At 37.8% G+C, this 130,411-nt stretch overlaps 2 protein-coding genes and 1 long non-coding RNA gene across 5 annotated transcripts; all 3 read right to left on the reverse strand.

Annotated features, from left to right (window-relative positions):
• Nucleotides 1-12,942: 12,942 nt before the first annotated feature.
• ALDH8A1 (aldehyde dehydrogenase 8 family member A1) lies at nt 12,943-23,957 on the reverse strand. Of its 2 annotated transcripts, XM_035538997.2 has the most exons (7): nt 23,767-23,957; nt 19,256-19,403; nt 18,707-18,862; nt 17,397-17,546; nt 16,524-16,780; nt 15,571-15,732; nt 12,943-14,233 (listed from the first exon to the last, which is right to left on the reverse strand). In XM_035538997.2, exons 1-7 carry the CDS (start codon nt 23,902-23,904, stop codon nt 13,781-13,783), a joined length of 1,464 nt encoding a protein of 487 aa, XP_035394890.1. In that variant the 5' UTR covers nt 23,905-23,957; the 3' UTR covers nt 12,943-13,780. The 2 variants fall into 2 exon arrangements, with proteins under 2 accessions (XP_035394890.1, XP_035394892.1); XM_035538999.2 differs by lacking the exon at nt 15,571-15,732 and having other exon boundaries at nt 13,509-14,233.
• Nucleotides 23,958-26,690: 2,733 nt separating this feature from the next.
• Nucleotides 26,691-87,635, reverse strand: HBS1L (HBS1 like translational GTPase). 2 transcript variants are annotated; one of them, XM_035539000.2, is made up of 19 exons: nt 86,337-87,635; nt 84,413-84,478; nt 82,561-82,698; nt 79,216-79,410; nt 78,064-78,570; nt 51,721-51,829; nt 43,473-43,729; nt 42,861-43,026; nt 41,801-41,918; nt 38,895-39,041; nt 38,125-38,199; nt 37,228-37,345; nt 36,977-37,045; nt 33,785-33,889; nt 31,668-31,758; nt 30,034-30,142; nt 29,310-29,410; nt 28,313-28,457; nt 26,691-27,352 (listed from the first exon to the last, which is right to left on the reverse strand). In XM_035539000.2, exons 1-19 carry the CDS (start codon nt 86,377-86,379, stop codon nt 27,341-27,343), a joined length of 2,571 nt encoding a protein of 856 aa, XP_035394893.1. In that variant the 5' UTR covers nt 86,380-87,635; the 3' UTR covers nt 26,691-27,340. The 2 variants fall into 2 exon arrangements, with proteins under 2 accessions (XP_035394893.1, XP_035394894.1); XM_035539001.2 differs by lacking the exon at nt 78,064-78,570 and having other exon boundaries at nt 86,337-86,512.
• Nucleotides 69,039-78,057, reverse strand: LOC126913223 (uncharacterized). The gene is made up of 2 exons (XR_007707947.1): nt 73,702-78,057; nt 69,039-70,330 (listed from the first exon to the last, which is right to left on the reverse strand). It is a non-coding gene; the product is annotated as an uncharacterized LOC126913223 (long non-coding RNA).
• Nucleotides 87,636-130,411: the final 42,776 nt, after the last annotated feature.

The following is a 130,411-nucleotide window of genomic DNA, read 5'->3' on the forward strand; positions in this document are numbered from 1 at the left end:
TACAACAAAAAAACACAGTAGGTACTTTCCACAGTATATTTCAAAATGAATCAGTATTTATTTGGGCAATTTTCATGTAAAAGAAAAGTAACTTGCTAATGAAAGAAAGTAATTAAGTAAAAAGACTGAACCATGTTAGGAAGTGTTACTTTGCAGTGAAATGGGAACACATAAGGTGGAAAATTCTTTTGGTTCTGCTACCCATTTTTGGTCTTGTCAGGAACATCTCATTAAATCAGTTGTATACCCTAGTCTTTCCCTGTTTTCAGCAGATAAAATGTTTACTAATTTTCTCCACATACTTCTTTAATACTGCTGTGTTTCTTCATTCACTTTAACTGAGCTTGGCTTACTCCAGCCAACATGTAAGCCTGATGGCCATAGTCTAATTTGCAATATTAGTCAGGTCTTATATAACTCTGAATATCAGATACCCTTCCACTTAAAAGACACTAGCTTAAGTCTCATCCTAGCCAGGGGAGGTTGAAAAAAAAAAAAAAAAAACAGCCCATAATAAAATTATAATTTGTCACTAGAGGTGAAATTTAGACTAGAGGAACATATCTGAAACAAAATCTGTTTCAACAAATCGGTAAGCTTCAGGCAGCTACTTATTCTAAATTCTTATTTATGAATTTAAAACATTGTATTTCACTGTCTTTAACAATGGACACGTTATCAGTGGTCTGATAAAGATCAATGGGCTATGAGATGAAAACCAGTATCTCTTCCTTGTCCAGAGGTAAGCTAAAGAATTCCCTGGTGGGAAAACATCTTTGATAGTGGCACAGGAAAGCCTCAGGAAATCATTCTTCGCAGACACTAGATCTCCTGCTCAAAATTAATGGGGCCCTCCAGCCACACACTTTGCATGCTATACATGGGTATATGTTACCACTATGAGAACTTAATATTCCCTTTTGTTTTGACATTATTCAAAATGTTTTGCAGAAGTAGCAGAACTGCTCCATCCATTCTCTTTATATACATATATAAACATTATATATATGTCTATATATATAAGCATTACATTTATCAACAACTTTTGTTCAAGAAGGTTTCACTTTGCAGTTCAACACTACTAAAATACCCCATAATCTTAGCTTTCCCAGCCACTTACTAACAAAGAGGCTTATAAATATCAGAACGTATGCTTGCACAAGCAAAAATCAGGAACACATGCAACACTGCAAATGATTTTATGGGTAAAATTCTCTGTGGCATTTGAGAGAAGAGAAATCAAATGGTCTTAATTCTGCAGACTAAGGGAAACTGATCCTCGAATAAACAGCAGCTAGGCAGAAAGGAAAACTCATGGCTAGGCTCAGAATTCTGTGAAAGCTGGGATGGAGAGGAGACCTCTGTGGGCTGGGGGTGTTCCCCAGCCTCCTCCCATCCCATAGAAATCAGTCAGCTCTGCATGCCCTTCAGGGTTGATTTATATTTAGAACTTAATAAAGAATAAAAAATAGCAAATCATACACCCACTCTGCTTTAGGGAAGCGAATGTGCTAGTCAACGGAAGATATAAACAATCACACAGTGACACAATGAAACGCCTAATCCGGTGGCTGCAGTGCAAACTGCTGTCCACTGGCCAGCAGAGCGGCTGAATGTCCTTCATTAATCTCTTTTCCAAAGCGGTGGATTCTTTTTCTGGGAGCTAGCTCAGTTCACCGAGGAGTCATTTTTTCCCCCATCAGCTGAGATCAGTCACCAGTAAGATGTCGCTTTCAATCTGGCCTGTGTTCCTCAGTTGTGGCTGAGGCTTTCCAGCAGCGATGCTGCAGCTGGCCTGCAGGAAAACACCTCCGAACTCCCTATTCATAGCCTGGGCTGGGCAGAGGAAGGAGAGAGCAGGCAATCAGATACACAGTGATAGGAAAAGTGTGATCTTCCTTTCCCTCGATAATGACACCATTTTCTCCTTTCATCTTTAACCTTTCAAAAACATTCAAGAAGTCACGCAAAGACCAACAGCCCTGTGCAATTTAGACATAGTAACACCAAACTTTTAGGTGCCTGTTCCCTAAGTAAAATCTGTAGTCCTGGGCATGCATAAATAGCCTAGAGAAAGAGAACACAAGCACTCAGCACAGGGGAAAAGCTAGTCTGTGTTCCCACTCTGACAACCACAGACATTTCTATTAAAAACTGCATTTAAGTTTCATTAGATAAATTGGACAGGAGACAAGAAAATGAAAGTTTTGTGTACTCAGCTCTCCTGCTCTGTTGCAAGTTACCTCTAAGGAAGGTTTGTAAATTAAATTTTGATGTTAAATGCAGAGAGGACAACAGACCGTTGGAGACTGCAGTTTTACATGGTCTCTAAGCAGGGGCTCGAGAAATGGTGACATGAAAAGTCACTGTCTAAATAGCACTGAGGTCTTGCCTTGTCCACCTAAAACCTTTGGTGAATCTGGCCCTGTAAGCCCATGCAGCTTCACGAGTTCTTGCAGGCACAAAAGACTAAGGACTCTTTTTAAAAGACACTCCAGAGTATTTGTGTCCTTTTAGTGCCCCTTCTGAGCTACCCCAAGGAACAAGGACAAAATACCAACCAGTATAAACCAAGGAAACTCTGCCAAAAGATCCTGCATGGATACCAGCTATGGATCAAACTCAACCACCCCAAACATGACTGGAGGTAGACAGGGACAGAATAAGGGAAAATATGATGGGTTAATAGCAACGCAACCATATTTGCTGTTTTCAAGATTGATTACAGGAAAAATATGCTTGCATGGCAGTTTTGTGCTCCCAGGGAGCTCCTCAGTAGGGTAGAAAAAAATCAGGGATTTTATTTCATGCTCAGCTGCTCTCTCTGAACTCCGATAGGAGCTAAAGCAGCATGAAACAAGGTCTAGGCTACTATGGAAAATTGTAAGATAATGGGATTTGAGGAAGAGTACATGTGTTTACATACACACCTCAGTGCCTAACCACTGTATCAGGCCCTGGCAAAAGATATGCTGCCACTTCAGGTGCTAAACCAGATTCCTTGTCAGAAGGGAGACTACAAAGATCCTGGTGCAATTTCGCTGTATAGAACAATTGTTTCTATGTGTACATGTGTGTGCACATCTTCCTGTCACAGTGACAAAAACAAGTTTGCTGCCTCTTCCCAGATACCTCGGAGCCAGCCACAGGCTGCAGGGCCTTCTGTAGGCCAGGCTCGTGGTTCAGCCATAGATCACAGCAGGGTCATAGCCCAAAAGCTGGTGCTGCCTGATGCCTTTTAGCCGAGCAGCACAAAGTGGATGAGTTAGATATGATTCTTGGCAACAAGATCGACTGCTGGCACTTTTCCTGGCAGTTTCTGTCCATGCTGAGAATGAGTTTTTCTCTTAAGCCATAGTAGGGCAGAGAGGAGGCCCTACTGCTGAAGTTGTTGCCTGATCTTCCTCAATTTGCAGAGGAGCACATTTAGGTCTCCTGGGATGTTAAATCTGCTTGCTTTTATTCATAACTTCACCATATTTTTCTCAGAATTATGGGTGGAGGAAGCAAGCCTGCACGCAAACATTTTACAGTAGAAAAAAGTACCACCCTAAAAAGAGCGTGGAGCCATAATTTTTAAATTACACAGAGCAAGAGTAGTGCCCCTTTGGAAATTGTAATTTCAAGGTAATAAGGGTGTTGTTGAGGAAGGAGTGTATGACCCTGCCTGTATTTCTTCTCGAGAACAGATGGGAATGTATCACGAATAGGTTGCTACCAAGCAGAGCCACTCCTCATTCCCGGACTGCAAGCTCTGCATTACAACAATAGGACAAAGTGCAGCCTTGGCCACAACCACCCAGCCTAAGGACCTGACAGCCCTTTTATCACTGCAAACCTGTGGCAGGGGGACAGCAGTGCCAAGAGGCAGAAATATCCTTTTATCATACGAGGCGGAGCGGACTTCACGCTGCACAATGTGGTGCCAAAAGGTCTGTGGATGGGGTGGGGAGATTCCCCTCACCTCTCACAGAGCTCATCACTTAGTTTTGACGTTTGCAAGAAGTGCAGGGAAAAATTTCTCATTTCCATGTGTGGCAACGTGACCCTCACCTCCCAGTTCAGGACACAGTCTTTATAAAGATTACCCTGCACTGGATACATCCTGAGGAAAGGGTGCAGTGCCGCGCTTTCTGGATGCTGTCTGAAAACATGAACTGTATTAACCTTCTGGGGGATTGTGGAGGCAAAGGGGGAAAATGAGACAGATGCTGATCCAGGATATACAGTCACCTTTAAACGATACTTTGGGCACACCATCTCATGGCTGTCTCCTGTGGAGAATTGTGCCTCTGAGTGGAAAGCTAAGAGACAGGCCTGCAGATTTAACTAATGCTCAGCCAAATCCCTATTGTGATGAGCCAAGGCTAAGTAATGGGGATGGGCTGAGCATCCCCAGCTCTGCGGGGCTCCAGAACTGTGGTCCCCCAAGCAGAGCAGAGCTGCCCTTGGCGGTAGAGATACATCCATTTATGTTGGAAGAAGAAAACATTGCATTCAAAGTCCCCTCTAGGACTGGAGAGCATTTTCCTCATTCACACTTTGCCATTAACAACACGTAGACATGGACCAGTCTCCCCTACAGAGAAATAAGAGTTACTCCCATTCCTGATGTTTCAGACAGAGGCCTGCAGGCTCAGAAATGAGGCCTGTAGATGTTCAAAGCACAGCAAACTGTTCAGGGCCACATATAAAAAGATTTTAGACAAGGTTTGTGAAAACCTGAACAACTTCCAGGTTAGATAAGACAGCACAACTCTGATTTGGCCTGCCTAATGCTCCTGCTGCTCTGGCCAGGCAAGGCTTAGTCTATGCACAGTCACTGCTTTGAAGACAATCTCATTTCTTAAATTTAGCCAGGAGAATAGCTAAGTAGCATAATGCTGTGAATTAATCTCCAAAATGATCTGATTTAGCTTCAGGGAACAGAGCTTTTTCAAAAGCTGTCAAAATCTGACAGTTCCAATGACACCTACAAAGTACAAGTCCAGCCCTTAGTGGCTGCTTGCTTAATCTGAAATAAGCTGAGCTCTTACACAACTAATGGTAGTGAAATCCAAGTGAAAATTCAATACAGCTCAGAATATTGCTGTAGAATTTGAGAGATTTTCCTGTCTTGTGCATGCCTGTGAGCCAGCTGTCACTTTTTGTCTGTGTTAGGTAATACTGTATTGCATGATTTGAGTACTTTCAAAGGCAAGAATTACCAACACCTGTAAAACTTTTTTTTTTTTTTCTCCTGACCTTCACTGGAGTCTCTCTCACTTAAATTCTGGCATCTTTTCATCTATGAACTCTCTTGTGGTATAAATACCATCTACTAGTACTTTATGGTTTCTTTATGGTTTAGAGGTATATAAATGGATCTACAAGAGCCACCCACAGTGAAATAAATACTACCCAGACATAGCCTGAATTAAAGCAGTTGGTCCTCTGAGTAATATATACTGAATGCTTTCCCTCTTTTCCCATCTCATCTACGCTCCAGCTCATCCCCACCAGATGCACAGCAGCCAGGATACACAACAGACAATGTCTTTTTCCCTACGTTTCAGCAGTGAGCATTTTCCAGGGTGCTTGGAGAACTCGTAAACCACATTATAACCAAAGGAAGGAATAAACAAGACAATTCCAGCCAGGAACATTCTGCCTCCCCTTTCCAAAGAGACTTTCTTCTTTGCAGGTCATGACTACAAAAAATTAAAAAAAAAAAACGAAACAAAAAAAAAACCACCCTTGACAGCCTTTGAAGAAGATATCTTGCAGGTATTAGATTATATTCTGCACACAAATTGCCTCAGCAGCAAAGTGAACTATGTTTCACACTTCTAGATGTAAGATCTGCAAGGAGGCTTAATTAGCTAAATTTGATATAGTGCTTTGAAGTTGAGAAGACCTCCGAATGAAGTTCTAAAAACGGATAACCATATCCATCTTTTCTGGTACAAAAATATAAAAAGCAGATAGATGTTTCAGAGAAAATATATGCCAGAAAAAATGTCCAGTCATAGGATTATTCATCAAAGTTTTGCTTGAAGCCTCAGGGATTCTTTAGAAACTCGTATTTCCAAGCTGTATCTCAGTTGGAAATGTGAGTTCACTACATATCTTTGACAGGCAATTCAAATGGGACATTAGAGTAAATATTGCTAGAACACTGTGACATTTTCTTCAACATTCAGAGCTTACAGTTTTGATGTTTAAATACAGGATATTTTAGACAGCTTCTCCCAAAAGTAATCTTTTTTGTGCCTGTCCAAGTACACAGCAGCCCAGCTAAAAAGCTCTTTCTGAAGCACAGTGTGCCCATTAAATAATTTATATCACTGACTAACACTAGTGAGAAATGGTATCTAGGAGCAAAACAAGTGAATCTGAGTGCATGAAAGTTCATTTCCAAATATTAAGTAAGAGGGAAAGAATGATTAAGCATAGGTAAAAATCAGAGATACAACCTCTTGTTGAATTTTTTTCTTGGACAGAACATTGTCACCTTCCTGTCCAAAATGCTGCAGTAACCTAGCCAAACCTCAGAAAGAGTGATTGGAGATGTACTTTTCTGCCTAGACGTGAAAAGCCACGTCTCTCAGGCAAAGTGCAGGGCACACTGGTTAGCAAAGCCTGTGCCTACCTTCACTACTTCACATTCCTACTGACTTGGTTCTAATCTCACAAGGGATGGTGATATTGATTAGACCTTGGGAGGAAAAGAAAAGGGAGTCTTAGGCAAGAAGACAGCAAAAAGAGGACCATCAGCTGATCAGAAGCAGACATCAGTGTATCTCAGCTGAGAGGAATGTGACCTCCTCTGAACCCTTGTTCTTAAAATAAAGGAATTTTATTATTTAGATGAATCTACAGGACTAAGCATTACAAATAAACATCAGGTTGTACTCTAAAGAGCTCAGGAATCAAAACTATTTTTCTTTTGGGCTGTTCATGGAAAGAAACTGAACAGGAAGACAAGGTCTCAGACCAGAGACACATTCTTTTTGGTAACACGTGGCTCAGTACCTCTGCTTACCCTCCTTGCCGGAGCACCACTCTATGAACAGTACATACTTGAATGCTTATGCACATACATGTATTTATTGTTTAAAAGCAAAGCATAGGTTTCAAGATATTACACCAAGAAAAGAAGCAGCCTGAAGCTTCTCACAGGAGTCTATTGATTTAGAAGAATCTCAGAGTACTCTAAGGGCAAATTCCTATTTGAACAGTTGACAGACTTTTGTGCACATGGCTGTTGCAGAATATTGTTTTTTCACCTGTGCCATATGATTCAAAGCCACAAAAAGAAGTCCAAAGATGTACCTGATGCACAAAGAAATCCACAGTCTGCATTTGAAGAGCCAGAGCTGACAGCTCTGAAAAAAATGATTAATGACAGAAATGTAATTATGAGCTCCAAAACTATTCTTTCCATTCTTAGACAGTTTATTGCAGTTCTGGGAGCAAAACAGCACAGGAAGGAGATAAATTCCTAATCAAATTTCCATGACTATCTTATCATAGCTACTCAATGTCCTCTACATAGCAAACTGGCCCCGGTACCTCCTTGGGAAGGGTGACTGAAATACAACCATTAAGCAGGACTGAAATTGTCTATTGGCACGTAACAAGTACTCATGTGAACACATGGATATTTTAGCACAAGAATCCCAAACAGAATATCAGGTTTACATCCAACATTTCCACCAACAAATATTTTGGCATTCCTCCTGAAGACAAAAGCTTGAGTTTTCAGCAGGTAAACACAGTAATTCACTCAAGTCAAGCCAGCGTAAACAAGGCCATTTTAAAAATTGAAGACAAGATTAGGAAATGTTTCTTTTATTTCCTTTTTTTTTTTTAAAATAAACCCTTGAAATGCTAAATTGCAGCTGCAGAAAATGCGACTTTTGCCTGACTTTTGTGTTGAGGGAGCCAAAATTTAAGAAAAACAAGAAATCTCTCTGTAACAGAGAGTAAACTGTCACTTTAATATGTACTGTTCCCAAAGGAGGAGAAAATTCAATTGCTAAAATGGCAGCATAATTTTTATGTTATTATTTCAGGAACCCAGAGTTAATTGGACAAGTTTAGCACTCCATGAATGAATGTGTCCTTACTTCTCCATAATAAATGGTCTATAATTACTTTCATTTTTCTGAAACTAGGAGATAGTTCTTATTAGCCTTATCCTGAAAGAAGCCTTTTGCTCTTGTGGGGACTTATATATGCCCCACCATTATAGTAAATGAGCACTTCACAACACCTCTCATACACAGGCAAACGTTCTTATTTCATCTTACACCTAACTGTGCAGAGCTCCACATGCCTACACATCTGTGGTGAAGTTGCACAAATACTTGTGTGTCAGTCTCGACTGCAGTTTAGCATCTGTCCCACACCTACCCACATCCCAGCAGGCTCCTCAGACCAGGCAACCCTGCCCTCACCTGAGTGGGGCTGCAAATTCCATCACATCTTCCCAAGGTCCAACACATCTTCCCAAGGCCAGCACAGAGTGGCTGTAGCCAGGTGAGAAACCTTGGCCAGACCTACCTGATAGGTCGCAGCTCCACATCTCTCGCTTTCCCTAAGCAGCACACTTTTAACAACAGGCCATAGAGTATTTGAAGCTGAGACACCTTCATGCTCCTTTCCATGGGAGCATTATGTTTTCTAGGAGACGATTAAGGACACCTTGTGCCAGAGAGAGGCACCATTAGGCCAGGATATGCTCTGGTTAACTCACTTGCTCAAGAGAGAGGAAGTCTGCCAGATATGCTCCACCACCTCCCCTGTTCTAGAAGACAAAATTTGCTCTTCCAAGTACAAGTCCAGCAGTGTGCATCCTCCCCTCTGGACTCATCACTGACCCGTGTAATTGCTTCCCTTCATCTGACCCCCCCAGACTTAGTAAAGCAGATGCTTTTAAAGCCAAAGGATGTCACAACACGTGGACCAAGCTCTAAATCCCACAGCAGAAGGATTTTTTTTCAAAACTGGAAATCATTAGCCTTCCTCCCCATGCTTTAAAAGATATCAGAAATAGATGTATGACGTGACGGTAATACTACATGCAAAAGTGAAGATTATTTGCTGTTTCAGCACACTCTGTTTATCTTCTCCAGGACCATGCTGTCTCCCCCATTAGCTGCACTGCTGTAGCAGAGCTCACGTTAGGTTCTCCTTTTTTGATTCGCCTGGGCTGGTGTTTTCATACTGATTGTGCTTTCCCTCGTGACCTCCAAACCCTTTTTAACTGCTCCTTTTCAGGAGGCAGTGTTGTACACACAGTTTCTGGATGCATAAGTTCAAATTAAGCTGCAATAAAATACACCCTGTTTAACCAGTTATCCATCAGGACTTCCGTCTTTTCTCATTATTCAACACTCTCCACTTAGTCTACAGGTGTCACCAGTGGGGATTTTATATATTCTAGATCAACAAAGCTAGTGCATCAAGGCCTCTAAGCACAAGCTGCACCCTCCGGTTGCAAAAGCAAATGCTTGAAAAGAAGGGAAAAATAATTCAACCAAGAAAATCCCCTGGCCACCTTTCCTGGGACTGTTCTGAGCCTCCCTTGGTCATCACATTCAGCTTTTTATAGCATACTTAACTACTAACTGAGGTGGAAAGTGGGACCCAGGTCTTCCCCCAGCCCAGGAAAATCGCATTCAATTTTGATTTTTCACTCTCTCACCACACAGAAAGTCCACAGGCTTAATGATAAACTTGAAATCAAGTACTCAGACACTTCAGATTACATCCCTCTATAGCTGAGGCAGGTGTTGAGCAAGCATCCTGTCAGTCTGGGCAAAAAATTATACCTCAGCTAAGAGGATAGCCTGACAGAAAGGTCTTCATAGCTCCCTCAGGATCACACCATCCCTTTCTTTTTTCTTTTTTTTTCTTTTCTTTTTTTTTTCTTCTTCTAGTTGGAAGAGATAAGAGATCTGTCTCTACCCATGAATCTGAATCTTAAGATATCATTTTTTAAAGCATTGAAATTCAAAGCTAAATTTTTAAAACTAGTCTAGCTTATATTTGAGTTCTGTATGTTTGAGTTAAGTTAGGCGTGCAACTGTGTTTGACCCAATAAGGCAAGAGTCTGAATTCCATTTTCATCACTAGGAGTTAGGCAAAACAAGAAGTATTTGTAAAAGTCACAAACACTGTGGGAACAGGGACATAATCTGATTTGAATATAAACATTAGAACTGATCTGTCTCCTCTCCAGAGCACGCCAATAGTCTCCCTAAGCAAAGCTGTTTTCAAGCATTATACAATAGCTGGATACAGATATAAACATGCTAAGAAAAAGACAGCAACAACAACGGCAAAAATCACTATGCTAATTGAGAGATGTACATTTCAGGAAATATATTACTAGCTACCCATGTAAAGCAATCATCTCACACCAATGAGATAATGTTCTGGTGCTAAAAAGAACCGTACTCTCTCGGTCTGTAACAATTAACAGATGGAGCAACTCTTCAGGCTTTACATAACAGTAATTAAACAAATCCTCACAACAGCCACATGATTTCACACACAAGCCAGGGCAGTCTACAAAAAAAAAATAAAAAAATCTTTGCTGCTGGGTTGGAAAATTCCAGGTTGTGCAGCCCAGACAGCTCCACGAGCCTTGGATCAGCCTGCCTTGTCCTTCAGGATATCCTCCTCACTGCACACTGGGACTGAGGGCAGACAACCCAGAAGCACAACAGCTGCAGTAGTTGCCTTAATCGGGAAAAAGTTATTTGACTACTTCATCTGTAGGATGTAAAAGAGTTATCCACACACCTTCACACCTTGCTATGCTAGAAGTCTGTCTGAATAAAGAAAATATGGGAAAGTTCATAAAATTTCATATGTAGGGAGAAATCAGCATCCCCACAGAGAGCTGCCTGGTACAAGCAAGTAACATTTCTGGTGTCACTCATGTTCCCAGCCACAAGCACCAGCAGCGTTCTTGTGGGCAAGGGCCCTGAAGCTGGAGGTGGCTATTTGAAATGCAAGAATCACCCATTACTACAAGCAGGAAAAGAAATCTCCCCACCAGGTAATACATGTGTGTATATACCTGTGTGAACCTACTCTCCTAAAGAGGCAAGTAGGAGAATTAGCAAAGCACTTAAACTGCACCTTAACTGGAGGAGGAAGGAGTCCATTGCAGGCGGAAAATATATATATAGAGAGAGAGAACCTTACATCCTCACACGGGTTCACCTCGGGGAAACTCGCAGAGACATGCTGGACACGGAGCCACCACCTCCATACCCCTCACTCGGAGGTCCTGTAGAGCTCTGTTGCCTCCCCACCTACTGCTCCACCTCACTGTAAAATACCTCAAGTCATCTTGGGCCAGAAACACACACATGATACACAGGCCTTTGTCTCCTATAGACAAAAAATATGTATGGATAGCTCCTATTTCATCTAACACTAAGCCAAAATTATCACCTGAAAGAAAAGTCAGCTCATTAAAAGTGAACCCAGACCAGACCCAGGTGGGTGAAGGAATTCATTTAATTCTACATATTGTGTAATATCGTTTTGCTCTTGCTGAAAACTCCTGTCTCCCCAAACTAATGAAGTGCTTCACAGTTTCTTTTGTTCTTTCAAACAGAATTTGTAAATAGAGCTAAAAATTTTAAAAATAAATAAATCAGAGTGAAACATGCGCTTATATAGTTGTTCATTCACCTCCTAGCAATATGAGTGACTGAGGGACTAAAACAATAAAGCAGGGGTTTTGCTGCCACCGTATGGTCATGGATACATGTAGACAGAGTTTTAAAATAGAAATGTTTATGCTTCTTCAGAATACATTGATTCATTAAGCTTATCATTTTTATGTGCTTCCTCCAGTTGAGGGTACTTGTACGAAGCCCATGATATGATTAAGTTCCCAGCCTGCCTGGTAGGTCTGCACTGGAGCTGAGCTGAATCCAGAGATTTCATGATTCATCAAGCACATGGGTGTCAGCACTAAGGTACACACTATTTTCAAAAACCCTCTTGAAATCTAAAACTAGCTTTTCAGCCATCTCAGGGCCCACATATCCAGTGAGTGACTCACTCTGGAGTGAAACCTGAAAGAGGAGGCGAGACCCACTGCCACACTAAGACCTTCAGAACAGTCCCTGGCATGGCTTGCACAAAGACAGGGCAATGGCATGGCTGTTATGCCAGTGACTCTTCTCACCATCAGGCACTTACAGAAAGCAAGAAGTAAGCACATATCACAGAGGTAATTTAAAACACCTTATTGGCATTTTGGCTGTTACTAAGAAAAGTGCAAATCTTTGCTTTAGCTTGGCCAAACTCTTGGAAAGAAAAAATACATCCTCTCTGGAAAACATGCTTTTGAAAGGTACACTATAAAGAAAAAGTTCTATGAAGAAACATCAAAATAAAGGAATGGATTAGCATCAAAGGTCTAGATCATATCTAGACTGACCAAAACCACCTTTACAAGCCATTACTGCCCTGCATATCATAACTCCATAACTCTAAAAATATTATAGACAGTATAACAAAATTGCATGTCCTATGAACCCCAAATGTCTTCCTGTATTTTCTCTTTGAGGTGTAGATGAACAGCAGAGTAATTTGCTACTCCATTCTCCCATGTCTCATTAGCAGTAATTTTCATCATTTCTTTTGTATTTTAGAGGAGCATTTCTTTCCCAACAGCTCTGGAAAAATATTGCAATGCATAGTTATCTCTTCTCAGAATACAGGAGTTTATGAAACCCCATGCAGTATTGTGTGCTGTAAAACTCAGCTCAAAACTTGGAAAACAAATCACAAAAGGCTGCTGTAGAAAATTCAATAGCAACACAGTCATCTCAGCAGGGAAAAACATACATCGTAATTTATTCTTTTTTTATGGAATGTGAACAAGTTTATGAGATACTTAATTTTAAAAAGCTCTGTAAATGAATGGGGAAATTTTCCAGTGGTTTTATGTATTTGTGACAAATATTTCCAACAGCTGGTTCACAGAAGTCACTTCCAGCCTCTACTAATGAAGAATTACGCTGTCCGTTCTAGACGAATCAGTGTTCAGGGATGTGAAAAACATCACCACTGAGACCGAGAACTGACAAAAAGCTGTAATTTCAGAACAGTTAGAGAACAAGTATTATGATGCTTCAACAATGTAATGTAAAACAGGTTATAATTAAAAAGTTTATTGCCTCTGTATATCATGAGAATATCATGACCCCATGATTTCATACCACTTAATAGATTAAAGGTACTGCCTCAGGCATTCAGTGTGCTATAGCATTAATCCTTGTCTGACATCAGTGAAGTGTAAAATGGATTGGTACGTGGAATGTACTATTTATAGTGGAAATGGGCTCATTCTCATTACAATAGCAACCTCACAATGTACTTGTCTCTTTGTCCCTCAATGTAATTCACCAGACACAGGTACAGTTACAGATCATTTTTCTTCAGTCTGCCTTAGAGGGAAAGATTTCTGAGACATGGTTACTCTAAAAAAAAAAAAAAATCTTACTTTAAGTTCAGTAAGATAACCAAGCAATCTGTTTTAGGATGGGTTGATTGTGGAGTCCACACCAATCATCTCACCTATCATGAAAGACCACGTTCAACATTACCATTTGGGGTGGTTATTTTCAGCTGTCATTGATGTTTCTTGAACAAATTTCAAGAAAAAGATGGCCACAACAGCAGTCTGTATTCCAGAAAACCATTTAAGGTAACACTAATTACTGTCATGTATTTTACCTTAAAATTCTTCCATTGACATACATCAGTGCTTTATTGTGATGGTTTTGACCTCAGTGAAGAATTCATAGGAATCTTTTGCTCCCTCCCTTCCTATACCTGAGGCTTTCATCCCACCAAACGGCAAGTTCAGGTCTCTAACAAGCCAGCAGTTGGTCCACACCAATCCGGACTGTAGCCTTCGTGCCACCCGATGAACACGTCCTACATTGCTGGACCACACAGTAGCTGCAAGGCCATATTTCACACCATTGGCTCTTTCAACCACTTCCTCTTCTGTATCAAATGCTACCACACATGTCACAGGACCAAAGATCTCTTCTTGCATGCAACAAGATTCATCCTTGACTTCTGTAATAATGGTGGGCAACATGAAATAGCCTTTCTGGTTGCCTGCTGGGAGATCCAAGGAATCCACTCCCTCTCCACAGAGGATTCTAGCCCCTTCGGCCTGAGCTTTCTTCACATAGCTCCTTACCTGAGGAAGCAGCAGGAAAACATCATTCCTAAAGAATACAACATTCTCAGAGTCCACCTCTCCAGTCTGGATGAATCAACAGGAGTCCAGGAATATATCCAATGGCATCACACTGCCATTACTTCCTTTCTAATGACAGAGGGTTATTCCCCAGTTTTTGTTGTTATGTTCCTATATAAACCTAGCAGGCATCACTGTCAGCCCTTCTCAGTAAGTATTCTCAAAAAGGTAGGACCCATGGTGAAAATACAAGTGGTCCCAGAACATCCCTTCCTTTTTCCAGGAGCTTGGGCAATTGTGCCGTGGTTCACTCATTTACTTTGAGTGATCTGTAATATTTTTCGACTTCACTGGCCAGCTTATTAAATGTTTACACGCCAATAGAATGGTGAAACCATGATGAAGTCAACAGAAAATCTCATCAATAAAGTTATTTCCATCACTGTTGTTATCATATGGTATACATTGGTCATGCTATTGATCATCTTCTGGTCCAAAATCATTTCCTCATTTATCTCCCTATAGAAAACCACAGAGATACCGCTGCACTTCTTTCTCTTTTTCTTCTCTTAAGCACCTTTGTAGGTTAGACTCGGAAGTCCTCTGTGGTACCACAGACAGAGGATCTCAAGCAGTGGGCGTTCCTACCACTCTACTTCACAATAGGCTGGTGAACGTGCCGAGGCCTCAGGAAGAGGTTTGGCTTTCTCTCTCAGTCTGCGGTTTTCTGGAAGCTTCTTGTTTATACTGATCGTGTCAGATAGTTTGGGGACATGAGCATCTGCTGTCCTGAACTCTGTCTGAGACCACAAAAAGTCATCTCATGTAAGCCACTGAAGCAGACAACATTTAACTGTGCACTCTCAGCTCTCTACACCCATGCAATTCCAAATTCCTGCTGGCATTCCTAGGCACCTGCGCTTGTAGCCGCCAGAATGTGCAGAGTGATATAAAAATAAGACTTTTACCTCAGTCATTAACTGATGAGGCAAATAAGTGATCTCAGCAAATGCACTATTAAAATACATGAAAATGTTGCTGAGCTGTAACATTGGTCAGTATAAATTCATGACTTAGACATACCCATTTTGACTTATTTCACATCAAATGGGAAAATTTCTTATTTTATTTTCCCCATGCAGTTGATTTTTCCAGAGTAATCACGTTATCCCAGGCCACAGGCAACAGAAACTTTACCAAACAAATACCTTATATTGGCTTTGAATCCTAATCCCTTTCGTCTAATCTTGGAGAGGACATGGCATACACCTCTAAAAGCACCTTCTGTAATCCACTAAAAAATGAAACAAGATCAGGTAAACTCCATGTAACATCACCTTTTCTAGATGCTCTTTACTTATTAGTGCTCCCATGTCGACTGTAGGATCTGAGGGGCTCCCAACCTTCCACTTCTTGGCCTCTGCTACAAACCTCTTCACAAACTCACTGTATATACCCCTCTGAACAAAGATCCTGGAGGTGCAGAGACAGATCTCACCCTATCAAAACAAGCAAACAAAATCAGTTCATATTACATTGTATAACTCACAGGTTTTAGAAGTTACTTCCCAGAATAAGACTTGGGTCCCTGCAGCCTCAGGAGTGCAAACTACAATCACCAACACTGCAAAGCAGGATTTTTCCCAGATCAAAAAGGAAGAGAAAAAAAAAAAAGACAGTACAGTAATAACAGGATTGTTTAGTCACTTACTAACCCAAGCAGATCTGATTTTTTCATTGATTACATGCCATCTTCCCCAACATTTTTCATAGAAAATGTTATTTCCGTTTCTGAATGATCTTTCTCTTCCTTCCCTGAAAATGCCTTCCTGATGCCAGGCTATTTTTTTCTGAATGCGAGCCCTGATGTGATTTCATGGCTTTGGTGATCTCTCCTGAGGCTGGTGAAGAAGAAACGGGAACACTGGTAGAATCTGAGGGGAGTCTCCTAATTAAATTCCAACAAAAGTTTTCCACTTAACTTGCAGGAAGGAATTTAAAGCAACTGCTTCCTGGGAGGATAAACAATATATCTATTTTGAGAGGGGTAAGGCCACTTTGTTACCTCTTATGGAGAGCCCTAGGAAGAGCACCTTTTATTTTGTTTCCCTGTTTCTGGAATAATGAAAATATTTTCATATTTTTCCACTTGGGGTTTGCTCATAACACAGAATCTGGAAAAAGCCCTTGACAAATTAGGATTTGGATTCAAAGGTATGGACATATGTGCACACTCTCAGACACATGTAAACCTCCTGCTGCAAATGCAGAGTACAGAGGTGAGAGGCACCTGGTTGGCGAAGCTGGACCGCAGGGTTGTGGGGATGCATTGGCTCAAGTCGGCATCATCAAAGACAATTGCAGGGTTTTTGCCTCCCAGCTCCAGAGAAAGCTTTTTGCAGTGTGGGGCGCTCTTCTCCGTGATCCGCTGGGCTGTGAGTGTGCTTCCCGTGAAGGAGATGAGGGGGATGTCGGGATGGCAGACGAGGGCTTCTCCCGCCTTGGCGCCCGTTCCAAACACCACGTTCACTACCCCGTGGGGCATCCCTCGTGAGAAGAGAGGCACAAAGTGATCACACCCTTTCCCTTGCTCTGTAGGTTTCTGTTGTCTATGTTTTGTCCTTGGAGTTCAAAAATTACTAAAGACAAAGAATTACCCTCAGCTTAGGCAGCAGCTGACATGCATGGTCATGGGTTAAACAATAAAAGCCATTCCACTCATCAGCTTGCCTGACATCCATCATCAGTGACCCAATTTTCAGTTATTCTGTAGTAGGGAAGAAGCAGTTTTCCTCCCAGTTTTTTTCTTAAAAGCACACCAAATGCAACCATGAGAATCACCAAGTGCTGATTCTCATCGTCTTCCGCTCTTGTGGTTCCTCTGCTGGCATCATGGACATAGGAAATTCTCAAGGGGAGAGCAGGAGTGGAGAGGGAGACATGGGAAGACTTCTTCATGAGAAGATAGTGGAAAAAAATAGGGAAATAGCTGGGGTGGAGAGATGGAGTAGTATGATCACAGGGAGAGCTTTTCACTCTCCAGTGCAATAATCAGTTGCAGTAAAACAGCTTTCCCAAATTTTGTAAGCACTCTGATTTCTGCAACAGAAATGGTGCAGCAGGTCCACACAATTCATCCAGCCTAACACATTAAGGGATTTACCTGCTTTCTCCAAGAGTTTGCACATCATCCAAGCTGTAACAGATGTCATCTCACTTGGTTTGGCAACTACAGTATTTCCACATGCAATGGCAGGAGCTATTTTCCAGGTCAACAAATACAGTGGCAAATTCCAAGGGCTGATTAAACCAGCTACAAGAAAAAAAAAAAAAAAAAAGAAAAAGCAGGAGTTCAGTCTAATGGGATACAAAACTTGATCCTGTAACCTCAAGCAGTTATAAACCAGTTCAGATTTATGAAGGGAATTTAGCTATGGCTTGCATTTCCAGACAATTGCACAATAAAGCCTCACAGGCAGATAATTTTAAAAGATCAGTGCAAATGATCCTAAAGGTGATCAACCAGACTCTGAGTTTTGCTGCTTATTTGGGACAGAATCATATTCACAACTGCTTTTCAGGGTTTTCTAGGAACATTAAGGCAAAGCCATAAAAACTATTTACGTCAACTGGTCCATAGTAACATTTTGTGTTAGCCTAGATCACTCTTGCTTTATGCTACTCTTTGGAGACTTTTTCTTTTTCTTTCTTTTTCTTTTCTTTCTTTTTTTTTTTTTTTAAACACAGCACATATTTTCCTGATAAATTTTGGCCTAGCTTATGAGTGCCAAAGTTTATCAATGTGCTAACTGCTGTTTCCACAAATTGCTGAATTATCAGATATTTTTTTCAGTAACTGCCTCTGGAAATACTTCTACTTTACATATTAATAGAAAATGGAAGGAAAAAAAAATCTGTAATTGTTAGGTGTGACTGCTCATAAAAGCCACAGGATTCCTCGCTGTTTGACTGAGTAGATGTAGGGTTTAAGAAGGAGTGAATTTTACGAGCAATTTCACCAGAAGTACTTTTGTTCTCCATTGCTCACGTAAACTTTATAAAGAGTCCCCCTAGCTTAGCCGCTTTTTTTTTTTTTTTTAAGCAATTTAAACGTGAATTTGGAACATTTATACCTATTTATATAAAATTAATAATGGAGTCCTCGCCACTCCATCGGTCGTAAAGTGGGCCCAGGCACTTTGTGAAGCAAGAGCATCATCTAGTGGCCCAGCAGAGCAGCTCCCCGGCTCGAAGCCCACCCGTGCCCCGACTGAGATGTGGCGTTGTGAGCTGCTGCTGCTTTATTTCAATGGCAAAGTATCATAACTGAATTTACATGGAGTGGCTCAGGATTTAGCAGCCTAGTCACGTTTAGCATGCAGCCAGGAAACAATAAATGCTATCTTTGGGAAAAAAGTCCCGGTTGTCTGAGGCAGGCACTGCCCAGTTTTGGGGGTTTCAGGAGCACCGCACCAACTCCCACTGGCTCCCGTGAGGTGTAATGCACGCAGCCCAGGCTTGCCATCTCGGTGCACTCTGTGGTGTGATGGAGGATAGATGAGGCAAAGAACCGGAGGTTGTACACGGCCCGGGGGATGTCCACCGTTCTAGCAAACATAATAGTTTTTCCTGAAACAAAACCAAGAACATTGCTGTGTTATCACGAGCAGAAAATAGCTACTCTAAACACCATTGAGCTTTAAACTGTGCTCTGAAAACAGTGGTTTGCATGTTCTGGGGGGAAATGCCTTTTGTCCTGCACCCGAGTAATCCCCGACACAGCATAATCATCATCAGTAAGAGCTCCCCTGTAATATGTAACAGCTCAAGTCAACGCTTTGCAAGTCAAAGAAGCAAACCTTCAAATGCCACAGGAACCCAAAATCAGGAACTTCTACAAAATTCATGCGCATCTACACCAGTTTGCACCAACAGCTCACATATACTAAAAATCTGGACCATGTCCTCTATTTCAGTACTCATCAAGACACTGTATTTGAGATCAACAGATCACATTTTTACCCTGGTCCTTTGACTCTGCTTGGGCAAATTCTTCCAGGTCATGTTCAATCAGGTCTGCCAATTTGTTCATGATCTGAGATCTTTCCAATGGACTTTTTGAGGACCAAACTGGGAAGGCATCTTTGGCAGCTCTGACAGCAGCTTCCACCTAAAAAAAGCAAAAGAGCAGTGGTGAATATTAATGAAAGGCCTTAGAGAGAATATCAGTCAATCAGACCTGCTCATATTTGAGAGGTTAATAATACAAATCACATTGCTGGGAACACTGCATCTCTTCAGAGTTGTGACAATTGATAGCTTCTCCACTTCCATTTTCTCAAGACATTATCCCATAACTCAAAAAATGCTATTGACAGTTTCTTTTCTTGATACAGCATTTCACTCTAACTCTGGCTTTTCTCTAAACTTGTGGGCAACCCTCCAGGACTGGAGGAAGTGTCAGGCCAGTCACCTGGCACCAGCAAGCGCCACTGGTCCAACGCATGCAGAATCTGGTTTCTCATGGAGGAAGGTACAGGAGTTTCCTGGAGCAAATGCAGCCTCAGTTTGAATATCCACAGTTTGGCCTTGCAACACAGGACATGAGCAATGAAAGTAAGGGGTTGTGGAAGGAAAAGACTGCATGCCCTGCTAACCTCTGATTTCCTCTCCCTTTTCCCCAGTTGGTTCAAGCAAGGACTGAGAACATGCCTATGGAAGAGCCACTCAGAGAAAAAACTTATTCTTACCTGATCACAGCTGGAAACTCAATAGTGTCCCCACATTAGAAAGGAGCATTTTTTATTATTATTTTTTTAAACACTTGTGTTTTAGTTATTTCTCTCATTAAATACCTAGTGAAGGCTACAGATATGGAAAAAAAAATATCATTATATGCATTTATATTGATGCTAGACATAAGCCAGCTAAGACTACCAAAAAGGACCAGTGACTTACTGTGTGAGGTCAAAACTGTGGTTTGCAGTACTGGAAATGTGAAATGTCTTCTTCCTTTCTCTCTTCCATTTACCTATTCTAAATTTGCTCCCCCAACTAGCTTAATACATTTATAACTGACATGTATTTCTGTCTGCTGATCCTGTGAAATTTGGGAAGAGTCCAGAAGGTTCACTGACTCAGCCTTAGGCACGGGGAGCAAGAGCTTTGTGCACAAAGTTAGTTTGCTGTCGCCTAGGAGCAGTTCCCTGCTGCTGAGGTGTTTTGGCTGGCAGCAGGCCTGAGCTTCACGTCCCACTGCCCTTCTGTGACGCTGCTCTGCAGCACGGCTGGAGGAGGCACAGCACAAACACATTCACAATAGGTCTCCCTCCAACCCTGATGGAGTAGCAATACTAAACACCAGCCAGCCAGGCTGGCAGCAAAGCCCTGTGGCTTTTTTGTTGTTGTTGTTTAAATCAGTTGAAAGCAGAAATGCTGAGGCACTAACGAGCCTCCTGTTCTTACCCCTGCAATCAGAGTGGTTCCAAACAGCGTTCATCAATATGGTGATAGGCACTTTATAAATATAAATATATTATTTTATTATAAACACATAATATTTTATAATTATAATGAAACAAAAGTTACATATATTATCATTTTTATTATACAAACATCATATTTATATTTAAATATAAAACAATAGCGGCTGTTTTGCTGGTGTTTTCCCCAGGATGTACATAGTTTCTGCATGGTCCTTCAGCCTGACTTTTCTGAATACTGGCAGGATACCAGCACTTTTCTAAAGTAGAACAGACTTCAAACAATTAAAATTCAACAGAAAGCTCTCTCCCCCATCAATCTTTTTCTCTGGGCACTTAAAGTAGTTACCTGGGTCTATTGATTTATAAATGGGTCTATCCGGATGCTGTTTACCAGTCTCCCAGATTGCTAAAATGGCTACCAACACCCTTCCATATTTTAATTAAATGCACTATTTCATAATTTTTGATTATATATCACTTAATTGCTTCTACTGCCTAGCATATGCATCAAGGTGGGCTTTTAGCTAAAGCTTAGTTGATTTCCCGTAATTTTTGCTCAAAAATTTCTTCAGCTTTGTGTAACCTAACCAAGTAATTAACCAGGAGGATGTCGATGTAATATAAATTAGATGATTCTGGCCTCTGCTAATGTTGTCAGAGCATTGGACATGAACAGGAGAAATTACGGTCTTCCTCAAAATAAGAGACAGAGTTTGAGGGACAGGATGTTAGTGGTCTGGAGGCCAGACTGGGAGATAAACCAGCTCAGACAAGGTCATACAGATCATTGGCCAAGCCCACAAACCCAGACTCTACCCTTTCGATTGTAGGTCAACCACCAAGCTTCTGGAGTACGGCCAAAGCAGGCCTGGGAAAGGGGAACTGCAGCTTCTGGAGTGAGTCAGGTGTGGAAGGCAGGCTACCCTGAAAAGGTTCATCCTCTGTGAAACGATACCACCTTCACTAATTAACTTGTTCTTCCACCCTCCTGTCATTAGGTGCCATTGTGGTGCTGCTTCTCATCTGTCCTCTCCTCTGCTGTCTTTTCCACCTGGTGCTGCAATGCTCCAAGAGAGGGCTGATGTGAGGGGAAGACTATCTGCATTTTTTAACCCTCCAGCAAGTTTAAAAGGAAGAAGTCACATTTTCACAGACAGCAGAAGATAAAATTAGCTAAGGAAGGAATGAAGTGACAATAGACTAGTCTAAAAAAGCAACAGAGAAAAAAAAAAGGCTCATACAGAAGTAGTAAGAGGGAGCACAGGTTAAACAGTTAACTAGTTTGACTAGCAAAAAGTGAAGAAAGTCAAGCCATAAAGAAGACACGCATAAGAATTCAGCTATGAACTTGTGTCTGAAACACTTCCTTCTGCTTTCCTCTCCTGCACAAGAAAGGGGCAGAAAGAACACACTTTAAAGCTATCATAAAAGGTTCACATCAAAATACCCAAAACTGCCCTGGGGAAGACATTATGCGTGCTTTCCCTGTGGGAAGATGCATAGGAGCAAGATTCTTTAAAGAGATTTTTTTTTTTTTTAAAGAGATTTTTGCCAGGCCTAATTAGCAATCATCACCCTGTCTTATGGAGATGAAGGGCATCTGTTCAGCCTGCATCGTGGTTTTGGCAGAAACCAGCTAACCTGACCCCTGCAGCTGACCTGGTGTTGAATACCATGGCCAGCAATGGGTTTCCCCTCTGTCTCCATTCTCTGTCCTAACTTTCCACTAAAACCAACCAGAAAATCTCCAACAAGATGTTGAGCCTTGCGAGAGAAACACAAATTCTTCATTGAACCTGGACTTAGATGCTTATTTTGAAATCTCTAGATATCCTCTAAGCAGTCTGTGATTGCACTTTCTCCTCCAGCACATTCCACTAGTCACCAGTGGATGCCAGCTCTGCAAAGCCCAATCTTTTTATATAGCTGTCTAATGGCAGGAGCAAAGCACTTGCTGACTTCACAGGACCCAAACACTATGCACGATCCCCAAGCTGAAAGAGAAACACCATTGTTCTTCACATATATTTGAACTACAGCTCCAGCATGGCCAGTAGCCTAGTTTTGTTAAGTTGCTCTGGCATTCTCACATCTCTCTTGTTTTTATGATTCTGCAAACAGGAAGATTTGCACCTGCACATCAAAGAGAAGTCTTTTCAGGCATAGTTAAAGGTTAGAGTGAACTTACACAGATGTATTCTAGCAAACCCAGCCTGTTACACTTTAACCCTTGGTCATCAGCATCTAGCAAATATTTACTCAATTGAAATTACAGTGCAAAGGTTTCTGCTGAAAGAAGCAAGATGTCAACAGGGCTGAAATGCAAGTGGAAGGAACAGTACACACAGTAGCAGTTTGTTTTTTTAAAAAATAACTGTTTTGAAAATGAAAATGCAGTACACTACTAGTGACTGTTTTCCAAGCCTTCGAGCCTTTTGCATTATGTTACCTTTTCCAGTTGTTTCTCTCCATGCCAAACCTGAAGCAATGTGGTAGACACTTCTAGGTCCCAAATAAAGCAGCAGCAATGACACTGCAGCTCGCCCAATGAACGTTATGTTACCCTTCTACACTAGAATACATTCAAGGTACCCAGAGATATTCATCCCACCAGAGAGCACAGGTCTAGGAAGCATTATGTTGATGCAGAGGACAGATTGCTTCATAAGGAAATGTACCCTCGCTGCAGCTTTTTTTTTTTTTTTTTTTTATGACACCTCAGGGGAAGAGCCGGAATGCCAAAATCCTTTTAAATGACAACTGCAAATGATCAAGGCACAAATGTAGAACACTGTATACAGTGCCTCTAAGTTTGTTTACATTGGCTTAGGTTCTAGCCTGTAACTTTTTAATAGCAAAATGAAAAAAAAAAAAGAAGTATTTGCTGCCACAGCAATAAATTACAGTGTTACAACACAATCAAGAACTTACTCATTTAAACCTTAAAGTCTTCAGCATTTATTTTTTTGATCTCTCACCTTCCAACTTCTCCCACTCACAACACGCATTTAACATTTCTACTTCTCTGTGCCATTGGATAGTACTCACCTCTTCCTTGCCACTGTCTGGCACCCTGCAATAGACATCTCCCGTGGATGGATTATAGGAGTCTATGTAGGAGGAACAAGGAACAAATTTGCCAGCTATAAAGTTTTCCAGCACTAAGAGAGCCTTTGAGTGAGCCATTGTTAGCTGCTTGCTTCATCAGCGATTTTTTCCTAAGAGGTGTCAATTTAGATTTGTAGTTCTGTAAGTATTTGCACAGCAAGTTTGAACTCCTCCCCTCTCTCTCCGTCTTCCCTGCATTGCTCGTTCATAAGTCAGATGAAACTCCGGCAACAACAGAAACAAAGAGTGAAGGGGGGAAAATTACTATTTCTGTGACTTCCCCCACCCCGGGAGCTGAAGCAGGGAGGTAGGATCAGATTAAGATCTATGAAGAGAGTTCCTTTCTCTTTATGGGAAAAAAGCACTGAAGAAGGGGAGAAAAAAATTGCTCACAGGAAAATTTCTCCCTGTTTTTCAAGCTACAGTCTGCAGAAAGTCCTTCTGCAACAGCTATACAAAATAATTCAAGATTCAAATACTTAGCCAGGGACCTACTCCTTCCCATCAGTAAACACAGAGAAAAGCCACTTGTACTAGCTTGTCTGCAGCTCACGTTTACTGCTTTATCATCAGCGCTTGTGCTTGTAACCTCCAAAACAATTGTTCTGCTAAGATAACAGATTTTAAACATAAGAAACTCAATATTTTCCTCAAACTAAGCAATACAAACGAGTGACACTTCAGTCAAAAACTGTTGAGATGCACAATCCTGCCTGGTACACTTTGTGGCATGTTGTCAGAAATCCACTCTTTAAAAAAGAACAAGACACCTGCTTTCATATTTTGTCTTTCCTAGCTATTCCAGTGGAAAGTATCTTACTATAGAGAAGCCTATTATATAAAATTAAGTTTTGCTTCAACTTCCCAAGAACCTCAACTTCCCAGTAACTGCTGTCTAAAACATATTTTTCTCCAAGAAAGAATGCTTAGACTATCAAATGGCTCTAATATTGTATGCCATCTCTTTGCACTCCACACTTACTCAAACTGCTACATCCATATTGAAGATCAGAATGCCTATTTCTTCTATGAAGAAAGGCTCAGAGAGCTGGAGATGTTCAGCCTGGAGAAGGGAAGGCTCTTGGATGACCTTACTGCAGCTTTTCAATACTTAATGGGGGCTTATAAAAAAAGATGAAGAGCAACTTTTTGCTTGGGCAGACAATGACAGGACAAGGGAGATTGGTTTTCAACTACAAGAGGGGAGCTTTAGATTAGAGGTTAGGAGGAAGGTTCACTCAGAGGGAGGAGAGGCACTGGAACAGGTTGCCCAGAGAAGTTGGGGATGCCCCCCATGGCAGGGGGGGATGGAACTAAGCAATCTTTAAGGTCTCTCCCAACACAAGCCATTCTATGATCACCAGGAGATTGTGGACATCTCAATCAGCAGCCTAGAAAGTTTTTGAAACCTAGACCACTGCCAAGCCATAAAATTTCTCTTGGATCAACACAAATCATGATTGAATAAAGGTGATATGGCTCTGTTGCCCAACAACAGATCTTTTATTCATCAACCAATTGGAGCCTCTGGGGAAGGGTTCAATTCAGTGTCGAAAGGTAGCACCGTCATGTTGAAACTGGATTAGGTAATACCTCTGGCTCTCCCAAGCTACACAGGGGGAAAGCATGTCCTAGCTTTTCTGCAGTCACAGAATACAGAGTACCAAAATTTATGGCAACTACGTGTGAGAAGGGTTATCAGAGGTTCATTCCATATCACACTTCCTTGTCTACAAGCAGCAAGGAACTTAGAGTCTTAAAACTGAAGACATATTCTTCTGCTTGCAGCACCTCAGAAGACCCCCAACATAAAATCAACCTTAACATTTTCTAGGACTGAACACAAGTTCAAATGGAACAAGTTCAAAACAGGAGCTTGTCAGTATGCACTTCTGGAATCTTACAAGTGCACTGAAACATTCATGATTGGCATGTTGAAACTGCTACATATTTAAATGCAATTTCTGGACTATGAGAAGATGTACTAAATAGTGATATATCATAAGCTTCAGTTTTGGCAATAACAGCTTTCACGTATTCATAGGATGTGGCATTATTCATTTCCACATAAAGCATCTCTAATACTTCTACAAACATGCATGCAGCAAGGAGTAAAATTTATATATGTGGTCAAGTATAACAAATACCTGCTGAACTGGGGCTAAAGCGTGCAATTAAAAAACAGGCTACCTTTCACTTGTGTGGAAAGAGTAGGCATGAACCAGCACAAATGCATGACTTTGAACAAAATAACAATCATAGGTTTCTTGTGTTTACTATGCAGAACACAGCTTTACAAGCTTCAGTTAAACCAAGTGACTGATGCATTCAGCTGAGTACTCTAGTTCTTTCCCCCACGCTGTGATCAAACCAGAGTTCTCTCCGTGCTGCACCTGTGTACATTTCCTGGAGTTCCTGAGGACCTCTCACAAAAAAAACCCCACACGCCTTCCAAACTGTGGTAAAGGGGAGTTGTCCTGAGTTTATTCTGGAGATGGCAGAAGAACCCTACAGAACTCTCGTCAGCTGGGTGGCTTCACCTGCCCTCTGCCTGAAAAGCGGGACGGAGTTACAGGCTTCAGTAACCAAAACAATCTGGCTTCAGCATATATCTCAAGATTAAACTCCCAGCTTTTGTTCAAAAGAGTACTACATCTGGGTGAAAAGGATGTATACGCACAGTAGCTGCACTAAGCAGCAGCGGGAGAAAAGCAGAAATTATTTCCAGAGAAAGACAAGCCACTTGCCAGTTTTGCATTTTAGTTTGCAAGTTTACACTGAAATTTATGAATTATGGAAAGCAAAGAAAGATTTAAAAGAATTTAGAAGTGCTTAAGTAAGAAAAAATCAAAGAGTCAAAATTATGCTCTAAGTTATTTTATTAATTTTACATTTTAAAAAATAAAATTAGCCAATGTTGGCACAGCTTCCACTACACAGCAAAAGAAACTTTTTTTTTTTTAAATAAGTTTTGGGACAGGAAAAACAGTCCTGGGACAACACTACATGCCAGTCTCTTGGAACCAGAGTAGATAGTTCTTTTTTCCCTGAATATGCATTCAATTCAAACCTCAAAATATATTAGACCAATAAAGTTACTTTACTGAATTAATGTGCAGCAAAAAAAGCAAATCAAAAGAAAATATGTAAACAATTTATGTCTGGAAGTAAGCAGTTTGTTTTGCGATGATTCACCTCTTTTTTTCTCTAATTCAACTTTCTAAGATTTTTCCATCAAGCTCTTTAAGGGGTAAATTCCACATGGAGTAATACACGGACTCTTGTGATCACTAAGTGCAACATTAGCAACTTCTTGTCAGTTGGCATCTTGTTCTGTAGTGGGAGAGACTGATGAAGGGCTCCCCAGAAGTCTAATACAAAGTAACTTTCGTCACCATCTTCTATCCCCAAATTAATTGCACTTGTTCCTTCAGCTGAAGTAACTGGATTCTTAAACAGATGTTTGGTTATCTGATTGCATTTTGGTTGGATTATGGAAGTTCTGGCACCACTGTCATTCTTTAATCTAAAAATAGGAGCAAAAGGAAGAAAAACTGGTGAAAAATGAAGTACTAATTGTAAAATGATCACCTCTTTTTAACATGGTACTGTTAAACATGGGAAAAATAATTCCTTTTGCTCTGAAATTCTCTGGAACAAGTTTACAAGGACTAAAATAGTAACACCTAAACAACAGTTTAGTCTCCAGTTCCACAAATATCAGACATCATAGATCTAAATATCACCTAAATATCACCCCACTCACTGCAAATTACATTTAGTAAAAAAAAAAAAAAAAAAAAAAAAAAAGAGAGAGAGAGAGGGAAGGAGGGAGAGAGAGAGAAGTGCAAGATCAAAGCCCTCATTCTGGATCCTACTTAAAACCAGATATCATTAAAGCACCGAGCCTCTGGTAGACCAGAGAGAAGCCTGAAATTTTCAAGCTCTAATTGCACATTTTAACATTAAGTGACTTAGCTTTAAGTCTCAGTACCAGAACTTAGTTAATGTAACTAAATTTCTCTCCCTCTGGTCTAGAATTAGAATTTAAATTCTAATTAAAAGATCATAGTGATATTTTTTTTCACATGACAGATAAAGGGACATTTTTATTTTTTGCTCCTAATACAAGGTAAAGCATTTTTATTTAGCCCCACAGCTTCCTCCCACTTACACATGATTGGATAAAGACTAATGTATACTAAAACTGTGAAGAGCTATTTTTAACTAGTGAGAGAGGAAAAAAACATACAAGATTCAAAAGTTAGAAACAGATAAATTTTTGCTTCTTAATAAATTGAACAGAACTGTGGCAAGTTTTCCTTATACCTTTCTGAAGCATGGCCTCTTTTTCAGCAAAATAAATTCACTTTTTAAAAGCTAAAGGGTATAAAATCAACTTTGTCGTAATCATAAAAAATAAATGTTAAATGAAGTCAACACTATTCCTTTAGAGTATAGAAATTCCACTATAACAACAACATACCTCTGTGATAACTCCTGCAGCAATAGTAGAACCACTGTAGCGTAACATAAATCTCCCAAGCTCTTTAAAATCTTTATACAACTCTAGAGCAACAGGCCTTTGAGTCTGTAGTTCTATTAAAGCATTCTGGCCTTTAGTCAGGAACCTGAAAGTAAATAAGCAGAAAACTATTAGAAATATATGCATGTATAAATGAAAACAGTGAGTAAATGGAAAAAAATAAACTTGTAATGCCAAAAGTATAATGATCAAGCTTGATTTCAAGTGTAACCCAAGGCACCAGACTGAAAACTCATTCACCTGGAGCACACCTTTTAAAAAAGCATCTGATTTTAATTTAAAAGCTTCCAGATAAGGGCATCCACCGCAACATTTAGAAAATTATTTAGGATGTAATTATCCCATTAGCACCTGGTTTTTACAAGCAGGAGAAATCAGTCTTGTTTTAAACCCCAATCCTAACACTGAAGATCCAATTCATTATTCTGTGGAAGTCATGACTTTTCTTCTCATTACCTTTCAGTAACAGTCTGAGCCATGCAATTTCTGGAAAATTATTATTCTGATAATGTTGCATATATCAAATAACACCTCTGTCCAAATACAGCTTTAAATAACAAGAGTGACGTTCCCATAGTTTAACTTGTATGGGAAGATTCTTTGTTTTTCTCTGATTGACTGTGTATTAGAAGTTACTTTAGACAGTAACCCATCTCCAGAATTGCACCAAGGTTCCCACACTGTTTCAGGAAGAAAAGAGATAATGCATGTCATTTTACTTCTCAGGTGCTCAGCACTCATTAAGTGGGAATACAGTTTTTCACTTTGAAAACCACTCTGAAATCTAAACATGAACCAACTATAACAATGAAAGCATATTTTTATGTCCTTATAAACATATTATTGCTTCTTAATAGAACCAACCTTCTTGCTACCAATATTTTAACTAAAAATCAGCCCATTTCTTGTGTAATCATTAACTATTTAAAACACTTACTTAGGCTTTTTCTTTGTCACTTCACCAGTGCTTTTGTGCAGGACACTCAATAATCTTCTAATAGTAGCAGGTTCACTTACGGTTTGATAGTGTAAAAGCACCTAAAAATATTTTTTCAATTATCAAATATTATAAAATAATCAGAAATCCTAGGTGTTAATACTTGAAAATATCAAGTTTCTTTAAGAGTGATCTTTAAAACAAAATCTTATAAAAATCCTCTCACAGGAGGAGTTACTGTATTCAGGAACTGATTCAATTTATTAAACTGTGTGTTCTCTGCCAATATGACAAAAAGGTCATGTACTAGTTCATCATAACTACATTTTTCATTCTTCAGTGTTTTTTTTGTGTCATGTCATTGCAGTTCTGTAGCATGAACTGATTCCCCACCCCCTTACCCCCAAGGTATCTTATAATCAAGTGCATCATTATAGTCCTATAGGGTACGTGCTTTCAAAAGAACAGTCTAGCCTGACTCTATGGTGGAACAACGTTCCCCGAAACGTTTAGCTAGGTATCAGAAGTCAGTAAGAATGTGCATGAGCAATCCTAAAGCACCTTACATCCTCTTCAAATTGCAGAAAAATCAGTTTCTGCTGGAGGCAGGGAAGCACATATGGACAATAAATGACTCTTTGTATTAGTGGGTGTGGGAAAGAATGTGGAGAGGAAAAGCCCTGAGCAACCTGTAATGAAAGTAAGAATTTTCAAAGAGACTTACAGGGAATCCTTTAGTGATTGGAACCTCAATATTAAAAATGAGAATCCGAGCTCTGAATCGAGTGCAAACTTTAATGGGCTCCTTGGGATCACAAAATACACAGCCAACACTACAAGAAATGAGAACAAAACTTGACATATATATCTTGATTTTAAAATATTAATTGCTTCACTGGAAGGAAAACAAACAAAGCAAAGACACCAACATTTTAACAGTAGCTTGAAAAAAATAATCAGGAACACCTTATTAAAAACTGTAACCTAATTAATTTCTATACAATGTCTATGCTGTTTTGTGGGCATGCATGAAGAGGCCTGTCTAGTTCAATGAACAATTACATCCATTGCTAATCAGTTTCTAAAAATGTCACCGTTTCCTGTGTGTAGGTACTTTTAAGAATTAGACTTTCATTCAGAGACTAATTGTTCCAGATCAACAGCATGAAATACTGCCGGGTGCCCAAAACTGCAGTGCTGCTGCCTGTAATTTAACTATTTTGTGGATAAATGAACATCATGATCAGGACTCTCAAAACTTAAGCTCTCCCAGCAGCACTCACTTCCAAAGAGCTTTACTTCTAATAAACTGAGTCACAAGAAGGCTGATGCCTTCGAGCACAAGAAGGCTCGTTAAGGTAGACTAGACACAGCTTTTTCAGAGCAGTAAATTTTAACCATCTAAAATGAAAGAAAAATTAATCCCACACAGATAGTGAGCTGCATGATTAAACCTACATATCAGATGTAATCTATTTTCATCAAAATCAAGAGGACTTAAAACTTGTAGCTCTTCTTGACAAATCTATTACATCTCCAGAAGAGAAATGACATCAAAGAATTGAATCAAGCCTTCATTCAATAAGTAGATTTTTTTCCTCCATTTACCAACGAGAATCACACACCATTGTGAAATAGAAAAAAAAAAAAAAGAGCACAAATTTGCAAACTATCAAGACAAGGTGTTTTCCAAACAGTAGCTTGAAAGTTTCATGTTTGAAGTCCAACAGGAACGTAAAAAACCTGTACAAATTATGGTTCCAATTATCAAGCCTGAATAACAATTGTCACTTACCTAAAAGTTCAAGGCTTAGCACAAAACCTACAGACTGGAATAGACACAAAATGATTTGCTATGTCTCATTAAATATGTCCAAGGAAAAAAAAGTTCAACCAAAAGAAAAAGCAGCTGAATGTGTTGAACAAAGTTTAGCACCAACTTTGCTTCTGCAGTTTTGCCTATTGGTATGCAATGACAATTGTTTGGATGTGTTTTTTAGAATGATTTATGATTTTATAAGCTCTTCAAAAATCTTTTCTTTCATTTAGTAATACGGATTTATTTAATTCAGCACTTCAGATATCCAAGGAGACGTCTTAAGGAAAAAGGCTCTGAAGGTTGCCAGTGTCAGCACGACATACGACAGCTAACAGTATTCTTCTGAGGTTGCCGTTGTACATATAGCAGATGTTTCCAACGTTTGTACATGCAAGCCAGGTGATATGTATCACTTCGGTTTTAAATATCCTGGTAGCCACATCATTCTTCAAGTAAACCGCTGATTGTTAAGTGTAATAGTTATAAAGCTTTTCATTAAAAACAAACCGTTACTTAGACTGAAACTCCGTTTTGCTCACTTGATTTTGATGATATCCATGCCGGTCAAAGTGAGACTAACGTGATCTCCTGCTGCAGCCCAATCAACTGGTTCATCATGCAGTGTGATTCCTGGAAATGAGTAAGAACAGAACCTCACAGTGAAGTACCTAGGTTCTGGGCTACAAACAAACAGCTCTGTTTGGGCCATTTGTGCTTCATCAACCATTACTCATCAATTTTCAGTATGAATGGGTTGAGAGTAAAAGCTTTTTAACTGAGAACACTGAGGAAGCATTTTTTCTTCCTTGGTGAGGACTCACTATTCTCTCACCCCACCCTGCACAATAACATGGCTTTATTTAAGCCAGAAGAGGGGACCTGGCACTTGTCACACAGCGCAGATGACGCAGTCCTGAAAATGCCGTAGTACTAATATCTCCGTGTCTGCCCCACCCTTCCTTTGAGGCACATGCACACCCTAGACCGCATCTTTCATATACTTTAATGGTACTATGTCAACTTTCATTTACCTTAAGTGGGTTTGCTGACTCTTTCATAAAAAAGCGTAACAGATGCCTTTCGTTCACAACATCGCATCTATTAGAAAGCATCATTAAAAGTCATTTTATTCTGACTTCTATGTATTTTAAATACTTTAAAAGATACCCTGGTAGGTGAAGATAAAACTAATTGTTCCCGATTAAAAATTCTGAGGTTTTTGGTAGACACCAAGATTGATATTTCTCAGCAAAAAACACTTCATAATTACTGCATACATTTTATAGGATCTGGTTCTATTTCACTACAGACTGTATTTATTTATTTGCAAATGTTTCCAAAAACCACTTGTCAAAGCCATGCCAGAAAGCATCATTCAACTACAAGCATGTTAAGCACTGCTTTTTAAACAGCGTTGATAATTATTTCACATATATGCGTTATTCTCACAGAATGATAAATGAAGTTCAGTTTCTTGAAAATGAAAAACTGAGATTCTAATGTGCACACTACATTAATATATTACAATAAATTAAATTCTCTCTTTTTTACAATAAATATAGATAATACATGCTTAATGAACTAACACTCCTTATCTTCACCCATGTTTTAGCCATATGAGAGAGCGGAACACAAGAAAACCATAGACTTGTACCACTGGGGATTCTCAGACCAAATATGATCTCCCCCCAAAATTTTTTCATGCCACTTCCCCCATTCCCAAAACTGATGGGTGAATATAGCAGTGCAACACCTATTCTTATACACACCACTGTAACGTTCCTGTGCATTGCAAACAACACGTGTACAACAGTATAAACAGGCACACTGAAGAGCTGCTCAGATTAACACTAAGCAAGCTGGTTCTGGAACAGAGCAGAATAGTGACAACAGCACACTGCTGAATTCAGGCAAATAGTTACCTATTCATTTATTTTAAGGGCTTCATTTTTTATTCATTGATCCATGTAGGAAAACCATAATTTTATCCTTCTGTTTGCATATGGAACAAAACCAGCTTTGCAGCACGAAGACAGAAAGCTAAAAACAGGTGAATACTCAGTATCTTGACTTAGCTATTTCTCTTTTCAGAAATCAAATGTATTAAAATTTAAATCCAATTTCGTTCTCTTTTGTTGTTGCTCAGGACAATTATATCCTGAAAGTTTGTATATTAATGAAAGGATTAGTGACAAACTGCATAGAACAAACAGCATAAAATTAATTCTCATGCTTTTCCAGATCTAATTTATCAGATTCATTTCTAAAGGTTGTTCAGTATCTTCACACTTCCTAGCAGCAGTAACACTGCACAGCAAAGCTGAATATTAATGATTCCTGTACTGCATTTATTTATTACAGATATTGCTGGAATTCAGAAGTTTTTAAAGTTTTCTCATAAAACAATGTCAAAATTATAAGGCCATAACATCTGGAATATCTGTTATGGCAAAAAAAAAGGTAAAAAAACATGCAAGACTTTGCATACTCTTCATAGACATATTTATACAGACACAGTCACATCTAAAGAAATTCGTTTTATGCTTTCACATTTTATGTTTGACAGTTAGTATCAGTTTGACAGTCTGTTACCATTTCAGTAACTGCTTCTAGCCCAGTATTGACCTGAAAGTAAACACGCTTCTGAAGACTGTACCTTTTGCAGTGCAAGTTTCATTAGGAGGCATTGCCAGAAGTCGTTCTCCAACTTGAATATAGCCTGCTTCTATTTTTCCAGTCACACAAAATCCTGATCCTTGGTCTGCAATAAACACAGTAATAATTTGAAACAACTTCATAAGGTCAATTTCCCATCACAAGCTAGCCCTTGAGAAATGCATAGATAAGTTTTTAATATAACGAAGGTTTTTTTTCCACTGTAAAGAGTTCAGTACTTGCAAGTTAGCCAGCTGTGCATCATAGTGAAAATGAAACATTAAATTCAAAACCTCTAGATCTTATGTTTTTGAGAACTAAGGGAGAAATATCCTTCGTTAAACAGATGTAGGAACATGAAGAAATATTTTTTAGTTTTTCAATATTAGATTAAGCCCCTTAATTTCTAGGGATTTTGTTTAATTCAGGATTTCCTCACTGTAAGTCCAGATTTAAAAAAAATACACCACAGTCATAAAAATTCTCATGCATACAGGTGCAACTTCCTATGTCATTTACTCTTTAACTGAGTCAGAATCCTACATGCTCTGTCTGCATGTTTCTTTTACTCCTAGAAAATAATAATAAAAAAAAAGATCCTGTCTCATCCTGTCCTATTTAACAGTAGTTGTATCTGTGGATGACTTATGCACTTCTAAGTAAAAGATCTGCAATTTGTTTTTCTTCTCGAATGTCCACATACCTTACCAATATGTTCATTGATCAGCAACTAATCAGTTATTTTTAAAAGGTGTACTACACATCCACATTTATACATATACACCTTAAGAAATTCCCCATCCATGTAGCATGTTTGTGGGTGTGTTTAAAAAAGAATCCTCTGCAGTGATTCTGCAGACATTTTCAGTATCAATGCAAAAAGCAAATATATCTTTTGTCAAATATTAGAAGTCAGTGATCAGCAAGCGTCTTAGTTTTTTAGTGTGTCCTATTAATCTTGAGTCTCATACCACCAGCTCTTTCTTTTCCATTTATTGCTATTATTGATTAACATTTCCATCTATCGAGCTGTAAAAATATTACCAGTATGCCTGTGAGCTAATCTTCCTCTATTCATTCCAGCAAACAAGATGAATGTAGTCAATTTACAAATGACATAGGATGTCAAAAGAACAGAAAACTGGAGAAGTAGATAAAGAAAGAATCCACAGATCACGGTACATGTGCCACCTCAATACAGTACACAGAAGAACCTGAAGCTGGCTCTACAAGCATATGCAGGCAACCAGAATCATGAACTGGTTCCTGGTTCCCAACCATCCCCAAGCACAATCAAGAACCAACTCCTCTGTCACACTACCACCAGCTCTGGCTTGGTAAATCAACATGTTACTTGAAGCCTTGCCCTCGCACATGCTGATTGCTTCTTGCAGAGTGCCAACTTCCTTCACCTCCCCAGGAGATCAATGCAAGTAAAAAATGCATAATGGCTGACAGAGTCAGGGCCTAAAAAAGGCCTGATTTCTACACACCATGATATATGGGTGCTGCCAGGACATATTTATTGTCCGGGATACTTGGCAATGCTTTCTAAAGTCATGTCAAGTCACATCCTAGACAGCACTATATAATGAGCTAAGTGGGGATTCAAGGCAAATGAATTTACAGATACTTCTTGGGTCAGGAGATAATTTGCCTGGAGAGAATATTAGGAGAGCTATGGTGGACAGCAGCCAAAACCAGGCCAAGGTAGATGAATTGTGCCCATGATAACCTTAATAAATAAAAAAAAAAAAAAAAAGAATTTTCCAAACTACAAAGCAAACTCAGCACTCTCACTTTTTACACACTTCTATGGAACACTTCTCCTGACTATGAACACACTGGAATAGAGCTGAGAACAACTGTTGCTTCATATAGTGGTACCTGTAGCTACTTCCTCTGGTAGCATCCAAGTTAATTAAGTTTTGAGATCATAAACTAAGAAAAAAAAAAGTACCTAAAAGGCCACATTTAGTGATGAACCCTTTATCTGTAAATTGAGTTTCTTTCCAAAGCCAATATTTGTTTGCTTGCTTTAGCAAAAAAAAAAAAAAAAAAATTTTTCCAGAGAGCAGATTTAATCAAAATTGCTCATTTTGTGAAACTTAACTCAACACAAAAATGATTATTGCAACAAAGGAGTTGTGATATTATTTTGAAAGATCTCAATCAACAATCCCAACACAGTTTCCCACAGCTCACAAATACAATGACAGCTTTAATGACAAAATTAGTGTAACACAATAGGGTAAATTCTCACGTAATGTTTCAGTATTTACCATTATGGGTTCAGTATGCTAAGGAAGCTATCCCAAGGCATGCATAACATGTAGTACTTTCTCAAAGACCCCAATCAGAACATCACGGAAATGATTTTTCCAATTACAATCAGTATTTTGATCTGGTTTGTTTGTACTTCCCCTATAAACACCCTATACATAAAGTCAAATTTCTTTAAAAATACTGATTTCAATAATATTATTTGATTAAATGTATTTACAACATTTCATATCATGCCTGTCTGTCATTTGGTTTGCAACATTTCTCAAGGTACCTGCAGAAAGTTTCTAACGAGATCGGTGCATTTAACTCAGCAAATATCAAGTCTACTATGAAAAACCTTAATTGGTCAAGGCATTCTATTTTCTCTGGACAACGGACATAAAAATAGGTTATAGTTAGTTACTGGTTGTCCATATTTATATCTGTGCTAGAGAATAGCTAACAGCCTTCCATTTTTTCCTTGGCTGGGTATAAAGTCTTATTAAACAGTTATAAAAATGAACCGAAAAGGAAGAAGTCAACCTTTTTTTTTTTTTTTTTTTTTAAATCTAGGACTGGAGGGTAAAATACCTCAAAGTTGCACCTGCAAAAATTCAGAGAAACATTAGTCTAGTTAAAAAGAAACAGTTTGGGAAAGAAGAACTTCAAAATCTTGTACACAGAATCACCAACTTATTACATAGCCAATTAGGAAGTTTGTTGTTTTTTTTTTAAACACACAAATGTGTTTCTCCTTCAGTGTTACCACCTAAAATTCCAAAAACAACAGTGCTTAAAAAATTACTATTCCTGTTCAAGTCTACTGATAGCCATAAAGCTCCTATTTAAGCCATATTTTTATATCATTTTTCAACTTTTGTGTGTTAAATAATAATGACATGCTGAAAACATTAGAAAAACAACCAACCTTTAAAAACGTCAGCAACACACAACCTAAATGGTTTATCCACTGATCTTTGTGGTGGCTTGAAAGAATCTGCAAAGAAATTGATAAGACCTTTTAGAATTTCTGTATTTAAAGTACTATCTCATCAACATATCACTTCAGGATAAATCAACCATATTGCATTCCAAAAACTTTTCCCCACATCTTCCCCAAAATATATATATTTTGGTACACACAGGACTAAGATGTATTTGTTTTTAAATTGTACTCACCAATTTGCTCTAACAAACACTTTCCTGTATACCACTTTGTCAGGTCACTTGACTGACTTCTTGTGACTAGATTTTCACCACCAAGACCACTTGTTGGAATATAAGCCACATCAGATTCCTAATTATGAAAATAAACAGAAGTTATTTACACATTGTTAACAGCATCTTCTAGCAAAAGCAAGGGGTGCATTTTTCAGTATTACATTTCTAAGATACTAAAAGATCAGTTAGCATATTTTCCACTTCCCCTGGAGAAGGCAGATTACTTGGTGGATTCGTTTCCTCTCTGTTCATCTTGTTCCTGATCACAATGCTCCAGCAAGGAGCTAAGAGATATTTTAAACATGATGACAGCTACATTAACAACTAGAAACTGAGGTTTGAGTAACAAGCTCCAACTCTGTATCTGACAAGCATGCTTCAGTTTGAATTGCTGTTTTACGCATAATGATTTCAGGGAGGCTGTCATCAGTCTAAATGGTTTGAACTGAGGAAACATGATAAGTAAAATCAAGAATGGCAAATGGACAAAGTTCTTGTTAGTTCATAATCCACACCAAGACCTGCTCCAATACAAAACCATCTACTGCCATTCATGTAATCCTGAACATTGAGATAAGCAATCCTTGGTCTGTCCTGCTTTGCAGAAAACAATCCCAAGAGACTACGAATGATGTGAATTACCCCAAAGATTCAACAGGCCTAACAAAAATGATGACAGAATGAGCAGTAAAGAACTGACTTATCCAAGGCTCAGCAAGCACCTTACCAGTAAGAAAAGGAATCTGTTATACTACCTGCACATAGTAACAGCAGGAAAGTGACCCAAAATAACCCAACCACAACAACAGCTCATTCTACTCAAAGGCCTGAACAAAGACCTCAAATTTACATTACCTTAAAGCCAGCTTGTTTAAGAAATTGGCCAAGCTTACTGGTAATTTCCTGAAATCTTTCTTGCTGCCAATTGACCTAAAATAGAAAATAGTTCATGACAATAAAACTAGATTTCTAATGACAACTTAAACAGCAGTTGCATGTCATCAAGTCTGTAGTACCAGTAGGTGTTCTCACACACAGGATCCATGATGCTGTAAATATGAGATTTCCAGGTGGGCTGACAGTTGAATAGGTAAGAGCATATGCATTAACAATTAATGACAGCAATCAACACACCAACTAACTTGCAAGCCCCTTTAGTTTGATTTGTCCTTAAAAGAGCTTTTTTTGTTTGTTTTGTTTTAATATTTATACAAAACAGAACATTCAGATTCGACAATATCATATATGACAGAGTAACAATCTAAAATGCAACCAGTAATATTTAACACACTTCACAGGTTTATATAAAGTTCTTGGACTTGACCTGAACGACCTCCACAATGCCCTTGCAGATGTCAGTGGCTTAGTAGCTTATAACAAATTTTCACACCTATGAGAGGGAATCTCCCTACTCATTTTAGGGCCTAAACTATCCTTGCATGCTTTGAAAATATACTCATAAATATGAAGAAAAGCATTGAAAAATCTATACAAAAGAGACTAAGAGCTGAGAATCAAAGAAAGAAAAACAAAATATTATTAGTTTCACAATACTGATCCTTACACTTATGGTACACAAGCCTATGTGAAAGTCCTTCAATTAAATGAAAAAAATAAGTAAGTACCTGGTCCATTTTATTGACTGCAACAGCTAGCTGTGTCACTCCAAGAGAACGCACTAATAATCCATGTTCTCGAGTTTGTCCACCTGTCTCAAACCCAGCTTCAAACTCTCCTCTGCTGGCATCCACAACCAAAATAGCTACATCAGCCTAGATTAAAAATAAATAAATAAATAAATAAATATATAATAATAATAAAAAAACAAACACACAATTAAAACTGTGTAACAGGTGGTAACAATTCCAGTAAACATGTCAATCAGCAATACTCCACACACAGTGCACTTTACACAGAAGCAATACTGATGCGCTTCAAATGCAATTGAAATAGATAGAATTAAACAATCTCATGCCTACTTTGGTGAGGTGTTACGGCACTATGTCATCTCGTGTCATACACCACTACTTTACATTAAACACAAGCCAATACTTCGTGTGGGGAACCTGTCTTCTTCAGAGTACCTTCTGTGCTGCACAGACCTCTACTTAACAAAAGTGGACCATACTCCAGAGGTTTAAGAACATGTAGGAGCACAATGACCAGTTTTCACTGCTGGGTAAGCCCAAAACTCTGCCTGAGTCTGGACACACTCATACTGAGAAGCTGCAAAAGTAACAGATAAATCACCTCAGACAATTGGGACAAGCAGTCTGCTGCATGTTAGATGTTGATATTTCACAATCTACTCAACACACTGCAACGTGCCAAACTCAGAAGGCAGAAAAGACAAAGTAGCCTATTACATGTTTTATCATCTCTGTCGTGACATTAAAAGCAAAGAGGTAACATACAGTCTACGGTGCTATAGAAAAGTCAGCATGTAAGCACAGGTGAAAAAAAAAGAAGGGGATTTTGCTGTCAGTATAAATGCTGCTATGTAATATGTATATGTTTGCTAAAAAAAAACAAAACACTTCATGCTTTGGTAAGTAACAGCCAGTTAGACCATCACCATGCACGAAGCAACAGCAACAGATGTGAATAATAAAGGTATTGCTGTCAAAACAGCTGTATGACAGTCAATTTCACAGGATAGTTGAATTAGACATAATGGAAAGAGAAGAGAAAAAGCCATGCTTTCTCTCTTTTCTTACACAGATAAGCTTGAGGGCACCAGAAGAAGGAACAAAGATAGCATGCTGTCCTAGTCCTGAGTCCTCCTCCTACTGACCTAGATATAAATTCCCCACACCTCATATTATACAGAGAGGCTGTGCATGTGTGAAAACGGTGAAACAGCAAGGGATGATTTTCCCACAGCTCTGAACCTCAAAATTGCATTGTGGTAAACTTCTCCCACAAGAAAAAGGCATCCTGTATTTTCTAAATCATAAAAAAAAAAAAAAAAAAAGTCCCATACCTAGGGACTTAAGTGAATTAACTGTATGCATCAAAAACCAGAGCCTGGCCCTGATAAGGCTGATTTGCATTTAGTTTAACAGCAGTTGGGGATTCACAGTGTAACAGAATTCCCCATGATACAAAGGCACAGGGACATTTCCATATTTGCTTCTTTCCATCCATTTCTTCAGTGCTGAGGCTACTCTAATTGGCACCAGAAACGTGCAGTTTCTGTGATTTCCTCGATAGGTTTCAGAATAGACTGGCCGTTCACAATCCTGAGAGCTGAGGGAACAGAGATACATCAAGTCTTAGTTGGCCAGCCTCATCTTCTGCTGAATTGATGCAACTGCTGGTGGATCTGCAAGCTGCATCATAACACTTGCTGGCTGTATTACTTTTTTTCAAAAAAGACAGACCAACTTAAATAATTGTAAAGAAAATAATGAGGCTGAGTCATCATTTTCCGCTTCTGAAACTAAAAAGTCTATTTTAATTGTAAAAATCCTGGCCTTCCTGCAATGTATGCTCCACAATATAAGTTACTACACATACCCTACACCATAATTTGAGCACTTCTGACTACCCTGTGGCCTAACCCTGAGTCACAACATCTGAACTCTTACCCAGGCTTTGCTACAGAGCTAGCACATGGTTTGGGGCAAACCAGTCTTCCTATAGCATAGTCCCTCTCTCTGTAAAACTACAGTAACAGTATCTATTCTGAGATTTTAAGATAACACTCTCACTTTTTAGATTGTAATAACAGCATGCACAAAAGCCTCCACATGGTAACTTAGAAAAGAAAATCTGTCACAACACACCAACTTTTCAACTTCAGAGAATTCATTCTACCATTTTAAAAAAGGGTGCCTTTTTAAGTGGAAAAAAAAAAAATCACACATTATGTCATTTAACAAAGTGCTATCCTCCCTTATTTCAGTTATTATTACCATAAATTAAATAATTGACCTATATGAGAATATAGGTGCCATACTAAATTCAATGTGTAGTGCCCAATGCTTTTGATTTTACCTACCATTCCCAAAGCAATGGTGGCATGCAGTCCTACTGAAGAATACAGATGCATTGTGTGTGAACTCTTATCTGTGTTATGTTTAGTTATTCCTTATAAAATATATTAAATAGAATAATGCCTTGTTTAACCTAATAAATCTTTTTTTTTCTTTAAGCTCAAAACCACTAAAAATCTTTACCTACAAAGCCAGGTTCAAATAAATTCTTGAGTAGGCATATGACACATTTGATTTGAATAGTTTTAAAAGCTCAACTGATCAAACAGCATCAAACTGCAACTTAGTATTCAAACTACTTCCCTAATAACTCTCCTCCAAATAGGTAGCTTACCAAAAAGAAGTAACTACCTTTAAAGTTAAACAAATATATTAATTCTAAAGTTTAGTAAGCTCACAAAAACCTATAAAAGATATTTTAGCACCATCAATGATTCCATTTTATCTTAGAATTTAAAAGAAGAAGAAAGCCAATTTAAGAAAAAAAAATGTAATTAACACCATTGGAAACAGGAGTTTTAGACTCTCTCTACCTGGGCAGCTCCTGTGATCATATTTGGAATGAAGTCTTTGTGGCCTGGAGCATCCATCAATGTAATTACTTTAGTCTTTGTCTCAAATTTGGTCATGCCCACATCCATTGTTACTCCCCTTAAACAAAGCATACACATAACACCATTAGTACTGTTTTGAAAGCTTCGGAAATATAAATTAAGCTATGATAAACACAATCATGAAATTATACATGTAACAGCTTTCATTTGATTCAGCCTGCACTGAAAATACTGAAAGAAACTTGCTTGCTGGAAAAGACCTCTAGAGCTGTTTTGAGTAACTCTAGTCACAAAGAAACAAAAAAATCAAGCAAAAATACCAGCTCAGAGACTTTTTCCCATAAAAATGACAGTTTATCTTCTGAAGTGAAGTCTGGATCTTAAATGCGTAATTAACGGATATTAAAAAAAAATCATAGACGACTGGATGCAAGTTTTAAGGCTCATCACAGTATTTCCACAAACACCACCACCAATAATTAATAAAATACCAATAATTAATTACATGCCTTAACTGATATCAGGCTACTTCTAAAGACTGTGTTTAGTTGCCTCTGGATCTTCAAGTAAATAAAATAATTTATAATTTATTAGGATAAATTTGATATTCAATATAATCCAAGTCATGTGTGAACCAAAATTTCAGTGCTTAATTTACACTTCTGACACCTCTTTATACAAACAATTTAATATAGATCTTTCCCATACAGCAATAACCATGATGAGAAAAAGTTGGCAGAAATAAACTGGTAAGGCAGCTTTAAATGAACGTGGCTACTACAAGCATTTGTACATTGTAGTCCTTCTCTGCACTCCCCAGCACAGAAATATGTGAAGAAATACTCAATTTCTTGTTCACATTTTTGTAATCAAACCAGGATATTATTTTTCTTTTGGTAACTCAGACAAAGCAAAATAATTGCTAGTAAGTATTGTGTAAATATCTTCATGCATTTCGAATATTTTTACCAAAGCATTATTAGTAGATATGTTTTTCTTTCAGAAGAACAGTGGTAATTCCCATTAAATATATTTCTACCTTTCTCTTTCTTCCCCAGTTTCATCCAAGACCCATGCATACGCAAACGAAGCTTTGCCAGCCTTCTTAGATTCCTGTTCGTATTTGTGCATAGTTCTTTTGTTCACATTTCCCAAAAGGTAGAGTAGATGACCCATTAAAGTACTTTTACCTGCATCAACATGTCCTATGGAGGAAAATCAACATTATATCAATTTTTACTAATTTACAAATTTTAAATGCACAACGTGAAAAAAAAATATGCAAATCACATGCATCAATAACGCTCATGCAATCCATAAGATTTTGACTCACTGACAGTTTACTGAAACAGGTAATTAGCGTGACAGCCATGTACCACATCCAAATCCATACTAAAAAGAATTGTAGGAATGAAATCAAACCAAAGTACATTTTTGTAGTCTGTCAAAACCAAGCTAAGTCAACCTCACAGTCTAGTCAAGGAAGTCTGAATGTGCACCCTCCACATAACAATGGTCAAACAGATGGAACTGAAAACAGTATAAGATTTCTCTTTCCTAAAGAGAGGCTAATTTTGTTTCTTTATCACTTCCAGATTCAATCAATGGAGTTTTTAAATCTCTATGCCTAATATGTAATTAACTGTATTACCTATTACCACCAAATTTAGTAGTTGCTTTCCTCCTTGTCTCTTCTCCAACTCTGCTTTCACATCTATTTGTGGTTTTGTCTTGCTCGTCTTTTTTACTGGAGTAGGCACGGCATTCTGCTCTTCTGAAACCTGCGCTACTTGGGGTGAAAGAGCAGATTTTGAGACTGCCTCAATTACCCCAGAAGTTATGCTAGCATCTTCATTTAGCAGTCCTTTTTGAGGTGTGTTAGCATGGCCATTTTCTTCAGCAATCATGCTGGGAAAATAAAACAAAGGAACAGTGAATGCAAATGTCAAAGAAGCTGCAGAAATACAGGAGAGAAATGGAGTTCTCCCTACACTATCACAAAAGCCCCAGACAAATATTATCTGATAAGTAGAAACAAGCCCATTAAGGTGGAAGTGATAAGCAACTGGATGCAAACTACACAGATACCAGCTCTGAACATCTTGCAAGAGACGTACTGTGTACAGAAGCAAGATAAGAAATAATCTTGTAAAATTCATGAAACTCATATAAACAAAAGCTTCTCACAGTCACTTCTTTTGGCAGGGAGGGAAATGACAAACTGCCATAGACATGGTCTTCTCTGAAGTAAGAGCCCAAGTCAGCTTTGAAGCATCCTAAAACAGCTTTCACTTACATTAAAAGTACTGCAGCTGAATGCAGTGATATTCTACTGAGCAAACACCAGCAATACAAAGAGTAGATACTAAGTGTATCTGAGCTGAAACTTAACAAGCAATGTTTGCGTACAGCCATAACAGATATGCCATGTATCAACACTGAGAAAACCTGTTTTATGTACAAAACAAGGCATCTAGAACTACAGATATTTGGATTTCCCAACTCACCTTCTCTTCCACCCTGTTCTACCACAAATTACTATACTAACGCTAATACTAAATATCTTGAACGTATTATTCTCCTATTAACTAAGTATCTTGAATACATTATTCTCCTATTATTTTCACACTCTTTCTCTCCCATTTATAAATAAGGTTATTTTCATAATTCACATACATGTTCTGAGGATATATATGATTTTTTTTTTAAGCTGTTATGGCAAAGATGACCACTAAAAGCAAAACCTAAATAACATCCTCAAGACAGCAAAAGCTTTATTCCTGGCTGACAGAGCTCCATGGTGAGTCATTAATATATACAGCAAGACAGAAACAGAAGCAGCTACTACAGGCATCAGAACATGTTATGGCAAGCTTCAACACACAAACCACTGGCCATTCCAGTATTTTGAAAGTTTCTCTAAAAATTCTTCTACAAGAAGCCTTCTACAAAAAAAAAAAAAAACTTCCTCCTCTGGAAAACTGGAACCCTTTTCAATGCAGTACCACTGTGGTGCAGGCTACTTTCTATGGAACTGATTCAAGCAGTCTTTCAGAGAGCTACCAAAAGGACACAGAACTGTCTTCATGTCCAGAGTGAATTTTTCACTCTCCGCTTTCCATTTACATACCACAGTTAACTTCACAATTTTCCTCTTTTCAATTTTTATAACCAAAACTACTTATTCTGGTACTTCAGAATCCCATCTCACAGAATCTTCATTTGATAATACAGACAGAAAGCGAGTAGTAATGTTGCATTGTATCAGCTTTCACAGGAATATTTGCATTGTATTAGTCCCTTTCCATTTCCTGAATCTCAGGAAACAAAGGAGTCCAGCCATGTTAGCCTACTGAACAAAGCACTTCATGAGTTATAATCTAAAACATTAAACCCAGGAAATATTCAGATTGAATGCAAATTTAGCCTCTCTACTACCAGTAACCAATGCTGGTCATTTTATAAGGCCTCCCTTTTTTAACTCAGTTTCAGAACCTACCTAAGTATCTGGTACTGTGCCAGAATGATTAGTTTTGACATCTTTTTCGTTATGCCCAAACCCGAGTTTTTGCTCTAGATTGTGAGACCCCAAAGCAGAAATGTGAACACTTGTTTCTTGGCTACAGTTCCACAATCCAAGGTTGGGATCTTGCATCAAGGGTGGACATACAACCACAATTTTCTTAAATTAGCTACACATCAAACTTAATTAGTGCCAGCCATGATGGTTGCAGGGGATGGATAGTACCTGTGCTGCTGCATGGTGGATGCACAATTCTGTTTAAAGTTTATTTACATAAAGTTACCCTATCAACATTTTCTAAGCCTTTTAAGGGAAAAAAAGTCAATATCAATCTACACCTTTGGTCACACAGTCATGACACTTTTGATTTGACACTCAGAAACCAGTTGTACTGTGTCATCAAGCATAGCCTTTGACGAGCTCCCGTATATAACATCATACATCGACAAGCTGAATGCACTTTATAAGAGGATACAATTAATTTCCTAAACTTCCCAAATCAGTGACTCATCATTGTCTTACATGCAGTTATGAGAAAAAGGCAATTACACACGAGCTATTCCAAGGAAAATAGTCACTAGTTGCTCATGCTTTCTTTTACTGGAAAAAGAAAAGTGCATTTCTATCAGTCTGAACAGAAGTCTCTTTTTTAAATTCCATTAAGTTCAAGCTAAAAATCTACTGTGGAATGGCACGACAACTATTTTATCCAATGTTTCTTCACAGACATTTTACTTCATAAAACTGACTGAAAACAATCAAGTTGATAGAAAGCAATATGCATAGAATTGCAGTGACAGAGCTTTCTACATATTCTAGCAACATATTTAAAAGCACCTACATTATATATAGCACACCAGACCAGTTTGGCCTGAACCATGTATTAAGAGAACCTAATATATTTAAAATTCAGTTGTGTTAGAAGTCTTCCCAGTTGTGATCGAAGTTTTCCATCAACATTAAGACTCATTTTTATTTTCCAGACAAACTTCAGTTCACTGTCAGCATAACATCTATCACTTTCACACTGAAACACTCTTTCACACTGAAACACTACTGGTTATATGCAAAAGTCATACTGTAATACAAATATGATATTTTATATCGATATCAATTATTTTTCCTTGAAATTCCAACATTTTAAGTTCTAGAGAGAAGTATCTGTATAAGAAGCAATATCAAAACAGCCTTTGCATTTGCCAGTCCCTTCTCTCCTTTTCAATGTCTGCATTAATTTTAAAACCAAATTTTTAAAAATGAAAAAAATTAAAAGGAAGACATTTAGATGAAACTGCAAATAATGTAACCCAAAACCACGTTTTCCCTATAGCTTTCCAAAATACATTAAAGACTGTCACATCAAGCCTATTAAAAGATGAAAATGTATTTTGAAAGACAGGTTATCAGCAAGCTTCTAAATTATATTTGTTTAACTAATACTTTTTTTCTAGTCTCAGACACTCAGATCTTCCTGTAAGTCAAAGCCTAGGTCAGGAAGGATTCCAAAAAAACACAATAGACATTGAATGGCAACATTCAAACTAATTACAGGACCTCAAAGAAACAAGGCCTGATGAAACAACTATTCTCTCACTAACAAGTATCTTCTGGTGTGACTACCACTGCTAAATGCTGTCAAATAGTTTGCATTTGGGTGGTTCAAAGAAAGTGCTAGACATACCAGTAAAATAATGAGTGAAACATGACTCTAGCTGTCATGACATTAGGCCTTGCTACTATTTCAATGGTATAATATTTGAAACTGTTAGTAGACCACTCCATTTAGACTTCTACAGGTTTCAGATATCACCATGTTCTAGAAACCTGAAAACAACCTGTTCCATGCTAATGCAAGACTCATTGTTTCAGAAGAGAAACATCAGAATGGAGAGAGTGTATGATGTACTTATACACCATCTCATCTTTCTGCTGAGCTGTGTCAGGGAAAAGGAGAGGGAGTTTGTTACCAGGTACCTGAACAGGAAGATGCACAGGTGAAACGTACAATTCACATCTAACAGAAGCACATGCAGTTAGATGCAGGAAAAAAGACTTTGATATGGCAACTAGATAAGTAATTTATTGAAAGCTTGATAACAACTAACAGAAGATCAGAAAAATGCTAAGGAGCTTCATCTCTAACGGTCTAAGGAATGAATGATATTGAAAATTCTTTTCAGTCTTTCCCATTGAGATTTTTTCATAATTAGTTAATTGAAAATTTGTCAAAAGACAGAGCATATAAGACAGCGCTCTAGTACGTGATACGTTACTACTGTAGGCAGTTGAGGGTATAAAATAATGGTCAAATGTATTAGCAAACATCTTTGGTAGCCAAGTTCCAGTGTGGTCTGAATTATGTTGAACCACCACATCGGGAATAATTTCTACTTGGAGGAGGAGCAATTCCTAGCCAATTGCTTGCATCTTTGTATAAGAACTTGTTCAAACTGCCAAGAGCAGATTTGGTTCGCCAACATCTGTGCCTTTCTGCTACACCACTACTAGCTCACTAATGTGGAGCCATTGAACTGATTAACTCTGGACTTCTTTGAAAGGACAGAACAATTAAGCACCTCTACTTACACTGAGCTCATGTACTACAGCAGGCTTGACCACCAGCAATTCAGTCACAGATGTCAAAAGCACTTACTGAAGCTTTTTGTTAGCAAATCAGAAGACATACAGAAGCCTGGCAAGGACTACTATTTAGCTGAAATTAGAACTGCCAGGCTAGAAACATCCTATGTTGTCTTGCCAAGACAGACAGTAAGGGTAAACTGAGTAAAATATTATGGTTACATTGTTTTCTGGAAACAGTAAGAAATACTGAAATACAACATATGCTGTTAAAAGACATGTTAAAAGACTCTAATCCTCATACAACTGTGTTTACTGAGGTTCACACTACCGGGCATTCAAAGAAGAACCTGAAAGTTTATCTTCTGAAGATAAACTCTGCATAATTTAGGTTTTAAACATTATTTTCAAGCTTCTAGTCTGGATGCTTAGTGAATTATTTTTATACAACCGACTCTTTCGGAGTACTTATAGTCATTACAGGAATGTCTACATTTATTTCCCCTTTCAAAATTATTAATTACACAATATTGGTCAGGCTGGTTAAAATAATCACCCCTTTTTGCTCACAACCTTTTCTTGTTTCCTTCTTGATTTAACAAGAAGAAAAAGCCAGGTAATTAGTTTTGTTAGAGCACCAGAAAGGCAGCTTGTCAGAAACGAGCAAACTCCATTTTCCAGAGACAATTCTATTAAGAACACATGGCAAAAGCAATCAATGCTCAAAGCAATTCATGACTTCTAATAATCCGTTTACATAATAATAAGGGAACCTTCATTAAAATGAGATCATGCCTCATAACAAGATTTAACCATAAAGACTGAGTAGATAGTCAAAGAATGGTTACTTTTGTTAATGCTAGGCCAGTGGTTTTTAAAAACATAGTCCAAGAATCATGTTTAAGATCCTGTAACAGGTGACAACAAAAACTAATTCATACATGCTATTCAATCACCTTCAATGGTGTCCGCACCAACACCACACAAACATTCAGGAGTGCGAGCAGGGGGCATAAACTGCAAAGGCTAATAAATTACAGGTGTTCTAGAATTTAGATTTTATCAAAACCACTATGAACACTGCTTTTGGTCAGCGAAACAAAACTATGTACTTGGAAATCTGTATTATTACAAACCCTCTGCAGTATACTTATCAATGCATAAGTAACATAAAGAGAGTTTGAAAAGAATTAAAAGAAAGAGCGTCTCTTAGGCATTAATAAACAAATTCACTGTGTTCCCTGACAACTCATCCTCGTGTAAACTGTCAATAATCCAGAAGAAAAAAACACAACACTGATACTCATGGAATTCGGGCAGGGAAAAATATCATCCCCCCCACCCCCCTTATTTGTTTCCTTCAAGTTTAGAAGTGGATGAATAAAAGCTATAAAGCCATTACAGGCTTGCAACACAACGCTAGTGCTTCACGTAACTTCAATATATTTAGGACAGACTTTATGCATAAACTGGACAGGAGCTAGTCAAATTTCATCTGTTAGGAAAAGAATCAGACAGAGCAAATTACACTGTCCTAGAGCAGAGAAGGAAAAATAAGACATAAGTATGGTCAAGGCCTCCTCCCCCAGTTCTTCATGTCAAAGTCCTAGTGACTTGATAGTGCCTCTGGCAGCCTATAATCAATAGAAGAAAGGAGACCGTAACAGTTTCCTTGAAGCATGGGTCTTTAGACATGCAGATAACTTCACAATTTCAACTGGGCTTTCTTTCCTAGTCACTGATTGGTTGTATTCCAAATCTCATTCTCTTCTTTTCCAAACCACTCCATTCCTATTTGTTCTAGCTTAAAACCAAATGCCTAATGTCCCTACAACTTCTACAAGAAAAGAGGTTTCTTCTTACTTAGCAGTACTGCTGAAACAAGTGAGGAGAATTAAACACTTTCATAGTGTCAAGGATTTAAACCAAGAGATTATCAGCAAGTCCTGGAGAGGTGTTTTGTTTGTTTGTTTTTTTGTCACAAAAAAACCACTGTGTAAATATAATGGAAGCGAGCATGATACAAACTATTTCTAGGTCCATAAAGAGAAGTAGAGTTGCTGAGAGCCATGTTAGAAGCAACTGTTTTCCCTCAAAGACTGAGTCACCATTAGCATATCCAGGAATTATTCCAGTCTGCAAATGAAAAAGCATTCTTCTCATTTCATCCTTCCCTATGGAGCTTACACACACACACACACACGGTGTGGCAGTCACTAAATAATAACAGAGATACAAAATTTTGGACTTTATATAAATATCTTAAATAGTCATTATTACAGCTAAAAAAATGTAATCAATATCATCCCCAGTGATCTTCTGAAGGACTAACTGGCAGATCCTTTTCACTCCCTTTATGACTCCTTTCTTTTTATAAAATTTTACCTAAATCATTGTAATCCACACAAGTCACCATAAAAAACTCCAATTTGTAAGAGGTGTAATAGGAACACAAAAGATGAAGATTCCATTAAGTTAATAGAAATTTAATGATCAAGTCCAGTTGTTACACCTAGAGTCACTAATTAGCAGAGATGAGGAGGGGGAAAAACAAACAAACAAAAACCAAACAAAAAAAAACACATTGTGCTCCCTACGTGCATTTCAGATCTCAAATAGCACAGAAAGAATTTTGAAAGTCCCAGGAATTCTTCACTTAGTTTATTGCATCTAAGTAGCTAAGAGACATCACTGTCATTCAGCAATTGCATTTAGAAGTTTTAAGGAAATAATGACGTCAGTCTTACATCCTTGTATTAAATGCACTGAAGAGACTATGTAGATGCATCATAATGCTTTCCACATAGTTTCACCAAACATGCACAAGATACTGTAAAGTAAAGACCATGCTATCCCTCTTGCTCCCAAAAATGCTTTCCAGATCAGAACTGTAAGCAGTGCAGGCTGAGGTAGGGATGGTGGCAATGCTCATGCTTGCAATTTTTTTTCCTGAGCATAACTATGGAATTTCTTGCCATAGAGTAGCAAGATTGTGCTCAAAACCAGAATAAGTACAACCAAACAAGAAAAATCCATTAGCCATTGTTAGTTGAAACCAGCCCAATCCATAAGAAGCAGTGGGGCACAGAATGCTACATGCAGTGACGTTTCATAGAATGTATTCCCAATATGCTTAACCTGTCCTTAATACATTTATTTAAGCATTGCTGGCTACTGATGTAGATGGACTCTGATCCAGCATGTCTGTTTTCATGTTCTTACAAGAGCATCCCCCCAACAGTTCCAAGTTAGGGTAAAATTAGAACTACTACTCAACTACGCTATTTTAGCTAAAGCGTAAGAGGGACTGACTTCTTCTCTATAACAGTTGTACCCCGAACACCTGTTAAAGTTAATAAAAGCTGCAGAGGAAGGCAAAGTTTAGCTATAAGTGATTATTTTCCCCATAAATTATTCTTAAATGTATTACTTCCTTTGAAGAACAAGCATTTGCAGTTAAGATTTATTGATTTCATAATTCCACTTAGAGAACTAAATTTAAAATAAACGAACCCCAAGAAAGTTCAGTATTCTATGAAGCGGATGTTTAAATAATCTGACTAGCTGATATCTCTCTGCACTATTCATAGTGAAAGGATTTGTTAAACTCAAAACGTGAGGTACCATCTTCTGAAAGTAATTGTGAGTCAAACAAGAAGCTGAGATGGTTAGTTCTGGAGAGTGACACTAAAACTGCTGTAAAAATAGAAAAAAAGAAGAAGAAAGCTTGCTACAGGTGCATCAGTCTGAAAGAAGAGCTGCTGATGTACCTTGATGTATGAGGGCTTTGGCTTACCATGGAACTTCAAATCCCATAGACTGTTTCTTTCCAGACACTGTCATTTTGGTAACTTTTGGCACAATTTCAGATTCCATTCTGGCTGACTGGGAATCCCTTGATTTTCCTAGTAATAGACAAAAATAAGTTTGAACTTAATGTTGTGACTAACAGGTGTTAAATATAAAGCTTAACAAGTTACATTCCTTTTCATCAACCCAAAGATACCAGTCTGCGATAATGATGAAGTCTCACACTTCAGTCTTTTACTTTTATCTGTTACATATTTATTCAAATTAATCTACAAACATTTGTATTTATTGTGAAAATCTTATCTGTATCTCCAAGTATCTCCTTGACACCCACACCATTTAAGAGCTTTGCTATTTTGATAGCAGTTCTGCAGAATGCCAGAAGCATTTTATACAATACAAGGATGAAGAAACGCTTTGCAGCTGCTCACTAGCTGATTAAGCTAATTCTTATTTACAGTTTTTCTTTTGCCTTAACATTGGCAAGCCTCAAGGCTACAAGTTTAAACCAAAAAAAAAAAAAGGCAACAACACTCGTCTACGTGAGGTACTGCTAACAGCAGCACAAGCTACCAGGCCTTCCCTGAGACCTGTGAACAGAGTTGTCTCCTACCTAGTTACATCAAAGAAGCCAAGAAATACCCAAACTAGCTATATATTTACTATGAGGAAGAGTAGTATAAATAAAAATAGTAAACTCTCTCTTTTCTTTCCATGACCCCCTCTTTAATATGTTAAGTAACTCCCTTCTCCCTTTCTTTATGGCAAAATACTTCCAACTTTATACAGTATGAGTGACAATGACGGTATCTTGTGTTCTGAAGGACATTATATACACAGAAAAGCAAAAACAATAACCTGAATTCAGAATTAAACTGAAAGTTTGAAAAAATCTTTACCTATAGACGCATCTGAAAACTGGAAAAATGCTGATACTCTTCAAGTAATACCCTGATTCTGAATACTCACAAACAAGTGAAGACTTATTTTGAAGAACAAGTTAATTTTTATTTATTTATTTAAAGTATTTTAGATTACTACTGTAAGATGAACTGTTGGAGTCATTTGGTCTTACTCATACAGATGAACTCTTTATTGCACTCTAAAGTATGACAGCTACACCTCTAAAACCTCATGATCATAGTGCTTTGCAGGTTATATATAAAGTTATGGTCAAGCCTGTTGAAGGTATGTTTCAGGTACAGAAACAGAATACCAGAGACATGTCTACAATATATAGCACACCAAAAAAGATCTCGTGCAACTTTTTTTTAGTTTATTTAATTTGGTCATCACCTCCTTCATTTATCTTATCTGTTGATACTTATTTTAGTTATATGCTGCCTGGAGATCTCTGGAAGAAGTACTTTGTATGCATATTATTAATAGTTACTTACAAATTATACTAAATAAAGAAAAACAGTAACAAGGAAATAAAGGCAATACCAGAAATGATGGTTAACAACAATTATATATTATAAAACTGTCAAAAAAATAATAAAGATTCAGGATAAAAAATTCTCACATTAAAGGACAAGGACTACCAGTTAAACAAAGATTTTGTTTCATATTCAAGCTTCTACACAGGTCACCTTTACCTATTTTTGAATAAGAAGTTACTCACATGATTTACAGAAAAAAGGGCATTACTTTTGTTGCCAACTTGGTATGTTTTTTTCTTCAATTCTAACAATTTTCAAGCAGACATCACCTTCAACTACCAGTTAAACATGAATGTTTTACAAGTCATTTGAAAGCTGAATTACAGTTAATTCTCAGAAAATACCATGTTTGGAGTCTGGCTGCTAGGAATTAAAAATTGCAAAAACCATAATGAACATGAAATTAGATTAGCTGAAAGAAAACAAGATAACAATTGTTATCATGTACCTTGCATATGACTTGCAATCTATTTGCAAAATTTGCTATATTTGATCCAAAATCAAAAGTCACTGGATATAAAAAACACATCTTCTGTTATAAATTCAGAAATTAAGCTTTGATCTGTACAACTGTTGGGGTGTTTGAGACTGATCCAAAGCTAAATGTACAAGGAGATGAAATACATTTAATGAATCTAGCATTTGACTTCTATTTCAGAAGTACTACACTACTCACTCTCTAGATAAAATCTAGAAGACCAGACGACTCAGTGATGCAGTTTTAATGAGACAGCACAATTCTGTCATAAGACAACGTAATTCTTCAGTTTGCAGTGAGCATTTTAAATTATGAACCCTCAAGAAATATTTTGTGAATTGATATTTTGTGAATATCAATGAAGTGATGGTGTTAGGAGAGAAGGTTCCATATGTGAAACACTTAACATCGCTACGAAAACAGGGTTGAGCAGAAACAACTGAAGACTAAAACACACGACATGACAAATGAAATCACAAAAATCTAAAACTAGAGAAAAAGGAATAAAACCACAGGAAAAAAATAGGCAACATTAAAAGGTGAACGAACATTTAAAAAATAAAATTACAAAGAGCAAGAAAAAGTAAAATAATTGTCCACTGGCAGCACAGTTTGTTGCTGTCTAAAGAAGAAAAAAACACTTATATCAGTATAGGTGGACTGAAGAAGCAAACCAGGATCGCATATAAGGGCAAACCAAACCACAGAAGATAACTGTGGAAAGGTTGCACTCAAACAGATGCAACAACCATGTTGCAAACAAAAATCATTAGTAATACTACTGACAGAAGCATCAAATATCATTTTTTTGACTCCGGTGTTTTTATAACCAAGTACAATAAAATCAAACAGTTCATTTGAGATAAGGACCAACCCTGTTTTTTGTACTGCAGGTGCCATTAAAGATTAATAATTATGGGCTTCAGTACGAAGGACAGAAGCCCAGGAAAGGAGTATACTTTACTATCTAATCTATAGGGCACTGGAGAAAACTGCATGATAAATGCTTATCTGCTTTAGCAGACAAAGCAAAAACTATTCAACACTTAACAGATCAAAAGCAAATCCTTAAATTGCACCTTGGAACTAAAAGGAAGTCAATGCACAATGCTGATACAATTCTTAAGAGAAACACTTCTGAATAAGCAAGCAGAGTATCCTATAGCAACTGAGGTCTGCTACAACCCTGGAAAAAAATATAGGGGTGGTAATCCCAATCTGATTAGGAAAAGAGCAGCTGCAAGAAAATCGGCCTCTGAGGGGAAAGGATATAAACTTGCCTAGAAAGTCTTGATAAACATTCTTCATGCCCTGTGCAATTTGGACCTTCCTAAGTGCAAACGTAAGCAACTAAATGTCAATGTTTCCTATACCAAGAGTGCATAAGAAATGGAGAGATACTGACTTTTGCATCTTTAATAAACTCCTAAAGAATCCCCAATACCTCCTTGCTATGCTTCACTTTAGTTTTACAAAAAGCAAAAATTAGAGTGAATCATTCATAAATTACAAAAATATAAAGGCTTGTCAGTATGATAGTTACCACAATTCAAAATGATTAAAAAACAAAACTTCCAGTCTATTTTAATATTTTAAGCAAAGTAGTTTTCAGACAGATACTTGCTGTTGAAGACTACATTGACATCGCTGCACCTGTATACTGTAGCTACGAGTCAAAACAGTAACACAAAGCAGAATATGCATTGATGTACTTTGCCTCACTGTCAAATGAGGATGAGCTTAATACAAAAGGTAACAGAAAGACCTCCGCTGAAGTTACTCCAGTATAACTATGGCAGTGTGTGACAACTTATCAATGACCATCTTTCTTCTCTTTGCTTCTCCCTTTCCTGTGGCTGCTCTGTGGTCTTCCAACTGAAGATCCTTCTGATTTGGTCAAAAAATTTTACTAGTGGCACCTTCTGCAACTTCAAACTAAAAGTGACAACTATTGCAACTGCAATTAAAAGTACAACCCTGAAATCTGATGGCAAAATAAAGTATTTGCAGTCTGAAAAACAGGAGGCAGATACATATGTACAGGAACCAAGTGAAACACCAGAACAGTCCTTAAAAATGAAAATAGTCTCTCTGGGCATTCACGGTAGAAAAGCAAAAGTGTGTGGATAAAGTCAACCATCTTCCTTTACCACAAGCAACTCCCCAAATTTTGGGCTTCCTTTGTAAAAAAAAATGGTTGTAAGGATTACCTGTAAAAGATTTAAACAAACAAACCAACAGATTATTTCAGCTTCTTTATCACATATAATGGGCTTGAGAAGTTTTTTTCAGTTTTTGTTTGTTTACTTACATTGAAAGTAACAGGAAGGTAAGAACTGGTCTTTAACTCTGTTGGGGGTATGGAGGAGTTATTTTTCAGTACATAGAACAGTCGATTATTGGTCTACTCTGTTCCCAGGTAAATCAGAGGTGCAGAAAAACACCACAAGTCTGCTAAACGGCTGCCATCTCACGTAAGAAATGTTGATGCTGAGTGAAGTGGGGAGCAAAAAGTGTTTATACTGGTAAATTTGGGGAAATGAACACTAGTATTGGGTGTCTAAATCCACGCTGTCTTAGTTCAGATGACAATGAAGCAATGTCATCATTTTCAACTCCTAAGCACAAGGGACTGGTCCTCACAACTTGGTTTCCCCTCATTAAATTATATAATGGCACTGAAACTCTAAACCCAACTTTATCATTACACAGAGAACGCTTCTTACGATAAAATAAACTAGAATTTTCATTATGTCTGAATAAAACAAAACAAACAAACACACACACACACAAAAAATAAAATATCATGGTGTTAGGCATGCCTGAAGCCCATGCCTTCTCAGACGCCGACTCCTTTAAACAAATACAGGTCTACTCACCCATCAACAGTTAATACTTTGCACTTTTAATTTTGCTTTGGTTTGTTTATGGGTTTTTAAAACTTTATTTCAGCAATTCTGTTTCAGTACCTTTCTTAACAGCTGCATTACTACAACTGGAAGAGTACTAAAGCACCAAGGGACAGGAACCTCTGAACCTAGCTTTACCAGGGAAAAGGGACAGTCCACCAAAAGAAAGGACATATACCAAGCAACTAAAGACAGCACTGGCAAAGGAGAGCACCACCAAAGGAGTTATGTATTAACTAATTGTGGCCAGATCACAGTTTTTCTTTAAAGCTTTAAGCCATTTACATACTTCTGATATTTTTTACTTGGTGCATATTAATTCTTCCGCTTTCAAAGGTGGTGTGAGCATTTAAAGAAAGAAGTTGCATACAATTTCTATTTTTGAATGTGGCTGGGGAGCCTAGATGCTACTGACACTTAATAGACAGAATTCATTACCTTAAGTAGGCCCTCCCTCGGTCATCTATTTTTAAATGGTGCTCAAAAATGTTACATTTATATGCAGGTCATTCTGAAAATGAAATTTGTTTATTCACGTAATAAATGCAGCATCCATGCAATCTCTACCTTTTACTCACAGCCTGCATTTTTTAATCTCAAGTAACAAGGTTTCAAACAAGAATGTCCACTCAGGTTTTTGTATGCTTTTTTTTTTTTGCCTAATGAAATTATTGGAACTACTATTTCTGATAGACACCTCTGTGCTGAAATCTAAGTGCCCCCCCGAGCTGAACACTATGTTCCTAAAAATCCCAATAAATTTATATTCATTTTTGTGACACAGAAATATGTATTCCAATACTACAGATAATCCAATCTTCATGCTTCTGTGCAGCACCAACCCACTGCTGGAATCGGAAAACGATTTTTCAGTATGAAGTTACTTTTAAACATTTTTTTCTAGCATTACATATAGTAAAATGTGTATTCAACTCCAGTATTCATCCTCAAACTAGAAATTCTGCTTTGCAAAACTTCCCAATAAATTGCATTAAGCTGTGTTTCCACTCTAAATAAACCACACAAAGTAATACAAGCAAAAAAAAAAAAAAAGCAATAATAAAGGTGTGGGAAGGGGTTAGGTACTGTGTAAACCAGCAGTACCATGGAAAAATATACATGTAACCATGCCTTCTGATCTACAAGATACGGTTTGCATCCCTTGCTCTGCTACAGACTTTCTACATAACCACAACCAAGTCACTTAAACCTTTGTCAACTGATTATACAGCAACATCCACCAACTGCATAAAAGAGAAAAGGCAAGGCACTGGTTTTGCGCTTTATACTACCATGTCATGAGCTTTTTCCAAGTGTTTCATGACTCACTGATTAAAAAAATATTTATTTTTTTTTGCATGTCTTACTGGCAGTACAACTGTTGAGTATATTAGCAATAAAAGTACAGACAAGACACAGTCCTGTCTGAAAAACACATTTAATAACGGAGGCCTATATCACAATAATTCCCTTCCTATATGCTATGTTACAATTTAAAACTAACTTTAAGGTCCTAAAATTGCAAAAAATATTCCAAATATGGATTATGAGACAATAGATGAAGAGATGCTAGCCTCATCACATATAATCTCATGGTCAGAAGCATCTATCGTCTATTTGCCCACATGTATGTGAGTTTATATTAATATTTAATACACACATCCATTACTGTAGTCATCTTTTTTACCTTTTACCTTTTTTTTAATCTTTTTAACATACCCCAGTTAACATGCTTCATATTGTTTCTATCCATATACACCATAAAACTCAACAGCTCCTAGCCTTTAATTTTACTTAAAAACAGCGTATTTTTGTCCCTTCAAATTTCACAGCACACAGGGAAAAGAGTAATATCAGGAAATCGAAAAAATTGTCAAGTTAGAGACATGCACAGTACTGAAAGTGTTTTGTTTTTTTTTTTTGTATAACCCAACTGAATTATTTAAAAACATCAAAAGTTCTATTAAATGCTCTAGAACACAGGGGCATCTATCAGCACAGTTTAGTTAAGTTTGCCCCAGAGCACACTGGATCTTCAGTGGTGGTGGTGCACAGTTTTAATATTATCAATATGTCACAGCACTGGGAATAGCACCAGAAGTCCAGGACTCTCAGCCACGTCCTAACACCGCTACATAACACAACCACCAAACGTAAAACACCCCAGATTTACAGTTTGCTAACATGCTGCCTCCATAGAATTTGCCATGCACTCATCCCTATAGCCCAATATTTAAGTTCCTTAAATCCCTATAGCCCAATATTTAAGTTCCTTAAATCCCTATAGCCCAATATTTAAGTTCCTTCTCATGCAACAGTTTGGTGGGTAAAGTTCAACACGCAGAAATCCTTTCTTATGCAAACATATAAGCAATAAAGGATAATACAGAAAGGAAAAAAAATGATTTAGGAAAGTCTCTCCTACTCTTCTGTAATCCCAGAAAGTTTAGCACTCACAGAAACACCCTGCATAACAAAGAAACACCAATTAGCTCTAATAAAAATGTCACGTGAAAAATTCAAAATAAAATGGTACTCTCCTGTATTTAAACTATACCAGCTCAAAGTACTGATTTTATGAAAAGGTATGAGATTATACTATTATAAACTGCAATGTACAACAGATGCTACTGTTGATGTAGTAAGTGATGCATCCATCACCTACAAAAGTAATAAAAGTCTATAAAAATAAAAGGCAATATGCTAAGTCGTCCCCCCAATACTGATTCACAGCCATTCTAAAGATCTTACTTGAAAACAATTCCCCAAACAAGAACACTTAATTTTTTCTTTTTAAAAGAAAGGTTATTTCCTAATAGAAACCACAGTCAGGGGTTTTCCAGGTAACTTTGTCTTGTTGTTGTAACTATTACCTTCTCTGCAAAGTTTCAGATGGTGAATATAACTTTTTTCATGAAACTGGGAGCAGGTATTTTCACTGAAAAATTCTGAAAATAAAAATGCTTACTTACACCTGACTACATGAATTTTTTGTTTTGGTTTTAAGGTTTGATACAGCACGGGGTTAGAGGAGATGCTCAGGAGTATCATAAAATAGCCTGCTGTGTCTCCAACATTGGCCAATTCTCTGCAGCCCCCACAACACGCAACCGCCACAATTTACTACCCCATGACTCAAGACGCAGGAACATCTTGCTTCACTACAACCTACTACAACAACTGGATGTGCAGCAGGCACAGTCAGAAAGGCTGGCAGCTTCACCTGTTAAGAGTTAGCTGGCACTTGTCATTGTTCAGGCTTTGCTTTCAATGCTTACAACTTTTGGCTAGTTGAACTCTTCTGTCCAAAAAAAACCCTCATTTGCTCAAGTGAAGTGCCTGCCTGACGCTGATTTTTTTTTTTTTGGTTTTTTTTTGGCCTTAGAAAACAGTTTGCCCGTGCACATATGGCCTAAATTTTAACAACTAAATCAGCCAAATACTTCAACATTAAATATATAACTGCTCTGGCTATTTTTGGCCAGGCTGGACTAAGTCCTGCCACCTGAGAGCAAATCCAACCTCTCCTGCGTTTCCTGGGGTTTCCTACCACATCAGTAAACCAAAGGCATTAACCTGCCTAGGGTAATCATAAAAAAGTAAACCCAACTGCAGGGCAAGAGAAGAAGCCAATGGCAAAGTGAGCACTGGAAAGTAGAAAGACAAGCATATTATCAAGGATTACAAGAATGAAAATCAATAACGCAAAGCAGATGAGAGCTGAAAAAAAAATTGACAATGTTAATGACAACCTGTGGAAAAAACGTGTTTAAGGAAAAAGCAAGAGAACACATACTGAGGGACAGATCACATACAGAAGCTAAGCATGAACAAAGGAAGAAGAAGAGGATCAACACTGAAAAGCAATACAAGCTATGGGCAGAAAAAAGTGAATGTGGGGAAAAAAAATCAAGGTCAATGACTGGAAAATAGATAGGGAGAGTGGGGATGGCTAGCTACAGAGACTAGAAAGATGAAGTGTAAAAAATGGAAATGGAATGAAAAACTCAGTGACATGAGTATTAAGGGCAGAAATAAGAATCAAATGAAAAACTTTGACCATGACTAAATAAATTTGAGAATGAGAAAGTGAGAAAGATGCATGCACTGAAATTAGATCAAGTTGAAGTGGATGGGGCAGACAGTGTTATAACTAGGCAACAATACACTTTCTTCCGTCTGGAACATAGGCAAAATTGCTGGAGTCCCACCATTCCCTTGCCACTGACACTTACTCTCCAACTGAATACAAATGATGCAGAAATAGCAGTCAGCTACTGATAAATTCTCTAGTTCTTCTTACCAGAAATAAATACCTTCCAATGCAACTTTTTAGCAATCAGGACTTCTAATTGTATGTTTTTGAATACTCAAATATTACAAAATGATTATTACCAATTAAAGCTATTTTTTTCTCTGATCCTTTATTACAATGAGTCCTTTGACTTCATTTAATGAGTTGGGAACATTTTCTTTTCCCTCACTTAATACTCCAATCCCATCTTTCTATTGCTTCCCAGTAGCCGATCCCTCCTCTAAAACACCAAATCATTCATTTTTTAATGTTTCTTTTGTACCCATTGCTACTGTACCTGCAAGTTCCAGAAGAAACTTATTTTCACCACTTTAGTACATTTTTTTAAATCACACTGTCTTTACCCAACACGAGAAAGCAATTTGGAATACCTGATGTCCCAGAAAAAACTGATGTCTCTGAGAATGGTATAGTATATTTTACATAGAAAATTTCTCAGAACTGTAAACATTCAGTACCTTAGCAAATTAAACTCTTCTCTCCCAATTTCTGGATGCTTAATATGGCATTCTAACCAGCATCCACCTCAAAGAAGTGATGTTTAAAGTTATATACTTCAGCAACGGAACCCTTAGTTGAGCTCTATATACAGGTCATTGGTATAGTCTTTCCACAGACACGGATAATTAGTCTGGTTTACATTCACAGTTTATATACTAGAGGAAAGAAAGGCACTATCACTGGAGTAAAACTCTCATTTCAAGATTTCCAGTTTCATTAAGCCATCACACCTCCGGAGTAAAAGGAACAGAGGTCTATGGTACAGAAAGGCAGACCTGGGGGGCAGGGGGGGAGCCTCAGTCATCTTCTAGAGATTACACGAATATCAGCTGCCTCCTTTTGATGTTTCTGACACATAAACATTTAAAGGTCCAATACAAATTCACAACTGTCAAAACAGTGACTTTATCATCAAGAACTTGACAGATGAGAATGTCCCTGAGGTATTTCTCATGCCTATTGCTTACAGTTAAATGGACTAAAATCCAATCCTTCATGTAATCGTAACACAGTACAACTCATCCTGTAACTACTGAAACCTTATTTGTGGGAGGTGTATTTCTTTGCACTACTCTCTAGCAATGCCAATAATGTTCCTCCTCAATCTGCAATCAAAGTAAAATTTGTGTTAGACATTTACAGTTGTTCTGTACCACGCATCTTTACTCTCCCCCACAGACACAACATTAAGTCGTTGGTGGTGTTCTCTAATTCAACGAATTTTTCTTAAATGACTGTGATTTGTCTTTCACAGATTTAGAAGAAGCTCAGTCCAGTATTTCTGAAGTGCAACTTCCTACCATAAATGGTCATGTAAAGAGCAGAGTCAGCACATTGTGCAGGATAACCCTAAAAAGATATATCCATTGCTGCTCACTTAATTGAACAGAATACACACAGCCCATGCAAATTAACAGAATTTCTGTTAAAAGCTTGACCCAAAATGAGTATGTAAAACTGAAAGTACAATATGTACATTCTATTACAATTAGAATTCAATTTCCAAAAGTAACAGACAGTAATTTCAGGTTTAATTCTTAACAAATATTATAATGCCAGAGGATGGTGCTATTTGCCTGCACATCCTCGAGGTAATTCAGAAACATCACACCTTTTACACACACACTGACTAGATCTACACAAGTACATTCCCACTGATTGTATTACAGGAATGCAAGTCATCTTAAAAGAGAAAACTTTCCCAACCCACAACTTTTATTTATGCACCAAAATATCCTCAGCAAGAAATTAAAATCCTCAGCAAGAAGTTAAAAATATGGAAAATAATATACAAGAAAACTATACTGGCAAACTGATAGTACACAAGAAGTGGCATCATGTTATAAATGTTCAGCTCTTCCACAACTATTCCATACTTTTTCCAGAAACTTAATGATGTATCTTTTTAAAGTTGCAGAAGAAAAAAATGTATTTAGTAGTTCTGCACAATTCCGCATGTTGAAGCTGCAAGTATTTTCAGCTTGAGTTCCAGACTGTCAACTTTTAGTGCAGTGAGAACTTCCAAGGTAAGATTAGCTAAAACCTTATTTAATTTCGGTTCTCTGAATCCACAACTCTCCCACTCTGCTGGTGACATTACAACCACACTAGACCCTGTCTGGGTCAGAGACATGACCTATATGTGAAAATTAATCAATGCTTTCTTAAAAGTCGGGCAAATTTACTTATATATATACACATATACACACACACATATATATATATATATATTAAAATAAACTTTACACATTCACTTTTCTATTCCTCTGCAAAGTCAGCTCTGTATAAGAAAAATACATTTACTGGTGCCACTCTGTGGTTTAAGGGATCACAGTAGAGATTGCAATGTCATAGCAAAGGGCACATTAACATTATTTCAGAGTGAAAGATGTGTGGCTTCAAAGGACCAAAAGAATAACTTAATCATATAGTCAAGAATTCATCAGCTACTAAAAAAAAAAGCAGTTTAGCAACATAAGACATTATTTTAAAAATGTTCAACAGATTAAGTACAATTAAAAAAATAAAGATATGGTCAAGCAGTACATCAATTATTGAAAACTACATATACACACAAATATACGCAGCCTACAGCAAACTGAAACATGCATTTAATCACACTAGTAGGAATTGCATGATTACAAGGGAAACACTCACTGAAATTCTGCATTTCTGCTTGCAAGGTTATGCTAATTCAATAATATATCCTCAGAAACGCCCCCTTCTGGTTTGTTTTTTCTTTTAAATGGCAAAAGATGGACGTTCTCTACTTACCCATTTTACAAAACGTCAGCAACAGACTACAATTTTGAAAGTTTTACCTATAACAAAGATGAAAGGAAATGACAGTATTCATTACAATTTCATTAAAGGTAAAGCTAGAGATGGTACGAATGGTGTTTGCCAACAGAAATGGGAATAAAAAGGTCATCCCCTAATCATACAGCTGATGGAATGATGCAAAAGATTCCTCACGGCTGATGATCTCAAACCACAAAAGAACTTCCCATCCATAATTGATAAGCCCCCAATTATGAAAGAATAAGGATAGAGTAGAAGTACTTCAGATATATTTTACAGGGTTTTACAAAACACCATAGCTCAAAGGTGGAACCGTAACTTGAAAATCCTGTCTCTTTTGCAATTCCAACTACTCTCTTAATATCCAAAACCTAAGATGATACTGGAAATGTATAACCTTGTAAAAAGTTAAATGATATATTGAATGATCTCAAAAAGTTGTGTGTCTGTTTAATACACACATTTAAAAGTCACTTATAAATAAAGCAATTATTTTGAAGAGTAAAATGTTAAGCAGGTTCAAATTTTTTTATCATTCTTAATGTAACAGAAAGAATAACTGTTAAGAAAGGACAAGTGGGAAACAAAAGACATTAAAAATGCATTGTTCTCCTTTGCACATGCAAATTAGGTAAAGTTAAACATTTCACACAAAATCTGTTCAAATGAAATTTGCTGAGTGAACATACACCTTTTATAGTACTAGTTTTACTAGGACTAAATGTAATGAAGCAAAACACACGCTTATCAAAACCAAGTGAAGTAATTAGCAAGGTGTTGCTTTTTCTTTTTCAATCCCAGTAAGAGGCTGATATTGATCAAGTATCTGCTCTTCCACTCCTTTACTATCTGATGATTTTAGATTACAGGGGGAGGGAGGGTTATGCCATTATTCCTCAACTAAAATATATTAATTTAAGTAGCTTTAAAAAAAATTACTGCAGCATCACATTTCTTCTATAGAAATTTCAGAAACAATACTTAATTTTTTAACAGATTTTCTTATATACAATTTGACATAGAATAATTAAAAAGAAATTAGAATTTAAAATGTTTTCTATTTAGATGGGACAGTTTAAGTACTCTTAGAAGACATTCAACATCAATTAAACCTTTAAGGGTCCTTTCAAACCAAACTATCTACCAGTTTGCAGTAGGACATACAAATCAATGGGGGATAAGAAGATGTTATTTCGTATGTTGACAGCTCTCCACTGGACAAGCCTTTAACTGGTCATAATTATACTAGCACATCAGCATTTGTATTCTATCTTACTACTACAATTCAAAGCTCAAGACCCAACTCTTCTGATATAACTAGTTACATCACCTCTAGGAGCTCTCTGGTGGTACATTTTCCAGATACTCCTGTGCTCTATAGGACTTTTTTTTTTTTTTTTTTTAAACTTATGTACCTCCTAAACCCTAGCAACTTTTTTTTTTTTCAAATGACAGAAAAGTAAAATCTCAGTTTTGTCCTCAGTGCTACACAGATTAAAGTTCAATAGATCAACATCAACTGTCTAACAAAGAAATATAGACATTAGTAAACACATTCCTAAGGAAGGACAACCACATTCTCCACGCATGGATTGAGAAGCAAGCGATTAGATAAAGCAGTCTGAAACTACTGAGGTATACTTTACTGCCAAGTTATTTTCTTCCAGTTACTGTTATTTTTTCTGTTGTCTCATCTGTCAGATCAACGGGCTTCAGCATCTGCTTTTGCCATTTCCTTTAATTCTAATTTAAGACACCCTGCTCATTTCCAAAATAAACATAATTGGTTTGCCACTCTGCTATCTTGCCCTGTTCATGAGTACATTTAAATCATAGAACCATTTAGGTTGGAAAAGACCTCTAAGATCATCTGGTCTAACCTTAGGAAGGGAAAAAGGAAAATTGCGGAGGAAGCAATGGCTATTAAAAATACAAAGCGTATTGAAAAAGAAAAGCTTTACTGTTCTTTGTTATTTAAATGTGTTAGTGGCAACACATTTACAGACAAAGGATCTTTGAAACCTAGGTGTGAAACTGCTAAAGATCTCTGAATCTAACTTGCAAAACAAACACAAGCTCCATCAGTGCAGTAGGCTGATCAAGCATACTGAATTCATCTGCAGTCAATTATTATATAAACATCCATTAGTACAACTTTAGAGACAAACCTTAAGCTATCCAAAAAGTTACAAAGGCAGTTTTCCTGGACCACCACTATGCACCATGTTGTTTGTCCAAACATGCTGCAAAAACAGATTATACACAAGACATTATTCCATAGGGAACACATTATGTATGCTGCCAGTAACAGCGGATATTATTAGGAATTTAGTGAACCTAACATAAATCAGATGATTAAATTGACAGTAGGGCTTTCACTAACTGATATAATATCCTAGTATTTGGCAATAATTGTATTTATCAGGGAAACTGTTGCAAGAAGCAGAGACCCTGGTCATGCTAAGGTAAGAAGGTACAAGTAAGCAAGGCAAAAGGTAAGCTACTTTATATATATATACACATACATATATATATATATATATATATATACACACATACACACACATATACACATACATACATAGTAACATACACATTTAAGAAGCAAAAGATATGTTAAAAAAAACACTGTTTTGCGTTAAAATTTAGGAAAAGTTTATAAAAATTTCCCTACTCTTTGGCATAATTAATTCATTTGTTTACACTAACTTTTCCCCTTATAAGTGTTTTACGTTATCTACATTACCTATCTATATTACATTTGCATTATTTATGTACATTATTCCTGTGATAACTCCTAACTATTCCACAGTTTCCTATGAACTCCTCTGCCCCAAGTCAAAGATCAGGATTCCAGAGTTATCAAAGATGAACTTATTAAGTCGAGAAAAAATAGAGACTGAATGTTACCATACTCTGAATAAGGGAGACCCATTATGTGGAAAAAACACCCTGCATATAAAAGTGACATGAAACAGAGCATTGGAGGCTCCATTCTTCATTGCTAAAACTATTCAGAAACCCAAGCTGATTTATAAAAAGCTGTGTATCTGAGTCTAGAAGAAAACCTGAACATAGTACAACACAATATATAGTTTCAAATAAATTCTGTAAGCTTTATCAGATGCAGATGAATACCGGGAAGAGGAAAGTTCACTTGCCAGTCTGAAGAAGTGCATTTCACTCTACCTGGACTTCAGAGAGGAACCTGTGTGGACTGAAGTTCATTTTTTCAATGTTTTCTTCTTCTTCCATGTTGCAGTGAAAGCGGAGTTAAAACACTTCACACTTACAGTAGTAACTGCGTGCATACAGATAGCAACCACAACCTCACAATATTTCTTAGCATATGTATATTGCCAGAAAAATAGTGTTAAAATCATACAATTCAAATCACATTTTTGCCTTGAAAAATGTTTACTTAAAATCTTCAAGTGGCAATTCTCTTCCTTTTTTTTTTTTTTTTTAAACTTATGCATTCAGTAGCACTTTGCGTATACTCAGTTTCACCATCTTGCCTAGTTGACAAGCAAAGTTAGTCATTTTCCTGTTTACGTAGGCCAGCAATAGGGAAAAGGAAAACTTTAAAAATAGGAAAATGTGATTCTAAAACCACAAAAAGGGGTTAACAAGGACTCAAACAAGGAGTACCCAAAACAACTTCAACTCATATTCTGGAATTAATTAGATATAAAATTTCCATTTAACGTGAGTTTTTAAATGCAGTAAAAATATGGAAGAACTGAAGCAACAACAAGTTACAGTCTCTGTCAACTGGGCATCACATGTTCTGCACACACAGGTATCTTTTATATTAAAGTTACCAACAACCCTACTTTTCCAAGCTTATGGCTTTTTAAGCATAAATTTCTACCAGAGATTCTGACTGCAAATTTTAAATGTCACGGGAAGGGAGGGAAGAACCTGGGACTGAAAGCATTTGTAACTGTCTACTCTGAACACTGAAATGTGTCAGGCATCATGAAAGAATCATGGTATCATGAAAGCATACACAAGGAAGATGATTAAAAAGGGGTAATATTTTAACACCCAAGGACAAAACAGTTTGGGTAAAACCAGAGGCACACAAGCAGTGAGTGGGCAGAATTTCTGTTGATGCCATAATACGGCAGAGTTTGACTAACAAGTTTTGTAACAATACTGAACCACATATAATAAGCAAATCTATGATACTGCAGAAACACATCCAGAAGACAGTACAGAGATACAGCAGGTATTGATAACGTAAATTTTACAGGGAAGAAACAATAGCTTTTGCAGGGAAAGATATCTAGCATAAAACATACATTGTAAAGCAATGTTGTATTTTATGCTTGTATTTTAACATCTTTGCAGGATTTTTTTTGCCCTTTAATTTCATTTCTGAATTTTTACATGTGCTTCCTATTAGAATTCAAGCTCCTTTTTGTTGGTAACTGATTATATTTTAAACTGCCTCTTTTATTCCGACAATTTTGGATTTGATACACTAATACTTCTAATGTTTAGGTTAACTATACAGCTGAAATGCATTGTTGTACAACTGTGGAAATACCACTGTCTAAGTCTTGTCAACACCCTTGCTTTGAGTACTCAAATGCAAACTTCAGGCAAGTTACAACTTCTAAATTGATAATACAACAGCACTACAGCAGCAATCATTTATCCCTAGAATTGCTAAATGATACATGCTGCAAAGAGTGGGTTGTCTCTAAAGAACAGTATTCTACCTCAGAAAACAGAGGGATAAAATATAAATAATCTAATTAAGCTGCTTTTAAATGAATAGATCATTAAAGCAAGTGTCCCTGAATTTTGTTTCCTGCTGTGGGGTAAGTGTTGGTTAGGAACGGTAAAGCTGAACACTCACTATTATTGAAGAACACTAACTGTCAATTCAATTAATTAGAAAAAAAATAATTCTCACAGACAATACAAAAATCTGATCAATGACCTGATAAAAACGTATAAAATAATAAATTAGTCCTTGTATGAGATGTCTCTGTAGTCTTAATTTCTGAAAGACTATTTCCTTAAGTTATGTTTTCAAAGACGAGGTTCTGTATTTACCATATAGTTTTCATATGAGTTGTACATAATTCTACAACCATTTTTCAGAACTTCAGAATCCTATGATGAAAACAACTTTTTATTTCTTTTCTAACTTTTTACATCTTTTAACCATTGTAGTATGAATTCCTCACACCAGCCTGCCTCATATTCTAATGATTCTGATTATTCAGAATGCTCATGCTGAACCAGCATTAGACTGACTGGTGTTCTCAGTGCCGTATTTATCCAAATATGACAGTCCAATGCTATATAAACCAAGTATTTAAAACCTTGACATATTAATAATGGACATTCAATACTGTTTGTGTTTATTAAACAACTTTAGACACATGGTCCACCCAGAATAAAAAGAAATACAAGGAAAGAAGGAACTTCAACTTACTGCGCCCACTGCTATATTGACTTTCCAATGATCTTCTTAAGAAGAAAACTGCCCTTCAACACTAACAATGAATCTACAGATATATAGTTCTCACATGTTAACAGAGAAAATTCACGTATACGACAAATTGTTATGTATATGACAGAAAAATGTATGTTTTACTAAAATAGGAAGTGAAGAGTGCATTACCTTGCAGACTTTCAATTAACAAGATTTTTAAAAACTGTGACTCCAACCATACCTTTCTTGCACTCCAGCAATCACATCTGAGATTTTTGTACATTTTTCACTTTACCTTCTAGAGACACCGAAAAAAAGAAAATGGTGGTTGATCTTTACCATAATCTGAAAGGACTGATAATAGAAGGCCACTGTAAGAACAAGTAGAGCTACTGTTTCCCCAGGATCTCTGGTCCTTCTGAAATCCCGAATTTCTAAAAAGGATACAACCATTTTTAGTCTAAGCTCTCAGTTTCCAACCAAAATACCCAACTTTTATACATGATGTAGTCAATTGTGCAAATGATCAACTGTGCATTGGTGTATACTTTGTCTGAAAAAGGTAAACCATGCTAGTGTTAAAGGACCATAAAAGAAAACTCAGAAAACGCCTGGAGTGTCACTTTTTCCAGTGTAGGTGTACAATATATACAAGGAGAAGCTCAAAGAGGTATCTCAAAGGATTTTAAAAAGCTTTTCATTGCTGATGACACATTTTTCCCTGAAATAAGCCACTTCCTTTCTAAAACCCACACAGTACCTTATGTCAAGATTCAGTAACTTCTCTTAAAGTCTGTGTATACATTTTTCTTACCTAAAACACGGAAGTCTTAAATTCTCATTACTTTCCATGATTTAAGATCTATCATCAGTCATGTGAGATTTCTTACATTTCCACTCAGTAAAGAACATATTCTCCTTGTGACAGACTGAATACATGCAGTACCTGAGTATCACTAAGTACAATAGGCTTAGCAGGCATTTGAGAACTGCTATTACTGAATAGTTAGCAAAGCCAATAGAAGTTGGGGGAAAAAAATTCTTCTGGGCCACATGGGCACAGTCAACTGATTTTCATGCATGGTAAGTGGAAGTAAAACCTCAGGGTTTCATCTTGGCTAGTGAAAATATACTGGACATCACCATTAAACTTCAGAATGTTTTTTTTTCCTCCAAGATTTCTTTGGAATTGTCCCTAAAAATAAAATTGAAAAATATCAGTTCATGAGTTTTTTCAGTAAGATCCCCAACTTCATCTGCCCATAACAACACAGCAGAAGTGACCAAAGTTACCTGTTAATATCAATGTCCAACTGATATTCTGGCTATAAAGCCAGAAGACAAAACAAGTATTTGTACTTGGACTGAGAAACCCCCATCATTATGGATCAAAATCAAACTTTACTGAGTTTAACTGACTGAAAAGAAAAAGCTAATTACATTAATTACACACTGTGGTAGCGTTCATGTTTTTTTTTTTGTTTTTTGTTTTTTTTTGGTGTAAAGCAAAAGTGAAGGAAGATATTTATACAGGAGAGGCGAAGAAAGAATTCTAGAAAATTGAAAGATAAACAATGTTAACAAAATGCAAGCTAAGCATCTAGTTGTTTTGCTTGTGGGCTGTATTCTTGAAACTGCCTAGAACGTCTTCATAACTACGTCAATAATCTGAATACCTGCACTATTAATAAAAATCATAAATCAGCAATAAATGCCAGTGAAGAAATACACACTTGTTAACAGCCACAAAGCAGTACAGTCCAGTATTTAGAAAACTAGTCTTGAGCTTGAGACCTGCATTCTATTCCTAGATTATCTGGCACATCATGAGTAAGGCTTTTCAACTTCCGGTGCCTTACTTTCAATTTTGCCTCTTTACTGCAAAACTTGTTTCTTGTCAAGTATTTATACATATAGCCCTAAAAAGGCCCCTGCTAGTCTTGAGAAACAACCATAATACAAAATAGCTAGTGCCCCCAAAGAGTTCAACTATGACAATGCCTTCATTAAAAAAAAAAAAAAAAAAAGACTATATTCCTTGCTACCTACCACCAATCAAACTAACCATACTCAGTTCACAGTATTTTTTATTTCCTGCAAGGATGGCACATTTACAGAGATCTGACCTCCTTCTTGCTCATGCATCACTAAAACCAAAAATCTTAGTGTCATAAAGTGGTTAACAATTCCGTTAACAGTGCCTGAAATGGAATAGAATCTAGCTCACTCACCAGTATCTGTATTTGTTCTGAAATACTAACATGGGTAAAAAAAAAATGAAAATGTAGTTTAGCCAGAAAAAGCAAACAGAAATTAAACAAATATGCACAGAATGCAGATCCTTTTGACTAAGAAGGTACCATTTTTACATAAACATTTTTGAGAAATTTGAACTTTGCAGCTTCTCTGACTATAGTGAGAGCAAACATACTGCAACAGCGCACTTCAAGTTGGAATCTCTGAATATCACTAAGCAGTCACTGCTCAGAAAAAAAACAGACACCTGAGCAATGCTATGTATGTGAAGAACATCACCACCTAAAAAACAAAACAAAACAAAAAAAAAAAACACTAAGATTTCACTCTGATTTTATAGATGCAAGGAGACTCAAGATAGCCAATTGAAATATGAAGAGAAGGTCCATCTTTATCTGCTATTGACGTGATAAATGAATACCTCACTAGTAAAAAAAAAAAAAAAAACCTTCTCTAGAGCACCCGTATTCTCATTATACACAGTTTGCACTGTGTCTTCATAAATCTGTAATTTTTAGCAAGTTGTGATTTAGGAAGCACAAGAGAGCTGCTGAAAAGTAAATAAATCGCCAGTGGCTTTGATTGTTGTTTCATCCATGTTTTCTACTAGAGAATAAACACACCCATTTCAGAAAAAAACAAACAAACAAAAAAAACTTTTCTCTTACATCCCCACGGAAAAATCCTGTAATGTCAAAAACATTAGCACACAGAAGTTTAGATAATTTGGAGTAATGACATTTCCTCATCATCTAAACAGAAGATCGAACATTGTGAATTGAACATAAAATCCACTTAAGAGTTTATCAACTGTCTGTATTTCAGAAAAAAAAAAAAAAGGACGTTATCGATTAAAAATTACCTCAATTCTCAAAGAAAAAAAAAGCAGATAAGCAACCACTTTCAATAGTTAGTGAATTATAATGAGATGAAATTTTGCTTTTTTTCCCTTCCCAACCCCAACTCATAATCAACATTTAATATAAAAAATATTTAAACAAGAACTTTGCAAAACTGAACACTTAAGATTTCAGAGACACAGAAGACTGTATTTGACTAGTGCCCTTGTAAAAGGTACTGTAATTAACTACCTATACTCCATAAAAACAATTCATACCCTATCTTCATACAATTTCGCATAGCTATTCATTTTTGCAGCAGTAGTAGTTGCTCTGAAACTTTTTGCTTACGTTTTGAGTTTCAGAAATTGTTGATTACTGAAAAATGTATTTGAATTACATGATTAGAGTAAAAAAGTCAGAACACAAAATTACACAGACTAACTCTCTGTACCAGCTAGTCTCTTCGAAATATTATTGTACAACAGTTCCAGAAATTCAAGTACCTGGCTGCTTCTGAAGTTTAAGATCCTGAGAATTGTCTGAACAATTCAATGAGAAATTACTCATATAGCTATTTCTGAATAACAAATAAAAGCTAGATATGTGAAGTTTTAACGTCATGGTTTTAAAATCTGAATTTTATGCTTCTAACATCCTATACTTTGAAAAAAACATCATTTTCTGTTGTGATTAAAAATAATCTAACTATATTAAAATCACAGTCCAAAGCGTACACTGCAGCAATCATTTCTGATATCCCAGCAGGAGCTGTTATTTTCCTACTCTTCTCGTATTTTATTTTGACTTTCAATTTGCCCAGATTTTCCAAAACAAGTTCAGATAGAAATCAAAATCAATTTACCCTAACTTTCCAAAACAAGTTCAGCTAGAAAAAGAAACTTAAAAGAGAAAAATGGAAGATGTATTCAGAAAGGTTGTGTTTTTTTTTTTTTATTCAGCTGTAGTAGCTTGACTTTCTACTATAACAAAGAGCTAGTATTAGAGAGCTTTTTAGAGCTTTTTTTCTTTCTTTCACTGATATCGTTTCCTTTCTAAGACCCTGATAAGGTTTGAAAATGCTATTAAGATGATCTTAATAACTTCAAAAACCCATTTGTAACCAAAAGCCAATTGGAGCCCCAATACAGTATCTGAAGATGCACTAGCATATACCAGTTTTTGCCTTACTTTCTCCTGAAGAATCCTCCATGAAAAGAATAATGCTGTGCAAACCTAGATAAGAATTGCAGTCTGTTTCCACAACAGAAAAACTCATTATAGAACATTAAATTACAACTCCATTTCTAGTAGGTAGAAGAACAAGAAATTGTAATTAAGTCAGTACTTCAGAATATACATTTTATTTAAGCACATAAAGCAATATCCAAAAGGCAAATTTATATAAAAAAATATTCAGCAGCCACTTAATTAAAAAATACGTACAAAATAAATTTAATGCACACAATACCTTAAGAGTATACAGTCCAACACCAGCAGTAGGTCTATGTAGCTTAAATATTATCTTTTGCATGTCTGTATTTGTCAACATAGACACAAATATTTTACAATGTAAATACGTGAATTCCAAAACAAATAATACAGCTAGCTCATATTAGACAAAAACACATACTAGCTGCAAAACAGGGGGAAAAAATAGATATACACAAATCAATAAAATAAGCTTATTATTTTAAGCATAAAATAGACAGACTGACAACTAAATCTAATGTTCATTAGGCAGACACACTTCAGTGCAAAGACGGAACAGAGCTCTTATGTAAAAATACCATATACGATAGTATCATGCAGTATTGTAATTCTAGGACAATTTAAACTGTCACTGATAAAACAAACCTGGTTCTCATTATGGAAAATATCAGGGAAATTAATGAATAACTAAGGAAATTATCAAAATACCTTTTTCATTTGAACAACGTTACCTTTGGTTTGAAAAAAAAATAAAATTTTGCAAACATTGAAATAAATCTCTGCTGAAAATTCACTGGAATTCAGGTTTATCCATCACATAGCTTTCCAGTGCTCAGCCTGCAGGTTTGTACTAATTCGAGGCTCATTTCAGGATTCAGTATTACAAACTGAAGAAAAAAATCCCTCTCCCCTCCTTATACACTGAACAGCATGTACTGCTTCTTCAACATCACTGACAACACTGAGATACATGCAAATGAAAAAATATTTATATATGAAAAGCTAGCTACCAAACAAGATCCAAAGTTGTTTACTAAGGTATCAATCCCATAGTAAGACCTCCTATAAACATATAATGCTGATGCCCTTTAGCTTCACTCACTTGTTCAAAGTCTAATCTACATGAAACCCATGCCAGAACTGATTTCCAAGTACTACACATTGCTACCTACTACTTGTACATACAACCCAAATGAACCCATGTAACATACATCTTGGTACATATCCAGTATTTGGCTCTGAAGTTATTACAAATGCTAAGAAGTCTGAGGCAAAGAACAGCAGTCGAGGGAATGAGAAAACAGACCAACAACAATGAAAAGTTCAACAAGAACAAGAGAAAAGATTTAAAAGGAAAAAATAAAATTAACATTTTTGTAGGTAGAGTTTTCTAATAACATGCATTTTTTAATTAGAGCCCAAATAGTATTTGGAACATAAGAAAGCAAAAACATCTCATTGTATAGCCAGACATGCCTACATCAAGCTTTGGACTAACATTTTACTTTTAAAAAATATAATTTTCCTACTAGAAAAACATGAACCATTTTGGAAAATTTGAACTTTAATAATTAAACTTCTCCAAGTAAGCCATTTTGCCTCAGCGGGAAAAATACATTTCAACTTTATAGCAGTATGAAGTTAATAGTTGGACTAACTCCAGATTAACAGATTGCTAAAAAGTATTTAAGGCTGTTCAAAAATCAGAATTTGCTGTTAAGACTAACAAATGAAGCAAATAGTGTATATGTACAATCTGTAGCAGCCAGACCTCCACAACAGAGCTTGAACAGGCACGTGACACTAACCAAGAAGGCTCCAGAAACTCTTTGGATGTTAGTTTATGGAGAAAAGGAGATCCTCAACAAAAAGGTGAAGAAAGCATATCAAGTCTGTTCCTGCTGATGAACTTATGAGAACATAGTATGTATGCTGCATTGTATTACTTACACTTCAATGCTTTAAGGCACTTGAACTAAGTACAGATACAGACAGCTACATTTAACATGTAACCTAGAACATAAACACTGCAGCAGTGCTATTAGATAAAACTTTTATTAGTAAGGATAAGAAATATCAATTTTATTCAAGAGGTCAGAGGTCAAACTGTCCTAAAAGTCAACATAACATAGTCAACATAGTCCTAAAAGACAACAGCTAGTATCGACTAGATGAACGATCAAAATATACAGAACATGAAATCTGTACCTGAGAGCACTGGAACGTATTTGTTTTGATTTAGAAAGAAAATTATAGTGCAACCTGAAGTCAAGAATAAGCCTCAGTTTTTGCATTCTTTTTGATACAACATGCTGAATGAAAACTAGATTTAAAATAGATTAAAATTTTATCTCCTGTTCCATACTAGCTGCCAAGTTTAGTAGGGATAAATGTATGGCAGTAGAGTATACAAATGTATTTTATTTCTTTTTTTAGTTGCAGCAGTACCCTTATTGCACATATTGCTGATCAGGATCTAAAACACTGACATTGACACTGGAAGTATATTAAAAGAATTAATGTATACTAAAAGAATTAATGTATACTAATAGAAAAATTGATACATACATGCAGTTACTAATTTGACTAACGAGGGCATCGGAATATGGTAACCAGCTAAAAAATTAAGTCCAAAATGTCCTGATTCTAATCTTCAGTGTAAACCTTTAAAATAACAGTGATGGGTGCCAACAGTAGAAAAGAACACACGTTCACTAATATGGGAGTTTTCTTCAAAACATGCAAGAGGCAGATACAAACAGCACCTATGTTTTGCCCAAATTGTTTTTTTTCCATTAAGCAAAGACTCCATGCTAAATTTGAAAGGAGAATTGTTATTCCAATACTTTTCTGAAATACTTGAGAATAAACTGTAGAATCTACTAAAACTTCTTATGAAACACATGCCAGGTATTTATCTACAAAAAAAAAAAACACATTTTCACAGCTGCTTAGAGAGTGGAAAGAGTGGGGAACGCAATTTTAACTTTGTCAACTTGCTCCCCAACAAATTTGGTCCTACCAAAAACTATACATGTCCTATTACAACCATTAATCAAAACCTGAGGTTAGTGACGTTTTTAAAAACTGAAGGTATTTCTGTTGTAATATTTTAAGTACAATAAAGACAGAAGAGAATAGCGACATTGAGTGGAAATAAATCAGTAACGAGTGGTAGTTCAGTAACATACCTTAGGAGAATATTTAGCTTTAAGAATATTCAATAGAACAGTTGTAATATAAACTGAGGTTCCCACTTCCCAAACTATACACCACATAGCAAAACTAAATTGTTTACAAAAATACTTCAGTGTTCTTCCCAACTATATACACACACACACCTAGAAGGGTGTTTCAAGAAGTCTAAGAGTGTTTACTAAATTTTGTACATGAATTATCTATATACTAAAGTTCAAGACTTCATAAAAGTTAAAAATGTTAAATTGTCAGTGAAAATTAGGCAAAAATAAAAACATTCAGTGCAACACCTTAAAAGTTCACATACAAATTTGTTACCAATCTAGTAGTGAGAATTACCATGTCAATTAAAAAGTTTAAAAATTCAATTCTGGATTATAAATAGGTCCTATTTTTTTTTCCAATATACCAAGATATAAACATCAATTATTTCACTTTTCTTTGCACTACTGTCTTGTAAATGCTTTTTGTTGTTTAGCTTTCACAATATCATCAGGAGATGCTGATTTGAAGTCAAACGGTGTTATGGCTGTTATAGGAGCAATCTCCTTGGGTTTTACATCTTGTACTTGTCTACTGTATAGGAAAGCTTTGTGCATACCAGTTGTGTGTCGCTTATATCCTTCTGGAGGATAACGAAGACATAAGGTTAAAGCAAAAGCTGAAGGTCTTGCACACAGAGCCTTCACCCATGAAAGAGACAAGTCCTGCCTCTTAGAAGTAAGCCCTCTTTTGATCTTTTTATTCGTTTTAGCAAAACCAGAACTTTTTCCCTGCTTTACTTTTAAATGTTTTGTTTCAGGAATTAAGATATTTGACTGTCCTACTACATTTTGTTCTGCAGATGCATCTGCATTTTTTAAAAGGACACTTAAATCAATGTTTGTTCTTTTAGAGGGCCTCAAATCAGTTACACTGAGCATGGAGACGTCCTTTTTTTCTTGAGTATTATCTACTTCAATAGCCTCTGCTATTAAATCAGAGAGTGATAAGTTCTCGACTTCCTTTAGTGGAGAAACTGTAGAGAGGGCTAGCGAAGACAAAGATCCTGTTAACTCTGGCATCCCACCTGAAGTCTGTGCTTGACTTACTAGTTGTGATAATGATGATGCTCCCAAACTCCTATCTGTGAGACTTGCTGTTGACTGGGTATAAAGATCAGCCAAAGAGTAACAGTGGCTTGCACTACTTTCCTGGTGCTCCTGAAGTAAGTCAGCCAATGATGTACTTCCAGACCTTAACACCGGCAAAGCAGCCATCTGTGAAGAGGGGCTTTCTTGTTTTCTACTTTGCGCAAGTGAAGAAAAATTTTCAAGAAGTTCATTCTTTCTATCTGCAGTATGACTGACTTCATTATCAAGAGCCAATTTTCCTAAAGCACTTGATATACAAGGAGGACTATAAAAATTTGCATTACTATTACCATCAGAAACATTTGAGGAAACAAGAGGAATGCTGTCTTGAAGACTCAGAGAATCACAAGCCACATTCTGCATCAGCAAGGATTTTAAGTCCTGTGTCTCCTTGCTTTTGAACTTCTTAAAGGAAGAATTTCCAGATGGGTTACTTCCTATGCTAAAGCAAACATCTTCACTGTCAGGAATCAAACTTATTACATTAGCACTTTCTGGTAGTTGATTCTCTGCCTGATTATTCACAGGCTCACAAAGTGATCCTTTACACAAATCATCACTGAAAGAAGACAGAACAAGTGATGAGGATTTTGATCCTTTCTTTTCAGATGAAGGTACGCTGGATTTTTTAACATTAAGGAGCATTTTGTCATTTGCAACTAAGGAGTAACAAGCTGAACCAGCTTTGGCTGTCAAGTTTCCAAGCCCAGGTTTGCTGGTGTTGTCAGCAACATTTTCTACTGCACAAGAGAAACTGTCTTTATTAATAAATATTTCTGGACAACAAAGTAAGTCTCCTTACCTTACAATAGCCAATTTTCAGATGGAAGTGCAGTCACAACGAAACATCCATTTTTTTTTTTTTTTAAGTAGACAGCAGCAACAAAAATCAAGAAGAAACATGAAAAGGCATTTAATTACTACGTGTTACTCACATATATCCACTGTTCTACAATTAAATTATGGTTATCTACTGAAATACTTAAGAAACTTTACAAATCAGCAAAGAAATGCCAGCAAAGGTTATGAAGATTTAAAGTATAAACAAAAACACGAGAGTTACTATACAAATATTACCAAAAAAAAAAAAAAGGAGGCATTTGGGATGGGAGATATCAGCTCACCAACCAAATACTAAGTACAACTTAGGAAATGTATTCACACAATTAAGTCCTTTATTAGAATACAGAAATTTACTGTGAAATGCAGATGGTTGCTTACAGTCAGAATTTAAGCCGACACTAAGGTTTTGACTTCCAACTCAAGAAAAGCTACTGCTTCCTTTAAACGCTTTTTAGACCACAGAAATAGAAGTTGGTGTTTTTAAAACTTCCAGTAAATTACTAATGCAACAATAATCACCTTCACAGCTTGTGAAGCCAAAATTAAATTGTACATAGAAATGAATCATCTTGAATCCAAACAATTAAATATTAGTATACCTTTTGTCGTCTTTCCTACAATCATAGCATCCTCATTGTGGGTCTTCACATTTTGCTTACTGCCTTGGGAAAGCACAAGATCCAAGGCCTTCTGTACATCAAATTTACTATCCAGTACTGCTTGCACCATTGTTTGCTCTGGTACAGACTCTGCCAAAACTTCTCTCATTTGATCAAGGCATGAATTAACACGGGCTACAAAAGACAAATAACTGTTATAAACTGGCACAAAATAAAGTCTTAATAGAGCAGCCTACGAACACCATGCATCTGATTTCTTACCATGATAAATTTTACCCCCAAACCCTGGAGAATATTTGACTCATTTCAACTATTACTACAAGAAACATATTACTGACTACTATATATTCATTAAAGTCTCATAATTGAAAAATCTTAACGTACAATTGACTGCAGAGAAGAAATACAAATAATCACCTTAAATGGGATTCCGCATTGACTTACTAAATGACTTTGAATAATTTTAACAGCACATTTTAAGTGTTTACAGGTGCTATAATTTAGATCTAAAATAAAACAGCATTTTTGGGACCCTCAGGCCCTAACAAGAAATAAATAAATACTAGCATCCCTGGATCAACATGTCAGCTCTTTCAAATTACCTGCAACCTTTACCTTTCTTAAAACTGTAAAACATCTTTTGGATCATAAAATCTCATTTTATCTGCACCATATTTCTACGTAGGAATACAGAAATATGGTACAGATAAAATGAGATTTTATGAAAAAATGTCACAGAACGTAAAGGGAAATTAAAACAAAACTTAAATAATCAAATCTTAAACTGAAAAAATATATAGAAGCTATTTTCAATTTTCAGAATTTGAGCATAGCTCACAATGCAAGAAAGTATACAACTTGGTAAGCAAACTTTAAGTTAAAGTAGACAGTAAAATTGCCAACTAAAATAAACCTTATTATGTCTTGACTTTCCACACAACTGGAGACTGAATATTCATGAGGCTGCCATTCACTGGAAGTAGTGTTCTTATCAGGTACAAACACAACAGAAGAAAATCTTGAAAATCATGAATATCTTCTGCCAGTTGTTCGAATTTCAGGAAGACTACTAAACAACATGAAGAAAACTGCAGGTTCTTTATTTGAACACCTCCTCAAAGATGGGGAGGATTAAAGAACTCTGCTGAACAAATCCAACACCACAGAACTCCAGCTTCCACGAGGTTACTTAAATCAGCTGCCTTGATCCGTAATGCAAACAGCAAGTCTATGCTTCCCTGCATTTGCTCTTCAAAACAAGTACAGGCATAGCCCTGGACAATGTGTTCGCTGGCCATTTTGCAGGTCCTGAGGGAACTTGCGGATTATAGTTCCTAAGCTGCTATCCCGTCATATTTGAGAAGTTGTGGCAGTCCAGTGAAGTTCCTTCTGACTGGAAGAGGGGAAACATAACCCCCATTTTAAAAAAGGGAAAACAGGAAGACCCAGAGAACTGCAAACCAGTCAGTTTCACCTTTGTGCCTGGTAAGGTCATGGAGCAGATCCTCCTGGAAACTATGGTAAGGCACGTGGAAAATAAGGAGGTGACTGGTGACAACCAGCATGGCTTCACTAAGGGCAGATCATGCCTGACAAGTTTGGTGACCTTCTACGACATGGTTACAGCACTGGTGAATAGGGAAAGAGCAACTAACATCATCTACCTGGACTTGTGAAAAGCATTTGACGCCGTCCCCTATGACATCCTTGTCCCTAAATTGGAGAGACATGGACTTGACAGATGGACCACTCATTGGGTAAAGAATCAGCTGGATGGTTGCACTCAAAGAGTTGTGGTCAACAGCTCAATGTCCAGGTGGAGATTGGTAACAAGTGGTGTTCCTCAGGGGTCACTGCTGGGACCAGTGCTGTTTAACATCGGTAACATGTACAGTGGGATTGAGTGCACCCTCAGCAAGTTTGCTGATGACACCAAGTTGCACGCTGGAGGCATGGGATGCCATCCAGAGGCACTGGAACAGGCTTGAGAGATGGGCCTTTGTAAACCTCATGAAGTTCAACAAGGCCAAGTGCAAGATCCTGCATCTGGGTCAGGGCAATCCTAAGCACAAATACAGGCTGGGCAGAGAATGGATTGAGAGCAGCCCTAAGGAGAAGGACCTGGGGGTGTTGGTTGATGAGAAGCTCAACATGAGCTGGAAAGGTGCACTTGCAGCCCAGAAAGCCAACCAAACCCTGGGCTACATCAAAAGAAGCGTGGCCAGCAGGGTGAGGAAAGTGATTCTCCCCCCCCCCCATCTGGTCTCAAAAACCCAGTCTACTGTGTTGTCTAAACTACCTTTATCCACAGACTGACTGACTCTTTTTTAAGTTACCCTATGCAGCATTAATTCCTGCTGCAAAAACGTGTTTATTACACCCCAATTTAACAGATTTACCTGTATGTCTGCATATTATCATAGGTTTTACCAATTTACTTGATATTGAATCTAGATTTGTCTATTGTTACAGAATTTTCTGCAAGTTCTGTTTTAAATAACAAATTTCATTCATACATTTTATTGTCTGTTCATTCACCGATACACTTTACCTTGTGCTTATTAACATCATAAAAATAATCCTGAATATTCCCAAAAAAATTAAGAACTAAATTAGCTATTAATACTTAGGAAAGACACTTGTGAATCTTTTTTCACAAAACATTTAATTAAGCTATCAGCTAGCAGGTTTAAAAAACAAAAGCAAGTATTTTTTCCCACGTCAATCAGCGTGGAACTTTGCTTGGAACCTGGAGCTTACAGCTGCAGGACTGAATGGAAACCAAGGTCCAGTGGGTTCAAAACAATATTAGATAAGACTAATTAGAGGATACAGGAATCTAGAGACATTGTTTCAAGGAAATGCATGATTTAGAAAATCTGTCAAATACTCCTAACTGCAATAATTTGGAATGTAATAGAAGCAAGAGACTATTCTATAAATACTCTGTTTTTCATACTCTCCCCTAGTCATCCATTTTTAGAGTCAAAATATTGAGCTAGATGTCTGAAACAATACAGCTGTTCTTATGTTTGAATTTCATATCAAATCTCATTTCCAATTATAAACTAAGACCATATTTCACTGTATGCAAGCAAGTTACAAGCGGAACACAAAAGGTAGTTACGAATTTGAAGAACCACCACCAATGCTATTGTTCATGAAGTGTGCTGCTCTAACACCAGCTTACAAAATAACGCTATTCTAGTACCAAAATAGTGAACGTGAGTCTTTCATGTAATAAACACTGACCTAGGATTATTTTAGTTAGTCTTTAAGTCATAAAAGAGATTCTTCTGAGAACTATTATTTTTCTATAATTACCTCTATCAACTTCATCCAACTGATGATTGGATGCAAAATAACCAGCAGTATCTTCTGTACCTTCGTAGCCATATTCTTCTTCTAATGGCTCAGCACATGTTGCTGGTTTGTCTCGTCTTGAGTAGATAAACTGAGCGGCTATATTAGGTAAAAAAAAAAAAAAAAAAAAGTATTAAAACAATTCAATTATTTCTTCCTTCAAAAACAAAACCTATCTACAAGAAAAAAAGTTAGGATGCTGACCAGTTTTCACCCAAGTGAAAAGACAGGCTGGGCAATACCCTTGTATCTGTCTATGTAACGCAATTATTCTACAAAGTTCAGTACACAAATAGAAAAATATATTCCAGGTATGAAAAACTATTTTTCATACTGAATTATCACCTATGGCCTAACATCTTCATAACCTTACTCCGCTTTTTTTTTTCCTTTTTAACTCAGTGCCAGCAAAAAAAAATAGCATGAAAATAAATGCTGCTTTTACAGTATTGCACTGCCAAACTTAACAGTTTAACTCAGTTGAGCACATTCTTCTTTTTGCGGAATTTCATTGAAAACACAGGTCATGAGTTAGAATGTACATTCACACCAAATTTTTAACAGGTGCATAATTCCATTCTGATTTAACAGCACATTAACATATATACAGACATATATATATACAGCTCGTGCTGAACATGAGCTCGTGACATACTCTAAGAAATGTACAAAGCATAACATCAACTGGTGTCCTTATGTTTCCAATGTCCTTGTAAATTTAATATTCTACCACGCTCAGAAATACTTACTGAAACCACATGCAATATCCAGAAGTAGTATTACCTTAGCAACTGTTCCCCAAACACATACTATTGCATATTCAATCACCATAACTGAAGCAACTATTAACATTAAAAGACTACTATATTAAAAGACTACTATATTCTGTATACAGAGAATTACATAGAAAGAATCCTTAAGAAAATTATAGTGCACAAACACCAGAATTAATTTTGCGATTTAGCAGTTTATACATTACAAGAGTTCATCACCAAATATAAAACTTATTAATATAAAATCTTATTTCTTAGAAAACATCTGCAAAATCCTAGCAGCTAAACTTAGAAATTGAATATGAGACCATCGTAATTTAAATCAGGAAGCGTGACAACAAATAACAAGAATACACACCTTGATTAGCTTATCTAAAAAGAACAGGATGACAGAGGAACAGACTTTTAAAGACCTAATTAAATCAATAGTACCTGTGGCCAGAGGCCACAGACTACATCACAGATGCAGTGGGTTTAGATCCAGTCAAGTTACCCGCAGTAGCACAGCTTCACATCAACATCAGCTATACTGTTTTTTGGGGCTTACCCAGCTCTAGAAACACTGCCAAATCTGGGGAAACCCTGAATAATCTTTCAGAGAATTGTGTGATGAACACAACCTCATGGTTTTACAGTCAAGTAGAATTCACCTAGGCTCAGCCACTCCAATCACACCCTACTCAAGCACGTGGCATCACTATATTTGCTCCTATTTTGTGATGTTCCCAAAGCTCAGAGACTTTTTAACACCATGCAATCTTGCATGAGAACAGAAGCAACTGAGGACCAGCGGTGCATCCCACAGTACGACTCCTTGCCAAACGTTTATTCAAAGTTGTGTATGAGATGTCAAATACCAGGAGCAGAATCACAGCTGCCAAGCCCAGCCAAGTCCTACTGACACTTTTTAAAGACACCATATGTTTTAAGACCATCAACGCATCCCCATAAACCAGGTTTCTGACCATCCATTATCCAAGATAATAAAATGGCATGATTGAACACGTAGACAGTACTTGTATGCAATTATTGGAACTAACCTGTTGAAGGAGAAATGCAATAGTCATCTTCTACTGATTGGCCATACACATCATCATCTTCAAAATCTATGAAGCAAAACCATTAAGATCAGTCTGCACAATTTCTAAGTATTTCATGCATTGGTTCAAATCGCAGTTTTCATATAAGGTATTAAGTATTTCAGAAGTAAGTACTGTTAATTTGCCTAGGTAAGAAATTCTACACTGCAACAACAGAATTGGTTTTCTCTTCAGAGAACAGAATTAAGCATTTAATACTCTATTCCTTAGCTGAAAATTTTTAAAAGTTGCAATGCTTCACACCTCCTCCTTCATCATCTCCTTTGGAAGACAGCCCTCATAAGCCAAACTCAACTTTCTACAGTTCCACAGGCTTTTAACCATAGCGCTTCTCTTGATATTTTTGTTTGACATCTCAGTAGTCTAACCACAGAGAGATCCCTACTTCAGTAACTCACGTTGGTATTTCTAATCCATACTTATCAACTTCTCACCTTTCTTCTCTGGTCTATCCTCACGGTCACCCACCTGTTAACTCAAGTTCAGCAAGGCAAAACTGCAATTCACAATTCCCTTTGACTACGCAAAATTGTCTCAACCAAAGAGGAAGAATCCTATTCAACTACCTACACATAGACATATACTCTCTCAATTAAGAAAATAAAAATCATATCTAGAATTATTAATCAGGAATCACAATGAGAAAGTAAACTATTTCCAAATAAAAAATAAATTATTCTAATATTATGTAAGTCTTGAAAATAAATTTGCACTTGTCACTAAGTAGGAATGAAATACATGAAGAACATTTTTAAGGATGTTATTGCACATGCTTGATGGGTTAACTGATAACGTGTATTTTTGTTTATTTTTGAGTTGTTTTTTTTTTTTTTTTTAAAGAGTGGAAGGGAAAAGCTAGCAGCTAAAAACAAATTCTGTACTCTGATATCAACTTAACCACCACTGAGCTGGGACATTACAAACATCACATCCATCCAAAAGAAACACAGAATTATTTGGTAATTTATTAGGTATACTTGCACTAGTATAACCTGCAAGGCAGGCCGTGCAATGGTAATGGTTCACACAGATTTAAATGACTTGCCCCAAAGTTGCAAAAACATGGCACAAAACCCAACTATGCACTTTGCAAGAAATGTTCAGAGGACTGGTGCAATGTTTTGTATCTGACCGAGTGGCAACAAAATAGCTGCTCCCATACCAAGGTGCTATCTGAAACAGTATCAAGTGGAAGTAGGTCCATTTTTCCACACCCAGAGCCAACACAAACAAAACCTTTGAGTGAAGGGCGCAATTGACAGTTTGCCTAAATTAATGGGACGGGAAACAAAGAAAGCCTGCAGGTAAGAACCAAACTCTGACATAAGTTTCCAGGGAACGAATGAGCTGTCGAGTAAAACATGACAGAGAAGGCAGCTCTTCCTCAGACGCTCAGCTCCATCTTTAGGACAACACCTCCATGTTCTGGCCGAATATCAGCACTCCATTGCCTGAGCCGGCCCAGGACCACAAACCTTCCCAAGCCCGCAGAGGGGCCGGCTCGGTTACACCTGGGCCGGCTTTCAAACCACTCCCACGCCTCCGGGAGGCGGTCGCTGCCGGGCGGCAGGCAAATCACCCCGCCGCGCCTCGGCCCAGCGCGCCGGAGCCGTGCTCTCCCCGGCCGGGGCGCGAGGCCTCGCCCGGAGCCTCGCCCAACCCCCGCGGGAGAAGAGGAGGGGAGGGGAGGGGAGGGGAGGGGGCCTCTGCCCTCCCACCGCCCCGGCAGCCCCCCGGCGCCCCCCGGCACCGGGCCCGGCCCCGCCGCGGAGGCTGCCACGACCCCACGGGGACGGGGCGGGGACGACGTCCGAGGAGGGGGGAGGCCCCCGCAGCTCCGTCGGCGGCCGCTGCCCGCCACTACCTTCGTCGTAGTTGTAGCCTCGGACGTTCCTGTGCCGGGACATGATGGCGGCGGGCGCCTCGCTCGCCCGCGCTGGCGCTGGCACGGTGGGACTAGGGCGCCATCTTGGTCTCCGCCAGGCCGGGACGAATCATCCTGCGCATGCGCGTCCAGGCCGCTTCCGTCCGCGGTGAACCCTCGCGCATGCGCGGTGCTTCCACCCGCCCCCGCCTGTCACGGGCGCTGCACGGCTGGCAACGGGGGGGGGGGGGGTGAGGGGAAGGGAAGGGAAGGGAAGGGAAGGGAAGGGAAGGGAAGGGAAGGGAAGGGAAGGGAAGGGAAGGGAAGGGAAGGGAAGGGAAGGGAAGGGGGCTGCTCCCCTCACACGCTGCCCATCAGCACTCAGCCATCCGACCCCACTGTTTTGACATTTGAAGTGTGTCTATGACATTATTCATTAAGCACAAAGGTGATAAACTGCTGGAACTGTGCGTGTATAAGCATTTATATTTATAAGCATTTATATTTAAGGTAACTGAAATCCGATACAGTTGCATCTGTGAAGACAGCTCAGTATTCTGGATTGGCATGAATTCTCTGGAGGGAACATTCGTTTGAACACACTCAAAACACTGTCTCCATCATTGTGTACTGTGGGGTTGGAGAGGCTTAGACACGTGCTGCAAGTGTGGTTACAGACCTGAAAGGCCTCTTGGCCACCCATTGCAGCCCAGCAGCTGACCAGCTTAAACTGGTGGCTGTAGGTAAATGCAGGCTGCATTGTTTAGCATTGCTATTGGCAGCATTAAATGCCAATACTTTGAGGAGTTGGGTTCCGTGGTGTTCTTGGTCTGACTTCATTGCCATGTGATGACAGGCACCACCTAAAAGCCAGTTAGACCAGGTAGTGCAGGCACATGCCTACAGCCACAGCAGCACAGGGAGGTCGCAAGCCCACTGGTGCTCCCAGGCCTCAGTAGCACAGGTGTGCCTCTGCTGAGCTCCAGCTTGACAGCCTCTGCTGCTTCTCCTCTCCGTGGCTCAGCTGTTCCCCAGATACCTGCACTCACCCACATGCTCACGCGCTGCTAGGCAGGCGATCCCACCAATATTTCTCAAGTCAGATGTCTCTACCTTCCAATTGAGACCTCTAATACTTTATTTACCATTTTCTTGTCCTCCTCAGACACTGCCACAAATCCGGCCTCCCCCAGCCACTTGCATGGCCTAGATGTCCCCAGATATCCCACCTTCCAGACACACATCCCCACAAGCACGCAGACCCTGCTTTTCCAGCCAGCACCCAGCTATCGTCTTGTCCCCTCCCACAAGCCAAAACTGTCACTATCTGCTCCACATCCTTCCTTGTCACCGCCGGAGGAGGCAGGGTGTGTTAAACATAAGCCAAAGTTTGTGTTCATATACAAATTGTATGCAAATGTGCAGATTGTTTCCTTGTGTTATTTGCATATTTCTAATTAATTTGTACAGAACAGCACATGCAGCTGCACAAACTTATGATCTGTACAACGTCTTTCACATGGTGCTAAGATTAAAGGGGAGGTGGAAATAAAAATTTCTAATTACTGTTGTTGTACTGATGACCTTCGGTGACACAAATGTTCTCTACAGCAGAGGTTTGACAGAAGTTGTGTTAATCACTATCAGTCCCAATCTCTTGATATGGGTCAAAGATACTGAAGTGAAGAATTGCCACCATACATTATGATTTAACATTACACTCTTGCTGTATGTTAAGTTCTACATGGTACAAAACATCCTTTGGGAGGTCTTGAGTGTTTTCAAATCCTGTTTTTAAAGGATTAAGGCTATTTACAAAAATTTACTAAAACCATTTGTAACAGTAGTGATTCCCAGCAGAAATGTGTGAAATTTCTAAACAGCTCTTTCCCATTGCTGCTGATAGCAGCGGAAGTCAACAACTAGATGAGCAGACTGATACGTTCAAAATAAGTTTGCAATGGGAATGTTTGTAGAAAATTCTAAAATGTGAGGCCACATCCTTTAAAGGTTTGTATAACAGGGTGTAGAGCTGTGGCAGTATCCCCTGTTGAGTGACACACTTCCAAATTCAAAAAATGATTCCAGCATGTACTATCTGAGCCTTTAGTAAGGTAACTTAAGATCTTGTAGCACTACTACCCTCACAACATCCTCCCAGTCTGCCTCCAACAGCTCTAACTTGGAAATAGCAGCTTCTTCAGCCTCCAAAATTACTTTGATTCCATTTTTCAAATGTTAAATGTCCAATAAATGTTACTCATGTAAATTTAGAATTTTTTTCTTTCAAGTAGTAACATTTCTCATTTGAAACCTGACCATCATATTCCAAAGATGTTTCTTTTATCCTTTCTAATCACACTTTTTACACAAATCACCAGCTGCTTATCAACTAATCATCTTTTCATGTTTGAATTTTATGTTCACATTCAGCATGTTATCTCTCTTGATTTTCAGTGACGGTGACCCCTGCAGATACAACCCACGTTTCATTTGCTTGATATTCAAATGTAACATTGCTTTCAAGATTTCAAAATTAATATTTAAAAGAAGAAAAAAAGATCATAGCATTAAAAAATACAAAGATTATCTAAGCCCAGTGTAGGAGACAACATACTATATGGTCTTTCCACAACATTAACTGTAAACTTGGAGGTGGCTATTTTTCTTCATTTAAAGTATAGTAATTTATAGCAAATAAAGATCTGCAAAGCAAAACAAGAACAAGAATTTCATACAGAAGTGTAGTTATTTCATAGTACAGCAGTATCATCAGAGTCATAAATACATTGTGATCATCCCTTGCCTTTCCTTCACTCTAATTTTATGGAAGGTGACGAGGTGCTGAAGTGTTCAGGAAATAATGAGCTTTAGTTTTCAATCCCTAGCTATAGCTCAGTTAGTGCTATTTGTAAGTGCATGCAAGGTTCATGGAAGGTATTCACCAGGTAGCAAAGCAGTCTGACTACACATTACTCCTTCAGCAGCAATTACAGCTCCAGCAGAGAACCGTGTCAGTCTGCCTCCAGCAGTTCTGAGGAATGACTAACGAGGTCACTTCTGGTAAGCACTATGAACATTTATTTCCTTCCTGCCCACTGAGATTATATATTATTTTAAAGCGTGTTCATTAGGAAGTGTATCAAGACCACTAGACTCAATCCAGGTGGCGGCAGTACTGGTAATCTGTTTTTTTTCAGCAGTCTCTGAGCAATCCTATCCCCAACACCACTATTTTTTTTTTCCTAACAGTGAGAAACAACTAATACAATATTTAATAATCCAGAATAAAGTAATTTTAATATTTAATCATTTGTTTAGCTAAGGAGAAAATCCTTTCCATGGTGTTACTTTTTCTTGATGTGAAGTTATGAAGTTAGCCAGCTTTTTAGCAGTTATAACATTCTTCGTTAAAAAAAATATTCAGCCTATTTCAATATTGTTTCTTTTTGAACGCAAGTTAAGCAAGACATGGTTTAGAAAAGAGCAGCATAATTCCAGATGTCATACCATACTATGCATTATGTGTGTTAAGTTTTAAAATACAGATATTATCTATGTCACTAGGTACTATTCCAGCTGATAAATGATCCTACTAGATCAAAAGAACTGCAGCCAATTAAATGTCTGTTTTTGTTTAAAATGAAACCATCTATATCAAAAGTTGATTAAGAGTCAGAAGGCAAATAGTATTAATAAATGATCATTTTGTACATATGGTAGCTTAGCAAGTGTTTCCAATTTTTTACAGCATGAATGAGCTTGTTGAATATATTTTTATTTCTTTGAGAATGGATCAATCTGCAGAACAGCAAGTTTTTTGTGTGAGTTAAAGTGATTTGCATTAGTCTAGACCTTACACAATTTCAACAGGATCCAAATAAGTTAGATGAGTAGGTAATAAAATGGCAATCCGATGTGGAAAATTTGCCTACTTGGATGGTTTAATGTGGACCATTTTGTGTTCCTCACAAGTCATAAGCTTAGTGTTGTAGTAAGGATTTGAGAGACTTTCACTACGTCTGTATTTCCCTGACCACTTTGGGCTCAAGCCCAAATTTTCCTGTTATCCTACTGTCTCCCAGGTGGCTCTCAGTCTATTTCTCATGTGGAATGAACCAAATGATGGTCCAGAAAGGGAAGCTCAGCTCCTCTGCAAGGAGGGAGGCTTTTGTTGAACCACACAGCTACAAAAGCAGGAGTTTGAATTCAAGGACAGTTGCTGAAAACATGGTAAACATAGCCACAGTAAAGCACTCACTGAAAATCTTAGATCAATTGTTTTTACCATTGAATGCAAATGAAAAGTTGAGATATGACATGATTACAATGGAGAGTTGCATTCACTTCTAATTGGTTTATGAAGTGTACAGTTGATATAGGGTGAGATAAGTGATGAGAATCATCATGGGCATGGGAAATTTCTTACATGCAGATTAAAACGATTAAGACTTTGTCTTACAGAGGAGATGTAGAAAATGGGACATGACCAAAACATATGCTAGGGAATGGCTCAGAAATAGCCATTGGTTGTTTATTTTTTGTTTCTTTTTTTGTTTCTTCCACTCATAGTAAAAGAGGGAATTACTCAAGACTGAAAGGAGGCCAAATTTAAACTGATAAAAGCAAACAATTTTCATTCAACACAGAATTGGACTGTAAAATTCACTTCCAGAAGAAATATCAAGGTCAAAAACTTAGCAGGGTTCAAAAAGTTTAGATACTTGTGTAGAGATGAGAATATTTAAACATGTTCACAGCAAATATTTAAAAATGTGTATAAAAGTTTTGGAAGGGTTTGAAATCTTCATGTAAACAATTCAGTCAACTTTTAATTGTTACAGGTAACTGACAGAATAAATTATTGAGAGCTACAGACATAAGGAAGAGACAAAACATGAGGCTGTCATTATGATTCAGAGTTAAACAAGATGCACGTGCCTGTGCTAAAGCATATTATAATGACTCACGCACTTATGTTGTAGCACCATTCTCTTGTACGTGATTGTGTACATTAACTTAGCAGTCACAAGTTTGTCATGGATCCTTGCTACTATCATAAACTGTATGTCTTCACCAATACATCTGTGGTGCAATACATTTCTTAAACATAGGGATTCAGTCAAGTTTCCAGTAACACCACTGGGATCTTACTCTATTTACTCAGCAGAAAAACAGAACTTATATTCTGGAAAATATCTTTTAAGCAACATAGGTGCAAATCAAAGCAGGACTAACATGGTTTGAAAAGTCCCTCACTTCGCTGGTTAGAGTCATTCATCATGCAAATCTTACCAGGACATTCCACTGTTGATCTCTTCATATAGACATATAGGCCTTAAATTAAAAAGAAATGCTGACACACATATGCTTGAGGGAAGCATAATTATAGCTAAATTGTTGGAAGGCAGCTTGTTAAACTCTAGAATATTATCTCATAATTACTCTGAACTTGTTTTCTATGTCCTACACTTTAGAATTTTTGGGACATGCCTTCGGCAAACCCAACTATATAAACTATAAGCCGGGCAGACTGGACTGGATGTGTTGTCAAGGAAACTCCATATACTAGTCTTGCAGGGACTTAATTTTTGCCCTTTCTCGCTATTGCCCTAAACAAACAAACAAACAATACATGGCTAATACATGGAAAACATCACAACGACTCCCAGAGGAAGAATAAATTCAGACTGCCAGAAGACATCCAGAAGAATCGTCATTTGATAGTCATATATTAATTGTGGCTCTGGCAAACTCAGTGAATCTGTATTGGTTTTACTTGAAGTGCAGACTCACACTAGGGCTCTAGGCAAGTCATAGGGTAACCTGAAAGAGAAAAAATCTCAGCTATACAGTGGTTTTTAGGCTCATTTCAAGTACACCCTTACTGGCAGCATGGAGCAGTGGGCATGGCAGGGCTTCCATGGCCTGCTGCCCTCCACACCATGGAGCATTGACATGTGTCCACATTGCAAAATCTTTATAATTTGGATATGTCAGGATGAAAAGCATTACATGGTATTATGAGGTGTGACAGGGAGCATCACTAGATGAGTAAGTCATTCTGACTGACATTGTAGTCTGTCTTTGACTAAAGTCTTCACTTTCTTTCCCCCAGAATCTTCATTTTAAAGGGGTATCTCTACATGAAATTATCAAATCCCTTTTTTCCCCTTGATTAATTCTCATGTACTGCAGACTAAAGAATCCCATAGCAGGTATTGCTAATTCATCATACAATTAAAGAAAATACTGCACTTCAGATGTTCTTTTATTTTTCTTTTCTTGTTTTGTCATTAGGTTATCAACCTAGGATATGTTGTTTATCCCAGGGTCGAATGGAGTCCTGGAGCATAAAGCAGGGAATGGAAACTTGGCCTAATCTTGCACAGTAATATCCTTTTAGTTCAGCTTTGGTTAATGTATCTGATAACCAGGAACTACTTAACAAGATGCTAACTTACTATCTAGTTTGTTTCACATGTATAAAGTATAAAATTCTATCACTTGCTATTAGAACAAATGTCCTATCTTCCATGCGCTAATCTTGTATGGCAGATGCACTTTCTTAAATGTATAAATCTACTTGAAAACCAATCTGATAAAATTTTATGCCTGCAAAATGATGATTCACTTATATCAATGTACTTGTCACTCAGACCTTTAAAAAATACATATAATACCACAGAGTTGGGTGGGTGCAGAAAATATGCAAGACCTTGATAATAGGAAAACATTAGCCACAGAGTGTAAAGGAGAAACACCAATTAAAAACAACAGTACCGGCCCAAAGTTCTCTAGTCTGTACACCGTATATTACAAAAATGAACATTAAACTTTTGCTTTTATGGTGCTGCAGCAGCTACCTCGTGTGCAATGGCAGTTTAACTGCAGGTACCTAACTCATCTGCCCAGTCTTCATACTCACACTGTTTATAAAAACAAACATGGTTTAGGCTTTATGAATCAATGTTTTAACAATGGTGTCAAAAGCTTAACTGATATAGCTTGTTCTACCTCCAAAGTACCCTGTTCTGAAACGTTATTTTCTCACTTTCTAAGCTATTTCTGAGTATAGGTTAACTACACATAAATTTTGCTTAATATACTTAAAATTATAACATGCTTTACATTATTTTATTGTTGATTGGATGTGTCAATGTTTGCCTTTGCATTGAAGTCCACATCTTTTTAATATTTGTATTCATGCAGTAAATTTACTGAAAAAGATAACAATGTTGTAGTGTAAGCTAGATTTCCATAAAAGCTAGTCATTCCCCCCCCTCCAAAAAAAAAAAAAAAAAAGTGTACACAATGGAAAGAAATAGTTCTTTCTATCCCTCTTTTATTGCGCCAGGGGAGGTTTAGGTAGGATATTAGGAAGAACTTCTTTACTGAAAGGGTTGTTGGGCATTGGAATGGGCTGCCCAGGGAAGTGGTGGAGTCACCATCCCTGGAGGTCCTTAAAAGACGTTTAGATTTAGAGCTTAGTGATAGGGTTTAGTGGTGGACTTGTTAGTGTTAGGTCAGAGGTTGGACTTGGTGATCTTGGAGGTCTCTTCCAACCTAGATGATTCTGTGATTCTGTGATTCTGGATAAAATCATTTCCCACAAGACTTCAGGCTGAATCAAGTGAACCTTGCACAAATCATTCCTGCAGACAACCCTTGAAGAGGCTAACACATCTGAGCTCCGATAACAACAACATCATGTATGAACAGAGCTGGTCCCTGAAGCTGATCCCTCTCTTTGCTCTTCACTCTCGGAAATCAATAATGAAGTTCTTTTTTCTTTCTACATCAGTAATCTGGGTGGTTGTGGGTTGTTTTTTGTTTGGTTGATTGGTTGTTTTCTGCTGTTGTTGTTTGATTGTTTTTTCACAAGCTTCTGTAGAAGACATTCCTATGGATAAATGGTTGTCATATATTCATAAGTTGTCATAAATTCGGTGGTGAGATAGATACAAGAGAAGGAGGCAAATTAGTGCTCACTGAGACAGAAAAAACATCCAAAACTGAACAATTGCATGTCCTGCATGTACCAGGTTTTAAGTCAGTCATTTCATGGGCCCAGTGATAGTGTCACAGAGATGCAGAGACAGACGTGGTTTCATTTGTGAAGGGCATCTGGGGTGCAACAGTTACTGTGCAGAAGAATCCGGGTTTCATCACTTTGCAGTTTGCTGAACAGCCTGTCTCTTTTGGCAGAAACTGTTCCTGGAGTCTGAAGTATTTAACATAAATAGTCACAGACTATCCACATTACTTAAGTTGATGGTAGGATATTCAGGAGATAATGAAATTACTTCTATTCAGTGTTTAATAATTGATACTCAGCAGTATTAAAAGTAGATGAATTAAATCAGTGTAATTTATTTGGCAAGGCAGGTAAAAGTGACTTCAATGAAATTTAATCAGGAATGAATTTAACCCGTAGTAATAAATTTTAGTATCTACTTGCCATTCAGAAACCTTATTCTGGTGAAACATTAGACAGATGCATCAGTGCTTTGCTGGATTACAGGCCATAATTTTGACATCAGAATTTACAGCTGTGATGCAATGTCAGCATCCTGTATTGGTCACTTAGCTTTGTTAAAAGAAAGTTTAGAATGATTTAAAATGTTACAAACAGGATCAGTACAAGGATTATTATCAAAAGAAACAAAAGATATTCCTACTTCATTTCAATTCAGCTGTGCTCATGTGGAAATCCACATTTCATTCTCAATAAATGCCACAGCAGAATTCTAATACTATCCAGCTAGAAGGTTCTGGTCATCTTTTTATAGAAATGCATTTGGGGCCTGGTCCAAACCTCATGAAAGTCAATGGAGACAATTGCATTGGCTTTCATGAATCAATTTGACATTAACCAGACCAATAAAACATATAAAGGAGAGGATTTGGGTAGAACAAAACTGCAAAATTGTACTTCGAGTTCCAGTGGAGTAAATTGTTTTAGAGAGGCACCCTATTACTGCTAGAGGAACCATGAGCTGAGCAACAAAAGATAATAATAGGTATAGAAAATTTCTTATCTGTGTTCTCAGGCAGTGAGAAAATGTCAATGGATGTTATCTGTGAAAACACAAGATTGAGTAAAAAAAAAAAAAATAAAAAAAGAGTAGAACGTAGCAAAGAGGAGGCGAATAACTGTGGCTGCCCCTTTGAGTCAGAGAAGGGTGGGAGAGGAGCACTGGAACCAGCCTGTCCTGAGCAGTTATTTGACCCAAGGGAAGGCATCAAGTGAGGCCTCCTAAGGCCCGAGAAACTCGTTTGTATCCGTTGACTCCTGGTTGCAGGGGCCCTTGGGGGTAGTTTTAGTCAGGGGAAATAACCTTGTGTCGTGCTGCTTGGTAAAGTTTGCATTTCAGATAATAAACTGTGCCTGAGGGAAGGGCCGTAAAGAGGCTTGGGTGTGGTGCCGGATTTTTTCCCTGGCTCGTGAGGGAGCCTGCCAGTTTACAAAAATATAGGAGCTTAGCTTTTGTACTGTGTGCTTGTACAAGACTTCCTTCACCTTGGAATAAAGACATGACACTTTCCAGTATTTTAAAGCAGACTTGACACATTATCTTTGAGTGCATATCATGAAAAATGATCACTTCTCAAACAGAAGAGGAAAAAGAGATTGTTTGTGATCCATTGATTTGAAGTTTTTTTAAAATAACTTATGTTGAAAGGTAACTAACTATTCCTCAACTAGAAAGAATGCTTGTCTTGGGTTATAAACACTTTGGAAAAAGGATCATCTTTATTTTTTTCTGTATTTGTACCCTGGTGAGTACAATGTGCTCCTTTTCCAAGTCTGGCCCACAAAAGTAATAGTGATATAACAGTGGTATTTCAAATGCAGATATCAACACATACAAATTTATGACCAAGTACCAATAGATTGTATTGAGAATCCTGTTCTGATCTTAGAGTAGTTTTTCATTTGTATGAGATACATGAATTATGTAAGTCCCTGAAATATATTAACGTTGTTCAAATGAGAATCATTTAATGAATTTACAGACACCTTTAATGTGCTTGCACATTAAATTTGCAGGATTCCATTTGATAACCTGGATGCAAGAAACATGCTTTAAAAATAAATAAATAAATAAATCCTATTTACGTATAGGCCCAGATAAATTGATTTTCCTGTCTTCTACATCATGCATTCATTTTTAGAAGTATCCAAAGCTACATGTGAAATGGTAGAAAACCGTATTGCTCACCAAAGGAAGTTAAAGAAGCCTTAATTAATCACACTGATTATGGTCTATTCCAAATTACAAAATCAGGTCTTGAAGTCTTTTGGGGATAACCAGGGCCATAACTCAAACAAATGAAAATGGAAGGCAAAATAATTGCCACAAAAGAGGTGTATATATCAAGAAAGGAAAATAAAAATTGAGGAAAGTCAAAATGGTTGCATATATTTCCTTCAGAAAAGGCAAATTATGTAAAACTAGGCGTACGTAAGTTTTACCCAAACAAATTGCTAGTCTTTCTGCTATCCTGTCTCTCTGACTGTTAGCTAAAGCTGCCATTTGTAGCACTTGATAAAAGTAGCAGGAGGTAAAACACAGACAGAGTTTTAATACAGTTTAAAATTGATCTCTTTGCATCAGCAAGGTTGAGGAGAAAGTTACACTATTTTAGCTGGTGAATGGATGAAAGTGTTGCTTCGATGTAACAAGTTTTATTCCTATGAGAATGCTCAAACAAACAATCTGTTCAAGGTATAAGCAAATGTGATTATTTATAGTGCAAGCCTGATACAGACCTAACACGCTTAACTGTGTGAATAGTACTCTGTGAGGTTATGTGAAAAAAATGCTGTTTGCAAGCACTGACACATGGTGTACAGCATTTGCTGAGAATGGTAATGCAACATCGTCTCCAGATCCTCACAGGATGTGTATTCCTATTATTTCAGGGTGTCTTCCAAATCTATTTGATGTTATTGTAAGACTCACATAAAATTCAATGGTTTTTGGTCCTTAGCTTGTCATGTAAAATACTGGCTCAATACCGAGTTTATATTCGAAGTGAAATAAAACCTTCCTATTCCCACACCCTGTATAAGCACTTTCACCCTGTTGAAGATCCTTCCAAAAATAACAGGAAGCAGGCAGGTAATAGGTACTATCTGGACTAAGATTATAATTGCAGCCCCAGGGAAGGAGGGAATAATGGATTCTTCTATATTCATGTTCCCCACGACAAAATCTTCAAGGAAAAGGGACATTTGTAATAACAGAGATTCCAAATCTTTAAATAATGACCTTTGGAAAGCCAGCCAATTAAACACTACTGAAAAATCGATAATTTCTACCAGTTCTCTGCAGTTCATATGTAGCCTGCGTTTGTTTACTCTTTATGCTATTCCCCTTCTTGACTTTAGAAGAGGGATAAATGTCTAATAAAAAAATGCAGAGGGATTTGTATAACCACAGCTCAGCAGATGTGCAGAGTACATATTTCAAACCGTAGAGCACTATTGTCAGTATGTGCAAGTATTAGCTTCAAATTGCTCTTCATTAGGCTTTCTGCTGGTACAAGTTGGATGTCTTCATCTGGAAGAAGGCTCATACTGTGCCAGGGCAGTGCAGGTTAGCGGTGAGGCAGGCTGGAGTGCAGTGCTCCTGCTGGGGAATGCACTGTGTGGGCTGGAGAAGTGGGATCCGGCCTCTGTGAACACACACATCTACAGGTACATTCCTAGATGATGAACAAATAGCTCTTCTGTCAATGGTGTTTGCTCCTTCAGCTCATGATTTCCTGTTTCTTGGTGACCTTGGCTTCACCCTTAGCAATTGTGGTGAACCCCAGCTCCATGTTACCTGTGTACAGCAGTTCAGCAGCTTCTCATGAACTAAACTTAGCACGGAAAACCAGGAAGTGAAGCCAGCACAGAGCTTTTCAAGTGGTGAGGTGGTTGAAGGTAGAACGAAAACGGTGGTGACTCACTAGCATGGGAGTCAAAGGAGATTGGGGGAAGAAGCTAGGGTCAGACACTGGTCTTAGTGGGTCTGGGAGTGATCTGCAGGCAGCTGTATAAGACCACAGGCTTAACCATGCAATCATGACTTATGGCGTTCCCTTCTGATAAGGAATTACAGCTAAGCCACTATCAGTCAAAAAAATTAGCTATACATAAGAAACATTTTTTTAGCTGCTTGATTCATGGACGTGAGAATTCACATAACAACATTTCTCAGAGTTTCCCCATTCATTAATGTAAATTTGTTACACTCAACACTGAATGGTTGGTTATGCAATTTGAGTGTGACGATTCTTGGTGGATTTGTACAGCATCAACAATAAGGTCTCTATGCTCATCAAATCCATGGCCTGCAGATGATCAGAGAATATATTTCAACCCTCACCTCACATTATCTTGCTAAACTTGTCTGGGCTGAGGAAACTTGTTTTTACTGTTCCCTGTGGGCCTCCCACTGAGAAACAAAAATGAGATGATTTCACTATTTCCATCTCTGCTCTCACAACCCACCTGATTCTGAAAAATCAAAAGCTCTCCCCTGAAAAATTCCTAAAAGGAAACAGTGATCTGCATAAAAGCGAGAGAACATTTACAAAACTATTAATTAAATCTCTGATCTGTGTACAAAAGACAGAAAGTAATCTATCAAGAATAATATATAAAACTAATATATAACTGGAAATATTTCATTTATTTGTGTTTCATCCACTAGCTGGTGAAGACTGTGAGATTTTCCTGGTAACATCAGTGAGAGCTAGAAGACAATATTTTATGTTCATGTTACGTTTTATGACCCACACGTAAGTTTCTGTTGATTTTCTACTCATCTCTTCCATTCTGTACTAATAGAACTATATTTAAACTTGAGGCAGCTATCATCCTCAAGTTAGTTAAACTCACCTGTACATGTTTTCTCTGCAGGTTTATTATTCTTTTCTGACAAACTTCTTTTCTGTCTTGTCCGGGAATACTGATCATTTTACAGGTTATCAGTCAGGAGGAGACTGCTGTTATCACATAATCTGACCTCCTACATTAACTATCTGAATGAGTTCTTCCATGAACTGGTGCATGACTTTTAGACTGTATTATTTTATCATAATCTCATGAGTAAATGCTTCAAAATCAGAGAAAAAAGGTTAAGGCCTGCATCAAAAAATCCCTGGCCACTTTGTTCTACCTCCATTTTTGAGACAGGTCTTACAGGCTACAACTAAGAAAAACAGATTGGAGGCTGCCCTGAAGACCATAGACATAATGTGGCTTCAATCCGGTTCTGAAAATCCCAGACAGACCCATTTTATCCAAACATCCTAAAGGGAAACGTTCATATAACGTGCTGTCCAATTAGTAATACCCACACATTTTCCAGGTTAGTGCTAATTGTCTAGGGTCAAAACCATGCTAGGAAGTGTGATAAAACTGTAAAGTATCAGCAACTCCAGAAGGGTGCATGAGTATGAGCCTGAACCCTGTTTTATTTACAAGGATAAAAGAGCTCAGTGACCTTTATCTAAGCTTGCAGCATTCTTCTCTTAGGTTTCTCCATCTGCAGTGTACTTCTTTGTCATTTATGCAATTCTCTGTGTCATGATCCCTTCACTCCTCCCTTCTATTTGTCTTGACTTTTATGTGTCTAAAAACCTTATCTGCTACACCCTACCACAGTTTGGGGGCCTCAGGGTCTCCGAGATGAGTGCTCTTGCAGTTTCAACCTGCATCCCAGTTCTTGCATATTTTGTTTCCTGTTTGTTCCCCCAGATAAAAATGTGATGTAATAGCTATCCTCTACAACAGGCTAATGGCTAGCTGAAAGCAGTGGGATGGAGCAGTTGCCTTAGCTATGGAAACCTGACCGTAGTTGCTGAGAAAATGGGGAGGAGGTAGCCATCTTGATTGATGGTACGTTGGTTTTATCCAAATGAAAACAATGTGTGAGGGAAAAGTTACAGCTTTGATGTATACAATGATAAGATCTTGTTGAATGTAATAAAACAACAAGACGGCATAGAAATCTTTAAAAAAATGATAATTGAAAAATCTGAGGACTTACGGAAAGATGAATGTAAAGGAAACAAACTAATCATAACTCTATACAGTTGTCTTCTGAGACTGTCTTAAAATCAACCACAATTGTAGACTGTGAGAGGAGAAGTCAGGATTTATTACATAGACGATCTTTCAATATGAATTTGAGTACACTGTTAATCTTTACAGCATTGAATTTTCTCCACAGGTTCAGGTTCCCATTCATTCTGGGGGCTAGTGAAGTAGTTGAAATTTCTATTTAGTCATCATATACCCTATTGGTTTTTGTCAGTATTTCTCATGGTTTGGTATTCTTTTTGCAGTACCTATCTTTCAGAAAGCATCATATACTCTAGTGAAAACTAATGACATGAGAAAGCCCAACTCTCCAAGCTGAGGTGCCTGAATATTGAGAGGCAGCTACTGATACCATCCTAGTTTTATCTGTCTGTTTGTGGAGGAAGGAGGGAGTTCCTGACTGTTCTTGTCCAATCATAATTCTGTCATGATAGTGGTGAGTTTTCTTTTCAGATAGGCGGGAGATGTTACTTCCTTCTTCACTCAATATGTCTGAAGGCAGGGAATGAGATCTTAGGAAAGTAGATGTTCACAGCCCTTGAATCAGGGGCAGTTCGAATAAAAAAGACCTTCTATGGATACAGCTTCTATTGGGATCCCAAGGTGGGATGGGAATGTGGTACAGAGACTGGAGCCATAGTTTCTGGGAAAGAGCTAAGGAACGGGAGTTGTGGCATGTGAGGAGATAACTAGGGCCCCAAATTACCTTAATGGAGGTAGTTGACTTCAATGCTTAAAATTTGTTCATTTTTCTAGCTAGTTACTAACTTCTCTAAAGCTAGTTAATTTTATTTTCAAGGTCCTACACTGGACCTCTGGAACTCATACAGTCACACATGATTCACATTACTTTTGAGACTACTTCAAACACAGATGCAGGTGGCATCACAACAGTGTTGGATATCACCCTCTGCAAGATGTGCCTTTCTCAAAACCACAGACTGCCTCTGTGGTTGTTGTTTTAGAAGAAGCCCTTCAGCTGGTGTTATCACATGATGACACAAAGTGTGGGAAATGAGACAGTCAACAGGTGCTAAGAGACCTTGAAGACTAGGAGCAAGAAAAAAAAAAAAAGAAAAAAAAAAAAAAGAAAGAAACACTAAAGTTAGGCCAAGAGGATACAAAAGCACCAAAAGTTTTAACAATTGTTTCTGAGATAAAAAGAACCCAAACCAAGAGAATTATAGGTCATTCTAGCTAGACCAGAGGAAACACAGTGCGAGAACATTATATTTATAGCCCTTATCTTCATGTGATTGTACAATTTCCCTACTCTATTTACCTACTCTATTTCCCTACTCCAGACTTTATGGAATAAAGTAGGAAAATTATTTACTGCTGTTTATTTGGAAGACTGTGCTTACAACAGTAAGACCATGCAACACTTTGTTGTTGTTTTAGCTTTTTCACTTTTTCAGTGAAAACTTAGTTTCAGGACAACTATAGGGTTGTCTGTGGCAAACTCACTCCTAGAATTAATGAATAGTTGGGGAAAATACTCTGAGTCTGATGCCCTAATTTTTTCAGTTTATTTTTAGCTTGGTTTCCTAATGTAATGAGGATTTGATTGTGCCATCTGTCCAGAGGTCTTTCTGTCCCTTTTTTTGTATGCCTCCTGCCCAATATCTTCTGATTTCACTGACCAGTTTCTACAAACTTTTAAGTGTGATAAGTATCTTAATGATAATTATGATTTTAAGTGTTTCATGGAATTCAGCTTCTAGGTGGAATAGCATCCCACATAAATACTGCAATAGAGCACAGGGGAGGAGAACTTGGCAGATACAAAAAATATTTGCCTCATTGGCCAATGTACCCACTCATAGTGGCTGGCCACTAAGCACAGCAATGCCTCCAAGTCAACCACAGTATCAACATCTCCTTCCCTCTTGAGGTACTGAGGGAACTATTGTAGAGGAGGGACTATTGTGGTGGAAAGGGTTAAGGAACAAAGGATTCAAATCTGTAAAAAGACAGTAATTCCTCTGCTGATAGAACCACCTATTAATTACGCATACAAAAACTCTTTGCAATCACCAGAAATATTCAGTATGCAGTAGGCTTTTCAAGAAGCATATTCATGAAGAAGTACCCCAAATGCATCTTTAAATGCAATTAAATATGTGTACAAAATAGCTGAGGCATATTTTATATGTTTATGCACCAATTCTAAACATTCAAATGCTTACTTGAATATACAAATACAATGTACAATTACAACTGTTGTAATATAGGCACCCAGAAAATTTGATTATTATTTCAGTTTGATTAACGCTATCAATTTTCTCCAAAGACTAGTGACAAAAATCTCAAGTCAAATTAAAAAACAGTAACTATCCCAAAGTATTTTAGTATGCCGTATATACATTTATTTATTTGCCAAAGCAACAATTTTAAAACTGCTACAAGACCAAAACTGAATATAATTAATTGAAAGAATATATGTTTCAAAGTAAAGGCTGATAATGAAAGGTATCTTCTGAAACAAAGACTGAAAAAAACTTCCAGTCCAAGACATTGTTTTTTTATTGCTATCACCAGTGGGGCACATGGCCCACCGTGGCTTCTCTGCCAGCTCTTCTTTTTATGAGTCAGCAGGGGATCAAAAGTCTGTCAAACAACAGAAAGGAGATAACACATTTGTAGACCACGCTACTTCACACATGCCTCCACAGCTTTATTCGAGTATGCCAGAAGAAGAGAATCAAAATGACTGCTTTGTCAAATCCAGCCACGCGCCACTCGGTGCAAGCCTTGGTGAGTTGGACAAAAGGGCAAAACTGTCTGCAAACAAGATTAGCATTAACAAGGGCAGTAGGCAGTCAGCTTGGACACTGCTGCAGATTAGCCTATGATCCCAGCTGCTCTGCCCAGTGGAGATGTATTGGTGTCCCAGGAACTGTTCCCCAAGATGTTCTTATTCCACCTACAGCAAACGCTTGGATTTCACTCCGAGAATGCCAGGAGGGAGAAGTGTGGGGGCTACTACTGGCAAAACTGCATTACAGATTTAATCTTACTGATTTTAATTTGAACCTGCATAAAGAATCCATCCCTGTATATAAAAAAAAATGTATTTTACTGGTGAAGAATATTTCTGCCTGGATCAACAAACCGCTCTAAAATGAAGTAATTACCTCTAAATTAACACACAATGGATGACTTTAAGATTATGTACACCAACTTTACACATGCATTTGTTTTTATTTTGATTTCTAAAGAAATAAATGTGGGGAAACTCTAGTACTTTTATTACATATGTTCACATCTTTCTGATGTGACTGCAGGTATAAGCAATAACATTTATAGATCATAATTATTAGCTACAGTTCTGCACTAATTGTTAAAATAATGAAAAATTCCTAAGATAAGTATGTCACGTACAATAGAGAAAAGAAGATTAAATAACAAGCCAAATGGAAAATCACCTTTAAAATCAGCAGCACAAATCTTCCCCAGAGACTGAGTACAGTCAAAATAAAAAATTCTACTGAATAATTAACAGGTGTTATTGAAATTGGGGTGGAGTGGTTTTAGGCTAGTATCCTGAAGGAAGTAGTAGAGTACCACACTAAATCATGCATTACAGGAAAATGAAATCCTACCCACCTAGCTGCTGTTGAACCTCTAAGAACTGTTATTGCACAGGTGCTTAACAAGACAGGAGTTAAGAAGGAAGTCTGGAGCTCAACTGCATCCCTCTGCTTTGAGAATTTTAAGCACTGCTCCAGCAGACAGCTAAATCATCCTGGCAATATGACAGGCAGTAATGTCGATGAACAATATTGCTGCTAGCTCTAAGCAAGAATCCAGATCCAAAGCTCAGTGAAGTCAAACATGAATGGGCTTTCAGTGGGCTTTGGATTAGGTCCCAGTTGCACAAAAGCTGCACTAAGGGCCTTGGAAGAGAAGAAGCCCATGAAACCCATCTTGTGGCAGTCCACAATCTTGGGTACCTACCAATAGATTTCTCTCTCAAATAAATGGAACCCAAAGGTGAGTTCAGCTCTCTTTGTTTTGACTATTCAAAGCATGTAAGAGTTGAACTGAAAGGGGTACAGAAGGTAGTGTTGCATGATGAGCTAGTCTGGCAGTCTGAACCAAATGTCCTAATAGTATGAACTGCTGTAGATTAAATACTAAGTAATATCCTGAATAACTGAAAATAAAAAAGAAACACCAAAAGGTATTATTTAAGAAAAATACCTGCTTGACATATGAAAACTCTGACCACATTATGAGTCATTGCAAATGACTTCTGATGATTCATTGCCATTTTTTAAAAGCTCTGATAACAATCTCTAGTTGTTTCCAAAAACGTTTTTTTCAAACAAATGGCTTGGACAGCTTTTCATGTCACAAGCCTGCATCTTCTTTGTAAGCCCCAAAACAAGCATATTAGGGTTGTATTAGGTTAAGATTGCTTACATTTCTTGTTCCTCAACTCTTGGAAGGCCATTTCTAGTGTGGTACATTTAGAACTTGACTGCTCCAACTCCGACTATAAATTACTTTTACTTCTGGTGGTTATGGTCATTTTCTAGGAACTGGGAATAGGGCTCATGGTTGGAGACCACTGGAATGCCATCTGATTCTATCTTTTGGTTGCTAACATGGCCTCTGTTTGAGCCAGTGACTCATACCTTATTTATGCAGGAATGTTTAATCACTTGCTTACACCAGTATCATTGCACAGATAAAAATAGAACCATGGACGTTCTGTCAGGTATGAGAACGTTTCTTCCAGTCAAGCATGAATCCCTTTCCAAATGACATAACATAAACTGAAAAAAAAAAAAAAGTTTTTCCATATCAGAAAAAGACAGTTGTGGGTTGTTTGAGTCTAGCTAAATCAAAGTAAGTCGACACATACAGCAAAGTCCATTTAGACAGGGTTTAGCAGTGAAAGACTCAGCTCTAATATTATTAGTCCTTCTGACAGTCCTCACAGCATTCCGTCCTAAACCTTTTCTTTCCTCTCTTGATTGGAATTTAGGCACAGTCTCACAGTACCCAGACAAATTGTGCAGGCAACAGGTTTGAAAATTGACATTATACAGTTTTGGAATAGCTTTGAATAGTTTTGGAAAGTCATTCAAGTTAAATCTGCTTTGCAGATAAATTATTTGAATAAAATAAATGACACACTTCCTAGTTGAGACCGCAGGAAGAATTTCTCCAGTCTATTCATTCCATTGCACCTTATTACACAGAAAAAATATGAAAATTTGGGATGGGAAACATCAATAGTCAGACAATTCTTCCAGTAATTCTGCTCCAAATTTTCGTTCTACTCCAAGGCATACATCAGTGATTGCAACCACATGAAATAAAAGCTGGTCTTGGGTTATTCATTGGGCACTGCATTGAGACATCGTTTCTCACCATATGAGAGATGGTCCATCCTAGTCCATCTCCTAGTCCATTTCAGAGAGGCTAACTGAACACTCTCAGCTTCATTTGAGCTAATCCACTCAACTTCTTAAAGGAGTGCTTACATATTGGTTACCAAGTCTCACCTGGGAATCTCAGCTGGGTGTCAATTTTTTCTAAATTGTTTGTTAGAAAAATAGGGCAGAAATATGATCAGGTCGTAGGAATGCAAGTCTAGACTGTAGACTGTAAGAATATGTATATTGGATCAGACCTAAGACTGATCTAGTTCAGTATTGGACCTGTGTGTCAGCCACCAGCAAAAATGCTAAGGGGAGAACATAAGGAACAAGGCCAAGTACTGAGTGATGCTGTTGTTTATCAGCAATCAGCAGTTTTGGTGAAAGCTGAAACCTCCTGAGGGACACATTCTATACGGATTTATCTGATCTCTTTTAAGTCATCTATACTTTGGACATCTTGGTATCCTATGGCACTTGGGTATCACCTGGAAAAAATATGCTCCTTCACTTAAACCTGTTGCCTGATAATTCTACAGATAATTTTACAGAGTGGCTCTAGTCCTTGTGTTGTAAGAAATAGAAATAAAAGTCAAGAAAAGCTTTTACAAAGTGTAAAACCAGTGTGTTGTGTCATATTTAATGTATTAGACATTAATATTTACTTGTAAATCAATATAATAGTGCAAGTCCCTTCTGAATTTGCCATTTGCTTTTAATGCGCGTGGACCTGGCAGTTTATTCCATTTCAGTTACAGTATGGAGATCAACGCTTTTCTGATTCCTATGGGGACATCTGTTCATTAGCACGCAGGGTGGCCAATATCGCTTTAGGTAAAGATCAGCTAGTTCCTCTGTTCTACACACTTGGGAAGAATAGCGCTGCTTATAAAATGTAACAAATGTTTCCTGGACTCTAGCCAATATATTTTTGATCCCTTCTTGATCTTCATTTTCACTAATCCTTTTCTTTTTGTATTCTTGCCTTTTGTTGACATGCCAAAATTCTGTCAGTCTTGTTTCCTCTTTCAAAAAACGTATTTTTGTTAAGTTGAATTAAGCATTCTACCCTGTTGCCAAGAGCAAATTAAGTTCCCCCCACACTGAAATCAAATTTCGTAAAGTGTCCGGGCAATTAGCTCTAATATGTGGTTGCTGTAACTCTTAATTTTCCCCTTTCAAGGGTTTTCTTTTCCTCTGTCTTTGTCTCTGAACAGAAGACGTGAGGTTCCTTCTCTTCCCTCTGGTTGTGGCCTTTTAGTTCCCCAGCATCCAGCAAACATCCACTGACACTTAGCCAAACCTCACTTTTAATCTATAACCCAAAGGTATTTGAAGTAACAAATTGTTCATTCTTCAAGCAGAAAGCTGAGCTTGTGGACCAGCCTGCTGGAACTGGAACAAAACTTGAAGAACAGACTTCTGAAGAGCTTTCCCAAGCACCACATTTAAGCACATCATATGCACACCGAGAGATTTCCCATGACAACTCTGAAAACTGGCACAGTTCACCCACATAACTCAACAACAGAAGTCTTTCACGTCTTTGCATTTGTTGTCAGGTTTGATTCCAACAGGCTCAAGGAGAAAAAAATATGAGTACATAATTATTCCAAGCTGATGGATAAGGAAAGGCCCCATTTGAGAAAGACCATGACAAAGTCCTGCTTGGTGTTGTATGGTGGAACGGCTCAGTTCTGGCTTAGCCTTCTAGCAACCCTTTGGCATTCTCACCTCTACTGCTGTAGGCTTTCTTCTCCGGGCTGCCTTCAGCAAAGAGGTTCGCCTTATCCCCTTCCCCAACCTGTTGTACTGATGTACATGCAAGATGCATAAGACAAGGAATAAGACTTCTCTCTGTAGCCATTCCAAGCACTCTGATGAGGAAGGACGTAATCAAAGCCAAGGAAGCAGTTGTTTCAGTTCCAATAAAATGTCATCTTATATATAATAATAATAATAATAATAATAATAATAAAAAAAATCCTGAACAGTTTCCCAATGTCAACTAGATTAAGATCAGCTAATTTGTTCATAAGGAATTTGACAGTTTGAACATTACTCAGTCAGCCACTGTCCCTCTCTTTCCTTTACATCCCCATTTATTTTGGCAGACTGAATAGTGCACATGATAAAGCTGTGTTATAGTAACAGCCATAGAGCTATTTTAAACATAGCATTGGAAGACAGAGAAAAGGTTCTTGGACTCCAGAGGATGTCTATATATATCTACAAATTGACCAGCCACACTGCAAATGCTCTAATGAAGCAACAACTTATTTTAACATGAAACCTGCAATTACATGAAATACTCTTTTGTCAAAAAAAATAAAAATAAAAATACTTCTCTCTGCAGATGCATGCAGATGTGTTTTCCTGCCTCACATACTACACATTGCCAATTGCCAATCCCTGTCAAGATATTACTCCTTTAAACCCAAAATGTGGGTAAGTTTTGTTGTTCCTTTTCTCTCTCTTTTCATTTCCAGTCACCCCTGCAACACTCCTTAGGCTACCTCTTCCCTAATTTTATTTTCTCTCAGCCCTTATAAGTGATTCAGAAGGAAGAGAGTCAGGTGTCTAGCCATCATTGACTTTCACCGCAGACTAGGCACCAACTGCCCTTCAATGTTTTGCAAATTCTTTTATGAATAGTAACATGCTAATAACTCTGTCTCTATTTTAAATTAATGTGGCCACAACTGTGTTCACTAATTCATAACCAGTCTGCTCCCTGGCTTTCCTGATACCCATCCATTGCAGTCAATTTTCTTGCTCCTTCAGGTGACTTAAAATAATCTGCGTGTGGCCAAGAGCAAGAAAACTCAGTATGTATCTCCAGAGAACAGGCAGAGGGATACTGGGGGAGGATGTGGTCACAGGTGAGAGGTAAAGCAACTTTTCCTTCAGATGCCCCACCACTGCCCTGTGGAATGGGTGCGAAAGGGTTTGGAGCTGGGTCATTGGGCAGCCTGCGTCTGAACCTCCTCTGCCTTTTACTCTAGGCATCCTGGAGTACTTAGCGATTCACACCCCTGCACAGACTCATATCACATGATCTCACCACAGCAGCCGCATGTGACCCACTCCCATCTTCATGCAGTACAATAACGAGGCTAGCCACCTTCCTCTGTTGCAATCAGTGTCAGAACTGTACTGTCTATAATCATAGTGCTCCTAAGAAAAGTCTGGGATATTTGAAGTCAAGTCTGATAATCATCAATTCCCAAAAAGCCTGAAGTTTCACAGTAACACTCTACGCCCAATTTCCTCCTCCTCCTCCTCTATTTCATGAGCCTCCCCCTACTCCTCTCTCTTCATCTTTTCATTTCCCATCTGGCAAACCTGATTCACACACTATTCTATCCCACAAGCTTCAGCTTCTTAATCCTCCTTGATCCTCACCCCTGATAAGAGTGACTTCTTTTTTATTAATGTTATCAAAAGGATGAATTAAAATTAATGCAAGACTTGTAGTTCAGCTGCATTGTTGAAGTGAGAAGTCAAGCCAGTCAAAACAGCAAATGAAACATGCTCAAAGGCATATCACAGCAGCTTTTAAAAGAAAACACATCCTCTTTAGAAAAACACAGGCTTCTAAAGACAAGAGAGAAAGGTGCATGATCATGCAAGGGACAATATGTATTCACAGAAGCTATTTGTGAAGTATATATGATATTTTCCAAACATTTTAGGTCAGTTACATGATCAGTACAACCCATCTCATAATATAGCTATGGTATTCCCCTGTCAAATCTACAATATGACCTTCTACTGAAAAGAAGAAAAAAAAAAAACCACAATAGTATATATATACATATATATATAAACACACACTATACACTTAACACAATTTTCCTAATAAAATCAGTCACTATTTTTTTGTAGAATTTCCTTATATTAGAAGACACATGCAATATATATATATTAAAATATATATATATATTTTATCCAATATCTTCAAGTCAGTTCATAATGCCATATAACATATAGTTACTGTTTTTCGGCTTTGAGTCAGATGAAGAGGTCTCTTTCTTTTTGAACAGTGATTGTAGTCTGTTTCTTACTTGCTTTCATTCTCATTGATTTTGAAGCTTTATTTTGCAAGGTAAGTAGTACTTAAACTTGTATTACCTGGCCTTCAGGTTAGGATTTCCACAGTTACAGCAAGCAGTCTTGAGAGGCATATTATTTTACAAATATATTTACTAAGCATGTTCGTGGGGGGAAAAAATCAGAAAACCTCAGATGAAATAGAGATTTAAATTATCATGAGGCATAAAAGGCAAGAAAAAAAAAAGAAGAAAAGAAGTAGCTATGAATGTATTAGAAAAAGAGGAAAACAATGCATAGATCCATTGCCTTCACACACACACAGACACAGAAAATAAGTTGCAATCAAGACATTTGTCTGAAAATATATTTTAACAAAGACAGAAAAATACTGGGCAGAGCACAGAAAGAGCAAGTTTATTCTTTCCAAAGAAGATTTAGATAAGTGACTTGCATTCTAGCTGGCAGAGCAAGATGAAAATTACTCTAGAAGAAAACTAGCAAAACTTGGAAGTAACCAGGCTAGCTGATATTGGAACTAACAAAGACACTTTCCCAGATATGAGTGATTTCCTATGAGAACCTGGGGAGGACAAAGGAGGCTCCAGAAAATGAGAAAGGACATACACCTTTTAAAGAAGGGAAAAGGAAGATGTGAAGATGCCAGGCATTATGAACTAATCAGTCTATAAAAATCCTGGAACAAATTACTAAACAATCCATGTCAAGTGCCTTGAAGATAATAAAGTGATAAAAACAGGCAACAAGGGTGTGTCAAGAACAGCTCACTTCAAACCAAAGTAAATTATTTCTTTGATAGGTTAACAGACCTAGCACATAGGGGAGAGAGAGAAGATATGCTGTATCTCAACCACAATAGTTTTGTCATTGTCTATGTGGTGTTTTCATACGGAAGTAGAATCTAGATACAGTGACCATCAGGTAGATAAGATTGGCTGAAAAATTAGTTTCAAATCTAGTTACCAGCAATTCCCCAGCACAGAAAGAAAGTATCTCAAGTATATTCTGCCATGGTTCTTCCAAATCTAGATGTATTTAATATTTCCATAATGACATGTGCAGTATAAAGGAAATCCAACCTAAAGAAATTTGTGGGCAGCCACAAGTAGGATCACAATTCACACTAATCTTTTTAAATGGGAAGAATGGTGAAAATTTAGTGAACCAAAATTCAAACAAGAAACCTGCCCAATGCTACACAGAAGCAGAACACCACAAACACAAAAGGAGGAACTGTCTTGGCAGTGTGGCAGACCAGAAACTGGAGGAGAGACAACAACATCACATGGCTAGGACAGAAAGCAAATCTTGGTTTACTCTCTGCTAGGGAGACTTCTGACAGTGCCCTATCTGTGCTGATATTATGGGCTCCCAAAAGTATCTTAGTCACATCCAGAGCACACAGTAGATGTATTGTCTGTCTCAATCCTCCTGCAAATCCTGGGAGCCATCCTGCTTCTCTTGTTAAATAAGAGGTTGAAGGATATTGCCTGTGCTGGAGAGGTTTGATGAGGCATATTGTATTGTGAAGTTGACAAATGCTACAGATCTGACTTAAAGGCCACTTCAGTTAATACATGTGATTATGTGCTGGTACGAAGATGGATGGTAAAGTCTTTTGGGCATATTCCAGAAGACTTTAGTCACTTCACTGCCAGAATAATGGGTGTATTTCAAGAGCAGGTTGGACAATAATCTGACAACTACACTTGTTCCTATTTCACTGACAATAGACTTTTGGGGATGGCACCATGCTTCCATCATTCATTTACCCTCTGTTAGTTTATAAACAGTAGTCCAGATGCTCGGAGAGGGAAAAATATCTATAACCCTGCTTGAGAAAAATAAGTTTGCCAGATTTATAAGCTGGTTTGTGGTTTGGCCCCAACTGTTCAAGTGTTAATATGACAGTCAGTAGTATGTGAGTATTGTTAGTCAGAATTGTTGGTGATATTCTGTTTGGAGTATTTTTGAGTTTTATTGTCTCTTAAAAAAAAGAGAAAAATACACATTTCTGCTTTATATGTCATCTTTTATCGAAAAAAGTAAAATTAAAATTAAAAAAAAAAAAAGTTAATCAATAAATAGAGTTGGTTTTGGTTTTGGTTTTTACCAAACATTGGTACATATCCCGTTCTTAGGGCTTTATATCAGACCAACATCTACTGAAGTCAAGCTGAGAGGCAGGATCTCCATTAAGCACTGAATCATACCCATGCTTTTTGTCAACTTCACAGTCAAATTACATTTAGTTCTGCATCTCTTTATTTTACTCTTACAGATTATACAGAAAAAGACGAGGCTTATTCATGGACACCAAGATGCCATAAAGATTGATCAAACATAATAAACTCAAATGGTAAGCACAAAGTTTCTGCATCAAAGATTCAAAAGCCTGCTCAGGCAAAACACACCTACATCTTAGCTGAGTACAAACCTTTCCAAATAGCAAGATACTGTCTTTAAATTCAAACACAGATCAACTGAATCTTAAAAATTAGTCTCATGCTATCTGGCCTAAACCCTGGATGACTGAACAAAATAAGGGAAGGTAGATTAACTTCCATGTTAGCTGGCTGAGTATCACTGGGACTCTGCCTCTGTGGATATCACTTCAGCAAATGTCATTTATTTTTCATAGCAACCACAGCTTGTATGTGCAAGAACAGGATTAAAGGGGGGAAAAAGAAAGCAATATTTACAGTTGATCTTTTTTTTCACCTAGCTCACACACAGAAGTGATTCATTTTTACCAACAGGGAAAGTAAGGGCATCCCTTTCATGAGTCAGATTCTTTTTCTTGTGGATTTCTGTTTTCAATATTTTATTTCTTGATTTTGCTTTTAATTCCATGTGACAATGATGAGCTTAGCACTGAAAATCAGTAACAATCAAATATGCTTTCTTCTCATTATATCATCCCTAGTAATTTCAATTTAAGTTGCAATTCAGGACTCCTTGTTGGTAATAACAGTCATAAGTGATAAGTCGTAAGTCATAAGGTTGCCTTCAGTCTTTAACTGAAGTGCCTAAAGTTATGGAAGCTAATAAACGTGTCTTGTTCATCTGTGGTCAACAGAGCCACAGAACCTCATCCAAGCAGGCCATATTTCATAGGCAGATAGATGAGTGCATTTGAGTGCACTTAACCTGTAGTCCTTACAGTTTAAAAACCTTGATCAGCTTAAAAAAAAAATCAATATTTTTTTCTAATTGTTAACTTGTATTTTACAATTCAGCCCTGATGTAACTCATCTGGGCCTCCCAAATCATACCAGAAATTAATCAGCCATATAGAGGTAAGGCTGAAAGGGCTCAAAAGTATTCACTGACTTTGCATGCCTCTGTTTACGGTTGTCTGGCTTTAAACACTTACCAGCAGGTGTCTAAATTAGGCTATCTAAAAAAAGAAGAACCCAAAATGTGGGGGACTTTTTAGAAAAAGATTTCCCCAAGTGCCTTGTTCAAGGATTTTAAGTGAGACAGTGCTTAGTTCAGAAAAGGAAACCAAGGACCTGATCCAAAATTTACTGAAGGGCACAGTAGGCTGGTGCAACTCTGAAGTCTGTGGAAGTGACAATCACAACATATTCCGGATCATGTAATATAAAGCATATATTACAGGGTGCTGCTGCAGAGAGATGGTCATTTTCATATTGAAACTATATATTGCTTTTCTATGCACCTGCCTAGTTACTGAGTATACAGACCTTGTCTTCTCTAAAAAGGAATAGATACACACAAAAAAGTGAAGGCTGTTTTTAATCCAGTTCATTCATGATCTATGCTACAATCCCAAAACCAAGGGAAGTATAATTTTAATCTTTCTCAGGCAGTCAACAAGTGCCCAAGGAACCTACTGCAATCATTTTGACTGGTATCTAGGAAGTGTACCTATTTCTTTTTTGAATTTTCTTGGACTTTCTGGAGCTTAAAAATATCTGGCAAACCAGCGTCACTTGGATACCAGCCATTCAAGTGTTCTGATGCCAGACTTCTACCTCAGTTTTAATCTCTGTCAAAGACTTACTTCATAAGATTTAAATACTCAAAACATCTTAAACTGTTTTTGAATGTACAGCTCTGTTAAAATCCCTAGCTCCTCCTCACTGGCTAAAAGGGCTTAAACACTCCAATTGTCTTGTCTTCCTCAAGATTTTATCAAAGATTAATTAGCATGGGTTGAAATGTATCCCTTTTTTAATAAAAGAAAGGCTGTTTTTTTTTTCTTTTTTTTATGTTATTACTAGGAGATTCAGGATATGAAAATAAAAGATTTTAATGATACAGACAGAAAGACAGTTTTGGAGAAGTTAGACTAACCACCTGATAGTGGCAAAGTGCAAAGAGAGATAAGCAAGGAGGTCAAATGTACATCAGTTAATTACACCTGTGAAAAAGGAGGTGTGGAGAATAGTTCACTTAAGAAACACTGGGGAAATGTAAAAGTCCATAAAACACTGAAAACAGATTGTAGAGCTCCCATCCTTCCTCAGCCATCGTCTTAAAAAACAAACAAACAAAAAAAAAAAAACCAAAAAAAACAGTGTTTGCCTGCCTTTTAGTAAAGAAAATCAGGGAAGAAATAACAGGTTATCTGACTCCGCGAAGGTTTAAGTAGAGGAAGAGAACTCCAAGACCTTGGTTGCTCAATGTATTTAAATAAGTACAGAATTGACCTAACATTTATCTTTGTAGGAGAAAAAACATATTTTCTTACTTTCATGAAATCTTTTCTAAAGCAAGGTAGCACCTGACTTACAACCACTGGTGAAATCCAGTAACTACACACTCAAAAGGTAAAAAAGTACTGTCATCCTCCTTTCTGGATGGAGAGATGAGATACAGAGCACTCTAAGGTTGGGTACAAAAAGGGACATAGCTGAGCATCTAAGCACCTAATTCCCACTCCATATCTACGTTAGCAAGCAGAGCAGCTCAATGGGAATGAATTAACTGCATGAGAAAGTTGAAGGTGGGGACCCCATGTCCAACCAGTGAGAGTTTCAGAAGGATTTAATCGAGAGCAGCTGTAGTCTGGCACCACACACGAAAGGTCCTCAAGACAGCAGTGCCTTAGGTGTGCTCCTGCTGCACACACCCAGGTTGCTTCCACCTGGAACGAAAAACCCAGCTCATGTGCTCCCGGGACACTCTGCAGCACAAACGGGAGCAGAGGACATGGGGCTGGGTGATGGGGGGAGACACCCAGGAAAGGGCCTCACACTTCATCTTCCCAAAGGCTGGAGCAGCACCTCAGCTGTGGGGGTGCCACTTGAAGCCCCGCGGAGCTGCAGCAGGCACCCCTCATGGGGGACTCAGCCCAGTGGGCTGGCAGCAGGTGAGCCTGCCAAGCAGACCGCGTCCCCAGCGGGAGATGAGTGGAGAAGTGCCAAGGCTTTTTTGGCCAGGCAGGCTCAGGCACGAGCCAGGCATCGAGCTGTTCGGTCATGTCCACACTGCAGTATTTTTTTACACAAGCAGATAGAAACAAAAATTTAGGGGCCTGATGAATTTCAGACCACAACCAGCTAAACCAAGGGTTTCAGGGCCGTGTTTTTTAAAGTGTTTTCTCTTGCCTAATTACCATTTTAGGGGCTTGTACAGCATATTAAATAATTTGTCCGAGGCCACTACAGCCATTTGTGGCAGAAGCAGGAAATACACCTTCATCCCCAGAGGCTCTGGCTAACACCATAACCACACAAGCATCCTTCCTCTTTTGTCCTTCCTCCTGGCTGGTCAGAATCAGCTTACATTCACATAACAGGGATGTTTTTTGATCACAGAGAGATGGCAGTCCACAAGACATCACAATAAGACAGCCTTTGCCGGGAGTGAGAAAATTTGATCACCATTTGGCACATGGTCTATCGAGTATGAAAAGGCCATGGCTGTATGAAACACAAGAAGTCTGTGGAGATGCACAGGGAAGAGAAATGGTGAGGTAAAAGGAACAGCTAAGGAAGGTGTGTGTTTATTCAAAAGTAAAAGAAAATAAAATTCCTAGCTATCCCCCTATTTCACTCAATAGTAAAATTTCCATTGGGTTCAGCAAGACAACCTGTTGACAAGCCAGACATATGACTAAAGAAAGTGGGATATCACGGTGCTGTCACCCCATGAGGCTCTGAGATGCCAACATTTTGTTTCATTCCTAAACAGGAGGAAAATTTAATTTGAAAACAGTTTGATTTAATTGAACAAGCACTACAAGATTTCCACCCAACTTTCCATTCATTATTTTTTACAAGCTGTACTTGCATGAACAGGAATTTCAATCTCAAAATATAAGGCTTGAATTTTCAAAACTCAAGCAAGTTACCATGTTCAAAATCTGCTCCTGACAGAGGAGTCTTGCCAATTAGTTTTAATGAAACTGTGATATCACCTATAACCTTTCACAAGCCTTGAATGAGACCCTTGGTGAAAAAATAATTACATCTTTCATCATAGTAAAAATCTCAAGATATATAAAATAATCAAAAATAATTGATTTTTTTTTTCTCAAGGACTATTCTAACTTGTTGTTTAGTTCATGTTAGTCAAACACTTCATTTGTAATACTCTATTTACTCTGTGCAAAAACAGTGAAAAACAATAATGAAAAATAAATTGAAATTTTTCTCTGTATTTAGAAAAAGCTCTTCAACAACTCACATTTTCCTATGACAGTGCTAGAGAAATATGTTGTATGTTTTCATTGCATATGCAGGAGTAGCATGTATATGTGCATTGCTACCAACTATTGTGAAGCATACATTTTCTTGTGGTATGTTTGCATAATTACTACAAGAGCTCATTGAATCTCATCTTCCATTCTTTCCCTCATACTAATATGTCATAAAAATAAATAAATAAGATACCATCTCACCAAAATTATATCAATAAGATGTGGCCTTGGTTTGCTTCAGCCATCTAGGTTTTTTATCAGTATCCTGGCATCTAAGCTTCTACAGAAGGAGAAAAATGTTTCTACTCTCATCCCAGACTGTTGAGCAACTGCACAGGGAAGAGGCTTGGGCTGATCTTGGTTTTACAGCTGTAGCATTAGGATGGAAATGAGTGGGTAAGAGGAATGAAAATGAGACAAGAAGCATGTCTGATCTCATATGCACCCCATGAAAACTGAGAAGAAAATGGAGAAGAAAATTAGCATCTTATTGCCAGGTAAAAAGAAATTGCATTTCTAAATCTGGGGCTAATAGTCAAAATAATGAGGTTTGCTGTATAAAACAAATTCCAAAAGGTTTCTGCAGAAACACCAAAACAACTGTACTGAAACACTAAATATTAGAGTTTCTGCTATGTGATGTCAGTTTGACAATATTTTATATGCTATTATTCTTTCTTTTATTGTTAAACATAATACAGACAGCCTATTAGCACTAATGTAAAATTAAAAAAAAAAAAATAAATGAAGTAAAAATGAAATAGCACAAGAAAACTGAAATAACATATAAAAGCTGATACTGCCAGTAAGGTTCAAACTATTAAATAAATAAAATACCTTGTAAAATATTTGTATTTTGACAGCAGAAAGGTATTGTCTGATAAAAATGTCCTGATATTTTGAAGGAATACAATAATTAGGATCATAAGGAAGTGATATATTTGGCTCTAGCTTGTCCTTTCCAATATTTTATTTTGTCATTTTGGTTTTTGGACAACAAAATGTGCAATTGGAGATACTAATATCTAGTTCCTCTTGTATAATGGAGAAAGGACAAGCAAGGATAGAGTTTTAAAGTATTTTTTCCCTGTGAAGCATATTCATTCCAATATAATACCATGCAATTGCCCATTCCTCTTACAGTCAACAATTCCCTACTAAAGAGAGAAATGGGAGAAAGTATTCAGGGCAAGACCGAGCCACAAGGAGCAGCTTACACTGGCCCCTGCCCCACTCGGTGCCTCTCGCACGCTCTGCCACTGATGCTGAGCGAGGCGAGGGGACTTCATCTGTCTGCTGCAGCCTGAAGGGTCTTCACTCCTGTGTCCTCACTGCAGCCTGGGATACAGGAGAAAAGGACACCAGGTAGGAAGTTGCTTGCAATCACTCTGCCACTTTTTACGAGATTAAACGTGGGGATTTCCCATCAAGGTGAGGAAGACAGCACACCTGTAAAGGCTGAACATCAGCAGTAATTTGGCATGGCCTTCTTCCTGTTCTGAAACTTGCTGGAACATTTTTCACTTTTTTCAAACTCTCTTTTGTGTTACAGCTGAATAACAATATAAAATTTTAAAGCTGTGAAGCTGTACTTTCCCACCTGCTCAGGTCTTAACATGACTGGACTATTTTTGTTTTAGAAAAACTGAAGAACTGCTTTCATACCTCTCTACCTCCTCATCTTCCAGTCTCCCTCTGTGATTTATTTTCCCCCGCTCTTTCTGTCTCCCCTCCCTTTCTCTCTCGCGTGTCATGTTGATGCTCCCTAAAAGCTGCCACTCCCTCCACACTTCACTAGCGGAACAGCCTGGGCTTCTCCTGGGCTTGGATCACTCGCTTGGATGTCAGTCTACTGATAGAAGCCCGGAGTGCACAAAGGAGATAAAACCCATTTCTCTCATATGAAATAACGGTTGGACAAGAGTTGACCAGAATGTGTTCTGAAAGGGCCTGATCTAGTATCCACTGCAATCAATGGAAGTCCTTAACTGACTGCAGTAGGTCTCAGATAAGGACCCATGTTAATATTGTCGCTATTATCATTTGTAACGGAGGCTCTGAGTATTGCTGTACAACATGTTCTGTAAGAATAAAAAAATATGGCATGGTATGTTTCTCCCTGCTGTTTTAAAAGAACATATACTTCATGCAAATTTTTGCCTGCTTTGTTTTCTTCCTGCTTTTATAGATCAGACTTTCCCTTGTTAGCAATCCTCCTTGTATTTTGAGCTCCCTCAAGCCTCAGAAGAAAGATAAGAGTATTAAAAATGAACAAGGACGTTTTTCTCACAAATAGTCTAGGCATTTGTGGTGATTAAGTGTTATGGAAAATAGATTTTGGAATAATTCAGATGAAAAAAAGTCCCACCGTTTTTAATCGGGTCTCACTTTTATGGGTGACACTGATACCATTATCCTCCATGTTGCATTGTCTTCCAGGAAGAAACAGACCTAAATATCTGATATAAAAACCCAAGCTGAACTTTCTCAGGCCAAAGATGTAGAAGGCTTTAAAAAAGGCATAAGTATTGCTCCCCTTTTATAAAATTAGCTGCTATTTAATAAAAATGTGTAAAGATCACAAAAGTCAATACAGCTGTGTCTGCCCCTGCTGACCTGTGTGGAAAGAAGGAAGTGGAGCAGGAGAAACTGTTCTAAAAGAAAGATATCTCTCAGAGAACTTTTTGCTTCAGTAACTTTCCATTTGATTTGTATCGCGATCATTTCAGTGACTCTCATGAACTTTAATGGACTAACTTTTGCAACGTCCTCTGAGGAATGGAAAAGTTATTACCACTTGTAGCAGTCCAAAAGCTGGACACGCTTAAGGTAGGTGATGTGCTTTGCGTCATGCAGCAGGTCCATGGCAGCATGCAATCCTCTTCACTTAAACTCTTAGCCTCACAAGTGATCTCAGCAACTCCAGGAGTACACTTAAGCACCTGAGGAAGTTGTACCTGTGTAAATTGCTGCTGGCTATTGCTACTGAGGTCATCCCATCTAGAACGGAGCTTCGTGCTTTATATTCTGGGCTTTGTTCTTCTCTCATTTAGATTATTAGAAAAATCCTTTTGACTCTGCTATAAACAGAGGCAGACATATGACATCATGAAAACAGCCTGTTAAAGAACTGAGAACTAAATTCAGGCTTGCATCTGAGTCTCAATTCCGTCTGTCTAAACTGATGTATATACTTACACATACTCATATGTACACATATTTTTCTGTTGCTTCTAACGACCTGTTTCTTACCCCACTTAAAACTTTACCTCCTCTCCATGATTTTTTACATATCCTCACCCATCACCTCTGAAACTGCCATGCAAAAATTTGAGAGCTTTTTAAATTGCAGTTTGTATGCTCAAACCTCAGTACAGGAATGAGGCAACTAATCTACAAACACTGAAGTCAGCTACTTCTTATCTCTGTATCTTGCACCTTCTCCAAGTACTTTGGCTTGTAGCTTTTACTAACTCAGAATATTAAGAAGTGCATGTAAAAGTAAATAGTGATAAATCGCAAATATAATTTTAATTGTAAATAATATTATTTATATATCACCAGTAAGGATTCTCTATATTAAAAGTTATATAGTCTTAAAATTACATTTTCAGTTAAGTTGATGTAGTAAAATCAGTTCAAACCGTGTGCAATTCATATACATTTTATCCAAAATGGATAGTTAAGCTAAATTAATGAGTCACGCTGAACAATATTAATAGCTTTCATACTGTGTTTTGCACTGTTTTCACTAATGTGCTTTCCAGTGTGATTTCAAGCTAAACAATTTTAACAACTTTAACTCTGTAAAGACAAAAACCTAAGTCTGATCTTAGTGCTCCAAAGCACTAAAATGCTGACAGTTACTGAATAGCCAGACTGGGAGGAATTCTCACGTGGCTACCAAGTTTTAACACAAGGACAGTTAAAGGTAAAGAAGCAATCCCTTAGTTTGCAATAGGGCAGTAAATGGAGAGCATTGCTTTGCTGATCACAGTTTTCCTAATCAAGGAGGAAAAAAAAAAACACACGATGAAAGCCTTGAAAGCCTTAGGAAACTGAATTGTACTGAACTGAATTTATTTTTTATGTCCAAATAAAGCTCTAAAAAGTGGTAGTGCAGCCAAAGGGAGGCTGTGAAGTATTTGCCAAGATGTAACTCGGTAAGAACAATTAAAGTTGAGACAACCTGGTAATTGTTATTTCTGAAAAGGTTTGATGGATGGCTTTCTTGTCATACACCATTGGCATCCTAAAGAACACTACTGAGATGACCCTAAGAAACGTCAGGCATTTAGCAAAATATTTGAGACAGACATTAAAAAAGTATTTCCAACAAATGACAGGACACAGAAAAGCATAGCAACCACATATAATCAAAGCAGTAGGCAGTACCTAAATTCTGATCTTCATCATAGATGTGCTAGAAATGCAAAATGTAGGAAATGCCAGAGGAAAGGTCATTTTGCAGTTGTGTGCTGAACAAAAGGCACTAAGGAGGAGCATGCAGGACATTCTTCTTAGGCTCTATTACTTGTGTTAGTAGCTGATGAAGCCTGGAAAGTGGACTTCCAAATTCATGGTAAGTATATGAGCTTTAAACAGTTAAAACTAGTTTCTTTTGTCAGAGCTAGTATACAAGGATCTTCATACTATCCAAGCTAAAATTCACCAGCATTGCCCTAGATAGGTAAGGGGAGAACCAGCCTTGAACAGGCACTTTAGAAGGGACAACGCACATCCCGTTCGTTAGGATCCATCATATGGGAAGGCCACAGGGTAACAATCAGTTGAGCTGCACCATCATGACAATACAACTGCTACAGAAGTTCAAAGGGAGCGTTTGAAGAATGCGTGTCTCTCAAAACATGAGGCAAGGACAAAATGCTGGAGAGGTAGCAGTGCTCTGGCAGCAGCGATGCAGAGCACCAGACCTCATTTATTGACAATGTCTGGAAGAACTAGCCCAGAGATCCCGGCGCCACAGTAACAGCTCCTGCAGGATGAAGCAACACAGCATACAGGTAGACCAAAGTCAAACTGGCAAAATCCTGGAAGGAATGCAGTGCATTCAGGTAACCACCCTCCCAAAGCCATCATGCAGATAGATATGTTTCCCCAAGATATGGTATCACAAGTGGACTTGGGTAGGCCTTCCTGCTTGCAAATTCTCAAAATTATTTTCCTACTTCTCCATTTGGCCAATACTTTAAATTTTGAAATTAATCTTTGGTACTGGCAATATTTCCCCACTTTTTGGCACAAGAAGCTAATTCAGGAAGGCCTGAGCCATCTGTACTTCTGTACTGAGTACCAATCTGAAATGCGTGATTAAAGGAGGTCATGAAGGTTTGAGTGTTTCCTTAAGGTTAGTAAGTGCAAAAGTGTTTCCTTGAACAAGGGCCTACATCACCATTACTAATTCAGAGAGAGCAGGAGGTAACTGCAAGGGGAGAATATCTTCCGCCTGCAAAAGGAAGTAGCTAGTGCATTTCATGCTGCTCTCCTGTGAAATGAGACCAGATGAAGACATGTATTCTACAAATGAATCTCTTGTGAGTTTCACTGTTGTCTACAGCAACCCTGAGGTCATCCTCTGCAGTCAGCTCATCTATATTGAATAGGAAAGGAATACAGAGTGATTGGTCTTTTCCAACACCCTACAAGAAAAATGGTGTTTCAGTAACCAAATGCCTTAAAGATGTTTCCTGTAAAACAAAAAATATTCTTGGTGTTGCTCCTTTCCATGTAAGAGTAGAACAGTCCTCTTTATTTCCTCTTTTATATGAAATCATGTAAAGTTTCCATGACTAGTTCCTTACACAATATTTCTACCAGTAAGCTATTGGGGTAATATACTCCAAAGTCAGGCATGACATTGTCCTACAAAAAGTGTTCATAGAAAATGGATATCCCAGCATGTCACCCAGTTACAGAAACAAAAATCTAAATATATTTATTCTGTGGAAGAAAGTAAGGCCACCACAAGGTGATGGAAATCTACAAGCCATTGTTCTTTGGGAAAGTCAAAACAAACAAAACTACATTTGCCTGACCAAAACCCGATGAAGTAGAGAACAAAATCTCGAAATACCATGCCTTTTTGAACAGTAGTGAGTCACAAATTACAAGCAAAATTCATATTCCTCTATAGGGTAAGGGTAATCCCTAAAACCTGGAGAGGAAACTGAGAACAGAAGACAGGAAGGCCCTGAGGCTTTTAGAAACTGCTGAAAAAAAAACACAACACTATTTCCACAGTAGGCTGGAACACGTAAAAAAAAAGCCAGAGACTCTCTGAATTCTGACATATGAGTAAGGCAGTACAGAAAGGGTGATTTTCTGATAATGCCAGCTTTGTCTGAGGAAGGCCAGAACAGTGGATGTCAATCATTCTGCACTATAGAGAGACAAATAGCCAGTTGGGCTAGAATATTAGCCAAAATACTTATGAACTGTGTGATTGCCAAGTACAACTAAAATGTCACTGGAAAGGTTAAGAGTATGTTTTCTTACTGGGGAATTCCAGAGGAACTATTACAAAAAAAAAAAATGACCATGGTTTATAGGGCAAAGTTTCAAAGCTTTTTTGGCAAGATATAATTTCCACCGCTTTATCACCAGCCTTCAATATCCTCAAGCAAAGGCAGAGACTGGAAGAAATGTGCAGACAAGATGATCCTTCCTTGGCACAGCTACGTACAGATCAGCTCCTGTTATGTCAGCTAAATAAAACAGACTTCACAGGGGAGCACTTGCCTTCTCTGTGACGGACGCTTGAAAAAACTCTCATTTGTCTGTTCATCCATCTATTTGTAGAAGATAGAGGTTATACAGACTATATTATGACAATGTCCAGTTGTCTCTGAACCATTTAGATTTAGATGGGAATTTAAGATGAGGAGCAAAGGTGAACAATATCTGCAAAAATCACAGGAAAATTTGTCTCAGCAAAATCATTAGCGTGTTTCCACAGAAAATGCTGAGGTATTATCAGGAGTGCCTATAATTGCACATTTAAACAGAAACAGCAACATTGCAAGGCCCAGAGGTATCTGAAGTCAAAAAATCACATGATTTTCCAACAGAAGGAACCTCTGGTAGTGCAAAATGTAAAAATAGGTGTAATACATATCTACTTCAGTTGAAGGTTTTTATTCCTCACAGCTGCACAGTCAAAGGAACCTGTGAAGTATGAACTGGTATGAGATTTCTGCCCATGTTTAAAACATCCTTACAGCAGCTCCAAGCAGTGTAATCAGCTCAGGACACTTATTTGACCAAGCCTGAAAACTAGGGACGCACCATTTAAACATTGTCGTTGTTGACTACTTCATCAGTTACATTAGAAGCATTCAAAATGTTTCTCAGTTCTGTCCAGATTCCTCCAGAAGCACATTTCATCTGAGCCAGGGTAAATGCCTTCAGCTTCATTCTGGATCTCTAGAAGATGCTGGTACCAGAGGAGAGAATGTGTTTGTTTGTCTGTGTGTGACCGTGTGTGTATGTTAGCCTACCACACTGAAATTTAGGACATCTGAGGTTAATTCCTGCCCCTTCCTGTATAATCGTACAGTCCTTACATGCCTGTCAAGAAGTCATTTGTCATGGATCCATGCTGGCACTTGGTGTGTTGCCACAGCTGGTTTCTGGTACCTCATCCTAAGAGCTGTCCTACTATCCAGTTTTATTTGTGCGGAGTGTGGGGGTGTAAGCAGATATTGGCCTCTTCATTGAGTTAAAGCAACATCTGACAAGTTATAGATCAGTAAGGAGGGATGCTTTACTTATTCATATGCACCTCCCAGCAATTTAGCTGGTGCCTTAATTGTCTCATTTAAGAAAAGTGAGTTGCCTCTACTTGCCGTATTTCTACCCACTAAGCACTAAGAATCCACCTCATTTTAGCGTTGTCAGAGCTACGAAAGGTTTTGCCTCCTTTCTTCCTCCTTTTATTTTGCACAGCAATCACACCCAGTGCAAGACTGCCTTCTCATAGTGACCAGTTTAAAAAGAATCAGATTCTCAAGAAGATGGAATTGTTCTGTAATGTTTGCTTATGTAAAATTGATGTGTTTAAAAAAAATCGCTCCACAGAGGAACTACCATCATACCTGTCCTTCTCACTGACAAAAGAGAATATCCCTGAAAACTGCATTTTACCTGAAACTGGAATAAACCATTTTAGTGAGAGTTCCATGTGAAAGCATACAGAGAGGTAAGACACTAAAAAATAATATATGATTTAAAGTGAACAAAAAATGAACTCAGCATAATGAAGTTAGTACACTCTTGCTTTATTCTTAATGAACAAAGTAGTAAATATTTTATTACAGGCTTAAGACTAATAGGTGACTAAGTAAAGGAAATTTTTTCCAATAATAATGTCTCATGACAACTCACTTAGCCAGTTCTCACAGGAAGAAGAGGAAAAAATATCCACCTTTGACCTAAATGTATGGACCAGAAAAGCTGTATATGGCTATATCTGATCCTTATCTAGCAATCATATCCCCATCAAACTGAAGTCCAAACAATTGCACCCAAAGCAAGTTCACCTCTGAGAAGAAGTTAAGCACTCTCAATGCTCAGTTTCTGTAGCATCTCCAAAAATAACCGAGAAATCAGAACCCAACTGCTGACCTTGTGGTACTACAGGCAGATGATGATCCAGCTCCTTCTTCACAGCTCTTTGTGCTTGACAGTGCTGACAACACTAGAGCTTGTTTTCGTCAATATACTATCCAGATATGACTCAGAAGACATATGGAGAATAGATATGTGTACTAGCAAGATTCAATTTTTAAAGTCACTTTTCTGTTCATAACCACACTGAAAAAAAAAAAAAAAGAAGAAAAAAAAAAAGAACACAACACAAAACCAAACAACAAAAACATGCAAAACTGACAAAAACTGTCACTAATACCGTCTAAATCATTAGCTGGTAATCTCCTGGCCTTTAACTTCAGTGAGGGTTGGAAAGGGGAAAAGTGCTTAATGTGTGATTCTGGAAAACATCTATTCAGGGAAAATTCTTAGATTAAAAAAAAAAAATCATTACAAAAATAAAAAAAATGAAAGATTATGACAGTTGAACACATAACCCAAATGTATTGGTTACCACTAAATAAATAGATAAATAGATAGATAAATAAGTAATTCAGTTTGCTATGGAGACTTTTGCATCACAATACTTCTGGAAAATAATAGCTGCATATACATAGGAGAATATGCTTTCCACTTGTGCAGCACACCTTTGAAGCTGTATGCATAATGTGGCCATGTACTGGGCGATCTATAATCCATACTAGAAAGCAACAGTAGATGGCCTACTTTTCACAAAAAGTGAGAGCTAGAGAAAACCACATTGTGCCATAGGGAGGGGAAGCACATGCATAGCCTTCATTATTAATTGGCATACACAGAAAGAGCAAGCAGAAACAAGACTAGTAAAAGAAAGAAGGGAATTCTCCCCGGAAACATATGGGAAGCACAACACAAAAGTAATAAAACATTAAAGAATAGAGATACAAACACCAGTGTGTCCAGAAAGTGCAATCATTAGCAATGAACATAATGAAAGCACTGGAAGTGTGACTGCAAAAGTTAATGGCTTCTCTTACACGTGTGAGAGAGTGCACAGCAAGAGACTAGGGTATCTAAATAAGAACTGTATGAAAGAGTCTTCCAAGTATCGTTTTCTATATAACTCACCACCCTTCACCGAAGGGAGAAGTAAAGGAAAGCACAGAAAATTCCATTTTGACACCTGTCTTCTAAAGCTGTTTTCATTTTCACAATTTATCTTTGTAGTTCCTGCACAACGGAGCTACAAAAAGCAAACACTTGCAACAAGTCAGTCCTGCAGTAGACCTTCCTTTCCTTTCACTTATGCCACTGGTTTACTGCAGCAACTCCTCTTCAAAATCGGCACTAAGGCTCAAATCCCTAAAGAAAAACAAGCACCCAGCTTCTGTTTAGGCGCCCTCTGTTCAGGAAGCTGAGCATACTGCCTGTTCAATGCTTTTGACTATCCTTTTCCTATCTGGTTGAGCTCTCAAACCACAAGTTTCCGAGTGCTGTCGATGAACATTTACAGGGTACCTCAGGAAATATTTTTTCAGGTCCCCAAACCATTTGCAACACTGGAAAACCAGTGCATGTGAATGAATGCAGATGCAATGGTGCTCTCAGTTTGAAAATTTACTGCTAAAAAGCACTTTGTGAGTGTGCTTTGAAACAGAATACACAAAGTTTGTTGGCCATGAGTACTCAATAAGAACACAGTGATTGCTTCAGAACAATAGCAATCACCTCCTTAACCACTTAGCCTTACTTCTAGTTAGGATACAGCACTTCTTTCAAACCTAATGGTGTGATGCAGGAGAAGTTTAATTGAATGAAATGGAAGTGGTTACAGGCACAAGGAAGTCAGGAAGGAGCACGGCGCTATTTGGATACACGGTGTTACTGCAAACATAATTTGACTAGCTCTTAAACAGCAGTGGGTAACAAGGGTTGCAAGATATAAAAGGGAGGTAATTAATTTTGCCTTGACCTGAAATGATTACTTTTCTTGCCAATCTTTTGGCACCTCCTACTGACTAATATAGAAAGGAGTGACATTGGGCCTGAGGATGTAAAACAAACACAGTGCGAAAGAAAAAGCTTTACCATGCAGCCTACATTAGGCTACTACAGCAACAGGGCAAGTGTGAAGGAAAATTAAAAAAAAAAAAAAAAAAAAAAAAGAAGGGGGTGTTTGATTCTACTTCATGATACCCAGTTAGTGCAATGCTGGCAGAAAGATTGAGAGGGGGAGGGTATAAGCATCTAAAATATTGGATTATTATAAGAGGATAATGGACTAAGTGGGAAACAGGGTTTTGTGTGTGTCCATGACAATTCTACAAGATGGGGTTAGTAATGAGTTAGCCTGTTAAAAAGCCTCTAAGAAAACACACCAATGAGTGAGTCAGGACCATAGGAGACACATCTCCTTTACTTATCTTCCAGTACAAAATTTTTTGATTTTATAATTTTATTTTTACTGGACTTTATAGCCAATGGGCTTGACAAGACAAGAGGCTGTCCACACTGTTATTTAAACCAGTGTAAATGCAACGCATTTCCTTCCAATGTATCACAGTCAACAGGACAAGATATAGAAAGACTGCTGTAAGGGGAGGATCACGCCTTCCTCCCCAGTGATGTGACATGGAAACCTTAAGCAGTGGGCGTCTATGAGACTTTGCTGTGTTCTGCATTGCACAAGTGGATAAACTTATTTGCACGTGCTCACCTTCAGCAGCCCTACTATGGTTTACAGATTAAGCTCAGCTTTCAGTTACAGCAGGGTAAACCTAGAGTACCTCAAAAAAACATCAGAGGAGTCAATTTACATTTACAAGAGCAAAAATGGGAGAAAAGCAGCAGGCTGGATCTTCTGTTAAAGCAGTGCAAAGGTGCACTTCAGAGGACACATTTAAAAGCAGCTACAGAACAAAAGCCACTCTCCTTGCCAGCCGGGCATACATTATAGTAACCACACCCTACTAGGTAAACTGTACATAGAGCAAATCACTTATTTTGTGAATAGGGTTTACTTTATCATTTTGAAAGGCATATTGCTATGTCTTGACATATTAGAATGCTTAAATGAATCACTTAAGAAAATAAACGTATTTGCCTATGTTTACATTTATTTGTCCTACCCTCTATTATTAACCAAATTTGTCTAATATTTTTATCACATCGCGTTTAAAATAAATAAATAAATAAACACAGCAGTTGCCTTTGAAATACTCATTGCTAACAGTAAAATAAAGGCAAGAATACGCGTAGTCTCCTGTGTGGCAAGAGTAGGTGGAAAGGATGTATTGCTCCGGGTGCGCTGATAACATTCAATGTCAGCAGCCCACCACATTTCTAATTTTCTATTGCTTTGAATGTTAGTGACCTGCTAGAGGTTAAAAAAAGATGGAGCTGTAGGTGCAACAAGTGCTTCTTCTTGTCAGTGCTGTGTTTCGACAAGAAAAAACTAATGAAATCGTTCTGTGTGGTACGTTTCCACAACACGGGCTGCCCTCGCAGCACCACCAAGCCTGCCCTGCTCGGGCAGCCCGCTCTGCGCGGTTCTGCTGATGCCTAAGGAACCGGTGCCACTTGCCCCGAGCCTCATTTTGCACCTACTATACTGTGCCGTTTCAGAACAAATGAAATAACAGCTTCTGTACAACATATGTTCAGTTCCTATAGTACTCTATTTTTGCAGTTGGAAGGCCTGAGGCATTGCTCTCCTTCCAAGCCATACACAAACAAAGAGGGTTTACCACAAAAAAAGAACCTCTGCTGAAGCATGGAAGGTTTACCTTCACTCCCTCACTCGAGATCCTAATTTCACCAAGTTGTGTCCCTTCCTTTCGCTCTGGTACTGTGTAGCTTGAACCTACAGTTGTCTCCCAGCAGCAGCCCAGGTCCATCTTGGTTTCCCTTTACCTTTTAAACCGATGGGATCATCCAAGACTTAGCCATGAGGAGAACCTAGATGTTATACCTGGAAGATAACAGTGCTCCGATTCTGTTGGTAGTCCTTTTCATACAAAATTTCAGTTGATTCAGTCTAACCTTATCACTGAATACTTACTTCTACCTGACCTGGGCTAAGGCCAATGTTCACTTTAAAAATGAATGAAGAAATAAGGCAGTCGGCTGGTATTGGCCTACATCATTGCTCTCTTATTCTAGTTCTGTATGAGAACGCGAGGCAGATTTGCAGCGTAGGTGCTCTGGTATAATCTGTGGCTCACGCAGTGCTGTAGCGGGCTCTAAAAGTGCATGTGCTGAAACCATGTGTGAACGTTAAAGATCTAGGCTATGCTGTCCACACGGCTGGAGCAGGAGAGTCAGCAGAGCTCCTCCTTTCTCTGAAGACAGGGACATGCTGTAAAGTGTGACGAGGAACAGGAGCCCGGTCCTGCAGAAGAGACTGCAGCCCTAGGCTCTGCACAGACAGCAGTTTCCAGCTGCTGATCTGGTGGCATGGAGGTGGCCACATCTCCTGAGGCCCATCAGTTCACCACACATTTTGGCCCTGACCAGGCCTGCACAACGTCGGCCTTCAGCGGGGCAGGGGGCAGCCATTCCCACTGAGGCACTTGCTGCCCTCAGGGTCCCCATGGCCACACAAATTGGTGCGGTGACACCTCCAGCTGCCTTTGAGGCAGGAACCCTCCCCAACGCCAGGGGTGCCAGGCATGTGCTCGCAACCAACACATTTTACTGGAAGGAAGATGTTGATAAACATTGTTGGACATAAACTACATCTGCGAGTAAAGGAACCTGGCTACACAGACTCCTTTAAGTGATTTGGTGCTTGACACAACCAGCGTTAAACAGGTATTAAACCAGAGTAAATCCCCTGCCTCTCTCCCCAGAGTTTTTAATCTACTCTTATCTTATTTTAAGAGCAACTATGTTAGGAAGTCTACATTGGGGGAAACACACTTTTTTTTTTTTTTTTGCTTCAAATGTGTTAACAATAATTATTGAAAATATTTCTTGCCAAAATATCAGAAAAAAAAAAAAAAGATTTTCAATGATAAAAATACCACAACTGCATTTGAAACTTTACAGTAACTACAGTCTAAAAGTGAAACTAAAAAAAGTGAAAGTTGCTTATTGTTTTTCGCTGCACAATCTGAGAGAAATGCAGAAAGTAAACAAAAAGCAGATATTAACATGCATTTATAAAAATGCTTCTGGCACTCTAAGATGCCTTCAGACCAGAAGGAAAGAAAGGTGAGCATTTATAACACTCATGGTAGAAAGA

Source organism: Cygnus atratus, chromosome 3 (assembly GCF_013377495.2).
Source record: "Cygnus atratus isolate AKBS03 ecotype Queensland, Australia chromosome 3, CAtr_DNAZoo_HiC_assembly, whole genome shotgun sequence".
Lineage (NCBI taxonomy): Eukaryota > Metazoa > Chordata > Aves > Anseriformes > Anatidae > Cygnus > Cygnus atratus.

What these genes read in the sequence shown, in the direction of transcription:
- ALDH8A1 (XM_035538997.2), bottom strand. Translation starts at nt 23,904, where the DNA reads ATGGCTCACTCAAAGGCTCTCTTAGTGCTGGAAAACTTTATAGCTGGC. An exon ending in AGCAGAGTCAAAGGACCAGG is followed by an intron (nt 18,863 to 19,255) that starts GTAAAAATGTGA and finishes GTTTTGTTTCAG; the next exon opens with GAAAAACTATTATGTTTGCT. An exon ending in ACGGGAGCCAGTGGGAGTTG is followed by an intron (nt 17,547 to 18,706) that starts GTGCGGTGCTCC and finishes TTTTTCTTGTAG; the next exon opens with CTGGTTTAATCAGCCCTTGG.
- HBS1L (XM_035539000.2), bottom strand. Translation starts at nt 86,379, where the DNA reads ATGTCCCGGCACAGGAACGTCCGAGGCTACAACTACGACGAAG. An exon ending in AGGCTACAACTACGACGAAG is followed by an intron (nt 84,479 to 86,336) that starts GTAGTGGCGGGC and finishes TTTGCTTCATAG; the next exon opens with ATTTTGAAGATGATGATGTG. An exon ending in TTGCATTTCTCCTTCAACAG is followed by an intron (nt 82,699 to 84,412) that starts GTTAGTTCCAAT and finishes TACCTAATATAG; the next exon opens with CCGCTCAGTTTATCTACTCA.